Genomic DNA, 121280 nt, shown 5'->3' with positions numbered 1-121280 from the left:
TCCAATTAAGATTTACAGTAACTGTACGTTTATAAAAGAAATGACACCACAAATTATTTCTTCACAAGTACTCATTTACAGTACTATTGTGTTAAGCATTTTGCTTTTACTGGATAATTTCACAGTGAAGATAAATAACAAAAATGTCAGCAAAGAAAGGGAGCAATGTGATAATCAGGGATATTGTAGGATATTTACGTGACTTTGTCTTAGACCACTGGTGCACTACAATATCAACTATTTATAATTTTTTTTAACAAGCCTTATTTTACTATTTGCTCATGTTTATGTGAATACTCTATCAAAAACACAATATTAAAAATACCATAAAGTATTAAAGGGTCTCTGTAATAAAAGATATATTAGAATTAATCAAACGTTTGGTTAAAGGCATCGTGTGTGACATTTAGGGGGGATCTATTGGCAGGAGATGGAATATAATATTAATAAGTATGTTTTCTTTAGTGTACAATGACTTAAAAATAATAAACGTTGTGTTTTATATCTAAATATGGAGAGGGTCCTCTTCACAAAGCCAGGCACCATGTTTCTACATGTGTCGCCCAGAATGGACAAACCAAGCACTGGCTCCAGATAGCGCCATTTGCGTTTTTTTGCGTTTTGCCATCATAGTTCTCCTACACGCTTGGCACATGGGAGAAATTTTAGTCGGTTGCAATCTGCAACCTCACCGCTAGATGCTGCCAAATCATACACACTGCATCTTTAACCCTATGAAGCCCAAACCACTGTCCGTTTAGATCCTCAGTGTGCATCGAGCCTTTTTAAAAAAGCCTCAGAGTGGAACGCGGATCCACTTTCACAATTCCATTCAGAATCTTTTTGGGTGATTCACTTTGCCTACATGCTCTTAAATGGTGTTCAGGGCCTTGATCTGTTGTGTGACGGCTCATCATGATGACTAAAGTTGGTGGGACTCTTCATCATGGTTGATGATGTGGTGTAATTATAATCTTTGCGTGGACACCTGTTGCAGACACCATAGACGGCGGTGATAGCTGTACGGGGCTCGGGAAGCAGCAGTGAGTCTCGACTGTATTTTTAAATAGAGAAAACATTTTTAAATATAGAAGAGCGCCGAGGTCTTGCCACGAGCTGTATTCAGAAAGTTTGACATCTGGCTGGGTAGGGATAGGGTATTAATTTGCCCTTATTTCACTTAATTTACTAGTTTCACCCATCTTCTTATAGTGTATTGTGATAAAACATCTAACTTACTACACGTACTGTACAGTACGCTCCTAACTCTCTATCATTTCTTTTCAGAAGTGCTTGTGATAGAAGGGTGTTAAGTACAAGGACATGGCTTGGTTGACTTCTCATGTGCTTCATGCTGAAAACGTTCCCAATTTGATCAAAGGCTGCCAGGCTCTCCCTGCCAGATCCCGCTCCGTTGTCTAGTCTACATTATACCCTTTTCTGTCTCCCCCTCTCGTTTAATGTTCCCTGTGTTGTCTTTCATATTCGCCCTCTCCATCCCTCTCCTCAATGACTCCCCCTCCTGTTCTCTCTCTCTCTCTCTTTCTGGCGGATCCCTCAGATCCTTCACTTCTAAAGATGTGTTTGTTCTCTCTCTCTTTTGCCTTTCAAAGATGTGGCCTGCGTCAGAAAGGGGCCCTGGAAACGTCCTGCGTCTGTGATTCGCTGAGCAGTGAGGCTGATCAAAACGACAGAGATTTGGCGAAGGCCACATCAGGCGACGTCGCCGGATGCATCCGCTTATCCAAGGTTAGACAAGGTTCACATGCCCATCGAGCACGACTCGATCTCCAAAGAGCAGTCGTCATCATTCAATTTAGAGGTCATTTTGAAATATTTGTTCTTTGAGGTTTGATTTCTTGTTGCAGAGGGATTACAACGGTTAAAATATGTAACCAGTTACTGCAGAAATTAATGTTAGGGTTAGTGATATCTAGTTTTTTTAGACATGGTAGCGGCATGGATCGTCGGTCTGTCTGTCCACCACTTTGGTCAAGTCTGAAAAATCTCAATAACTATTTGATGGATTGCCATAAGGTTTTATACAGATATTCATTGTCTCCAGAGGATGAATCCCAGTGACTTTGGTGACCCTTGACTTTTTCTCTTTCATCCAGGTGACCGCTGTACGTGTCCCATAGGTTAAGTGTCACTTTTACGTTACAAACAGCTGTTTTTTCCTAAACTTAACTAAGTGGTTTTGTTGCCTAAACCTAAGCAAGTGTTTTTTGTTTAATTCACAACGATAAGCATGTGTTTACTGCGACCAAAAAGTGTCGCCAGGAGGTCTGACGAAGCGAGAGTATGTGTGACGAACTGGGATGAGAATGTGTTGGGCTGTGCCTAAATATAGCCTTACAGAGTCGCTAGCACGGCTGCAGACTCAGCTGGTGATATTTAACTTCTGGAATTGTAAAACTAGCAGAAAAATCCCAGTAACTCTGGTCTTGTACAGGATACAGATCATCAAAAATACAAAAAAGTTAAAAGCTAGATGTACCAAATCATCTGACATCATAATACAATTAGAGAGAGACCTGTCAGATAGCAGGAGAGTAGAAACATCAGGACTTTTTTCCTGTTGGGCTAAAGTGGACAACGATACACAGACGGGGATATGCTGTCACTAACCAGTGAATAATGTTGGTGTCTTTAGTCTGGCAACAAATGTGAATTAAGTATGCACTTTGCAGGACAGCCTGGCAAATGTCAAGAGATAAAGCTGTAGATCATGAAGTTTGGGCAGAGTGGATACATTTGAGGCAGAAAGTATATTTGGTAACATAAATAGTAGGATAAAAATCTTCATCAGATCAACCTGTTATAACATATGTTTACTGCTAAAGCAAAGGCCATATCGTGGCACCGTTCACTCCATTGAGAATGTATCTATCAATTGACAACACTGATAAGTACAAAAGTTAATTGTGGAGGAAGGAAACAAGATTTTATAAGTAAAAAAAAAAAAAATTGAACAGGACAGCTAAGACCCTTCACGTCCAATCACCTTGGATCCCCCCCTACAGCCGACTTCCTGTCACTGGATTCCTGTTTCACCCCGCGGCGCTCCTTCGCTTCGGCCATAACTTCTCCTCCTGACAGAATAGCTTTGGCTAATAGTAATGTGATCAGTCAGTGCACAGAGGGGACTGAGGCTGCCCCTGTCCCGACTGAGACATCATATCACACACATTCGCCATCAATTCTCTTTCACTGAGTCAACAAGGCACAACCCTGCCGACTGTCACCAAGGAGGAGACTGTGGTGCAAGAAAACAGATGGGATTTTTTTTTTTGTGTTGTGTGTGTGGTGACCTACAAAAGCTTTATGTTATTACTGATGGTCAGTCAAAGGAGAAACATGGGAGATGTCCAACAGCGACAAAGAATTTGCAGCAACACAGATATGAAGAATGTAGAAATACATCTTTGGTCTTAGAGGAATAGTTTTGGGAACTAGGCTACATTTATTCTCTTTCTTGCTGAGAGATAGATGAGAAGATTGATATCACTTTAATGTCGGTTGGTGTATATGAAGCTACTGCTATCAGCTGGTTAGAGTAGCTCAGTACAAAGACTGGAAACAAAGGGAAACAGCTAGCCTGGCTCTGTCCAAAAGGTAAAAATCCACTTACCAGCTCTAAAGCTCACTATTTGCAACCCTGTGTCACGCCAAAGCGTGTAATAGACCCACCTGTTGCATGCCAGTGTCTCATTTTGCCTCAACGAGAAGTGAAGCGTGTATTTAGGTGCAGTACCAGCAGGAGACAACATAACCACTTAGTTAGGTTTAGGAGAAATGTCACGGTTGGCCTTAAAATTAAGTCATAAACTAAGTACAATATGTACAGAAACAACGTAACGTATGAATGGAAAACACGTCACAAACGTCACTAAAAAACACATCGCTAACTTACAAAACACTGGTATCCTGTGTTTATTGGACCCATCCACCTCCACCACCTGCCCGCCATTAGCAGTCTTTCTCGTTTTATATTCTACGTTACTAGCTCTGAGCGTGGCATATTTACACAGACGCATTGACATTGGACACAGTACAGACTACCTGGCACACAAATGACACGCCTAAAGCAAGAACGGCATTCTTATTTCACTCTTTTGCCTTTTGCATTTGCATATCATTCACATGCTTTTTCGTGTGACGTGGCTGCTGCTTTTTGACATGTTATTATATCTCATTTGTTTAACCAAAAGTGTAAAAACAGCATGTTGTGGTTGAATGGGTGTTATTTGCAGGACCATTTAACATATAATGTGTTAATTTATGAGCTTAAGAGGTGCTGGTTTGTGGATTTTGTTAGTTTTGGACAAAGCCAGGCTAGATATTTCCCCCTTTTTACCAAATCGTTATGCTAAGTTAGGCCAACCAGCTGCAGGGGGGTTTGCTTCATATTCATCGTATGAGAATGAATGAATTAGTGAATAACTTGAAGAGAATAGTTTAGTAAGCCAGTAGTCCCTTAATTTATCTTAGCATAAAGACTGGAAAAAGTGGAAGGGCAAGCCTGGCTCTGTCTAAAAGTAAAAAAAAAAAATATCCACCTACCGGCATCTCTTAAAGCTCACTTATTTGCCATTCTTTAGCTTTATATTTAGCAGACGGATATGACTAAACTCCAGCTCAACTGTGTCCACCTAAATAACATCCAAATCTCCTTTAAGGATGTTCATCTTCCATCATGTTCCATCATTCCTCTTAACAGTTGGACCTGACAATGAAGAATACATTGACGTCAGCTTATGTGGAGTTGAAACACATGTCCGATCATCTTTGCCAGGAAGACACTGTGCGGGGGTGGGGGGCTTCGGGGGGGATGCTGAATAAACTTTAAACTTGGGAAAATAATTTGTTGCCAGGGTAACACAGAATTAATAAATGAATCGTGCTCGGCAGCCTGTGGGGGGAAGAAGAAAAGGGGCGGAAATACAGTTTAATGCAAGATTTTTAGCATGAATGCAGTTTCTTGAATTTTCCTTTTTAAATGAAGGCTCAGCTGTATATATATATATATATATTTATATATATATATATATATATATAGGCCTGCATCAACTTGTTTGTCTTGCAAGATAGTGAAAAATATGAGAGGATGTGACAGTGACATTTTAACTTTTTCAGACAGGAGTCAGATTTGACAGATGCTTCATCATATTGTATCATGTCACGGGGCTTTGGCTGCTCTCCGAATGCTTACAACCTGCGTTTTTTTTCCACAGATGTCAGCATTAAGAAAAAATAAGCATAAAGCCTAAAAGATAATCACAAATGTACTTGTGGGAGCGAGCCAAAAAGAAAACACACTGTGTCTTCTCTACTTGACTTTTAAGTGTAATTTGATGTGAAAAATGGCCGTGGGTGCATTTCAAATGTCATTTGAATAAAATGCAAAGGCTTTTGCCCTGCAAATGTGTTTTAATGAGCTGCTACATTTTTAAAATTAAAGCTTATTACTAGGCACCACTTCCTCGTCTCCTGCTCTCGTATTAAAAATGAGAGTGGAGGAGAGCTGGTTGAAATGGGTTATTAATAGCTTAATGGGTGAGGTTAACACTAAAAGGAATGATTTATTGTTTTTTACCAATACTAAAGGTGCAAATGAAAGTCATAAATATGTGTTTTTTCAATTGAAAATGCCCACTTGTAAACTCATCTTTATTTCCCCATCACCTCTCTGAGAATAGTTTGCTTCTTTCTTCTTCTTCTTCTTGTTATCATACTGAGTATTTATCTCTCCTGTGTTTGCCCTCTCTGTGCAGCTCCCATTGCGAACACTCACACAGCGATGTGCGCTCACTGGTTGGGAAAACAACAGCCTTGTGGCTCGGTCGTGAGGAGTCGGCGTGGAGACAGCGAAAGGGGTTGCTAGGCGACGGCAGCCGGGCGATTCCCTGGACAGGAGGGTGGGGTCGGGGGCTGGTGATAGAGGCCACACCTGCTGCCTGCCAGGCACACACACATACACACATTCCTAATTCACTCAGAAGCACAACCTTTACATAAACCCCTCTGTCGCTTTCTATTACACACAGGCATGCACTCTTGATTTGACCTCTTTTGCTGCTCTTTCGTGGAAACATGACCTGGAAAAAAAACTGTACCTCAGTGGTCCACAGGTTCAAATAAAAAGAGCAGTGAACCGCATAACTGAGAAACACACAACCTTTATACAAAGCTGAATCTAAAATGCACAGGAAAAGAAAACGTTTGTAGCCAGTTGTTAACCACTTGACTAGTTTTGTTATTTATGTTCAGACCTACTGGGTATAGGCTGACTGGCACAGGGACCATCAGTGTGCATTATAGCAAACTTAGAAACAGAATAAAAAACATCCATCCATCCATCTGCAACCGCTTATCCCGTTAGGGGTCGCGGGGGGGCTGGAGCCGATCCCAGCCGACATTGGGCGAAGGCGGGGTACACCCTGGACAGGTCGCCAGTCCATCACAGTATAAATAAAAATAAAAAATAAAAAACATTAACATTGCAAACCCTTACAGGAGCAGTGTGTAACATTTCGGAGGGATCTATTAGCAGAAATGGAATATAATATTCATAACTACAGTATGTTTTCATCAGTGTATAGTCGCCTGAAACTAAGAATTGTTGTGTTATCTACAGAGGGAGCGGGTCCTCTTCATGGAGTCCGCCGTGTTGCACCGCCATGTTTCTACAGTAGCCCAGAACGGACAAACCAAACACTGGCTCTAGAGAGAGCCTTTCACATGAAGTCCACCATAGTTCTCCGACACGCTTGTGAGACCGCGTGGTACCACCACCGCCATCTGACTTCCGTTACTCCTAAAGTAGTGTTATTATCGGAGTCTTGGAAAGGGAGGAGTGAGCGGAGGGGTATTCAGTCGATTGGCAATCTGCAACCACACCACTAGATGCTGCCAAATCCTACACACTGTACCTTTTAAGGGTTAAAGCCTTTTCCTAATTAGTATACTGCTGCAGGTGTAATTGATTGATCGTTAACAAAATGAGTTTCACCTGTGCTGTTCCTGCTATGACAAGTCAAAATACCTGCTGTGAAAATGATCCATTTGTTTTTGGCCACCTTAAACTTTATTACATGTGTCATGTACATCTAGGTACATACATGAAATTTGACCTCTGCATTTAACCCATCCTAACCCACAAAGCGCCCGGGTAGCAGCACTCAAGGACAGTTCGTGCAGACAGTAGGAGCCGGGGATCGAAACCTCCAAACCTGTGGCTAAAGGGCGACCTGCTTAACCTGAGCTACAGCCGCCCCACCTGGTGAATGTAAGTCCAATACTCGCTCTCCTTTTAGCTCTGTTTTGTTCTCCACCAACACCTGAAGATTGGTTTCTTTCACTGCTACGATCACCTGCTTGTTGCTAACTTTGTCTGTCTACTGTTTGATGTTGGGCATGTTATATACGAAGGGTTTATCAGTGCATTTTTGCTGATGAGAGCGTTGAGCGTGAACCAAAACAGTAAAGTTGTGGGCTGTAGAACCAAAACACTGAGCTTGGCGATGGCCAAAATGCCAAACTCGAGGCTTCAAAACGGCAGTCCACAAACCAACAGATGACGTCACGGTGACTACGTCCACATCTTATATACAGTCTTTGGTTAGAGCTGAGGGGGATTGCAGAGTTTGGTGATCATTTTATGGGTTTGTCACTACTTGTGGAACATTACACATGGTCAATTGATCTACTGTTGACATAAAAAAATATTGATTATAGCACCTTTAAGGATAAACATTACATAGAACCACACCGGGTGTCGGTAATCTAAACATTTAAGGGAATGAGATGTATTTAGTCAAAGTGAATTTGCTGCTTTTGAGAAGCTTTTGTAAAACAAACTAATCCCTGTGAAAATCCCATGTAATCCTATTTAAGAGACTGTTGCCTTTGCTTGGCTGGTTCAAAAACAGAAGCAGCATGAGGGATTGCTGTTGGATTTTTGTATGCGGCAACACATGGTGCCTTTTTGCTTTTCTTCCAGATCAATGTCTTCACAATTCATAGTATTTTAAAAAACAGCCTCGTGGCATTTTGTTATTCATTAACTGACAATTTGTTGTGTTCTCTCATATCAATACATTTCCAAAGCATCTCTGCTCTTTATGTCTGGCTATAACCTGCCCTGCTCTTCACTGTTTCTCTGTGAACACTCCGTCTACCCAACCTCTGAGCTCTGCCTGGCAAAAGGTCCCAGAGGAGCAGCTTTTATATGAGTTATAGTGAAACCTGAGTGGAGGGACCTGGTCAGCTATTTGCACAGTAAATCTAATTTGGGATTCATATAATAGCAGGTGAGCAACACTTAGCCTTGTTTGTCTACTGTGACCCGTCGTTGGAAACACAGTGCATGCATGCACACGCCCATATGCACACATATAAGTAGACAAAAAAATGAAGATTAGAAATAATAACTTTGGGGTTCCATAATAAGTGAGGAGCTCTGAGGAAATTAGTCAGAGATTAATTTTGTATCTGGCAAGGGACTATGGAGAGGAAAACTCATTAGAAAGTACAGTATATTCATGGTACTTACCTTACTGATTGTCCCAGCAAAAGAAAATGTCACTTCATATTAAATTTGCCAAAGCCCTTGGAGCAAGTGGAATTTATTATCACATTTCAGCAGATGCACTGCACTGATGCAAATTAAATGAAGGCTTATAATGATATACATAATAAAACAGAGAACCTTTTATTAGATGGGGAATTGTGAGCTTTTCCTTGCGATGTTTGGCTGAATCTGACACTGGCATCTAGCAGCTATGTTGAGGGCCCCAAAAACGCTTTCAGCAACACGTGTGACCGGACGTAAACAAAGTTGTCCTTATCTGCTATCAAATCCAACCTGGCTTGTGATGCGTCCTTGTTATTAAGGATGCACAAGAGCAGTGGCGGACTCAGGCTGTCTGAGAGGCAGGGGGCGAAAATAATAAAATGGGGCACCAGCACGCAGAAAGTTTTCCAGCATGTAGGGCAGCCTATTTGGCACTGCATTATGTTTTTCTCCATTTAAAGGCCAAGTTTGAGGGCACTTTATCTTGTTTTCTCCACTGGAAGGGCACACGGAAGACACTTTATGACGTTTTCTCCACTGGAAGTGCACCCTAGAGGGCACTTTATCTTGTTATCTCCACTGGAAGGGCACATTAGTGGGCACTTTATCTTGTTTTCTCCACTGGGAGGGCACCTTAGTGTGCACTTTATCTTGTTTTCTCCAGTGGAAGGGCACATTAGTGTGCACTTTATCTTGTTTTCTCCACTGGTAGGGCACCCTAGAAGGCACTTTATCTTGTTTTCTCCACTAGAAGGGCATTTTGTCTCGTTTTCCCCACTAATTATGCTTCATGGTATAAGGAATAGTTTTGGCTGTAGATAAATAATACATTTTAAGGAAAGAAAACAAAGATTCTTCTTTATATTAGTTGTTGTTTGCCCTCTGATGATCATCAGCTGGAGGTCTCATTATAAGGTTAATAAAAGGAGACATGCTGCCCATCAATCTGAATGACAAGTGTGGACAGCAGACAGGAAGGTGGCTGCATGGTGGCGAGGGCGGTGTTTTTTGTGCCAAGTGTCCAAGTGTCCGGTGCTTGATAAACTCGAGAGAGCCATGCGTAACTGTTGCTGCATGTGGTGGTGATGGTGGGTAGAGAGACTGAGAGAGCACACCGCCGGAAACCCATTTATGCGTCAGAAACACAAACACACAAAAAAACACACACTGTAAAAAATGTCACGCACAGTAATCCACACTTCAAAAAGTGTCCTTATTATGTCATCTAGTGTTATTTGTATGTTTATTAAGCAGTGAATTTCGACTAGTAGGTTTTTTTAATTTCAATTTTCGCCACTTTTGTCAAAAATGTCACAGAAATATATGTTTAAAGGGACTATTTGTAACTTTCAGAATTGCTTGTTAACAGCGACACCTGTGGCCGTTAAGTCAACTAAAGTCAGCGTTGGGCTTGCGCTTGTGCTCGCTCTAAATAGATATGAACGAGCATCGCTCAAAACAGTGAGGCAACACACGTCGGCTAAAACCACAATATCACTCTATATTTCAGCTGCTTGGCAGTAATGTTAGCTGACCAGACGGAAGTCTCTCCATGAATCAATGCTGATCCTAGTGTTGGCTTTTCCTGCTTCAACCTCCCGACCAGGAACAGGGGAGACACCGGCACCCGGTCGGAGACGATAAAGTAACTCGCTGCGGAGCCCCGTCACTTCACGAGACATGGAAAACCTCTGTTGGTCTGGAGGAGCTGCAGCATTTATTTCTGCACAAACGTCCACTGTACATTCACTAGATATTCTCAGAGCTAAACTAACTCTTCTGCAGTGTGTAGTGTGCGCACATGCACGTGAGAGTGGAGCGCGAGAATGCGCGCGGTTTGTGAGAGAAGGCAGGCAGAGGAGCAGAGACTCCGGCCCTGGAGACCAAAGCTACGGTCTCCCCTGTGTCTTCTGGCCGTGGTCAGGGGGCTGGAGCAGGAAGAGTTGACACTGTTTTGCAAGACGGGCTTCACTAAATATAACTTTGCGGTTTTTGTAGTTTGTGTTGGAGTCTGATGGTACGTGTCCATAGGGAGTCGCAAAAGCAAGCAGCGCGCATGGGAAACCGACCCGGTAGATTTATACGTGTAAAAAGTTACAAATAGTCCCTTTAATTTTTTTTTTTAAAATAATACAGTGACAGATCTCTCCAAATACATTCAGAAAAGAACACATGAAAAAAACAAAAACATTCAAACTTATGGAAGTACCCACTTTAACGCATTTTCCCCACGTGTTTTACAGGAAGAACCTCGCTGCTAAATGATGATATTTTTTGCAGTGTGCGCACTACCGCTCTGCCGGCCAAGCTGAAGCTCCAAATGCGCCCTCCCACTTTTCTCCTTCTCTCCTTTTTGACACACAGCCGTAGATCTGCTCTAATAGCCTATCGCAGTTTGAGACACTCACTTTAACAGTCACACACACACACACACACACACTGAACCAAAAAAAGCTCACTCCTCAACTCCACCGGTGGGAGGAGGAGAAACACACAGATACCAGATGAGATTTGTTTCCAAACGCGCACCGATGGCGGTGTGAGGCGTTTTTGGCTGAGAAATACGCACGGCGTTGTTGTGGATTTGTGAAACCTCTTTTTTGTGCATCTTTTTTTTTCCTTGGATCGTTGGTTGCGGAGGGGGAATAATAAACAAAGCTATGGATTACTCAGTCTGCTTACTTTTACTGCTGTCAACCGTTTCGTCTGTGTCGACTGGACAATTCCCAACACCTCAGATGTGAGTACAAGCTTCATAACAGCCTGTTGTTGGCTTTTGGAGAAGTCTTGGATATTATTCTGGGTGTTGCATGCAGATATTACAATCTGAGTTGTATTTTTCTGAGACATTTCTGCTATTCACTAAAAAGATAAGTTATATTATCTTCAGCAGTTTGGTGGAACATTATCCTTGAGGTCTCCTCTTCCTCCTTGCCAAGTGATGATGGTTGCACATTACTTCGGATACAACTTCAACCCAGTGAAACACTATATACTGTCCATTTGTTGCCAGCTTGCAGCAGCAGTGTGACATGTTGGCTTGCTGTCATGATGTGGATCAACCCCAGGCAGGAAGGTAGACTGAGGTCTCAATGTGTGGCTCAGGGGGTTCCCAAACTTTTCCCTGTGACATCTCCTCCACACACACAAAGGCAGTTTTTGTCACAGATTGTTTTTTGGTGGATGAATCTGATTCATTTTGATAGTTTGTGTTGTTGTTTTCAAGCAAAAATACCAAAACATGTGAATATTTGGTAGTTTTTCTCTGTCCTCTATGATGGTGAATTGAAAATCTCTGTTTTCAAAACAAGCAATATGTTGTAAGAGGTCACCTCGGGGTCAGGGAACTTGTGATGGACCTTTTTTTTTCACAATTATTGTCTGACCAAACTAATCGATTAATCCAGAAGACAACTTGAAGAATAATCGATAATGAAAATAATAGTTAGTTGCTTCCCTAAAATGAGACTGTGAGATTTGTGGCCAGACTTCACTTGAGTGTTTTTATAAGACCTACACTAGGGCTAGGAAATATGACGATATATATCGTCAATACTATATAAAAATGTCTATCGTATATATATTTTTCTATATAATTTTTATCGCGATATAGGCTAGGTCTGTTATGTTCATTTTGCTCTCAAGTTCCTAAAATGAGAAAATACTTTTCATTTGTCAAGTATTTAATCCACATGGGAGTATACTGTGTACAAAAACCTTTATAGACTATTTATTTATTGAATTCCGAGGAAAAATGTTATATATATATATCGTTCTCACACTCAGACCTAACCTACTGGTATCTTATTAGGTACAGTTGTCTGCCAATTTACAGCCATCTGTATGTGCTCAGTAGACTTAGACACACTTCTTAATCATGCACCTCCATGTGGATGAAACCTCTCCCTGCCGGAAGGGTTATGAACTTGAGATGAAGTAGAGGTATCACTCTCCGTCTAAATCTGACTCCCAACCTCTATATTAATAGCTGTAACAGATGATACATCCACAGTTCCTAAATTAAACGTGTAGGTGTGTGTGAGCCAGTTTCAGCTCCTCACGCTTAATCAACAGGTATTCCAGATGGTTCGGACGGAGGCTGGACTCCAGCGTTTTGGTTTTGAATGCAGCCCAAGTACAGTCTCTCCCCCAGAGAGGTGCCGGTGAGCCACGATGGCACTCAGCCTAATGGCCGAGCACAATGATGTCAGACTAGCAGAGTGGCCTGCCCACTCCCTATATTTCATGGGCACTAAGTGGATTGATCTGTGGGTTGTGTACATGATATTCACACAGACCCACTTTCACTGACATGGTTGACTTACTGAGAGGAATTGGCAATCTGTGCAAACAATATTAAAATTCACAACAAGATTGGCAGGAGCTCTTGGTTTGAATTAGGAAAAACTTCATTTAGAGGAAAAGACGGTGCCAGAAAACAGTCATATCACGGAATCTGTATTTGGACATCTGCTTCTTGGCCATCAATGATGATGACAATTTCTTTCTGTGGAGGAAAAAAAGCAAAAAAAATCCTCCTGTGTGCTTGTGTTCAGCCCAGTCGCACAGCAATTTGTTAAATAGTCACGAAATTGAATGTATTTATTGGTGTACATAGACACAAATTTCACTTTTTGTTTGTGATGAAATTAATTCATATGTAATCCACGTAATTGTGAACCGGGAATTATAAAGAGAGGCGAACGCCACGTATGGACGAGGTCGAGGTGGATGAGTGGGTCAAAAAACATAAAGTTGAAAGTTGATTTATCTGTCATGTAACATCCGTACTTAAGTTACGCCACTTCTGGAGTTATTTTAACCCAAATTGTGATCTTTTCTTAAACCTAACCAAATAGTTTGTTGCCTAAGCTTAACCAAATCGATCTTTTACCTAACCTAACTAAGTAGTTTGTTGCCTAAGCCTAACCAAGTCAATCTTTTCCTAAACCTAACTAAGTAATTTGTTGCCTAAGCTTAACCAAATCGATCTTTTCCTAAACCTAACTAAGTAGTTTGTTGCCTAAACCTAACCAAGTCGATCTTTTCCTAAACCTAACTAAGTAATTTGTTGCCTAAGCTTAACCAAATCGATCTTTTCCTAAACCTAACTTAGTTTGTTGCCTAAACCTAACCAAGTCTATCTATTCCTAAACCTAACTAAGTAGTTTTATTTTGAAAAAAACTGGAGCGGAAATAGAAAAATACGTCGTTGAAAGTCGTGCTGAGCGTCACGAAAAAAAAAAGGTAAATAAATGTCTATGTACACGAATCAAATAGATTCAATTTCATGACTATTTCATCAACTGCCGTGAGACTGTGTTGTTGTGCGTTACTCTTGGTGTGCTCCTGTGGTGATGATGATTTTGAGTGACAAGCGTCACATTGACTCCTCAAGGATGGAGAGACTGACCCAGTGTGTTCTCCTCTAGGAAATTCAGAAATGCGGATAAGCAAAGGTCTTAAGTAGCTTTGTGTGACTAAAAACAGACATTTACACACAGTGTGTGCAGCAATTGCCATGTCCTCTCTCTCTGTCTTTCTCACCTCCCTGTCTCATGGCTTGAAGTGTGACTGTATCTCTGGGCTCCATCTCTAACCTCACATGCCAGCATCTGTCTGCTTCAGATCTTCATGTCCCCTCTCTTTCTCTCAGCCCTCCCTCCATCCCTTCTCACTATCGTCCTCATCGCGCATCCCTTTCCGTCTTGTTCATCCCCCTGTCCATCTTCTTCCTGTCCGGCTCCCTATCTCTCTCTTCTTTTTCTTCGTTGCCCGAAGGCGGATGATTAACATCATCGAATCTGAAATGCAAAGTCTGATGTCATAGACTTGTGCCCCAGAGATCTCGGCGCCAGCGAGCACACTGGAGAGATCAGGAGAGATAAAAAGAAAAAGATAGAAAAAGAGACGGAAAGGAAAATCCAGACTACTTGGCCTTTTTGATCCCATATGTCTATTGTATAAGGACATTTTGCTGCATGTGTACTGTTACCACCCTCACAGCCGAAAAAATGCAAGAGATGTCCAAATCTTTATGTCATCATGTGCCGAGGCATTCAGCCATCCAATCCAGCACGCGATCATATGCTTCTTTCTGGCTTTGGCCTTAGTCACCGACACACTTTTGTCTCCATCCTCCCTATATCCTCAGTTTCTGTCACCCTCTGCTCCATTTCTCCCACTTGCTTTTTTCTTTTTTTTTTTTTTTAAAAGCTAACTAGATTTCATGCTCAACCAGCTAAAGAGCCACGCTTCTCGTGTTCTCCTCGTCTCTGGCGATCAGTGGGCATAATGTGTGGAGGCACTTCATCTGCACAGAGAGCAGCATGGGCAGTTGTGAGCAGGGAGAGTGTATGTATGCGACTATATAGGGTAGGTTCCTGAGGTATCTGTAAGCAAACAAGGTCCAGAGTGGCGTTAATCATCTCATCTAACTCTCGGCAAGAAAGTGAATAAGCACATTGCCCCAAATATCTTTTTTTTTTCTTAAACCAAGTGAGAATTAAGGTCAAGCTACCTCTGTTCTTACACGCTGATCTCATAGAAAGGTTTATAAATAGCATGACATTACAAGGACATTCCGTGTGTCATGAGGACACATTTTTTGACCTTTTGTGTGTCATTTGTATGCCACGCAAAAAAACTACGGTAACGCCCGCAGTTAGGTTTAGGCAACAAAACCATTTAGGGTGCTTTCACACCTGTAGTTGGGTTCATTTGTTCCGGACCAATAAGGGACTTATATATTGTTGCATTTTAATTCTGGTCCGGTTCCTGTTCACACTGACTTTTTTACAAACAAACCAGAGGAGTAAACATGAAGTTAGACAAGCTGACAGGTAACTCGTTGATTGGACGGTTTTGGCGATTGTCATCCTGCATCATCAGGACCAACGTGAGGAAATCAAATTCTGGTGAGCGACAGCGGATGGATTCATTAGTAGTTTTAAACCCAAACACCACAAACGAACCGCAACGGAGTCCGCTTGGAACCGAACCATTTTCAGGCGGTCTTGGTTCAGTAGTTTGGGCCGACACCATGGTTCGATTGACTGCTTTTCAGGGCAAGTGTTGAAGCACCCTTAGTTAGGTTTAAGAAAAACGTCATGGTTGGGCTTAAAATAAGTAAAATATGTACAGTCAAACAATGTAACATAAGTACGGAAAACATGTCACAAACGTCATTAAAAAGCATGTAGCAAACGTCACTAACGTAACTTAACAAAACAAAACACCACCTGGTTGAAAGTCCTGTGTTTGTTGGACCCATCCACCTTCCCATGGCAAGCAGTCTTTATCACTTTCTGCTTTACATCACTAGCTCTGAGCATAGCACATTTACACGGAAGCGTTTACATTGCAGTCAGTACAGACTACATGCCGTACAAATGACACGCCAAAAAGCAAGAACGGCGTTCTAATTGGGCACTAAATGCCTTGCCCATTACCGTGTCATTCATACGCCTTTTCATGCGATCGGGCTGGTTCTTAATGCTTTCTTTGAGAAATTTATGTATACGGTGTAATTTCCTCGATGGTTTTCTGCCTTACTTTGTCTTGCATGATGTCTCGACTCAGTCTTGATACTTGTTACATCCCAGTAGCCCTGGCCGAGACACTGACAGAGGCCTGTAATGAATATGGCTCAGTTCCCACCCATATGCATCTTATTTCACGGCCAAACTTCCTCTGGACCCCAGATGCTTGGATGCACTGCTACCGAACAGCTCGCTCATTAAATGTGATATATTGCAACAATAAAAACTATACATAAATATAGAGATAAAGCAGATAACCATGACTTTAATCTGCAGTGCTGCGATCAGACAAATACTGGGAGTCGTGATTTTAAAAGTTGGCTCGCAGCTAAGACAACTTGTTAATGCGTCATTGTGGCGCTAGAAGATTTGAACCAGAAAATGTGGCTATATCCCTGGAAAAATCACACAGTCACAGTGTCAAACACATTGGTCTGTTATTACATTTTTTTTACAAATGTATTTTTGTCAATGGAAAAAAAAGCTCCAGGCCTTGTGTCTTGATTGAATCAGAGAGCCTTGATCTTGTTTCTTTGCTTTGGGAGAGACGAAGGGATTTAAAATATCTCATCTAATATAATCAAGGAATTAAAGTTGATAAATTCGATTTTTCCTTCGACTTTGATTCCAGTGTCAAATCTAACTTGGATTACGACGCTGATAATACGGGGAGGTTTTTGAAGAGGATGACTCAAATGTAATGAGCAGATCGTGGAAATGATCAGCTCGGGCTTATATCGGGTTTCCTTGGCTGTGATTTGCACCTCTCGGCCCCCAGAGAGTTGGTGCTAGCAGGTATATTTCAGGAGGCATGCCTTGAGTCAAGCAGCTGGCGGGTTATATCTGTTACATGCAAGGGTGCACGATCTGTGCCCATGGATACTGTTTGCTCTCCACTCTCACTTTTCTTTCACCCTCTCTCACAGTTTATCTTTATCCCTCTTTTCCCACTTTTTCTCTCCTTCTGTCCCACTCCCTCCCCTTTGCCCCAATCTCAACCCTGGCTATATTTAGGCAAGCCTCAGATGTTGGTAAAGATACAGGACAGAGGGGTGTAGCGTGACAGGGGGCTTCCCATAAATCTCCCCTCCGCTCGTATTGTGCGGACTCGTTGTTTATGAGAGTGTTCCTTCAGTGTCTGGTTTAAGTTTCTCATGAATTCCTTATGAGAAAAAAGTCATCATGTCCCCCCTGCCCTGTAAAGAAAAACTGGGAGTAACGGAGCAACCCCCGGTGCTGTATTACTTCCCCCACAATCCGTTGCCACATGGAAATTCCCGAGAATTTTCCATTGCAGCGTTGCCCAGGCAACCTCGGGAATAGCTAACAGCTGTTTGGTCGGGAGCCCTCTCCTGTACAGGAAGCACATCTGTATAATGTAATATAAAGCACGGGGAAGTGTAGTTTTTAAGGCTGTGTTGTAAATCAGGCGTGTGTCTTTCCTTCCTTATTTCATTGTTTATTTAGTGATAAGGCTTTTGTACAACAACGTAAAACAAGATACAGAAGAGAAGAAGTAGTAGAGATAAAGGAGGAGAGAATATTTGAAGAAAGAGGTTGTGTGTGTGACTGAAAGTTTAAAATCAATCCCTGTGGCTCATATTGCCTGTTGTCACGCCAAGTTTTTGTGGCTGTTTTCTCTTGTCTTTTAAGTTCACGATCACATATTTGTCCGTTGGGTTGAGAAAATAGTGCAACTGTTGGGGCTCATAGACATTTTGATTTTAACGTCACAAGTTGATTTTGTTCAGCTCTGATGGCTGTTAGACTACCGAGTTATCTGCAGGCTACTGGTACGCTACCCTGTGTCATCCTTGAAGTTCTTTTTTTCTTCTGATGGGAGAATCGCCGATCTTGCGTCTGATTTCAAAGGTCTAAATTGAAAGCTTATTTCGATCGATTTCCGATTTTTTTTTCACCATCGGGATAATGTTTGAAATGAATGACTAGTACTACTGGTAACTGTATGAAGCTTGTCTGGTGGGAGGGGCTTAGGACAGAGGAGAGCTGCAGGAGGACGGATGTATTTTCAAATGCTGGTGTTTTTACGACTCCACGCCAGTGACAGCCGTGGCTGGACGCATTATGTTTTCGGGTTGTCCATCCGTTCATCCAGACCTTTTTCTCGTGAGCGCGATACCTCAGGAACGCCTTGAGGGAGTTCCTTCAAATTTGGCAACACATCCACTTGGACTCAAGGATGAACTGATTAGATTTCGGTGGTCAAAGGTCACTGTGACCTCACAAAACACGTTTTTGGAGATAACTTAAGAATTCATATGCTGATTATAACAATTTCACAGAAATATCTAACAGGATAAAATGACAAAGTGATGACAGTTTGGACAGACATGGATGTAGACTGTAACTTGGGTGGTTGGTGAAGGCTTACAATCACGGGGCGGTAATTCTAGTCTTTCGCCTTTTCCAGAAAACTGCCTACCCCAGCTTTAAGTGCTTCAAATACCTCTTGTGAGACACCACAAGCCCGTCTGATGTGTAATATTTTGAGAGACGCAGAGAAAAGTGGACCCGTGATGGCTTCCCCTGAGCCCCTTAATGGAGTCGTATTGGCGCGTAAGAGCTGTTAATGCCAGACTACACTACACTACTACACTACAGTGGACAGTGTGCGTAGCCATCAGGGAGACTAGTACTCAGTACAGCACTAACAGTAGTCTGCTCGTGTAGGCGTCGAGATTGACGTTAATTGGACATTTTGGCCGGGGGGGGGGCCTCTCTAATCTCTCTCTTTATACACATCGTACGTCCGAGAATTGTGTGTGTGGTGAGGCAAAATGGTCGGATTGATGTATGGATGGATGGGTAGAGAGGTTGCTCAGAAAGTGTGAAGGTGACAGGCATGTGGAGGTTTAGTCATTTGAGCAGAGTTCAAAATGACATGTAGCAGATAGAAAGACAGCTGGAGGGGCGAGGGTGAGCAAGAGGGGGAGAAACAGTCAAATTGTTTAATAAAATAACATTTAATTATTTTCTATAATAATTTGAAAGACTAAGGGACTGAAAATACTTTAAATTATATCACAGTGTGAGGAAAAAGTGCCATGTTTCCATTTTTACAAGCTTTATTTTAGATATTTAATCCATTACTTGACTTGATAATGACATCAGTCATTATTTCTTTGTCCTGGACATTTCATGAAGGAATTAGTTGCCAACTTGACCCATATTCTTGTGCACACACGGGAGGTATAATATTAATTATCCGCTGTTGTCGTTCTTTAGTATTGTGCTCGAATCCCCCCAGCAGGTGCGATTGCTCCGCAGCGAGTACAAACACTTGCAGGTGTCACAACAATTCTGTTCCCTCCGAGTTAATGTGTCCAGACACCTGCTGGGAGAGGTGATACAATGGGAGCTGTTAGCTCTGTCAGGACGTATATGCCTTTTGACATGGAGGGTGTGGACGAGGCCGACTTGGCGCTAGGGGGACGGCGAGTCAGTCCCAGCGAGCCGCGGCCCAGAGTGTGAGGTCAAACGTGGGCAAGGGTAGGGGGGAGAGAGTCTGACCCCCGGCCCTCTGTGGCAGCGGACAGACTGTAACCACATGGCCAGGTCGGACTTTATTAATAGACATTTCTTGGAATGTGAATTATTGTGAATGGATAAATCAATGAATGGCTAAATAACCGCTCCAAACTTATGCTAAATTTTGGCCATTGGTCATGGCCATTTTCAAAGGGGTCCCTTGACCTCTGACCTCAAGATATGTGAATGAAAATGGGTTCTATGGGTACCCACGAGTCTCCCCTTTACAGACATGCCCACTTTATGATAATCACATGCAGTTTGGGGCAAGTCCTAGTCGAGTCAGCACACTGACACACTGACAGCTGTTGTTTGCTGAGTTTGCCATGTTGTGATTGAGCATATTTTTTTTATGCTAAATGCAGTATTCAGTTCAGTTATCCAGTTTCTGGACAATAATTGTCATATGTTGTTCATTGACTTGCAATAATAAATATATACATACACTTGCATAAAGCAAGCATATTTGCCCACTCCCTTGTTGATAAGAGTATTAAATACTTGACAAATCTCCCTTTAAGGTACATTTTTTAACAGATAAAAAATGTGTGATTCATTTTCGATTAGTCATGATTAACTATGGACAATCATGTGATTGACAGGCCCAACAAATTATACTACTGTCCCTTTCATTTATTTAAAATGACAAATGAACTTATCCTAAAATACTGATGGTTCGGTGGTGTTGGCATTTCAAATCTGATACCTGCACTCCGCCATATGAGCACCAATTGACATGCATCAAATGGGGCACGTCATTTATCGCCTTCAGGGCGTTTGGGCCTTTACTGTAACCTTACTCCATTAAAAAAAAGCCCCAATCTGACCTCTAAAAGTCCCTCTTGTTTTTGTCAACTTGACGTTTAAGTGGAAGACTGTTCCACAGTATGACACCAGTATGAAAAATTCCATTCAAAGCTAACAAACTAAAATATGTGTTTGTATGGTGGTTAATTGAGAAAGCAATTCAGCAACAGCTTTTTTAAATACCTTTCTAGTGTGGCTTGTTGTCTTTTATACAGTAAATACCTGCGGTGTAGCTTCAAACTGAGCAAAACAAGTCAACACAAAGCTGTTTGTCTTTGGCCATAAGTTCACCTGATAAACCAATCCCACTAAAATCAGCTTCCTGTAACCACACCTGCTCTATCAGTTCATGATTGCACCACCAGCACCCGCCCCATCATTTTGGTAATGATCTCATACAATGTCTCATCGGCTCGTGCACAGCTGTAATACACCCCAAACATAAGTGCTAGATAGAGCGCCGAAAATACTGTTGTCAAGGCTTCACTTAAACGCGGCTCTTCAGATCCAGGCAGGGGGCCGCGGTAAAAGGCTCCGACTGACTCGCTGAGAGCGAAAATGGCAGAAGAGCGGCAGAAATATCAATAACGTCCTGCCATAGGAGATAATGAGGCCGCGAGACATTTACGAAGCCTGCAATTATGGTGTTATTGACCTCAATAAAGGAGAAGATATCATCACTTGTCTCCTTTTGTGCTCCATGGTGATACATGGGAGAGGAGGGGAGAGGGGAGGAGGACGAAGGAAAGACGTTTCTGACATTACGAGTTCATTTAGAGATGAAAATGAGTAGCGGTTGGTTGCAAATAAGGCTCTTCATTATGTGTTCATTAGATGAAAATGTAAGCTATAAGAAAATAAAGTGTTATACACAACAGAGAGGTGGAAGGAAAGAGGGAATACAGAAGAAATGAAGAGGAAAGAATCGGCAGAGATGGACCCAAGCAATCAAAGGAAGCAATAGGTGATGAATTTACACAAGAATGACAAAGGGAGTGTGAGGAAGGAGGGGAAAAGGCACAAAGAAAGTGACTGTTCCGTCTTCCACAAAGCTCTGTCAGGCTCGCTGCTTATTAGACGCCTTGCTTCGTCGTCAGAGCTCTTATTAGCTATCCCTCCAGTGGCTCAATTACATCCAAGCTGCCATCCTCAAACATCCCCATCTTTTCTTTTTTTTATTCTCCTTCCTGTAATGGTGTCAGCCTTGTCTCTCTCTAAGAACAGATTAGAAGCCCAAATTACTACTATCAGAGGAGGATTTAAGGTTTCAAGCTGTCTCCCGGTGCTGGAAACCACGACTCCACAACATGATGCGACGGGAAAGGAAGAGAAAGAAAAAAAAATAAAGCAAAGAGTATTTTGCTGTCGGATGATTCCTCCGTGACGCTTTCGATGGTATTAAGAGATCAAATGTGGATCCGCAGACTGGGTTTCGGAGTGTAAAAACATGAGGATGTTTACAAGACGAGAGAGGGTGCCGGAGTGGAAACTCCGAGATTGGATATTGAGCCCTTTGGATTCTCAAAAGCGTGCTGGGGCCTCGGAGCAGTCGTGAGGCTGCGTTTTTTGGCGTTTGAGTCGGAGTGATGTAGCGTTCAACGTTGCTGGATCTATTTTTCTGGTCTTTCACTCGGCTCAGGGTGTTTACTTTGTGTCAGGTTTATCCCTCTGTAAAAACAGAAGGAAACAGAAAATAAACAAACGTGTTATGAAGCTATAGAAATAATACACACTTTAAAAACTTCTGCTGCTGAATGACAGCGTAAGGTCGTCGTGGTGAAAGAAACGGCTGCGCTTCTCCCTAAATGTACTCCTTTCTCCTCCCCTGTTGATCAAGGATATGGCATGCACGCTGCATGACATTAGACTATTAATACCAAGAGTTTCAGCTGAGATGAGAGGACTTGAAGCAGCCACCGCCTGCTAACCAGCGAGACGTGAAGAAGTGTTTTATGACAAACTGTTCCAATACTTTTGACAGCCCAAAGCATAAGAATACAGTCTACAGGGTATTTATTTAAAGTTCCCCTCGCTGCTTTCTTTCTAGAAAAGAGCATATAGGAATAAGTTCGGTATGAAAGTAAAGACAGGCTTGAAGGTAAAATCTTCCCATTCTTCTGTCCATGAACTCCATCAGGGAACTGTCTTTTCAAGTCGGATTACAAACTCTCGCAAACCCCCTTGTAACAGCCCAACTGTGAGCTTTTTTATCTGAACGTTGGATGGAGGTAAAAGTAGAAATGAAGTGATAGTCAAGGACAGTTTGAGGTCGAGTCAAAGTAATTCTGGTTTATTACAACGTTGGTCTTGTTTTCAGAGTTTTGGCTGTCAATTCCATCAGTGATCATTTTGGATTCAAGTTATTAATTCTGCAAACATGATGACATTTAAGTAGCAATTGGCAGTTCAGGTATTCAACAAAAACAGTCTCTACACGAGGTCCCTACAGTAGCTGTTCTGGGGCTTTCGATAGTATAACATGATCTTCCTCAGCAGATGGAGTATGCTCAGTTGTCATGGAATCGTAGATATTCAAATTACCGTACTTTAAGGACGTCTTGTTTAGGGGTGGGTTCTGTTTTCAGAGGTTGTAGCGGGATCAGTCTTAAAGCTAGAGTAAAGACGTTATCATTTAAAACTAGAAAACTTAAGGAATCTATTGGGACCAACCATGTCACGTTACCTTGTCGGGAAGAACACTAAATAACACTCCAAAGTTACGCTAAATTTTGGCGAGGAAAAACTGGCATGTCCATTTTCAAAAGGGGTCGCTTGACCTCTGACCTCAAGATATGTGAATAAAAACTCTGAGATGAACAAAGTGAAAATTGTATCTTATTATATAAAACAGATGTTGACAAACTACATAATTTACAGTTGAAAAAGGTAATAAATCGCAATATATCTTATCGCAATACTCGGCATATCGTAAAATGTTTAAAATTGCAAAAAGATCATATTGTGACTTTAGTATCGTGATGATATTGTATCCAGAGGCCTCTGGTGATTCCCACCTCTACTTTCTGCATGTTGGCTAAAAAGGTTGAGAAATTTCTATAGTTTTTTTTTTAAATGCTGCCTCTTGCTCTATCTTTTTTTTATGGATGGAATGATCATAATGGCCAAAACAATGAAAATAAGACCCAAATTGTACTCAAGCAGAATTATCCTTTAAATAATTCAATCCAGACTGTGAGTTGTAGCTGCTCTTACTTTAAGGATCTTGAATAATTCTTCAATCTAAACAGTTTCCTGACGAACGGGACCCCAAGAGACTTTGATGTTTATAGTTTTTGAGTGTTGAAGCATATTCACTTCCTGAGCCGACCATCCCTCAAGTGTATTAACCCAACTAAAGTGTATTAAATAGCTGCACAACAGCGAAAGGCCAGAGGCTGTGGTTTTGAAGTGTAGAAACCCCCTCCTCTCAGTCACACGCTGCTCAACCGGAGGGGTAAATGTGGTCAGAGGTAAGGCAGCAGTGCTTTAATGCTGAGTCATGCTCTCTATTCTGGGATCACTTCCCTGTGTTCACCCCTCTGATTGGACAGTTTGGCAAAACAAGGCTACTTGTTTTTCTTTTAATGGTGTGTCAGGGTTTTCCTAGAAGTTTTTCCTTATTTCCCACTTCTTTAAGGTGGCAAATAATGCTGATTAAAGGGAGGTAACATATACAGCAGGTTTATCAGAGCTCTTTCGCTGCAAACAGCTGCCTGCTGCTGCTGCTGGAAACATTATTACAAATATTGATTAGTGTAGCATAGAAGTCATAGTCCGTGCTAATTGTTCATACTCTAAATTGTTCTCCGGTGCTTTTGTCATGCACCAGTCCATCACTCTTGAATGGTGGGTTGTATAACACATGCACAAATGGGTCACACCCACTTCATTACATTAGGAGCTGCACCTGTCCTGGTGACCTTTGACCCTGGGCCACCCCCCCCCCACTGGCCTCTGAAAGACCCACTGCTCTGGTTACATACAGACGTTGACACACACACATGTACATGTACACACACGCACACACACACACACGTGACAGCTGGCCTAACGGAGGCAGCTTCTCTTCCAGTCATTAGAGGGATGGAGGCCAAAGCAAAGGGGGGAGGGACTACTTTGAGTAAAGCACAAATTAAGACACATGCTCACTGGTCTAGTTGAGGAATGAGCTAATTTAAGAAAGTTTCACATACTTCTGACGACTGTCTTTTGTCTTGTGTGTCTGTTTTTCTGAATTGGTCTGCAGCATTGTGGTGTGTCACTATCTATCTGCAGTAATATTGACACTGCTCACCGGCACCTCATCTAATTTCACACCATTTAACTCGCTGGCACATTTGTGCCTGTGACTGAGGACATGGAAAAGAACTTGATGAAATTTTAATGTCATCTTTTCAGTCCCTCATATCAGACCATGATCTGTTCGTCTAAACTCCAACCAGGTGTGTCTCCAACTCTCTAAAGTCAGTGAACCCGTGGTGATCTGTACTGCATGCACCTCGAGTCACATTTCACTATCGCAAAAAACAACATGCTGAGGTATCAGAGCTTCTCATCGCAGCTCTTGACAAGTGTGAAACCCGTCCAGGCCCAAAGTGTGTGTGCCATGTTTAAGACCAGGGCTCATTTCCAGCTCAGCACAGGAATGCTGTCTGAAAAGTCTATTTCTGTTACTGCTAGCCTTGCCTTTTTCTGAAAGTTTTATGCACATTTGGTAGTGCACTTTGACAGATATTTCCCAGCTGGCAGAATGACCTATAAGCACTTTTATTTAATTGTATTTCATCCTGAGAGAGCCACTGCTGGCTGGAAGCATCACAGTGGAGTTTGCAGTACTAGATGTCACCGACATGGTCAAACACAAGCTGCTGCAACATGTGGCCCATTCCTGTAGACTCCCAGCAAGCAGTAGTAGTCGCTTGTATCACATAAAGGACTAAAGTCAGGATTATTTTATGTTATTGACATCATAACATTTACTTTGGCAACTTCCTGGCTAGTCCAAAGAGTGACCAGGGGAGTGGGTAATCCTGTAATCTTGTTCCAACAAGCATTATAAAATACAAGTTATTACTAATAAATAGTTACTGATCAAAAATAACATCATAGCAGCAAAGTAAGTACAAGAATGAGACAACTGTTGACTATTGTTTCAATGCAGTTGCTAAAGAAAAGGATGGCAAAAACCCCAACACTCAGGACATCTCTTTAAATGGGGACTCAAGCAATTTAATATTGTGTTTTTTCCATAAATTTGGGGGATGGATTAAAAACAAATTGTTTATATTGAGCCTGAGATATCCTCAAGTACAGGTCAAGCCCTCAAAAAACACTGGATCCTACATTTCCAACCCGTTTTCACTCCCAACTCTTCAACTACTGACGCTAGGTTAGTCTCCCAAGCGCCTCGGTGTGTGATACCGACACACCAAGGCGCCCTTTAGACTACTCTATGGGACGCATATTGGGACGTATTACTAGACGGGCAGAGCAGCTGACGTAGTATAAGGAGCGAGGAAGTTGGGGCGGGTGGGAGGATTGGATTGACGGGTCAAACAAACACAGGACTTTCACTAAGGGAGACTGCCTTTTCTGTCTTGTGTGAAAACCAAGTCAACGTTGACTTATTTTACCATAGATTTGTTACGTAACGCCATTTCTGCCACGTCCAAAACAGATGCTAGAGGGGTACATAGAGCGTCATAGATTGAAGCGTAGGGCCACTGACCAAGCTGCGATATTTGATGAGTGGGAGTGTGTTGACATTTCCCATAATGCAACTCAGTAGCGAGACCGTCCTCGTCTGGTAAATGCTGTTAAACTTGGTAAGCTTCGCCCTGAGCCACAGAATACAATATACACCCGTTTTCATAGGCTGAGTAGTATTCTCTGAACTTGTGCTATACTGTGATAATTGAATTTAAGGGTCACTCCATCAATTTTACACACAACAGTAAAGTCCAGGGAACAGCCCAGTGATTGTGTAGTCTTGTCTCATGCAATAACTTATTGGTCTAAACTGCCTATTCATCAGGGTTGTTTACACGCAGTAGAATCACAAGTATATTGGACTTTTGCACCTTTTCAAAGTAAGCAAGTATAGTGCGAGACCACAACTGGCATAAAAAGAACAAAAGAAGTGGTCTTGCCTGTCAGAAAAACGACGTGCTTCACAAGTGGCTGATAGTAATGACTCGATGAGACAAGTGTGAGAGAAAAGAGGCTTGTAATGCCAGCAGGTCTCACACTTGGCTGAGTTTCACGTGGCTCCTCTCATTCCCAGCCCTGCAGCCTGCAACCGCTGTACAAGCCGGGCGGCTCTATACATGGCTCACCAGCCATTTCGGACGCTTCCTTCCGTTCCACGTTGCCCCCCCTCTCCAATTTCCCTAAGGAGAGAGGGGCAGAACAGGAGCTGAGCAATGGGAGGGGATAATGATGCTATCTCATTTTTCCACGTCCTGCTCCTAGTTTCCATCCTCTCATTTAGTACTTTTTTTATTTTTGCACTTTTCTTCATTAAAAGACCACTTCCTCAGCCTGCTTCTATTAATAAAGAAACGTACACTCTTTCTACACTTTTGAGAAAGCCACACATCCTGATGTAATGCAGGGAATGTTTGCAGCCTTTACTGGAGGAAGAGGAAGATGGGTAATCAGAACGTTCTGTTTTTTACCCAAGAGATTTTATAAAACCAAGATCAGAGAGATTTAAAAATTTCTAGCACAAACTATTAGTCATTAGCAGTGAGTTTTATCCTATTACAAGCTGACCTCATGTAGGAACCGCCAAGCTGCTGCAGACAAGTGAGGGAACAAATTTACCACAACTAGTGTAGTTAGGCACTTTCCCCGGATCATGTTTTATTGTCCTCTCCTCATTGGGGTTCTACAAAGAAGCTCTGCAAACACGATTAGTGTCGTCTAGAGTTCATGGCCAGTTGCTAATGCAACTTAACTTGGAACGTGTGTTCTGCAACACTCAATGTAGATTTTTTATTAAAGGGGCTATGTGTGAGAATCAGAAATTGCTTGTTTAACAGGGACACCTGTGGCCGTTAACTCGATGACAGTCAGCGTCCTGTTGCTCGCGCTACGTAGACGCCAGCGAGCATCCGTCAAAACAGCGAGGCGACACACACGAAACTGATTGACAGCTAAAACCACAATATCACTGTATATTTCACATGCTCGGAAGTAATGTTAGCCTGCCTGCCGAGCTTAACCAATAGGAATTTTGCCAGCTCGGGGTCCGTTTTGATACCTAAAACCTGTGATGGAATTTTCCATTAATTCCTCTCTTATTGGTAGAAAGGTCAGAGTGTCCCTCTGTAGACATTATTGGGTTGGAGTCCTGTCTAGAGGAGCCACCGTTATCTGTACAGCTGTGTCTGTAGTGGAGACCGTAGAGCCAGTCGCTAGGGCAACCAGGGTCAGAGATGCCAGAGGAACGGAGTAAGTCAAAACATGATAAGGGGTAAGACACTGAGCACCAGGAAGGAAGGGCAGAGTTGTGAGGCCTTCACGCAGAGAGCACCTCAATGTGGAGACCTGACAATTGCTCCTTGATCAAGCTTCAATAAACCTTCTTTTGTAAGACATCATCAGCTCCGGGACCTCTTCCTTCCTTAAGTTAACTTGTGTATCAATTATTCCATCACAAAACCAAATGAAGGTCTCTCCATGAGTCGCCTGATAGCCCGGCCGATGTTGATCCTATTTTCCTCCGACGTCGGTCATATTCCTGTTTTGCAAGACAGGCTTCACTAGATATAACTTAGTTTTTTTGTGCGTCCGTGGAGTTTGTGTTGGAGTCTGAGTTGTGGTGGGGGCTGGTCGTTTGTTGTAGCGGAGCTTAAGAGAGTAAAGGAACTCGCAAGCGTGCATGATGTCACATCTGTTGGATTTTCTCAGAAAAAAACTTCACGCATTCTTCACATTAAAAGCAGTCTACAGGCTGAAAGAGGAAACCCAGAAAGTTGCGAACGGTCTCATTTTTTAGGTTATAGGTCACAACCTGTTCCCACATTGGCAATAAAAAACTATTAAAAAGCGTTTACACGTGTAAAAACTTACATACAGTCCATTTAATGAATTATTAATGGAATGTGGCATTGAACATCTCTTCTTTGATGGAGCATAACCATCCAACCACACACACTCACAGTTTTCACATTAGACACCTGTTGTAATGGCCCAGCCTTCTTGCTCAAGGCCAACTGAGCTTATTTGAAAAAGTCACATGCATAACAAAATACACACCTGCTCTCTATGGCCAGTGGACCTTATCTTGACAGTCTACAGCAGGCATAGCAACCAGCAATAAAAGTCCAATTTGAAGTAATTTGTAGGAAATTACATCCTCTTATTTTCACATTTACCTGCAGTATGTGTGTGTGCATACATGTGTGTGCATACAAGTGATCACGATGGTGGGTTGAAAGCGCTATGTGCTGACAGTACAGTACGCCGATCCTAAATCTGCCCTCAGCCGCAAGCAGCTGTCTCTCAGAGGGCTAAATGTGGTGGCTACAGTATACACGTTTCCAGGGTGAGCTAACCCCGCTCACATTACACTGTATTTTTTAAATAAGACAATATAGAGAGGGTTCATGTGTCAAAGGCCCCTCAGCAGTGTGTGTGCGGAAGGTGGAGAGGTTAATTAACACTGTGGGGGAGAAAGGGTAATTTTCTTTATGGATTATGTCATGTATTTTTTATCGGCTGTGGTAAAGGAGCCGTGGGAGGGTTTGTACTGTAGGTGTACTTACAGTACAGAGTGTTCAGAGTGTGTTATGTGCAGTTGAGCAGCAGGAGACAATAAAAATAAATACACTAAAAATTCATTACCTGTGGAAATTGCTTTTGCTGAAAAAAAATTCTACATCAGCACTTGATGAAAGTTTGCAAACGAGGAAAAAAACACTCACCCAGAACATATCAAAATTTCAATGATTTCAGTCAGTTTAAAGGAATAGATCGACATTTTGGGAAAATATGCGTATTTGTTTTCTTGCTGAGATGAGATGAGAAGATTGTGCCTTGTTCGCCGACTGTTCTTAAGAAGAAATTTCTTCTCCTTAAGTAAAGCAAAAGTTTTGTTTCACCGCAGAAAAATGTGTTATTAACCACCCAGCCAAATTTGAATGATTAAAATAATTTGCCAAGTGTATAAAATTAGGTTTCAAATTCATGAAAAAATAAGCAGTATGCTCTGCTCTCGCTGAAACCACGGCCAATCGTGGGTGAGGGTTGATTACGTATCATGGATGTACAGTATATATGACACTTCTTAAGGTTACGGGTGCTGGTAGGCAGATTTTGTCAGCATGTGACAGAGTCAGGTTAGCTGTTTTCATTGTTTAATAAGCTAGATAAGCCAACAGGCCTGTGCTTTAGTTTCATATTTACTGCATGATGGGCCTTTCACACAGAACACGTTGTGCGCAAGCCATTGGAAATATTGGGTTTCCGAGCGCAGTGGTGGCGTTGCCGCGTTCTATGTGAAAAGCCCACGACAGATCCTTTGCTCCTCTCCCCTAACTCTTGGTAAGAGTGTAATATGTTGAATAATATTTTTTGAAGGGCAAATAAATGCATAATCAGGACGCTTGTGTAAAACAAGTCTGCCTTGAAAATAAACAAATAACTTTGTACAGTGCTTGTAGGGTCAGATTCATTGGTGTTTTGACAGTGAAGGCGTATGATGGATACCGTGTCACGGCGACCCCACGTACACTCATGCACGCCCCCACACATAACTTGAACTGAACTGAATGTCAGGGAGTTCGTATAAGGAACTGGTATCCTTAAAATCCTCGTGGCTAAGTTACAAGGCATAAAGTTGATTAATAACAGTTTAGACATGCTGGTAATTGAGAGTTTAGATGTGTTCATGGACACACAGATATTCACATAGGGGTCATAGAATACTACTGGTTGTATAAGATATGTTCTGATCCTACTTAGGTGTTTTAAAGTCATAAAACAAAGTGTAAAGTCCAATAAATGGAAGTTTGTGTCTCTCGTGCTCTTCTCTGTCCCTTCCTCTTTCCTCTTTCTGTCCTCTTTCTCATCAGAAGAATACATTAACCAGCATCTCACCCCCGAGGATGTGACACTCTCGCGCTGACAGCTATGAATAGCTCTCACCAGCTCATGTGGAGTAGAGCAATGTATTCACTGGGCTAAACATTATTATTTCATGCTTTCCCTCCCTGAATCAATACAGCTTTTTTTTTTAGAATATTGTAATAGTAAGCAATAAATCTTAGGTCATGTGATCATGTGGGCTGTATTCAAACTGGATGGGATTGGAGCAGCTCAACAAATTTGATTCGACTGTGCAGGCCAATCCGAAGCTTTCCATCAAATGAGGATCGGTTGGCTGATTGATTGTTTTTTTTTGTGTTCTTAGGATAAAGGAATGGGTGGACCAGATGCAAAAAGAGTTGATCTCATTAACAGACACAGCCAGTGGTATGGACATCCTAATACAGGTAAGCATGACTTTCTGTTTGTGTTCCGTTTTTTTAGACCAATTTTTAACAAAAGTAAAGTTTATAACGATTGCATGTTAAAGTTGAACTGAAATTTCAATTCTCCTCACTTTTTGTGTAATGTCTGGTTCAGACTACACAATATTTTTGTTGGTTATGATGGTCACTATGTCACATTAGGCGATTGAGAGTCATAAATTCTTGTCGTTGCATGACATACTCGTCGACACTTCGGCCCACCGACCAATCATCGCTGGTCGTCTTTCCCGACGTGCGTGATACGTCCCAGAAGCGGCGTCAGTTGTCGTCTACTATAACACACTACAGGAGATTAAACGATCGATTATCGCACACAACACTCATTGTCGTTCCCGATCTGAGCCAACGCCCTACGACGGCCGCGTCGAGCTGATATTGTGTAGTCTGAACCAGCCATAAGGCGCAATAATGATAGTGCAGCTATGTAGGCCTACGGGAGACGTGCTCTCAACTTGTTGTGCACTACTAATTATATAACTTACAGTACAAACATTGATACAAGATGCCTTTTCTAGCTCAGTTAGTGTTGTGATTCCTACAAGATGTTACTTTTGGTTTGCTTTATTTAGACACCTGTGCCAATGTCAAGCTCCCGCACACTCACTATTCTCCCATAGAAAGAAGGGGGTGTAGCTAGTGTTTGCTGTTTCTCCTTCATGGGTCCAGTTGTGGAGAAGACAAATGAACAAACTGTCAACACTCGCAGTGATTTAGATGTTCTGTAACCTCAAGTGACTAATGTACAGACTCACAGAGTAATGTACAGTAGGGAGTGCTCACAAATGGGACTAATGGGACTAAACGGCGGCTAACGTTAGCCCCTAAGCTGGTTAACTGCCCTTATGCCTGTTGAAATATAAATGATAGGCTATAACAATGTATTTTTAGCGCCCCCACATATTGCACCAATCAATTTAACCAGTAGTACAAAAGTAAAAAAAACAAAAACAAACTGTGGCTATTCAGTATATGCTGATTTCTTGTCTTAATTCATTGTATTTCAATTAAAATAAAACCCATTGCAAGGGTTAAGTATTGACAAGAATGATGGCGTGTATTTTAAGTCATTACGTTTCTCACATGCTCCCTAACCCTCCTCGCTCGACCTCAGCTGTCACAGCACATCACCGGTCTATATATAGTAGCTTCTCATTAGAAATAACGTTGCATCATTTCATTCTGCCAGACCAATGTACACGCTCAGATAAGATCACCATCACGACTATACTGTACAGTGGTGGCCATAGTCCTTTCACACACACACACACACACACACACACACACACAGACACAAGCCCACATCTGACAAAGGAGAAGAAGCTTTTTAGATCCACATTGATTGACATAATGCATCTGGCTCTTTTGCTCCCCGCTCCCTTCCAGAATATAATCAGTCGGCTTTAAAGCATCACTGAAATCATTACAAAACATGTTTTTGTTTGATTCGGTGGCACGACTTGTCGCCAGAAATGAGAATTAAACAGATTTGGCAATATTTTGTGTAACTGAAACCTCTCAAACTGTTGCTGTAACAGAAGCTGATGCATTTGGGGACGCCCTTTAACAATATGCACTGTACACAACATGCAGAATTTTTAAAAGAGGAGTGTTAAGAAGCTTGCAAATTATATGTGGCCTTCTAATATTGTTAATGGTATAGGCACAATTTTTATTTTTATGCACACAGTTGTACCTTTTGTCACTGGGAATTGTACAGTTTTCAACTAAAACACCCCAAATCCACAGTATAACATAAAAACACTTCCAACATACAGATTAAATATAGAAATTCCAAGAAAATCCTCCTGGATATGTCGTAATAGCGTGATCCAAATCTAAACGTCAGGCATATTACTCTTTTAATATTGCTCTTGCACCAAAGCAAAATTCATCACAAGGCCTGCAGGATGAAGACAAATACATGCACGCGCCTCAGCTCTGTGGTTTGAATGTCGGACAATGAAATCCCTCTAGGCTGCTAAATAATTGGCTGTTTGGCATTTGTGTTTCTTATTTCTTTTGCTGGAGCATATTCCATAGCACAGTAAATGGTCTTGTTGCATAACCTGACATTGCGATTTAATCAGTGGACATGTAGCTTCCTTTTTTAAATCACTGCGCTTTTGGTCAGTGAGGTCCGATGAAGAACAAAAGATGACCGCTGATGCAGGGTGACGTTCTTAGCCTCAGATACAGTCTGTGGATAGTCGTGAGACTGAGAAAACTTGAGGGAGTTTTAATGCTAGGAAAGCACATACCACTTATCATTTTACATGTTGGCTATGTAAAGTCAACTAGTGGTTGAAATCATCATTTTTGGGATGGAGATTTGTAAGCATTTGTAAGCATCCTGACCATTTCCCTTTTCCCCATCCACCTATCATCATCATGCAGCTCCTTCTTTCTTCTAAACTGGACTGCTGCGATGGCACCAGTGGGCAAAAGTGAAGCCAATGCGGAAGTGCCTTAAACTTGCATTCTTCCTAATAGCCAGCAGGGGGCGACTCCTCTGGTTGCAAAATGAAGTCTGATTGTATAGAAGTCAATGAGAAAATGACCCTACTTCTCACTTGATTTATTACCTCAGTAAACATTGTAAACATGAGTTTATGGTCTCAATCTCTACTTTCAAGTCTTCTTCAATACAGCATGATGTTCATTTAGTAAATTATGATCTCATTTAGAGTCAAATAGACCATAAAGCAGGGGATGCTTTAGGGCGTGGCTACCGTATGATTGACAGGTCGCTACCACGCCGTTGTCCAGTCTGGATGTTGTCCGTGTTTTTGTCTTTACTTTAACTTTAACCCTTTCACAGTGTGTTTTTAGTTCATGAATGTTAATTGTAACATTTCGGTTGCCGAAAAATATCTTATTCAGTGTTCGGGTGTATCTCGCTCCACCCTCTTGCGTCACTTCTGATTGCAAAAAAACAAAGCTTTTTTAATGCAAGTATGTTTTCAGTCTGAACGCCTGCTTAACTGATTAAGATCTCTGACCCCCTGCTGTTCTCCTCTGATTGACTCAGATATATCATAAACACAGACCTCACTTCAGCGTGGAGACCAACAATGCAAGGGATCTGGTGGCGACAGCTGCTGGGAATATAGAGAAACTGCTGGCTAACCGCTCCCAAGCCCTAAAGGTGAGTGTGATCTTCTAACACAACATTATCTTGTATCAACCCTGCTTGTTGGGGGGGAGTGGAGGAGTTTGGTTATTGCGTTTTCTTTGTTATCAACTTAAAATCTGTTCATTTTTTAGTTTGAGATAAGAACATAAAATGTTTGCGAGACCAGATCCAGGCCGTCTCTCCTAGCACAGTTCCCAGAGCCCGAGGAAACAAACAGAAACAATCTGCTCCTCCTCATTTCACGTCAGAACAGACACTGGAACACAGCCACCGCTTCAGGCCATGTACTGATCCAACATGAGCAGACATCCTCCAGCTAGATGACTTAATTCAAAGTTACCCGTCTGGGTTGTAACATGCCCAAAAAATATACAATTTTATTGTGTGTGTGTGTATGTGTTGTATCACTTTCTGCTGTTTTGAGAACATAATGTCGCAGGTTACTCTGTTTAGGTTCAACTTTATCTCTGTCTTTCCTTTGACCACTGACTCTGCCCTCATACCTAATCTATACCTGCTACTTTCATGGTTCATTTATCTGAACCGAACAGAAGGAAAATGCTGTAAAGGTTACGCAAATGCTTTCATTTTTTTGTAATTTCAAGTGTTCCTGAGTGTTCACATGTGGCTGAACTCTTCCTTGTTGAATGGCTGACTAAACAATTCAAAGACCTTGGAAGACAATTGTAGTTAAATCAGTACTGTACAACCTTTTGACAAACCATAGAACATGTCATCTACAAAATAATATTTTATTCATGCTGGCTGAATAGCTCTACATTGTTGGATCAGTCGGGTATACGTCCACCACTTTGGTCCAGACTGAAATATCTCAACAACTATTTAATAGTGTGGCAGGGAATTTTGTCCTTAGTTTAAACATAACAGTATTTGGCCAACTAAATCAGGATCTCCGGGCGCTCCCAGTCTCGATCAATCCGTCTCCGAGAGCCATAAATATCCAATTAAAGCCTGACAGCCTGTTGCCGTAGTTACGTTCACATTGATTATCAATCCAGCCAAGCATTTTGTTTTTCTTACATCCCAATAACGGCCAGCAGGATGAGGGACAATTCGTTTTTGGTGTTGTCATGTCGCACCTTTGGGAGAGAAACACGACTGTTCAGTGACTAGATGGCAGCTGAATAGAGATGTTAAACTACAGTCTCTGTTCTTACATTTGATCAACACCATCTGCTGTGTATGTCGCCTGCTCGAGTTAACGCCAGTTGTTTAGCTGTTTGCTGGAAGTGTGAAAACAGCGACGGAGCCAGGGATGATTTCTTTTTTTTTTTTTAAAGCTAAACCACCATATGCTGATGTTCTTTGTTCCTCTTCAAAAGTATGTTTACTTGTCACTGCATTAGCATTGAAGAGACGGCCTGTGGCGGCTACTGTAACTGGTGTTCTGTATAATGAAGTGGAGTTGATCCAGCTTTATGGCCATCAATTTATATAAGGGACCATAAATAGTGGCTGTGTCCACTTAGCTGAATCATGAATTGAAATGGAAGGAGGGAAAGGACGACTGCAGCTTCTGTAATGTTCTTGACCTGACCTACACTAATCTAATATTCCTCTGCACAGGTTTCAATCTATGCGGTAAAGAATCCCAGCTCCCTTTTACTTACCACCTTCAGTATCCTTGTCTTTCTCTTCCTTCATTTTCTATCATCCCTCCCCTCTTTTTCTCTGTCCATCCCTTGTTCCATTCGAAAGGGGCCGAACACACGCAGCATGTAAGAGATCGTGCGAGAGGTTATAGCTTTTTGTCTGAGAGAAATTGAATGGCCTGATGAGTATGAGAGAGAAATGATGATGAGTAGAGGGAGAGTGGTAGGAAGTCCATGAGTGCACTAGAAGCCACACCTCCCATGAGGCAGCGCACAAAAGACTGGAAGCCTATTACAGACCCCCCCCCCCATCCATTAAGATCTTGGCCTTTTAGTACACAATTCAACAGGCAGCACTCTCCTCTTGTTCACACAGCACTGCTATGGGCTGTTGTAAATAAAAAAAAAGTTTCTACCTCCATATGCTGTTACATTAATTCTAGTTATTTTGGGATGAGATGCTGCTAATGGCGTTTTTGGTAGACCCATTTTCACCTAAACCTGCACCCTCCATTGTAATAATACATTCAGCATCATGGTTTCCCCGTTAATTGTAGCAACACTGGACAAGTAGTACAGTGGATGAAAACTTTGGTCAGCACTGTTTAAACCAAGCTGGGTGTTTTTCTGGAGGTCATAATCAACTCATACTGCCATACTGTAGTAACCCCATGGTTTTATAGTAACCCATGTTCACTTTTCATATCATAGCCGAGCAGTGTGAGTCCTGTAAAGCCTGCCCAGAAGCAGAGTTTTGTGACCTGTGGTCAGATTATCATCTTATTTACACTTAAACGCACAAACTAGTTTTTTCCAGTGTCACTGCTTTGGTATAATGACTTTTTCCTGCTGCATTTCCACCAAATGCATTTCAACCATTCTATTCTGTAGACCAATTTCTCCATTCGATCACACCCCTTGGTCAAAATGCAACCACTTTGCATTATAAACTCTAGAGGCTGCTTTTTTCATCTCTTCCTCTTTTCATTTGGATCTTACTTTACCTGTATATATCCACAGAAATAGTAAAATCACACCACCACAAACAAAGTGTTTAAGGCTTGAATTTGGATGACTCTCTGTAAGACATCGTGCCAGTTTACAACCCTCTAAAATCGTCTGTATTTGCAACCCCCCGCAGCTGTACAGTTCAGCCTGCTGTTGTGCTCGAAATAAGCAGGATAGACGCCGCCTCGCTGACTGGTGGCATTTCTCTTTACACCAGGGCAACTTGTCTCCTCTGGCTATGCTTTCGCAAGCGTTTGTTTGTTTGTGTGCATCTGTGTCTGGGTGTTTGTGTGTTCGCCGGCAATTGTCAAGCAACACAATCCCATTAGAATGATGGCTGCTGTCATTAACTTAATCAGGGGCCCGCTTGGATTTGCTGTCTGTCAATGTGACATCTGCCCGTCCTGTCACCTCGATTCAGCCACCGCGTTTGACGTCGGTGCTCCCTTGACATGCAATCTCTCAAGTGCAGGCAGCTGTGGCTACTTAGAGGGAGATATCTTTCCTCACAGCAAAAAAAATGTATGGCACAGATCATGTTTATTATTATACTCATAGTGGGTCCAACTGTGTCTTGGGTTGTGTGCAAGACAAGAATCCCACTTCTCTGGAAAAGTCAGGAGGCAAAACAGGAAGTAAAGCCACAGAAGTGACCAAGCAACACGTATAGTTTGATTTAACAGGAAGTTGAAAATGTACCCTATTTACTTTTGTTGATATTTAAAGTTAATCTGTGGTTTACAATGTAATGTTAATAATCCAGCACTGTGGTTCACAACCTTTTTGGTTCCACATACCCCCACACCAGACGACAAGCTTGAGTATCCCTTCATCTAACGCCTAGTCATGTCAGAGGGTATAGAGGTGTGTCCTGATAAAGGTCAGCATCACACCAATTTGTAATTATATTTCTGTTTATTTTCCTCAACTACATTCCTTAAATCTTAAAGAATAATTTCAGTGTGTTTATGTCAGTAATGTCAGTTTTTGGCTGAACTTTGCATTGTTCTTGCTGGTGTCTGTTCACAGTCAGTATAGCTGGAGATATTAGTGCTAATTTTCTTATCTCTCTCCCTCTAGTACTTGGATCAGTCCATCACAGTTAAAAAGAGGCTTGCTTTTTCTTTGTTTAACGGCCATTACACACTGGTAGTGTTTTTTTGTGTGTGATTATTTTGTATGTTTTTCGAACTGTTGTTTTTGTCATGAATACTTTCACACAAAACACGAGTATTACACGGCGAAAAAGCGACATCAAAGAAGTCCTAGAAACATGGTTTTGTACCTGCCATGTATCTGTACTGTTGTTGAGTTTGAGTCTGCACTGGTAGCCAATATCTTAAAGGACTTTTTTGCTGTTTAGTCCTACATAATGAGTATGGGGCGTGGTACAGTTGCATTGATAAGCTTATAAGATCCGCTGTCTTCCTTCTTTCTTCAGTTTTCATGTAACGATTGAAATGAAAATGGTGCAAATGTATAGCTCTCTCTCTCTCTCTCTCTCTCTCTCTCTCTCTCTCTCTCTCTCTTTCATTCAGTGTTTGAAACATCACTCGTCACCCGTCTGTTTCAACCATTTCAAGTTAATGTTCCCAAAGTGTTGGTGATCTGACTGGGGAAATGATTTCATTTCCAAGCCACTCATGGGGCGATCAAAGCATTTGCCTCTTTCATGTTGCGCCACGATATTCTGCATTCAGCGTGCGTTGTCCTTAAAAAAAGGATGTCAAGTGAAGCTGGAATTCCCAACAGAGAAGAAACCACCGCAGTGCAGAGAGAAACTTTTTACCTCAGACAAAAAAAACCTGAAAGTTTTGTTGTCATCTGCGACGTTCTGTAGCTGATTATTTTTTAGATGGAGATATCGATGTGTGTAGATGTGTGTGAGAGTTTTCTCCTAGATTTCTTTGATACTTCAGAAGATTCTTTAGGCGACTGCTGTGGTAGCTTAGTTTCACTCCTGATACTACTGTGGAGATTAGTCGCTGAAACTTTATAAACACTTGTAGCCAAACTGGAGATCTGTATGCTCACACACGCAAGTGCAATCACCTCTCCTACCTTTTTAGCCTTTCTGAGTCTTTGTTCACATCCCAAAATCATCTCTTTTCTTCTCCATTCTTGTCATATATTTTATTTTATATTTCTTCTGTTCTGTGTCTGTATTTTCTTACATTCCTCCCTCCAACCCTGTCCTTCCATCCTCATTGCTCATAACTCCCTCTTAACTTCCTTTCCCATAACTTCACCCTGATTCTCTGTCACTCTTCATTCCCATTTTCCCATTTTTGCCTTGCCCTGTGTTCCTCTTTTCTCCCTTTCTGTCCTTTTTCATTTCTCATTTTGGATGTACGTGTCCGTGTGTGTGTGTGTGTGTGTGTGTGTGTGGCACAGTTTGAATATGGATGATAAATTCTTCTGAAAGAAAGGAAATGTTTCGCTTTAAAATTTGATCCCCTCTCTCTGTCTTGCCCGTCGTCTCTATCTCCAACTTCTCTTTCCTCTTCGGGTCCGTTCTATTCATTATAGCTGTAATGCTTAAGATTGTGTTAAAAATAAACCACCATATCTTCTCATTTATCCTACATGCAAGCAACCAGACTGTACTCTATGGATACTGTATTCCTACTAATACAGTATTCATCTTGCCTCAGCCTGTTTTCCTGTATTGCGTTTGCACCTCTGGCCACCTGAATTGCAAAAAATGAGGTGTGTCACACCTACTTGCACTAAAGACCCCATTTACAACTGACATTGACAAGCAATTTGTATGTAGATATCCTACCTGGATAAGGAAAGTCCATAGACTTTATAGAAGAAGTAGACAAAGTCAGCGTGACATCACCCGTCTGTGGACTGCCGTTTTGAAGCCTCGAGTTCTGCATTTTGGCCGTCGCCATCTTGTTTTTTTGCAACCAGGTGGAGCTAAGTACGACCGAACGCTGAAGACATTTTTAGGTGACCAAAATGTTTCAATGAACTTTCATGAACTGAAAACACACTGTTCACAAGTTCTAAACTAAAAACATTGACAACTCCCAGACCGGTCAACGCCGTGGTAGCGACCTGCCAATCACAAGGTAGCCACGCCCTAAAGCATCCCCTGCTTTATGGTCTATATGACTCTAAATGGGACCATAATTTACTAAATTAACATCATGCTGTATTGAAGAAGACTTGAAACTAGCGATTGAGACCATAAACTCATGTTTACAATATTTACTGAGGTAATAAATCAAGTGAGAAGTAGACTCATTTTCTCATAGACTTCTATACAATCAGACTTCTTTTTGCAACCAGAGGAGTCGCCCCCTGCTGGCTGTTAGAAAGAATGCAAGTTGACGGCACTTCAGTATTGGCTTCACTTTTCAGACCCAGAGGTTGCCCACTGGGAAAAACACATCTTAATTCAAGGTCTAAATGCTTGCAGAATGCATTGTGATTGGAATGTGATCAGACCACATTTGGAAGTAAAAGGAAAAAGCTAGAAATAGTAGCAGTAGTTAGCAACTCCCCCCTTGCAAAAAAGGATTTGAAAAGGAACAACGCATCTCCGATGTCCATAGTTGGCTGACTTAATCAAAGAAACTGACTGCTCACCATACTGCTGCCCTGCATTGTTTCCCTGCTCTTACTGAGTTTCTGTCTCTGACTCAGATCCTCCTCTACTGTACTGCGCTCCAATTGCCTCTATCGTTACATCCGTCCTGACCTTACACGTACTGTAGGTGTGACCTGTTGATTAATAGTAAATGAACTCTCACACATCGCACACACACTCGGACACCTTAAGTCGATTGACCTGAGCTTCTTTTTTTAACCCGCCCTGACAGTAGATCTCGCTGATATCCAGCTCCGACTCCTCTGACTCTGTTCTCATCAATTTTTGAGCCGCTCCTCTTAACCAATCCTCTGATGGGTGGCCTGTGGTTAACTTCCCCCAGTGGAATAGGTCATTTCTCTTCCCACAGTGACGGCAGAGATCTACGGATATGTTCATTTATCATAAAAAGGAAGAATGTAGGAGAGAAAGCTCTGCCAATAGGTTGACGTATTTGCGCTTGTTTCTAGCTCCAGGAAGAGAATTGTTCAACAAGCAGGTGTCAGTATCAGGCTGGTTGCTAAATTTGTATCTAAAATAATTAGTATCTCAATATAATCTCAAACCTCAGTACTACATTTTGTGTCTTAGTTCAAGATATTTTTCAAATGTATCAAATGAGCAAATGTTGAGCGCTGATATCACCGGTTTTAACTGATTACACAGTAGAGAGCATTGATAGAAAAAGTAGTTTGTTGTAGCCGGGATTAGATTTTAAAGGTGCTCTATATGATATTCAGATCATTAATATAGCAGCAAACAACCATTTGCTATGTAAAGATGTAGAGAAGTAATGTCTACCTGAGCAGAGAATGAAGTCAATCTCCCTCTGTGTGTTTTGTAATCCGAGCTTGCCTGTGCTTCGTTGACAAAGCCGGGCTGACCGCGCGTGTGCGCTTTAGTGCATGTGAGTGTGCTCACCTGGCTAGCTCATGGCTGCCAGTCTGCATTGTGCTCGCTTATACGGTGGTTACAGGCGTTGAAGCGTAGCGCCCACCCTCCAGTTCCTCCCCAGGTTAACACTGTTGCAAAATAAAGTGTAAATAACGGCAACAGTGCTGACAGAGCTGTTAGCGCTAATAGCACCGTTAGCTGCGAGCCGCTAGCCCAGCCATCACCATGTTTAGAGCCGTGTGGAGGCAATAGAAATGCTCTGAATTTCGTATTGAACAGCTTTAAAGTTAGAGTCATAAAAGATTGTCATTAAATCAAACCCCATTTTTTGATACTGTTTTTGGTCGACATTTTTCTCCATTAGCCATTCATTGTATTTATATCAGTAATTACCTCTGTATATAGTAGCTTTCATTGGTAATGGCGAACTCCATCATCCTTGCGCTGGGTTCAGATTACCTAAAAGCCCCCCCAGTGTTTCAACTGGTGAAACACAAGGGTCGTTTTAGTCTTAGTCAACTAAGATTTCTTTAGTCCATTAGGCGTTTCTTTATGCTTTTTTCATGCTGAATGACTCATTTCCAAGAGGACATCTCTGTAAAATTCAAGATTTAAAGTGGTGCTTTTGTGTGATTCTATGTGGAGAAACTCAGTTTCACAGGTCTGTCACTGAAATCAACTTATAGAGTAGTCGTCAAAGTGTAGTTTGTGTTAGTCGACTAAGAATTTCTTTGGTTGAGGCCTTACACAGAGGAAACACAACACGTGTTTGTCACTACGGTTAGTGTTGATTGTGAGCGGTCATCAAAAATGCATCTACAAAGCAAGACAACAGTCATTCTCTGCATTTTTTTCATCAGCAGCTCCTTTTTTTTATATTTGCAAAGTAGTAAAAGAAAAAGATGGAGCAGTGAGCTGTTAGATGAAGAGCTGCAGGTGTGAGTAACCAGCTTTATTGCTTCCTGCTGTTTCCTTTCAATTCTAATCTTGATACATGTCGTTCTAAGACTGACTAGTGATTAATTTGCTTCACATCTGAAATGTTACTGCACTTGTTTCAATATGAAACGACTGTGAAAGTAGTTGTAGCAGCACAGCTCCTTTTGTCTGTCCTTGTAAACGTAAAATCATTACAGTCTTTGCTTTTGACATTAAAAAGCCAAGGAGGATTCCACTAGCCGATGGCTGATCTCAAGATAGCCTCAAACTGAAGAGAGAGGACTGACTTGTCGAGACAAGGGGAAGGTTATTCTGCGCGAGTGCCTTCAAGGAACTCCCTCTGATGCTTTGTAGCCACCTTGAGGGATGCTTGTTGACAAAAGCACCTGCTTAGGGGGACGTGGCGTCCTGCCAAGACCTCCCCCAGACAGCCTGCCTGCACAGAGGAGAGCGGACTGACCTGCAGAGAAAGATGTCGTGATTAAAATCAAAGAGAGAAGGAGAATAAAAGAGAGCGAGGGTTCTTTGTTTTCGAGAAATGGTTTTTCTTGAGCGAAGTAAAAGAAAAAACACAAAGAAAGTGGCCACCCAAGAGAGAAAGGGAGAGCATAAGGGTAACAGACAATGTAGGCCTATAGAACAGACAGCGGAGGGGCTGTGCTATTTGAATATTGATTGGTGAGGGTTATTTCAGGGCTGGGGATTGCATTAGCACTTTGGCAGCAGATCCAAAGGCAGGCTTTGGCTGCCCACCAGAGTCTCGAGCCACAATTGGTGGCCATTTTGGAAACAAAAAACAACAGTTGTTTTCCAACCTTGGCTTCTTGCACCCGCAGCGTGGGCCTCCGTCGATAGGAAAACCAACTTCTCCTAATTGTGAGTGGGCCGTTGGCATCGGCACAGAGAGGAAGGTTCGAGTCGAGTCTTAATTGCCGAGGAGAAAGATGGCCTGCGCTACAATGGGAGGATAATGAAACAAAATGTTCCGGGGTCTCTTGTGTTGCCATCGCATGGGAGCTTTCGCTCTCCACAGTGCATGGACCACGGATGCGGCAGGTTACCATGACACCCTGGTCGCTAGGCAACGTGGGCATCATAAACAGATTCCTCACTTCTAAAATGAATCACTTCTCATTCTCTCTCTCTCTCTCTCTCTCTCTCTCTCTGTCACCCTCTCTTTTACACTCGACACAAAACGAGAAAACTTTCATTCAAGTACCCTTATTCACCACCATATGCATGCATTAAACACAAAATTGCCTCTCATTCACGTTCATTAAATTGTCTAAAAAGGATGAAAGCACTAGCTCGAGCTTTTGAATAGAGCTCGTTTAAGTGTTGTGTTATGTAGTGGTGCGTAATTACAGAGGAGTCAGTGATCTCCAGTGTCTGGAAGTGCGTTATTAAACCAACACTGGATGACATGCTGTGAGTCATTAGACACTGCTGTTAAAGCCCTAATCACAGTGTAGGCATACAGTCACACACACACACACACACGCTCATGAAGCTCCTCACTCACACGTTATTTTATTAAGTCGTACGATAAAGTGAAAACAGCTTCCCCCTGTACATTTCCCCATGAGTGCATATCCACTTGTGCTCAAAGATCATATGCTATAATGACTTATTTCCGACGGGCGTTCTGAAGAGAGACCATTAATGCGATCAGTCACTTTACACGACGACGTCGTTTCCGAGAATATGCGGGTGAAATTTATCATCTCAAAATTGCTGAATAAACAACGTAAATTCTCTACTCATGTCACATGCCAGGGGGTTATTATTGCCAGGTGATTTACACTGATGGCATCCCAGTGGGCCTCTCAGAGTAACTGGCTCTGTATGATTAATATCGGGAGTAGTCTCGAGACGTTGAAGTATTACCTCCTTCAGTCACAGTCATATTGCAAAGTGAAGGGGGAGACTGAAAGGCACTATGTTACTGTTGGAGCTCATAATCAATTTTGGGAGTGGGAAAGTATTTATGGAACACACAGAATTAAAGAAAGAAAGAAATTGGTTATTATTTAAAAAAAAAAATTCAAATATATGTGCCATACATTTATTATAAATTGGATTATATTCTTAAATCACTATTTAATAATACTGTATTGCTAGATTATTACATTATATGTTATTTTATGTATTCTCTTCCATTTCTGTTATATATATATATTTCTTTTTAGCATTTTATTGCACTGCTTTGTTGAATATTCGATGCTGATTGGTCAATCGCGGCATTATACTCATACTCATTTTGCAGAATAGAGCTTGAACATATCATGATGTAACTCAATGGAACCTCTGTTGACGTTAGCTGTCACCTCCGTTATTTAGCCAAATCGCTAACATTTTAAATAGTACTATATAAATTATACACATTATTCATTGGTATTCATACGTATAACGTTACCTATATACTTTTTATACTTGTATGTTATGTATAATTCACACATCATGACTGCCGGAGTTGAATTACAGGATTTCTTTAGCATAAATATTTGCACAATTCATTTATGTAGTGTACTGTAAGTATATAGATTTATTCATGTTGTCTTAATTTCTTCAAATAGTACTTTTTTAATCATAAATGCTGTCATGCTAGGAGTTGTGCCATCACATTTAAATGAATCTGTTGCTGCTATGGCTGCCAAAACGGCTGACTCCTCTATGTACTGTGTGATCACAGCTCCTCTTTCTGCTGTAAAGCTCAGGTCATCGTGCTTTGAGCCAAAGTGGCTGCTTTCCTGCTCTATATTTGCACGCCATCACGAGTATGAAACATATTTAAAAAATGGCAACCTTAGCCAACAATGTATACACAGTTAACAGGCAGGGACGACGGCGCACAGACGCTAAAAACAGATGATTTGGAGAACATTTTTTGCAAAGCACATTGCAAAATTTGACCAGCTCACTAAAACGTTTGGTGTGATGCAATGTTGTGCAAACATATATCTGTCCCTGTCTCAAAAAAAAACTATTAATAGTTGATATCTATAATGTGGAAGAAAAATTGTTGAATCAGGGAGATAGAGATGTAGTGTGCTTGTGTCTGATTTTGGCCACCGGTGACTCATTATTCACCACTTCCTGGAGTGTGTGTACTGTATGTGTGTGTGTGTATAGTGTGTATCTGGCTGCTTTTGTCAGCCCAGCTGTCACACTCTCAGCGGCTCCAGCTTTTTTTGTTTGTCATCCCTGTTTCCCTACATGAAACGTATCAGACGTACGGTATTTGCATTCAGAGAGAGGGAGTGTACATTTGATGTGTCTTGCTCATTATTGCTCTCTCTCTCTCTCTCTCTCACTCTCTGCCAGTCAGTCCCATTCAGGCATAGACAGCAGCAGCTGTGCAACACAATACATCATGCGACGCCCAAAATGATAGTTGACATTGTTTTGTTTACTTTTTTTTTGTCTTTTAGAATTCAGAAATCTTTTTTTTTGTCTTTTTCTTGGCGGCGTCATGTATCAACAACAGCTCAGTGTGATGAGCTGAAAACTGAAAGTGTGAAAATGATTACTGACAATAAATCCACTCGAAACACTGTTGGCAAAACACTGTCTCGCAGTTAAAGTGGGAGCTAAAGGAGAGGCAGCATCAAACAATCTTCTGATGTACTTCAAGACACGGTGACACAGTAAATCTGTGTCGTCGGGTATAGGTGTGTGTGTGTGTGTGTGTGTGTGTGTGTGTGTGCAGAACCGCCATGTCAACATTGCAGCCGAGTGCAGCTGTAATTGGGAGTTGTTTGCAGCCAGCTGGCACACAGATAGCGCGCTCGGCTGGAAGAGTTTGCTGGAGGAGAGACGAGCTGTCAAACCAGCAGTGGGTAGCGAGACTAGCGCCAGTCTCTAACAAGTCACTTCCTGCGAAGTTGGCGAGGGCTATTTCCTGTCTAAAAGACCAGGGTTGTCGTACAGGGTTAAGTCGTCAACTTGCATGCACTTACTGTACTGTGCAGTTGTTTTCTTTCTTGTGCCAGTCTGCCTGAGTGTGTGTGTGTGTGTGTGTGTAAGTGCAAATGTATCGCTCCATCTCTCTCTTTCTCTCTCCCCGTTTTCTTTCTCACCACTCTCCTCCTGGCTCCCTACAGGCTGAGCAGGATAGATCTGACTAAAGTGCTGCCAGTCACAACAGCAGATGCTCATGTTTCCTCAGCTCTGCCGTGCCTCCCTGCACATCAGTGAGATGGCAGGTGTGTGTGTTTGTCTGTTGCGTTCGTGTGTGTGTGTGTGTGTGTCCTGGCAGGACTCGATGCTCTAATCAGACTGCCAGGAATGTGTGTCAGAAAAAAGCAAGCGTGAGTGTTTACAACAGCGCATCTCTGTGTGTTGCTTACAAGATGCGGAAAATTAGAGGCGTCGCAGAAGCCCAGCGTTTTAAATCAATTAGCCAGATCGCAGACATAAAGGATGCTTTTGGACAGCTGAGGGTGATTTGTGTATTGTACATAATAGAAAGCGAGTCGATCTTACATCTCATTTGCTTCCCCCCTCCTCCCCATCCCTCTCTCCATCCCTTCAAACGCTCCTTGTGCATTTAGACATTACAACTCAATTAGACAAATCTGTCCCCCCATTATAACCTGAGTGAGAGCTGTGATTGATCCCTGGAAAGCAATGCACTCCCACTATCATCGTCTAACAAAGGTAGAGAGGACAACACGGTGAGAAATGTTACATTATGCCGTAAATCCAAAAGGCTGTGTTCAAGAACAGCTGCTCGTGCTTAGAACAGAGTAAGAGAGATCAGGGTACTTCTTTGTCTCCACTGGATTGATGTTAAAGCTTGATTTATAAACAAATACACACACGGATCATACTTTGTTTGCCAAAGTTTTTTCTTTTTTGAACATTTTACTTATAGTGGTTTTGCATACATTATAAAACAGGGCATGCAAGACATACTTAAACCAGGTAGACAAGTACAATAAAAACAATAATTAAAATAATGATTAAAAAAAAAAGCAAATAAAAATAATTAATAATAATAATAAATAAATAAATAAGTAAATTAATAATAATTACATTAAAACCCTTCTTTATTCCCTCCCCATAATAAAATTAATTAAATTAAATAATATTAAAGAATTAAGTGTATATGTATATTTCAGTCTCATGCATAGGCTGTAACACAAACATCTGTCACTTCAATTTAAAACAACTACTTATATGTGAATTACAAGTCATTTTTGGCTCAATTTTATGTATACAATTATGTAGTTTATATTTCCTTTCGGTTTATTTACACATTTAATGTGAAAAGCTCCTCAGAAATTAAATTTGTTGTCGCATAAATCACTCAATTTGGATCTCCATGTAGTGACGTCAGTAGGAGATTTAAGGAATTACGGCGGACGTGATTCATTTTCTCCAAACAGAAGACAAATGCAGGCATTCTTTGCATGTGCATACAGTGGATTTATGGTTCATCTGCTATAAAGCTTGTTAAACATTTTTTTTCCCACTTGCTCATTGTTTGTAATACAGCCCCGTTTTCTGTGTTGTTTCAATCTACCTCTTATTAACACTTAATATTTATAGTGCATGGACAGTTACCATGTGTAGTCATTGGGGTACCTGTAACTGAATATGAGTTTAGGTTCATTTGGCAATGAGGCAACTTAAAACAAATAGATGGCACCAGAGTGAGATGTGTTCTCCACACAGGAACTAAAACCACAGGCTGACTCTTTAATCTCAGGCATCAAGCCAGCATTAAACCAGGCATACATCATCTTCATTATCTGTTCTGTAACTCTGCAATGTGCTCTCCTTAGTCATCCTATAGCAGCTTACTGATATTATACACTTTATGCCAGCTCATTAGCAAGTCCATATTTTCGTCGTGCTTATTTATTCTCATTACTTACAGCACTTTCTGTTGATAGGGAGTGTTTTTTTTTCTGAGTTTGGAATACATTACAACTTTGTGGATTTGTGTTGCATCCCAGTATCTCTGACTTATGATCTGACATGTGTTCACGTGGCATTTCCAAGTGTAAAACTTGAGAAACTATGTAAATCCGACACCACTTAAAGGTGTGGCAGTAAGACCATGCTGTGAGACTGTGACTTTAACATGAAAGAGTAAATAAGGGGAAGAAAAGGCAACAGCTGCTGACCTTTAACTCTTTGGCCTTTTGGTCTGCTGTGGAGATCCTCATTAATGAATGCCTGTTCCTCTGTGGTGTGTGTGTGTGTGTGGGCAGGTGTGTGTGCGCGTGTACAGCTGCCGGAAATCTGTCCTGACGGCTGTAACTGTCGGCTAAGAGGAGTCAAAGACAGGGTCAGCAGGTCGCTTATGATGGTCCACCTGCGAATTAATTACTTTAAAGGTGCAGTGTGTAGGATTTCGCAGCATCTAGTGGACAGGTTGCAGATTGCAACCAACATGGCGGACTCCCTGAAGAGGACCCGCTCTGTATGTAGATATAAACGGTTCATTCTAAGCTAACGAAAACACAACAATTCTCATTTTCAGGTGATTAGACATTAAAGAAAACATATACTTATTAATATTATATTCCATTTCTCATCCTCCTAAATGCTACACACTGGCCCTTTAAGTTAAATAACAAAGTAAACCGAATAGAACAATAGTTGATGCACAATGTGTCTGTGTGTGTGTGTGTGTGTGTGTCTAAGTGTGACTGCTCAAACAATGCATGCTGGGAAGTCTAATATACCATATAGTATGCTGATTAAGTGTCTTTGGAAACTTAATTTAATGAGTTGAGTGAACATTCTGCAGTACATTCATTCAACTTATCATTTCAAGTCAAAAGACTTAAAGTCATAGGAACTCTTGTGTAAAGTTCTGTAGTTGTCTAAAAATGAAAACTAGACATTTTAAGTTAACTTATATATTTACATTAAGTTAATGATAAACATTAGATTCCGCTTAGTTCCTGAATGATGTTTTTATGAAGCATTTTGCAAGCCCATACAAAGTCAGTGTAGTTATTTGTGTAAGTCTGAGGAAATAGACTTGAAAAACATACTGTAAAATACACTTTTAGCCACAGCTAAGGGGTCAGTGAGGAAGGCAATATTTATTAAAAATAAAGTGTATCTGTTCCCTTAGAAACATGTGAGATGACGGAAAAGCAGACCTGAGATGAGCCCGGTGTAGAACACCTGTTGTTGTTTGGACTTTAGAAATACACAGAAAACCTATTGGCCTCTTTTGCCTTTCGTCTATGTGATGATGTTTGAGCTTGAATATAGTAGGAGCGCTTCCAGAGTAAATCACCATCGATGGGTTTGTGACCACAGCATCAGGTTTGTAGTTTATTAGATTGATCGAGACACACCCCAATCTTTCTTTGCACCAATAATGATCTGACTGGAAACAGACAAGTCAATGCCACTGTGGAGCCGTTGGCAACTGGCAACTAAAATCTGCAAACGCTTTGTGTTTGTACATGTGCAGTTAAAAGCTAAAGTGGCGATAGAAGGGTAGATGACCAACTGGGACGGTGTAAACCACAAATGTCATTTAAATGCCCAATTATTTTTTTTTCCCTAAGTGACGTATTCATTCTTACTGATGCACACAAACAAAGCATTTAAAATGCAGTGAAGCTTTTCTTTCCTGCCTTATCCACACGGACACACACAAATCTCCATTTCACCTTTGCTCCTTTGCTCGCCGCGAGGTCCCTCCGTTCTCTGACAGCTGCTGCTAAATCTCCCCCCTAATGAGACACAACTGAGAGGCTGTCGAGGTAACCGTGTTTCAGACCGCTAGAGTGTCAGCCCCCGGCATGCATTATGGGACGGCGTGGTGTACGGGCACAACGAGTGATCTGAAGCCAGATCTGCAGGAGGGAGTTTTCATTATGAAAATGTGGCCTCGGCGCCAATTGATTATGCAGTAAAGGGGGGGTTTCTTTTGAGAAAGAAAAGAAGGAGCAGTGCAGGAACGAGAGGCTAAAAAATGCTGGCACTGTTGCTGTGGAAATGTTTATTTTATGGACGACGAGATATTTGGAGTCAATCTAGGTGATTGATAGTTTTTTTCCTTCCATCAGGCTGTTGTCTCTCTGATGAGTTAATCACATGAATTATGTATACTTTGTCTTATTGTAAGGCTACAATGATATCAGCCAAGTGGTATAAGATTTGTAGTGCTTTTGGATGTGTGATTCCAAAATTGAAAACAAAGACAAATGCACAGTTGGTGTCATGTTTCAACGTATTCTTATGCACCTGTTCGTGTGATATTTTACGAAAAAGTCAATCATCCTTTTTCGTTCGTTTTCCTACAAATGTCCAGCAACACGTGTCAATTTCCGCTCATTACATGGAAACGGTCTTTTCAAAATAAACTTCCGTCTTCACAGGAAACAACTCCCTTAGGTTTAAAAAACAAAACTATTTAGTTTATTAGAAGAGATCAACTTGGTTTGGATTAGGCAACAAAACTACTTAGTTAGGCAGGGCCGGCTCTAGCCCTTTTGGTGCCCTAGGCGGAATTTGGATTTGGAGACCCCCCGTCTCGGAACCCTAACCCTAGCCCCATAAACCGAAACACATATCAGACTTTTCATCAGGTTTTAAGACAAAATTTGAGTTTTTTATTTTCATAAATAACTATTTATTATAATGTAAATAAACAATTGGTCTCTGATATTGTTGACTTAAAAGTTTAGTCAGTTTCCCTACAATGTACACTTATTAACAAATAAGTGATGGAATGAAAAAATGTGAGAAACAGAGTTACAGGGGTGAAAAATGTATTTAATTCTTTATTTAGTTATTTGTTCATTTGTTACCTCAATGCAGAAAATGAGAAGGGGGCCCACTGGCATTTAAAAAATATATTATTATTTTTATATATTTTTTTATTTTTAGAGGGCGTCCAGCGCCCCCCAGAAGGTGGCGCGCTAGGCGACCGCCTATATGGCCTATGCCTTAAGATGGCTCTGTAGTTAGGCTTAGGAATAGATCGACTTAATTAGGTTTAGGCAACAAAACTACTTAGTTAAGTTTAGGAAAATATCAACTTGGTTAGGTTTAGGCAACAAAAATACTTTAGGAAAAGATTGTGGTTTGGCTTAATATAACTCTGGAAAGTGGCATTACTTAGGTACATAAGTAAGTACTTAACGTTGACAAATACGTCAACGTTGACTTCTGGTTTCACACGAGGTACAAACACTAGTCTCCTGGTCAAAAGTCCGGTATTTTTAGACCCACCCATCCACCGCAACCTCCTCCCTACGCAGCGTTCGCTACTCTTTATACTTCCTGATACACGATTACGTGAATTACACACTAATTGATTTTGTGGGATACACACAAATTACAGTGCATTACTTTTTGTCGGTATTGCTACGAACAGTGTATGAGAACAGCCTGCATGGACTGGACACTGCGACTAATATCCCAGTATGCGACTCACAATCAGGCTTTGCTCTGCTTCTCTGATTCTGGCTACTGTCTCGTTTAATTTCACCACAAAAATTAATTGAATAATTCATTGTTTCAACCCCCTCCTCCTCCTCCTCTCATTTCATAAATTAATTTACTGCTCTGCCCCCATCAAGTCTCTGCTCCTTCTGCGTGACTTGAAACCCATCGAGCCACGTACACATAAGCAGGAAGAGCAGGAATTGATATATCCCGGGGGAAATTAATAGTACAGTGCATTTCTGGACCAGGTACAGATTAAACTCTGGGCCCATTATAAACCCATTAACCCAGTCATTAGGACCAGATCTGGGGAAAAAATGGAATAGCTGGGTGCCTAATTTTAGCGCAGCATTGTGTCACAGCTAGTCCTAATTCATACCTGCCGTCGAGAGGAAATGAGGTGTTTTCCCTTGAACACACTGTTCCTGCATCAGCAGCACCCTCTTTGAGCTGCCATAGGGTTATATTTGATATACTGATATTTAATCATCCATATTTTCAACTGCATTTGTTCTTTCCACCCCCATCCCTCTTTTTTATAGACCCATTTTTGTCTTTTTTAGGGGGGCACAGGGGGAGATAGCAGGTCAACAGTAAATGTCACATAGAAGTGGTACATCATCTGAAGGCTGGGAACCTGAAGATTATTTTGAGATGCAGTTCAACACTGTCAAGTTGTTCTAGTCATAAATCAGAAATAGAAAATAATTCACGAATTAAAATAAATTGTGAAAGTGTGTTAAGGCTTGGAACATCATGATAGAAGTATATGATGGCCATTCCCATGCTCTATTATGTCTCCTAAGTTATCACAGCAATTTTTGGGTTGATACCATTTGTTACACAGATTTGGTGCTAAATTTAACCATTTTTTACCACTCGAATTGATAAAAATGATCAATAATCCCTCTAGAATACCACATTAAGACACCAAGACCTTGAGGATCACCATAGAAAAAGGCTATGCTGTGATTTGGTATCAAAAACTTTTGACATTTGGAGATTTCTGAAAGAATGGCATTTTTTGGCAATTGCATGGCGAGCACTGGAAACTGCTCAGAAACCCCCTTATTGTCAATATAGAAATCCATCCATCCTCTGAATGCTCTAGGTCTTTAGTTTGTGGTCGTAAAGTTTCATGTGGTTGTAAAGTTTCATGAGGCTGTGATTATCCTAGAGGTCGCCACAGATCATTTTATACAGTGAGGGCATGTTTCAAAAGAATTGTCTCAATGCAATGAATGGCTACTATGGGGACTAACATCTTCACACATGAATACAATTGGGCTCATTGGATCCACAACAGTCTCAGCTTTACAGTGGTACCCAATTTATGTAATTTAAGACTGTTTAGGGACTCCAGTATGCAGAAATATTCAAACACACCATTTTTAGAATAGGCGAAAATAACACATTTATACTACATGCATAAAACTGCATGCTTTTTTTGCCCAAAACTGCATGGAATTAGCATAAAGTGGGCGTGTCTGTAAAGGGGAGACTCGTGGGTAGCGATAGGACCCATTTTCATTCACATATCTTGAGGTCAGAGGTCAAAGGACCCTTTTGAAGAGGTTAAGATCACCGGTGTGTAGAGATTTCCCTCGCTGCCCCCGCTCATGGTTTTTCAAATCTCTAAATCAGCTAATGCAAACACTGTCATCCTTGGACAAAGTGTGAGTTTGGGGTCAAAGCTATTATCACAATGTTGACAGTAATGTAGCCTTAAAGCCAAAAAACTCTAAGCTTTTACGAGAATAATTAGTCTAACCTACTGTATCCCTCTTCTCTCCCCCCCTCTCTCTCTCTTCTCTCAGAGGCTGGCAACGGAAGCAGAAAAGCTTCAAATGGATCACTCGTGGAGGGACGACAGCGAGGTGAGCGATCTGATATGTTCATTAACGCCGGCTGCGTTACAACACATATCAAGTGGTGCCGTGAACTCCTTAAGAGGAGCGGGGCATGTTATTCATGATCCAATATGATTGTAATAATTGGATGGCAAATCTCATTACAATGACAGTAGTGCTGTAATGACTTTACACAAGATTGAATTTCATTATTTTACATAATAAAGGCAGAAACAACTAAGGAGCAAACACACATGCACACACACACCTCTCACTCTCTGTCCATTAATCATAGTATTAAGAATACATTAGAAGGACATGTACAGCAAATACACTATTATTTTACTCATTCAATTTGCCTAGTTGCTGGTCCAGTGAATGCGCCATTCAACAAAGCTAGTCTAGAATTACAAAGCAGCTTTATTCACTGCGAGTGGTGCTGCGTTTTTAGCTGCGGCCGTTTCATAATAAATGCAAATTGCAAATTTCCTGCCCCTGCTTTGCTTGGCAGCCATTTAACAAATGACAAATTATATTATGTTTACATACTGTGGCGGAAGAACTTCAAAGAAATTCAACTTCGCCATTTAGCATATTAACTTAAAAAAAAAACTCTTCAGAGTTGTTTGCCAATCCTAAATGATTCTTTTCCATTAAAAGTTCCCATGATTCAACTTCTTGCATGCTGAGAAAAAGAGGGAATCCTCTCTGGGGATTTATTCGTTTATTTATCTGCTATGTTACTCACTGACTTTGATATTCCTTTGGCCCCGGATGCTTGGCTAGCGAACGTTAATTAATATTTCGGTTAATGTTTTGGGGATTTCTGCAATTAAATACCTCAGTATCTGTGTAGTTTTGCTATAGATATGCCCATAGTAGGTTGTTTTTACTCAGCGCTCTGCACAAATGTAGTGAATTCATACTGACATGTCCTCTGTATGAACCTGTTAGTGTTGTGACTGAGTAATACGCACTGAGGCCTGTAGTGGCTTCAGAGATTTGTATTATTTTGAAGAGCTTTGCAGAGTCTGTCGCTTCTACGGTTGACAGATAAAGAATCTCATCACCGCACAGCTCTATCATCGTCGTTGTTATGTCAGAAAGAGAATGTGATGGCCTTGTATGTGCACTGTGCATATGTTTTTTTACAAAATCATACAAGCTGCCTGATTTTATGCTAGCCATTATATTCCAGTAAACACGGGATGTGGGCATCCTCTGTGGGATTTTCTATTTTCTGTAATGTTTAACCACAGATTCAATATGCAATACAAGCCTCTAAAAAAACATTATAAATAATACTGACGCCACCTTGGCTTTAACCAAGGCGGCAACCTCCCGGTCTGAAAAGTGAAGCCAATGCTGAAGTGCCCTAAACTTGCATTCTTTCTAACAGCCAGCAGGGGGTGACTCCTCTGGTCACAAAAAGAAGTCTGATTGTATAGAAGTCTATGAGAAAATGAGCCTACTTCTCACTTGATTTATTACCTCAGTAAACATTGTAAACATGAGTTTATGGTCTCAATCGATAGTTTCAAGTCTTCTTCAATACAGCATGATGTTCATTTAGTAAATTATGGTCCCATTTAGAGTCGTTCTTATATACAGTCGGATGACTTTGACACATTTCGAACACAGATCTGAAAGAAATTCACAATAATGCATGCTAAAAATATTCATTTCAGCTTCCTTTTCACTTAGAAATACTGTATATAAAACTAAAACAATACTTGAAGATACCGCAGTTTGATGTACAACAAAGTAGGCTTACTCAAACATTTACACATATTGTTTTCATTTGTATCATAGTAAATTCGGAGTATTTGAAATACCAAGTAGAGCAGTGTTTATGCGCATGCGTCTGTTCTCTGTCACCTTTGATAACTGGGCCAACACTACTGGGCACTTCTCCCTGCTGACTTTAAACACTTAAAAGCTGTGACTGCTGTGTGTCTGTTCAGTGTAACACAGTGACTTTGGCCCTATTTACACCTGTCATTTAAATACAAGCTGTATCCAGCTTCTCTAAACAGGTCAAATTGATTACATTGTATTTAATTCTGTTTTTTATATTAGCTCTTGTTGTCTGTTGCATTCTGATTTTTGGTCTCATTTTTATGTAAGAGTGGGTTTGGAGGTGGCACTCTCAAAAGTAAACATTGCAGATCATTAAATGTGATACTTTACAACCCGTAAGGGAAAAAAAGGTCATCTTTTACGACTCCATTTACACAGAATAGTGTTTGCAGACGCTGTGAATACGACGGAAAAGGCACCATAACTGTTTTCAGCGAGTGGATGGCATATTGAATGAGTCATTAGGTTCCTACAAATGTAGACCTGAACTGCAGTTACACCTGGCAGGATCGCAATACGTTAACAAGCATCTTCTCATCCAGACGAGATACAGATCGCACACCCTCTGATTTGGCAGTACACATCACACCCACCACAACATGCCACACATTTATGCCATTTATTTCTCAACCCTTCCTCTCCCTACGTGCCTTTCTCCATCTCTCGCACATGAAGTGTTGTTGCGCACAGTAGCCTCCCCTGAGGGGTGCGTCGGTGGTGTGACCGTAGTGTTATTGTCACCTCTTAAAGGTGCACATTGTCTGCTGTAACATGACCTGCCAGAATACATCATGGGACAGTCTCCTGTTATCAGTGTGAATATTGTTGTTGGTGTATATGCATATTATACACCTACTCTTTGCACATATAGTTTAACTTGCACGTCTCCTGACATAACTCATTAACGGTGAAAACATGCATAAATGAGAGCAGATGCTATAGCGTTTGGCACAGTTTACACAGTGTAACTGCTTGTTTTGTGCACTAATTGCAAACTGTTTAAACTAAAAGTTACAGGAGCAATGACAGGAAGTGTTGGGCAGGTGGTGGGAGTCAGTCAATACTCAGAGTACAGTCTAGACCTGCTCTATATGAAAAGTGCCCTGAGATACACTTCTGTTATGATTTGGCGCTACATAAACAAAAATGGAAATTGAACCAGCTCTGTGGCTCCGGGGCATCCTTACGTCAGCAGCCAGGTTGGCTCGTTAACGCCCATGCTAGCCTGTGCACTGACAAGAAGCCCAGCCGTGTGAGAGCAAAACAACACCACTTACTTCACTGATTCTCAGTGTCAAACGCCACACTTCTGCCCTGCAAGGAAATATGGCAAGATTCAAATGATATCCACAGTCCGCAGATGTGACAAAAACAAACAAAAAACAAGTATGATAGTTTAACTTACTTCATGTTATTGTTTGAGATTAAATTACAGCCAGTTTTAAAGGAGTATCTTTAGCAACAGTCAGTCAGTCTGTCCATCAGTTTTGTTTGTTTTCCACGAATGCAATGAGTAAACTTGAATATTGGCTTCTGGTGGGACCTTTATGCCACGTTCCAGACAACCTCGGAGGTCGGAAGTTTCCCAGTTTAAATTTCAAACTTCCGACCTCCAAACGTTCCAGAAACATAAACAACCATGGTTGACCGTGTGAAAATCAGTTTCTCACGGTCAACCATGGTTGACCGTGAGAAACTGATTTATCTTTGTAAACACATTTGAACTCTTAAAGGTCCCATATCGTGCTCATTGTCAGGTTCATACTTGTATTTTGTGTTTCTACTAGAACATGTTTGCGTGCTGTGATGTTAATTTTTTTTTTTTTTTTCCTCATACTGTCTGCCTGAATATGCCTGTATTCACCCTCTGTCTGACACGCTCCGTTTTAGCTCATTTCAACGGAATTGCAACGGAATTGCGTTGCTAGGCAACTGTTTGGGTCCATGTTTACTTCCTGTCAGCTGATGTCATTCACATACACTGCAACCAGAAATAAACTGGGACACATTTAGAATATTTACATTTAAAACCGTGTGATGGTCTAAATATTGTATATTTATGACATCACAAATGGACAGAAATCTTGACGGCTTGTTTCAAAAGCACAATTTCTGAACACGGGCTGTGGGTATTTCTCTGTATATTGAACGTTTCAATACTTCCACAGTATTTATATAGCACTTAAACCTTCTTTATACTATAACAGACATGACAATCTCACTTTTTACAATATGTGACCTTTAAGCAGTGCAGCCAGCACATTTTTGGGGGCATTTTAACATTTCCCCTAATATAATATATATAATATATAATACTAATTCCTTTCAGAGATTGTTTACTACTACTACTACCTAACCTAATAACATTGGTGACAAATTTTTACATCAATTTCCATGCAGAACAAGTTTTACTATATGATAGTATAGTATTATTTTAATTAAATACAGGCAAATATACTTTACGTTGCTTTTTAGTTGGTGGTTTACCATTACAGTGTGTCCTTACATTGTTTTGTGACGTCAGACAACTGTGAAGTCGGGGTAGATGTTCCGAGTTAACAAGTATGAACTCTGACTTTGAGTGGCGTTCCATTGTACTTTTTAGAGTAGGAGGTCGGAAATTTGTAAGTTTGAACGCAGCAGTAGTCTCCTTTATTCCTAACAAGGGGAATTAAGTACGGGAGAATAGGTAGATTTGATCTTTGATCAGGGTGGACACATGTTGACACCCATTTGGAGACTTGTACACTTAGTTGTGGTTTAAAGAGCAATTTAACAGCAGCTCAAAATTATGTTCTTTTTAAACCTTTATTTATTCAGGGAATTTTCAAATGAGAGGAAGACTCTCTTTTGCAGGAACACCCTGATCACATTTGCCCAGCTACACACATTCACACCTGGAAGCTGCCAAGTACCAGTCTTATCTGCTGGCCACAGCAGGTGCTTAAGGGCACCTTAGTGTGTGGTAATGAAGGAGTGAGATTTATCCTCCGGGGATTGAAACGACGACCTCCCGGTCACAAGCTCGCTTCTCTAACCTTTAGGCCACCACTTTTCATTTTGCTGCAGTGATGTAAAAGTGTACTTCAGGGTACATCGGTACACTATGACATCACTGTTGGGTGTGGTTACAGGTGCAACAAAGCACCCAACCACACTTGTCATCGATGCTGGTTGTGGTCAGTTTGCCATGTTATGATTTGAGCATATTTGTTTATCCGGAGCCGGGTCGTAGGGGCAGCAGGCTGAGCAGGCTGAGCAGAGTATTTCAGACGTCCAGTGGTAAAAACCTTCAAGCAGAGAGGGCTGTAAGATGCTGTTTTTCCAGCCTGGCATTAAGCTACTTTTCAAAGATGTGTATTGTGATTCATTGCTCATCTTTTTCCTGTTTCTCTCTCAATCTCTTTTGCAGGTCGACAAAATCGTTTACTACAATGCCAAAGATGACGTAAGTACAACTTGATCCCAAATATTTTGATATTCTGTTCAGTGCAATTAGAGATGCAAATTCTCAAAACACCACAAGCAAACAACCCATATCCAGCCCTCCAGAGAATATTACCATGGCAACAAAACCTGATAGCAGATTTTATTGATAGCCTTTAAGAATCTGTGAAAAGAAGTCACTGTATTATTGATGTTATATCCATACTTTGCTAAGGCATGCATGTATAAGCAGGGTGTTTTTATGCAACGACCTGAACATGTATTTGGGCCCCATACTGAATACGCATGAGTATGCGTGAGACATCGAATGCCGTCCCCTGGCCTCAGACGTCATCTGTCTGCTCTCATAAACAGGGATCAGCATCTAATTCCCCTCCACTGTCCCAATGGGAACGAACCACGCACCCACAGCACACTGATGTCACTCTGTATTTGACTGACAACCCTGTCTCCCCTCATCCTCTCCGAATGCCCGGGTTTATGTTTCACTGCCTGAAACTTTTTCAGTTTCTCAATCTTTATCTGTCAGTAGTGACATTTCGGTGAATACCAACATTGACACCTTGTCATTCACAGTAACAAACATCTGCATATACAGTATTTTTACAAACCGACCCCTCTGAAACTGCTGTTTTTTCCCCCTTTTGTGCAGCTTAATGAGACAATGGACGGAAAGGGAAGGAAGAACCGGTATCTTCCAGACGATTTTGAGATAGACCCCGACTTCAAACGACTCGTCTCGTACAACACCACCGCCGTCCACATCCCTACGGATATATACGAAGGCTGTAAGTTGAAACACATGCATTGTAGAAAAATTGTCTCTCATATCATCCACACATCCTCCTTTTTATAAATAGTAATACATAGCAACCACCCACCTCCCACCCTGCTCTCTGTCTCTCTTTATCCCTGTCATCACTATGTCCAGTATCTACAGTGCGTTCCCGTGATGCAGAGCTCAGCCTCCCAGCGCTGTCCGTAGTGTAGACAGTTCCACACGAGGCCATTTCTAGTCTATATATAGCCCAGATGCCGACAACCCAGTGGCCGGCACACTTTAGCCCCCTCTTTACCCTGGTCACCAGCTGCTCCTTTCCCTCCCGTTCACCGCTAACCCTGCTGACCTCTCGGGACAGTACCAATGATAGGTCTTTTTGTGGGTGCTTTGCACTCGCATGGATCTTTTCTCAGGTATTGTGGCTTGTTTATCACACACTTAGATTCATGCTTTGAATGGACATACGTACATAAGTTTCATCATGTAAACATAGTGTTGTGCGTTTACATTTTTAATGTTTAGCCACGTTAGCGGCATGGCTATAGGGATGGCTTCGCTGGTCTGTCGGTCAGTCCACCGCTTTGGTCCAGATTGATGGATTGCAATGACAATCGTTACAGGCATTCATGGTCCCCAGAGGATTAATCCTATTGACTTTAGTGATCCCCTGACTTTCCCTCTTAACGCCATCGTTATAGATTTTTTGTTTTTAGTGAAATGTCTTGACTGTTGGGTCGAGACATGCTGTTGGATAGATTGCCATGACATTTGGTGCAGATATCCGTGGTGCCCAGAGAATGACTTTAATGGTTCCCAACATTTCCTTTAGGGGGTGGGAATCACCAGAGGACCCACGATCCGATATTATCACAAAACTTAAGTCACGATACCATCTTATTGTGATTTTAAACATTTTGCAATATAGCTGAGTATTGCGATAAGATATATTGCGATTTATTACCTTTTTTTCAACTGCAATGTTGATCTAAATCATTTGTTTTATCTAGTAAGATACAGTTTTCATATCTTGAGGTGAGAGGTCAAGGGACCCCTTGAAGATGGCCATGCCAGTTTTACCTCGCCAAAATTTAGCGTAACTTTGTAGCGTTATTTAGCGTTCTTCCAGCTAACATGACATGGTTGGGGCAAACCGATTCCTTAAGACTGAGCCTGTTACAATATCTGAAAGACAGAATAGCGAACGGGCCCGTCAGATTGTTTAGAGGTTAATAGTTTATATAATAAAAGCTTGATACTTGACGTCCTTGTATTGATACAATATTGCCGCTGTATACATTTTTTCCCCCACCCCTATCATTCAGTGAAATATGTGAAACATCTAATGACACTCTCATTAACCTCAGCTGTAATTTCAGTAGTTGCAAAGGAAAGGGGACTACTGTACATATTTACATGCATCATACAATGTCACTTACTGATCACCCCCTCCGAGACGAGTGAGGTACAAGGGCACCTTTCCAGTATTTGTTGAAGGTGATCATACTAGCATCATTTAGGTTTCTCTGATTGCTTCTTTTTGCTATGTCATTCTCCCCTTGCCTCCCTTTACTGCTGGCACTATGTGGTAGGATTACACTCCTCTCACATCAAGCTGGTCTAAAGTTAATCACATACTGGGCTATAACTGCATAGGGATAATTGTCCTCCCCACCCTCCATGGAGCCTCTGCCAGCCACTCGACATAAAGCAGGAGAAACACACCGGACAGGCCACCAGTCAAACTAGATTTGGCTTCCAGTAATTAAATCCGGTACAATAAAGAACGCTATTTCCGAATGTGGCCAGTCTTAAACAAATTTGAGTCATCAAGAGGCAAATAATTGGAGTTGTGTCCATTATGACCTTTCAGTGTCAAATGTGCAACAGACATTACTGTAAAATGAATGTGAGCATCAGGTAATGGCTATTGCATCAGTATCTTGGAACAACACTGATCCAAATCTACATGGGAGAAGTGTTTTTTCACACACATTGATTTGTCCTTTTGACAGTGATTTGAAAACAAGCAGGCTTCCTCGGAAGAGATACATTGACTAATGTATGGGTGGATGATTGTTTACACAATCCAGAGCTCTTTTCCACGCGCACATGCACACGCACATGCACACAAACACAAACACATCCTCTAGGTTAGCCTCTCATTATAGGACACTAATGAGTGCAAAGCAGGGACAGACTGAGACACACACACACACACATAAGGATGCAGACATGTCTTGATACACACAAAAGCATACAGTCCAGGTCATGTCCTTCCTTGCAGACATACACTCATACCAAACATGCAAACACGTAGTATGGAGGGTAGCAATAAGAGGACACACACACAGGGCTTCAGAACATGGAAACAACATGATGGGAAGCTTGTGATGAGACAAACGAGTGAATATTAATCAAATTAAAAGTGACGTGATCTGATAACATAATCCTACGGAAATTTAGATCCATCCAAAGAAACGCTATGTCAGGCCAAGCTTTAGGGAGTATTGAAAAAAAATGTTTTTTCTTCTTTTTTTAGTCTAGGTAACTTTCCAAAGTCCGGGTAATGAGCTGCCAGTACATTTTATGATGGTTATGTTACAGATTTGTTTAACATTTGCAGTTTTTATACTGTAGGTACACCATTAAATACTATAAAATGTTTTGTTTTTTTTACTATAAATACACCATTAAGTAATAGAAAATTTACCTTTTTTGTAGATACACAATTAAATAATTTAAAATGTTTTGCTTTTTACTATAAATATACCATTAAATAATAGAAAATGTATCTTTTTTGTTTACTTTAGGTACACCATTAAATAAAAAAGTGTTTTATAGGTACACCATTAAATAATAAAAAATGTTTTTGTTTTTTTTACTATATATACACTATTAAATAATAGAAAATGTTTTTGTTTTTTTTACTATATATACACTATTAAATAATAGAAAATGTTTTTTTCTTTTTTTTTACTATGGGCATATTGTTAATTATTACAAAATATAAATTTTTTTAACTATGTGATTAAGTCCGGGTAATGAGCTGCCAGTATTTTTTTCTTAGAGTGTAGTATAGCAACACTACCTCATTGATCTCTCAGGTTGCTTAACATGACGCTATAAATAAAAATTACATAATTTCACATGTTACATGCTACATTAAACAACACACGAATACAGCAGGCATCAAAAACAGTTAAACAATTTCCTTAAACACTGGCATGAGCTAATAGCCTCCTAGGCATTGATTGAGCATTCAAAATCAATTTCAGTAGTGATCGTCACACTGGGTTTGCTAAATGCAGCGGGCTCGGTCACATGACTTTGATGTCCTCACACAGCGAGTCAGTCCACAGAAGTTGGATTATAAATGTGCAGAGTGACGGGCCTCTGAGGCCTCTGACTGTGCAGACGTTTTTGTCATTGCCATAATGGCCAAATGCACTCAGTTATTTTTACAAGCAACAGTTATAATGATGAAAGGACGTTGGTGGGTCGGGGTGTCGGAGGAGGAGGAGGGGCTTGTTCCTAGTGTGATTTATCAGTCTGTCTTTTGCTCTCTTTCTGTAGCTATGCATGGCCTCTTTCTTTCTCTCCTTCCTTCCTCTTCTGTCTTTTTTGCTTGTGCATGCTTTTATATATAAATTAAATACATCTAAACTGTCCTCTATACTGCATCACTCTGTCTTATAGGATGTGTGGTGTCTGTTTGATCTCTTCCAGCTCTCAGGCAGGTGGTGAAGGGTGGGGTCTGCATGGGTGGAGTTAGCAAAGTAGCAAAGCCAGGCTGGTGTTGGTGGTGCTCCTTCTCTCCCTCCCACACTCCCGTTCTCTCCCTCTCTCTATCTCCAAGGACGGGCTGCCACACTGATGCCACTCCGGCTGGCCGGCACTGTCAGCGTTGCCATGGCGATGTGTGTCCGAGTGTGTGTGTGTATAATGGTGTGTGTGGAAGGAGGCACGCCCTGGATTTCTATCTTGTTGTGTGGAGGAAGGACCGGTAACTTGATTAAGGGACTTTGTCTAGACGAGGCTGGCGTCCTTGTAGCTTTTTACTGATGCTGAAGGAGAGATGTGTCATCTTCATCTTCTTCTTTAATTGCGGTAGACTTTTCTCCGCAACCTTCACCCCATTTCACTCTTCCGTCTTCCTCTTTTTTCCTTCTTCTTGGTTTGTTTTTTAGCTTCCTTCTTCTCTATGTATTTTGTCATATTTGCTTCCTTACTCTCTTCTTCCTTTCCTTTCCTTCAACCCTCCATCACTCCACCCTCCCTCTCATCTCTGGCTCCACTTTATTAAGCATATTAATAGTGGGTTGTGTGGAGACAAATGTGCTACTGTCTTTCTCCCCCGCATTAGTCCTGCTGATTGGAATCTATTCTCCCTGCTGATCCAGTGTGGGTGGTCAGACCGGGATTCATTATCGTGTTCATGTGTGTGTGTGTGCACGCACACCGGAGATGAATCAGAGTTTATCTGTGTGTGTGTGTGTGTAAACGTGTCGAGAGAGAGAGAGAGAGAGGGGGGAAGAAACACTTGGGGTGTGAGAGTGGGCATGTGTGTGTCTGTGTGTCACATCGCGTGCACCTATGGATCTCATGGCTGCAGATGCGTGTCTTCTCGCTCATTAGGCGGATTGGCGTGCATGCGATGAGAGGAGAGCGCCGCGGCCCTGGCAGGAGATCCGAGGGCTCGTCTGATGCCTGTTTGCATCAACGCTGTGTGGCACCTGTCAGCCCGAGACACACACACACACCGTGACGTACTGAGACGCCGTGACACCGCGTATGTGAGCGTGTTTGTATCGAAGTCACGGCCCCTGTGGCAAAAGCTCACAGCGTAGAAATTGATTTTTTTCCTTTTTTTTGCACTCTTGTGCCACTTGATACACGTCCTGTTTCGTTTACGGAAAACTCTGAGGTATCTTAATCTCCATCTCCTCATCCTTCCTTCCTTCCTTCTTCTTCCCCCCTTCTTTCCGTCATCATGTCTGCGACCCCTGTCCTTGCGACAAGTTGGACGCCTCCCCAAGATGTTCTAATCAGCTGATTGAGATTCCCCTCCACGCCAGATTTGTTCCCAGAGAAAGTGACTTTCTTCTAACCCTATTCTACCTATCCATAAAACTTCTCAGACAGTAATGAAAGAGATTTCTGCGATGTCACATCCTGTTGTGTTGAATTCATTCCAGATAATGGTATCGAATATCAACAAGTGGAAACTCTGCACAACCTCATGATCCAATTGAGGCTCGACTGGGAGTAATTGCTCTTCTGATCTCAAGGCAGTTGAGATTACTTTTACTTTTCTCACCTTCATGACTCACCTTTTCTCATGCTACCAAAATAAATATAGGAGTCAAGTGTGTGCTGGTGTCATATCTCCTTTCCCCCTGGCCATAGCCGCTATGAGTGTGTTTTGCGTGTCTCTACATCTTCATATCACCTTGGGTGGTTTTCACACATAATCATGATAACTGCACTCAAGCCTTTACTCTATGCGGCATCACTAAATAATCACTTATTTGACAGACGGTTTCCACACATCACTCTTATTACATCACTAGAACCGAAATGCGATCCACTGCTGTTGTTTTTCACGTTGTAAAGGCTGGGGACCAATTTAAACTAACGATTCGGGCTGATCTCGTACACCGTTTGTAGCTATACCTACCAAGAATAAGGCACTGTAATTCGTAGGTATCCCACAAAATTAATAATAATTAGTAATTGTGAACCAGGAGCAATAAAGAGCGACAAACGCCTTGTAAGGAGAAGGTCGGGGTGGATGGGTGAGTCAAAAAACACCAGACTTTCGTCCATGAGACCGGTGTTTGTCCCAAGTGAAACCAGAAGTCAGTGTTGATTTATTTGTCATGTAACTTCCGTACTTAAGTAACGCATTTCCGGTGTTATTTTAACCGAAACAACAATCTTTTCCTAAACCTGACAAGTGTAAGTAGTTTTGTTGCCTAAACCCAACCAAGTTTCCCGTGAAGACAGAAGTTTATTTTGAAAATACTGGAGCGGAAATTGACAAGTTGTGTCATGTGTTGCCAATCATTACTGTTCCTGCTGCTTTTCCACTTTATTTTTCCTTTCAGTAAAAGTACAAATTTCAGCGTGAAGTTGAGAGGCATCTTTTATTTGATGAATAAATGGTGAGAATTTGTGTTAATGAGGAATTTCAAGGTGCTAAAGTGCAACACGCTGTGATTAAATTGCTGTTTTTCTGGAGAGTTGATGTCGGGATGTAGGAGAGAGAGACGTGTCTTGTGCCACTGGTATGTGTTGCCCTAAATACTGGTTGTCCAGTGTGTGTGTGTGTGTCATCCATATTCACTCAAACATGAAATATGTACGCCTTTTCTGACTGTCGAGACAAATAAAATCTGCGTGTGTTGGTGGAATGATACACTATACTGTATGTCAGTGCAGCGTGAATGCTCGCAAAAAGGACGCGTCAATGCTCACGTCACAATCAGTAGTGAGTGGCGAAGTATCATCGAGTACAGGGCCCCTTCTGATACGATGATTGCAGCTTCTCACCACTTCAGGCCTCACCTTGTAATTACTTTCCACTGCACAGGCAGTTTGAGCCACCAGCTAGCTGATGACAGGGAACACCGCAGGGCATCGCTTTGGCATGGCACCGCGCTGCTTTTCCCTCCTCACCTCCTCCCACCGCCGTCACCCTCATCAGTCACTGCCAGTATCCTGTTTGATTTGTTTTTGAAAGCATCTACACGCCTCACAGGGAATATTTAGTATCTTGGTTTTCCATATTCAGTCCCCCCATGTCTTCTCGCCCCATGAATCATTCATTATTTTTTTATTTCACATGTCTTCACTTGTTAACCATGTGATATTGGAATAGTGTGATTTATAAGGCTGGCATGGGCTGGGCATCTTTGCTGAATGTATTACCATCTGAAACAGTGATATTTCAGTTGTTTCACATGGTGAAAAAAACAATAATCAACTAATTCCCAGTGATTTTCGAATTGTATTTTTGCTTTGAATGCACATCCCTAGTTTTTTTAGTTAGATGCCTGAAATAAAGTCTGTGGTTAACACAAGCTGAAGAGATTTTAACATTTTGTTCTACGATATAAAATACGTCAGTAAATATCCCACTCGTGAATTTTAAAGCTTTCATATGTCTTCAAAAACACGGTCGCTAACAAGTGGCTGAATGAGATGCCATCACGCCGACTGGTTCGCCTTTGTCCGCGGTGTAGTTCGTTTATAGCCTAACGTTAGCTTTTTACTTCTGGCGATTGCATTTACGCTTCAAAAATCATAAAAGTAGTGTTCATTTGTGAAGATTATCTTGCGTAACAAAACCTGTAAGTATCATAAACGTTTGTTTGCCAAAGAGCTTATTTTCTGCATTAATCCAAAACCCAATGGAGTACGCACTGTATATACAGTATATAGACATATATATATATATATATATATATATATATATAGAGAGAGAGAGAGAGAGAGAGACAGAGAGGCCAAGTAATGTAGCCTACATGTACCTGTTACATATAGGTTACGTGTTACACAAGTTCTGCACCAATTGCTCAGTGCCAGCTGACTAAAAGTAGGCTACTTGTTCAAAGAAACCCACTGCCAGTGGCTTCCTTCCCTCTCTTCATTTTATCTCCCTTTTTTCTCTCATTACATTGTGTCATTTCTCTAATCTCATCAGAGTGAAAACAGATGCCGAAAACAAAATTGTAGAGCATTTAAAAAAAAAAGAAAATCTTTATTAGTTATCATTTAGGTTTTTTTTCCACGCCTGAAGAAAAACACTTTATGTTATTCCATTATGTATTGGTAATATATCTATGTTTGTTGCTCTAAGTATACAGACACACAAACACATGCGCCCTACCCCCCCAATGTCCCTGAGGCCACGATGCCAACGCCTGACAAATAGAGCTGACCGGCGCTTGCGTCGCCGCGGTGATACTTCTCATTTCTTCCTCTTATCATGGTGACCTCGAGCAAGCAACCAGACAACACATCGCCACGGAGATGGATCTGTTTACAACGAAACTGTGATTTGTTCCAGTATTTGGCTGAGATGAGAGGACACTGCACTGCCACGCCTTTGATATTGTTGCTGAGAGCTCGTCAGTGGTGCCTGACCTGCCCATTCGGGGGTTCGTGTGATGCATCCAAATTCCTGAGGGAGACTATAATGGGTTTGTCAATTTAACAGAGGGGAAACACATAAAACAGACACACGGAGTGAGTAAGGACAAACTCTGCGTCTCAGTCATTTATTATGCCCCTCTTCCTCATCATGTATCTACACATGGGTCGGTCACTACATTGACTTCCTGCAGTGGCAGCTTGGTGGGCGATTGAAATACTCAATGTGATCTTTCCTTGTCGGTTCACAGTTCAGTATGTGCGTGGGGAGAAAAATGCCGTTCCTTCCTCTATGAGGTCTCGTTACCCTGAGACTTGTTGTTACCGATGTCACGGAAACCAGCAGGACCGATCCATTAAAGGCCATCCTCTGGGAGCACAGAGACGAGGCCTGAACAAATTGTCACCACTTATCATTGGGACACGCTTTGCTCTACAATACCACAGGGAGCAATTTGAGGCCTGGACTAAACTCTCTCTTTTATCCGACAAAACATGGAAATAGAGCCTCGGTACAAGAGGTGGTTGTGAGGAAGGCGAGGAGTGAGGAGCCAGAGGGAGCGTGAGAGCCACAGGAGGAGGGAGAAGTGGGAAGATGAGAGAAAAAAAAAAAGTATTTTTCTAGACTTTACGGATGGGCATTGCTTATTAGCTTAGTTGACAGAGTACACTGAGCTTCTTGGTGGCACTTTTTCTCCAAACGGACTAGTACACCCTGTACAATGCGCCTCTTCTCTGCTGAGCTGTCAATATAATTCTGTAACTGAGTCACGATTCAAAGTACTCTCATACAAACAGTTCGTATAATGAAAGTTATTCCTCATTTTTTTCGTGTGTTTCCCTACGCATGTCCAGCAACATGTGACACGTGTCAATTTCTGCTTTAGTCTTTTCAAAATAAAAGTTAGGTTTAGGAAAGATCGACTTGATTAGGTCTAGGCAACAAAACTACTTAGTTAGGTTTGGGTTAAAATAACTCCGGAACTATGGAAGTTACATGACAAAAACTACTTAGGTAGGTTTACCAACAGATTGCATTCGGGGTTAAAATAACTCTGGAGGTGGCATAACTTAAGTACAAAAGTTAGGTGACAAAAACGACTTAGTTAGGTTGAGGAAAAGGTTGTGGTTTGGGTTAAAATAACTCCGGAAGCGGCATAACTTAAGTACGGAAGTTACGTGACGAATAAATCAACGTTGACTTCTGGTTTTACACGGGTACGAACACCAGTCTCCAGGGTGAAAGTCTGGTGTATTTTGACCTTCCCGTCCACCTCGACCTCCTCCCTCAGTGGCGTATGTCACTCTTTATACTTCCTGGTTCACAATTACGTGGATTACATACAAATTGATTTTTTGCATTGATAAAAATAACGGTACATTACTTTTTTCGTAGGTATAGCTACCAACAGTGTATGAGAACAGCCTGCATGAGTACAGGTGCTTCACACTAACTCGCCATAACTCACTTTTAACCACATAGCTTCTCGTTGTCCGTCACGTAAGAGTCTGCATCAACAAACCCCGGACCTCCGGGCTGTCCCCTATCTCGCCCTGATGTCCTTTTTTTGTTTTTGTTCTTTCTTTAATCCAGTTGCTCTCACAAAAGTACAATCACACATGGGGCATCTACACACACACACACACACACACGCACACACGCACACACACACACTCACACACATAAGTATGAGTCATGCACAGCATCAATTTGACATGCAGCCCACTCTCCCAGGCAGAGCGCTGCCTTTTTTGATCAAACTAGATTGTTGGAGCATTAAGCCCAGTAAGAGCTCCTGCAAACAGGTAAATAAAACGTTTACTGTATGTCTGTTCCCTCGAGTACCCGGAAGATGACTTTTTTTTTTTTTTTGTCTCATTCCAGAAATACTAAATTGAATCATTCTGTTTTTGCTTCCCTCTCTCCTCTGTTTTGCTCACTTTCCACCGCTATAGATTTTGGTGTGTGTTTTGAGAGCAAAAAAAAGTCAAAGAAATGAAAATATCTCATCATAGCAGATTGACGTCAGTTGCAATATCTGTGAGGAGGCTTCCTCTCAGCCGTCAATGTCAGTAGCCTGATATTGGCAAATGTGTGTGTGCGCGCGTGCGTGCGTGTGTCGTAGGCTTTCAAGCCGGTTTCTTCTTCAGAATTGCTTTTTCCAAATTGTTTTTGAAAAGTCTTGACATTTTGTGCTTGTGTGAGTTCTATGATTTTGTACTTCCGTACAGACATGACTCATTTAATCTTTCTGTGTGTGTGTGTGTGTTCCAGCCACCATCATACTGAATGAGCTAAATTGGACGGAGGCCTTGGAGGATGTTTTCCGAAAAAACAAAGAGGAAGATCCCTCGCTCCTCTGGCAGGTGTTTGGCTCTGCGACGGGATTGGCTCGATACTACCCAGGTGAGCAGCCCAGCAGCCAATGGTGTTACTCCAACAGCCTGCTGACCTTCCTGTGGCCAATGATGGAGACACAGAATTACCACCAAATAAATTATTGATCTTTTCTACCTCTCAGCAAGACAACATATTTCCCAAAAAGTCCCAACTATTCTTTTAATATACATTAACATATAAGAATATAGATGTAAGACATAAGAGAATTTGGCCACTGACACACATATTCAAGTACCTTAAACCCAATCATAATGTGAAGTAAACATACTTTCCATTAACCCCATTTTCTTCCTTCTGCCAAATCCCAGCATCCCCTTGGATGGACTCAAGCACTTCCGCCAATAAGATCGACCTCTACGATGTGCGCAGGCGGCCGTGGTGAGTGTAGACGGTCATTATGGGATGCGCCGTTTTGTTTCTGTGTCTCTAATCATCTCATCGTCAGTAATTTCTCTAGTGTTTGTCAAGGGCAGACGCGTGGCTCATTCAATCTACCTTATTACTGTAATTGTCATATTAAACATTCATTTGCAAAAAGTGTATTTGCTTGTTGCATCAACTGATTACACATAAGGACTTCTGTACACACACACACACTGTTAAAAACAATTAAATTTAGGTGTCTGACCAAAGCCAAAGCCACTCTAACAAACACATCAGAGCACTATGATGATTAAGCCACTGCATATCAAAGGGTACCAATACAAAAGCTTCATTAGTCTCCTAAAAATGATTAAAATCTGGCTGGAAACCATCAATACTCTTTTAACCATGTTATTAAATTTCAGCAGCCTCAAAAAAGCCCCGTCGGCTACTGAGCACTCGAGCTCCAAACAAAGACACACAACTGTTTGTTTATTAAAGAAATGGGAGAAGAGAATTAAAGATTAAAGAATACAAAGGTCTGATTGATTTCAAATGCAAATGAGAGAGTGATATTTGTTAGAGAGATAAGAGTGAGGAGACTGCCAAATGAACTGTGTCATCACTATTTTATGTGCTGTAGTTTGTGTTTTATAGATTCCTTAGAAATCGGTTTTAAAAATAATTTCTCCATTATAATAATTCTCTGTTTTTCCACTTCTGTGTACATCTCTTTATGTGCTCCATATCCACGACCTCTGTGTGTGTGTCTGTTATTACTCATCAGGTACATTCAGGGGGCAGCGTCACCCAAGGACATGCTGATCCTGGTGGATGCGTGAGTGACGACCTTATGATTCATCCATTACAGTCAGTTTTTATTTTATTTAGGGCGCCAGAAGGCCCTGATGCCAACTCCCTGACCATGCTGTGCTCGCGGCAGCCTCAGCACTCATGTGACACTGACAAACAAAAAGCAGTCAGTGTATCGGGCGACTTCATCATTTACAGTCCAGTTGTTTTCTTTCCTGTGATGAGTGATTTATGCCTTAAATGTTCAGGTTTAGAAGATGTTCTGAGCTATATCTGTCACGGCATCAGTTCAGTCTTTGATCAGATTATAGAACTACAGATATTTTTGAAGAAACACACAATTTTTTGATTTCACAGTGTTCATTTTGAAACTGTGAAAAAGGGGTTTATTTTACCGTATTTACCAAGACCAAACAGTTGAAACCTGTTTCCAATTTAGAATATATGTAGAACTGCAAACCTATCAACGATTAACATAAATATTGATCCACAAGTTCATAGTTTACATCTTAAATTTACTACAAGGATCTTTAACTGGTTGTGAAACAGTCTCAATGTAATACTGGTGCCTCTCTGACCTACATAAGTAAACAAGACCGTCAGCGAGAAGATTGACTATTTCTGTATAGTTAATATCGATGCTTGGGTATAGTAGCTTTAATAAGTAGCATCAAATTGTTGTTTTTTTTGTGTAGAAAGAATGTAGTAAACAAACTTAAAGGGTAAGGCTGGCAATATTTTGTATTTTTTAATATTGTCGATGCAATCATCTATAAAGAACAAAACCTACAAATAATTGATATTATTAATATGTGTCGCCTGCTTATTCAAAGCCTGATATAGTTGATTCCTCTGTCCCATAGACCTCAATTTTTGTCCGAACAGTGAACCACGCTGTTGCACTTGGTGACATTTTCCTTCATTAGGTGTAAATCCTCACTACAGCACCAAATGTGTATTAATCCGCAGCTGTAAATAGTCCCAAACAAATATGGCATTTACTCCTGATTTGGTAAACTACAGTGCCCAGGTGTTTTAGGAAATAACTCAGCTTTTTTAAATAAATATATATATATATATATATATATATATTTATGTATATGTATTAGTGACATGTGATTAAAGATTTACATCTTCAGTAGGAACCAATGGGCTTGGGGTTCAGTGCCACAGACAAGGTAGAGAGGTCGGGATGTATTGATAGACTAACATAGTGTTCGTGTTGGTCTTTTTATGGAATTTGTTGACCATAAAAAACATATTGAATAACCCCAGCTCTATCCTTTAATGCCTGTCTAATAGCATTTTTATATGGGTGTATTTTTTTTCCTCATTCACCAATTTTTTTACCCACTTTATTATTTACCACACCCATGTGGAGCTACAGTACAAGAAGATCTTGCTGCATGCAGGAACATGTGACTGTGAGTGTGGAGTGCGGACTCCGCCGGAGTGATTTGTCTGAATTTTTCCGCTCAGGTGGAGTTTCATTATAAATGACGCTCATGGCACAGCACCAGGGCTAAATGACAACGCAGTATGATGAATGGAAAGACTAAATTCGTCCACTTGCAGCTCTTAGCACAGCTCTGGTAATTGGCACACAGAGGATTGATGAGGCTTATTAGACATTAAAAGCTGCCTACCGTTATGCTTTGGTGAAAAGGAACATGAGAGGAACTCCACTCCTCATTTTTTTTCCAGTTTCTGTCCCTTTTCTTTTCTTTTTACCTGCAGGAGCCAATTAAGTGGTGTATTTATAGATACACTGTTGCAGGGTCCCCATGTCATTTTAGCAAGAGCAGCACAATATAGTGAAGTATTAAAGGAGTCTAGTGTTGACGATGCTGAACACTGATATTTTATTATAAATAGTTTTATGCTAACATTCACATTCGTTTGTGTGTGAGTCATTAGCTGAGAAATGGTGATGGCACTCAACTCATGTCAGTAATGAAGATGACCTATGATGGCATTTTTGTTAATGTGATAGATAAGACTATATCTAGCCTGCTTGTTAATAGAAGAAACATTTACGTGGAGCCACAAGGTCAGATATCTCTGCTTATAGCTCATAAATAGTTTTTACGCCCGGTATGCATGAAGGCTTTACAGATGGCAATGACAGTTGTTCAGTCAGTTCAACGTATTGTTATTATGGATATTCATATTATGGCTACCCACTGACCCTTGCTTCAGCGCCCCAATCAGGCAAAAGGTCCAGCTGTCTTGTACGCAAAATATCAAAGGCCAAAACTGACAGATAGAAATAGTTTTTCTTTAAAAAAAAAATTGAATTTATCCATCCATCCATCTTCTTATTTGCACAAAGGAGAGGAGCACAGACATATATTTTTTTTATGCTATAATATTGATTTATGTTGTAATGGGGCCTTCAAATGGGGTCATGTTTACTGTGTTCACAAGAAGAGTCCGTATGAACGCCCCCCTCTTGTGGTATTCACGACCTCTTAAGTTTCTGAAAGCTCAGAGTTCACGGGTTGTGACGTGTTTGTTGACGTTGTCAGAAATGGCGGAGGCCTTGGAAGTTCATTTTTCGGTGCATAATTAGTGAATACATTTTAATTTTAGTCGTGTATTGTTTTTCTTTGTAACTTTATAATACGTCTACTAAATAGTTAGCCTCTGTGTTCCTTAGCAGCGGTGTTCTCACGACTTAACCACTTGAACGCCGAACATATCATGACTTCCCGTGTTGTAAACACGAGCTCACGAGTTCCATTTGAAGGCATTATAAAACACAGACCATCTTTCTTCTAATCTGCAGGAGTGGCAGCGTTTCGGGTCTCACCCTCAAACTCATCCGAACGTCCGTCAGCAAGATGCTGGAGACCCTCTCTGACGACGACTACGTGAACGTGGTCTACGTGAGTATTCACGCAGCTAATACTTTAGAAATACTTAACAAAATCCTGTCCATGAAGTTGTTATGATTCTGCGCGTGTACTGGATCTCCAGGTGCACTCATTGCTGAATGTTACCGCGGACGTATTTGTGGCTGTTTGAGTAGCTTTACTCCAACGGTTTGACTCATTGGTTTAAACATGGCAGTGACCTTATGAGTTACTTAATGCACCGCACATGGATGGATCTTTATTATGGCTTCAGTTGTGCATGGATGCATGCATGCTTGGGTGCTCATTTGTCTGACTCAGTGTATATATAACATACAGTACATGTGTGTATGTGTGTGTATGATATGTTTCAAGAGCATCAGAGCTGGATCCAAGTATGTGTGCCTAATAGAGCGCACTCATGACACACAGCTTGAGCGAACCCTGAAATGCCAGAAGATAAGTTTGACAAATGAATGTGGGCCGTATTCATGACCCATACTTTGAATCGGTGGCATGTAATTGAAAAGGCCCCGGCCTGTTTGAAATTCTGTAGAAATCTCAGGCACCAAAGGATTTACTGACGAGGGGATTGAGGAAATATTCATCCATCATCATTTAAAGCTCCATCGCAAGCCTGCGTGAGGCCGATTCATGCTTCCTTGCAATATTAGTTGTGCGGAGAGAAATAACACAATTTTAAGTGGTTATTTCCTTCTATGAGAGGAATTAGGGAGTAGTCTCCAAGACATATTGGAGGCAATCACACTGGAAATGATTTGCAGGACTAAAATGCAATGAGCACCACTCTAACTTCATTTTGAGCGCTTAGAAGCAGAATCTACCTCTTTATGCTGTTGCCAGGCAACCATCAAACTGCAGCTGTCCATCACTTAACGAGCGTAGCTTGTGTAAGTTGGCTAATGTTGTTAGCCAGCTAAAGATCACACACACACACAACACTTTAATATGTATTTCCTCATGAAACAAAAGTAATGAGAATTCACCAAACCAAATTGTTTCCTTGTTTACACTGAATGTAACAGAAGAAGGTCCTCTTCTGTTTTTATCTGAATGGATAAAGGAGAAACATAATTATAGGAAAATAAACACTTAAAGCAGTAGTTTAAGTCTTTGTAAATTTGGGGGAAAAAGCTTACTCGCTTTCTTGCCAAAAGCTGGATGAGATGATCAATACCACTCTTTTATTACATGGCTTTGTTGAATACTCGATTCTGATTGGTCAATCACAGTATTCTACGGTCTGTTATTTCTTTATAGCAGACCGTGATCTCAGACTCTGGAGGACCATTTTGGTGTCAAATTATTGATTATTGATTATTATTGATAATGTACAGCTAGCTGGTCATTGTTTTGAAATAAACCTCCGCTTCACGATGGGGTTGCATCGCCCTGAAGGGGTTTATTTCACAGCAGTGACCGGCTCGCTGTACATTATCCCTTACATGTTTGTTTGTCAAATACAAGGCTACAGCTAGCAGCTGGTTATCTTAGCTTAGCTTTGGCATATAATCCAAAAACGTATATTGCCAAGAAGTGAAAGTCAATTGTTCGTTCCATTGCAACATCAGCGCCCAGCAGCTGAGCTAAGCTTCCGCCATTTTGGACTGAAAGCGAATACCGGACGCTAGTAAATCGTCCGTCTTAAAAGTGACGTACAAAAGTAAAACAAAATGATTTCTATTTTATTGTCGTATTCTACCGAAATGGCCTGTATTGAACAATAAAATATTATAATAAGCATTTCAGTCCAAAATGCTGGCTGTTCATGTGTACAGACAGTCAAGAGAATGTTATTGATCTTCTCATTTAACTCTCAGCAGGAAATCAAATAACTGTATTTCCCAATATGTTGAACTATTTCTGTCTGTTTTTTTCCTCTCTTTTTCGCTCTGGTTCTCTCTGTGTATTTTTTTCTTATAGTAGATCCCACACATAAAAGCCTCCTATCTTACCAAATGTCACATCACATCACAAACCTACATTTACATGTTTCTTTTTATGTGCAAAGCGGGCATAAATCACCAGTGTTTTTTATACAGGTGGTCCGTCAGGCGGCAATCCTCAACTCTCTCCCCCATTGACGCCCTTTTTTAACAGTTATAAAGTTACTAAAGATGCACATTTTAAAAATATCTCACTCCAGTCACTTGCATAAGTCATGTACTTGGATGTGTCTGCACTCTATCTGAAATCTCCTTCCACCTAATGGGAGGGAACATTAATGAATTTTTCAGTCGGCTTTCCAAATGAACCATTAATTACATTTTCGTTCACTTCCCCTTAATAAAGCAATGCTTTATGTTTTTGTTTGGGATTATCAAATCAGCTAAGTGAAAGGGGCTTTTTGAAGTTAATGAAATAAGGCAGCAGTGTCATAAGTATATTGATGGCATCCAGCTCAGTTCAGAGACTTTCAGAAGCATTTTTGAAGCTTTTTTGAAGGTACAATCTGTCACAACCTTTCATAATAAAAGACTGTAAATAATGGTTTTGTGTATTTTGGGATTAATCCATCACTAAGACGATACATTATTCAGTCTTTTTAGTGTGAAAATATGCAGTATAATCAACATATCTGTTTTCCACATGATGTATAATATAAATGTTCCTTTATGCTTCCTTTCCCAATAACAGAGGAAGTGAGTACAATAACATAACCCAATAGTTAATTACTGTCTAAACCTTAATTACCTGGTTGAAGAAGAGTTGTGTTAAAGGTTGGTTATATACTTTTTAACTCCGGATGTATTTGTGGGTTGTAAATAAACTTGGGATGCTGTTCATATATTCAACTTAGGATGTAAATAAATCTGGGATAGTTTTTATATTATATTATATTATTTTATATTATCATTCTATGATATATGAGTTAATAGAGGAGAAGTGAGAAAGGGGTAGGGTAATATAAGTTTTTCTTCTACCTACTCCTTTTCGGACACTATAACTCTTGTTTTGTTTGTTATTATTTTGTATCTGTTTTTATTTATTATATGTTCGAAATAAAGTCTTTCATTCATTCATTCATACCTGAACTTGAATACAGTATAAAGTAGGGCTGTTTATTGGCTAGCATCTGGCGATACGATATGTATCATGATACAGGGGTTACGATTCAATATATTGCGATACTGTAAGTAAGGCCATATATTGCAACACTATCTACTTTGAGGAAAACTGTCTGGCATGAATCTTTGCCTGTAAACTATTAATTGAAAATCGTGTTTTAGAGAATCAATACAGTATTTGAAAAACATAATATCGGGATCGTCAAGTGTATGGATATTTTCTTACAACCCTCGTATAAAATGTGTGATGCTTTATTTTATGGGTCTTGGAAGTTTTCTGGAAATAACTCTATTATTTGGTACTAATTACAGGGAAAATGGAGTCCATATTCTAAGATAGTTGTTAGAGTTAAGTTAGCTCATAAGCAGTTGTTGATTTTCTGAGTAATTCTCTTATCTTAAAGAAGTGGAAAGAACGTGATTGTGTGTGTGTATGCACTAAAAAGGTAGGCGTTAACAGTAGAGGACAAAGATAGTGACTATGAACAAGTTGAGGTATTTTTTATGTACACAAACATATATATAAAGAACATGCCCACATACAGTATGCTCCTCTGCTGAGCTGTTATTACTGTGTCTGAGATATTCTAAGACGTGTATTATTAGTCAGATGAAGTTCTAGCGCACCATGGTTTATATTGGTGTGTTTGTGTATGTGTGTAGGCGTGCGTCTTTTTCGAGGACGAATGTCTTGGCAGTATTTGCCCTGAAACTTCTGCCAACATGTTGAATAGTTGGAAACAGTCATTGTGAGCTGCAGCATCCTTTGGCATTCTGAAAACATAAGCCCATGTGAATAGAGGGAAAATAGCAAAGGGATGACACATAGAATTGTGTGAAAGTTTGTCGTTTGCTTGTAGATCCGGGCTTTTGTGTGCCTTATTCCCTTATATCATTTTGGTATTAACCACTTTCAAATCTGTGTTTTTCATATGTTACAGTGATCTCGGACACATTTCTACTTCCTTCTGTTGATAACTTTGCTGTTATTTTGTGACTGATGCACTTCGAATATTTGGGCTGTTTGGGCTGTTCTCATACATCGTTCGTTGCTATTAAATCAATATCAGTAGTTATTAAATCAATTAATATGTAATCAACGTGAACCAGGAACTATAAAGAGTGACAAATTCCGCATAGTGATATATTTATCACGTTAACTTCGGTATTTCAGTTACGCCACTTCCTGAGTTACTTTTACCCAAACCACAATATTTTCTAACTAAAGCTACAGCTTTTTCTTTTTACTTTTACTACATACTGCAGCTGCCGTTACAAAGTACGTACTGTTGCATGCAGTATGCATACAATTGGGACATACTACCTCGTTATAACATTGCGCCTTGAACTTTGACCCTCTTGTTCATATATCTACTTCGCAGCAGATTGTGGGTCAGAATAGAGTACTATACATATTATGTATTGAAACATACTAAATCTTTTTCTAGCATACTAAATAGCAGGGTAATATGGGTATTGGAATGCACAGTAAGTAGTCCACTTTAGGAGTTATTTTGACCCAAACCTAACTAAGTAGTTTTTTTGCCTAAACCTAACTAAGTTGTTTCCTGTAAAGACGTTTATGATGTTTTGAGGAAGTTTATTTTGAAAAAAACTGTATGCATGTAACGAGTGTAAATTGACACGTGCGTCACGTGTTGTCGGACATTTCTTGCTCAAGAACGCACGAAAAATTAGGAATAACTTTTCGTAAGATATCGTACGAACCGTTGTGTGAGGATACGTTGCTCTATTCAGCTGTTCTTTTGACAACTCAGAAGTGATGTCTTTGTAGCCGCCCACGTCATTGTAGTCAGAGAATACACAGTTTAAGTCTCTTTCAAGGGCTACCTCCACTACTTTGTCTCCCATATTTGACATTTGTTTTATGTAATTTTATATAATCTACCTACGGACCTTTAGATAGCAAGGATGACTTAAACAGACGGTGTAATTCAGTCTTGTAACCAGCTGTGCAGATCTAAGCAAATGTTAATAAAGGAGGGAAAAAAGTGTATGAGATCAGTGGTGAGTATCTGCAGATATTCAAATGTGTGTTGCAAGAATTTACACTGTAAAAGCAGTATTTGTGCACCTTGTGTGTGTGTGTTTGTGCGCGCACTTGTTTGAGTGTGTGTGTGTGTGTGTGTGTGTGTGTTTTGCACATGATCATGATAGGAAGGCTGCAGTCGAGGCCTAAACAGATGTTGGGTATTAATGAGCCTGTCCTCCATAGATGCTGTGTTTGTGTATAGGTTTATATATATGTGTGTGTGTGTGTGTGTGTGTGTGTGCGTGTTCGTGTGCGTGTGCGTGTGTGTGTGTGCGTGTTCGTGTGCGTGTGCGTGTGTGTGTGCATGAATTGATAGGGCTCCATCTGTTCCTCCACAAAAACTATTCACCAATATTAATCTGAAGACGCTTTACATGTAGAGCTGTGTTAATGTAATTTGACCAGTTACGGTAATGTCTGTCTCTACGGCATATTAATCCCTCCATAATCAAGCTCTTTGTTTTTTTTTACCTCCTTACGCCACTGTTTTCACATCCCTACCTGCTCTCCTGCCAATCCTACCTTCTGCTCCTATAGCTCCCTTTGGTCTGTGCAGATTTTGATTAAGACTTGATTTCATTTCACACATGACACATTTTTTTTGCAACAGCAAAGCCAAGAAGTGTTATTAAAGTAGATTACTTTATAACATTTTGTCAATAATTATTTTTTTACTTTATTTGAAAAATGGAATCAATTTAATCTCCCGCATGCCTCCGTATAACGAAGGGAATACAGGCCGCATATTTGACAGAAAATATGTACGAGTGCCTTCCCTCCACTTCCCGTCATCCCTCCTTCCCTCTTCCCTCTCCAGTTCAATGACAAGGCCAGCCACGCGTCGTGCTTCACGAACCTGGTGCAGGCCAACGTCCGCAACAAGAGGATGCTGAAAGACGCCGTGCAGGGCATCACAGCCAAGGGTATCACCAACTACAGAGGCGGCTTCGAGCTGGCCTTCGAGCAGCTCGCGCAGGTAAAGTGTCGGCGTGGGCGTTGCATGGTGGAATATTTGTGATGTAACATAAGGGCCGTGGGAGTATGCGTGTCTAGTGGTGGATGGTGGTGGTAGGGGGTGGTAACTTTGAGGACGGTCGCTGTCAATCTGTTTGATTATTTTATCCAACTTGGAACATGCAGACTAACTCCCGAGGCTTAATGAAACCCTGTGAAATCTACTTAACAGTGTGATGTAATTTATGCTCGTTTAATTTATAATTTTCATTCAATTATGAAAATAAAGATGCAACATAGGTCTCAGTGACAGCTCAATCCCAGTGGTGCTCTGATAAAGAGTGAGTATGTGTCGACCTCTTGTGGTTGTTTCGGATGTTGCAGATTTTTGTGTCGGTGCAAAAGCTCATGTTTCCCTTACAAACTTCTGTATAATGAGTCAGTAGCCTTGAATTATTTTTGCAACCACTTCTTCAACCTGTTCCTATAACAATAAGAATGTGTTATTCACTTTTCCTTGGTTAAATAGTGCTTGAAATACAAGCATTTTGCCTTGTTATCCCCTAGATGAACGTGTCAAGGGCCAACTGCAACAAGATTATCATGCTCTTCACTGACGGAGGAGAAGAGAGGGCAGAGGAGATCTTTGAAAAATACAACCCTAAGCAAGCGGTAGGAGTGTAAACTTATTCAGAGCGTAGAATACAGCAGTGTTTTATCAGCATATTCAGTTTTTTTTTTTACTCTTCTTTTCCTCACAGGTGCGCATCTTTACATTTTCAGTAGGTCAACACAACTACGACAAAGGACCAATACAGTGGATGGCCTGCGCTAATAAAGGTACGAGGTTGCATTTGACATGCATCACATATCTGATGTGTTTTCTTCTGTAGGATGAAGATATAGAAAATAATTTAAAGGGGCCCAACTTGGATACAAATGTAAACAACTGATCTGGTCTTTGTTAAATGCACTAACACCAGACAACAACTAAATATTAAAGGGACAGTTTGTAGGATTTGGTGGCATCCAGCGGTGAGGTTACAGATTGCAGTTTCACAAGAACTACGGTGGCCTTCCGGTAACGTAAAAACGTGAAAGGCTCTCTCTAGAGCCAGTGTTTGGTTTGTCCGTTCTGGGCTACTGTAGAAACATGGCGGAGCAACATGATGGACTCCGTGGAGAGGACCCGCTCCCTAAGTAGATAGGAAGGGCTCTCATACACTAATGAAAACATTCTTATGAATATTATATTCCATTTCTATGCTACACACTGGCCCTTTAAGTTAATGCTTTCTATATTACTGTAGTGATATTTTGTAAACACACAAGGAAAAAAAAACAGGACTATGTTTTCCATTATGACCAGCTGATAAACACAAAATGCACAATATTTCATTTATTGTGAGCACACTGTTATTTTACATGATCAAACACACTACAGAATGGCCCTTTAAGTGGATTTTAAAGTTTGTTTCAGTCAACCTAAACTAAGAGGTGGGTGGAGTTTGCTCTTCAGTACAATTCTCATTTTCATTAGGTAGGTTATCAATCCCGATTAGTACATTTGGCAGCTTTCAGACAACATTAGAATAAGAGATTAATACGAATATGCAGATTTTTGCTAAATACATAAGATGTACTCCACATACTAGGCCATTTCAGCAGTTTGATTTTCAGTTGTTGGGACCTTAACCTAAAGATGGCGGTCGCATGCAGACGCAGAAACTCTCTCTCTCGCTTTAGTTCTCGTAATTTTTTTTATATTTCTCTTAGTTTGTCTAAGAAGTAGCCTTTAACACATCTGTGAATTTGTACTTTTTTAAATTTTAAAAGTGTAAAATAACTTAACTAGTTCCTTCTATTTTTGACCCCTATTACGCTTTTCATCACTGCTTTAATTTATTTGTTTCGAGAAGCCTGTAAAGTTTCATTGTACCTGAGCATAATGACAATAAAGATCATTCTGATTCTGATAATTTCATCTAATTTCACAATGGATATTATAATAAGCTTATATCTTTGTCTCAGGGTACTACTATGAGATCCCATCTATAGGTGCCATCAGGATCAACACTCAGGTAAACTCAAATTACAACACTACCATGAATACACTAATGCCGGCCTATTCAGTCGGCAGCCCATTGGCTGAATCTAAACCCTTTAACAACCTCAAACCGGCTCTTTGATCATTTATAAATATGAAAAAAGTATTTTTTTTTTAAAGATTATAATAATTTCTTCCAATACAAGAGTATATTCCTGTTCATCAGCATTACCACTCATGCTATTGACGCTGTCACAGACTATTAAAAGCAATATCAATGTGTTTTTTATTTAAATAACCTGCTTACATTGTTTGTTTATTAGAAGATCAAAATTTTATCAGTAGGCTAATTAGCACATTCATTAGTTATGTCTTGTTAAGCACAGAAAATACTTACTTTGTTAAAAAGCTTTAGGAATTTAGAAGAGTCAGACTGAATACAAAAACATGTTAAATGCAACATTATACTGGAATCTGCTAAGATTAAAAAGGTGTATTGTTTTCATATTTAAATTCCTAGCTATTGAGTAGGCCTGCACTAGTGTATCCATGAATGGCTGCTACTGTACTCGTCTTTCACTCCAGCTCTCTCCCTGGTTTATTTAACCAGTTGTGTATTGTGCCCTCTTGTGGTGGAATGGCTGAATTAAAACTGAAGTCTGTCTCTCATCCTTCTTTGCAGGAGTACCTGGATGTGTTGGGCAGGCCCATGGTGAAGGCTGACAGAAGAGCCAAGCAGGTTCAGTGGACCAACGTCTACCTGGACGCGCTGGTATGTCATTGTGTGTTATAACAGACACAATAAATATATAAATACAGAACGCACACTGAGTGTGGGAAAAGAAAGTTTTGCATTTGTACTTAAAATGTGGAGCAATGCAAGAATGAGAAGAAATCTGTTTTCTGTCAGATAAAGATAAGTGTTGTTTAATAATGCTCAACATTTGCTGTTCGTCATCCCTGTTTGTAAACTCAACTTCAACTCTGTTCCAGTGGTGTTTGTGAAAGGACAGATTCACTTTTTGTGGCGTTTAAGATTCTGTCAAGATTAACTTTTTGGCGACAGATAAGAAACCAGTCTGGTAAACTGAGCCAAATGGTTTGGATATTGTCATTCGTTTTACTGATAAGAAACTGACAGCGTTGGTGACTGTATTGACCTCGTCGCCACCAGAAATGTTTCTGCCTTATGTTACGGGAAACATTTTTTTTTAATTGTTTTTTTTTTGTTAATCTTATGTATTAATCAGAGGAATCATACAGAAATAGATAAACTATTCTGTGAATTAATGCCATAAATGTGACTGATTTGCCTACAGAGCTGATGTCTATTCAATATGTTGTATATCTTCCAGGAGCTTGGCCTGGTGATCACTGGCACTCTGCCTGTCTTCAACAAGACCAACACAGGCTCAAAGGTGAGTAAATGACTACTTTTGGATTCTCATGTTGCTCATTTAATGTAGATTTTAAATTTACAAATGTATTTTATTGACTCAGTTATTGTAAGTCCTACCTTTTTTCTATTAAAGAGGACCTTTTATACTGTTGTGCTTTTTCTGTTTCCTTTAGTTTGTTGTATAGTTTTTTGTTCATGTAAAAGGTCCGCAAAGTTACAAAGTCCAAAGTCCACGCCAAAAGGGAGTTACTCTCCTCGACAGAAACACTGCTCCTGAACTTCATGAAACATCTTGCTTGATGTCCCGCCTTCTCTTCCGTAACGTGGTGACGTCACCAAGTAACACATTTGCATAATACCTGGCTAGCGGCTAGTGTGACACGCTCTCAAACAAAGCTAGTTAGAGCGGAGCTGGAGCGGAGTCTGAAGAGTTTGGTCCGGTTTACCAATCACAACAGAGCGTTTCAGACATCGGGTTAAAATAGGTGCTGCAACACAGCTGGTATGAGAAAAATACAGCATGTTTTGAACATTGAAGCATGTAAACATGTTCTAGTAGAAACCCAAATACAAGTATGCACCTGAAAATGAGCATAATAGGTCCTCTTTATTTCCAGATTGTTTCTTGATTCACTCACTCAATTGACTTACTGACTGAATTAACTGTATCTCTGACACTTTGACCTCATGGGAGAATTTTAGTCTGCGGTTGACACGCCGTAATGTTTACCAGACTATTAAAAAAAACAAACACACAACATGAATCCTCTCAATCATGGTCTCATCCTTTACTTTCATCCTCCTCGTTTCTTGTGGCTCTAACCCCCTTATATCCTTTGTTGACGCTGAGGTCCCTCGGAGCTCTCCCACGTGCCTCCACAGGAAGACCTTCTAGCATGTCATGTAGCAAAAAAATCAAAAAGAGATCAAACCTGCACATCGGAGAGACAAATGATCCGGTAGCTAAGTGCTTCAAGATGAGTTTACATGTCAACCTCGAAGGACTCGGGGGTTACCTCCGCTACGGCTGAAGACGGAGGCTGGAAATGCCTTGTCAGTGACTCATGGCGGCATGTAAAGCTTTTGGGAATGAGGTTGTCCAGATTTCTATTGCACCCCATTTCCTTGAAATCATTCAGACAGCACAGAGGGACTTGACTCATCCAGAAAGAACAACAGGACTCATAAGTGGGTCTCTTTCTACCCCTGACTTCCTTTTCTTCTTTTTCCCCCTGTGGTTTTCTCTCAGAAATCTCAAAACCAGCTCATCTTGGGGGTTATGGCTATTGATGTCTCCCTGGAAGATATCAAGAGACTGACGCCTCGCTTTACTGTAAGATCACACGCTACATAAATAAACACACAGAAACCAGCCTATTTATACAGTAGATGTCATATTTCAGCCGGTTAGACTGTTACCAGGTCAGTAAATGGGCGTTGTCAGTATAAGCCTCACAGATGTGGTTCAGTAGGGGCCTGCTAAACCCACTAGTGAGTTTTATCATTGATTCACATGGGCGATCACCAAATGAAGGAGTAAAAGAAGACGACAGCGACCTCTAGTGACCCTAGTAATAATGACAGGAGCAAAAGTGGGGGCGAAGGATGTAAAACAAAACATAGGACTGTCTCTTTGTTCACAACCTGAAAGTTTCACCTTCACTTTTCAAACGTAGTTATAAAAAGCGAAAGAAGTTGTAGTTTTGTTGCCTTAATCTAAACAAGCTGTTTTGTTTGTGTTCAAAACGTTTCATTCGGTTTTACAACGTGTTAGAAAGTGTTGCTTTTAAGTTTCACCTTCACTTTTACAACGTAGTAGGCATAGCAGGCCCCTACTGGCCCACATCTATGAGGTTTATAACGACTGATAACGCACATTTAATGAGCTGATTACAGTAAAATTGGGTGCACTATTTGGTACCTGGATTCCTCCATCCTTCCTTTCTCTCTATATTTCCCTTTTCCTGTAGTTTGGACCAAATGGCTACTTCTTTGCCATTGACCCCAATGGATACGTGCTGCTCCATCCTAATCTCCAGCCACTGGTAGGTCAAATCACTCAACTATACTTCAGAGCAACCAGACATTGTCTTTGTCTAGACACAGTCCTGTCTTTGCTAAAAAATCCATTAGTTGCTCATTAATATTGGTCAAACTGGCAAGTTAAACATGACATTCCTGACAGTAGACAGGCTTCTCAGACTGACAATACATAAAGATTCTTGTCTTTTGCAGTTGAGTTTTAACAACCCACAGTTACATGTTACAAAATGCACCTTTGCAGAAAGATTCAATATCTCCGTTGTCCTGCATAGCAAATATGAGTGTGTAATGCAGAAAGGGCACCATAATCAATAGTGGAAAAGTACACAACACCAAGGGATTTTGAGAATGACAAAGAAAGAAAAAACACAATAACCCAAAAGAACAAGGAGAGACAGACAGAGAGACAGAGATCTGAAAAATAAATTAATTCATTAAATTATATAAATCTAAATAAAATAAAAAAAACTAAATTAGTACCTTAAAGTAAAGACATTAAAATAAGTAAATAAAAATAAATAAAATAATGATAATAAAAAGTAAATTAAATTAATAAAATAAATAAATACATAAAATACATACAACCTGACTGACCATCAGGACATTGTAAAATCACCAAAATGTACATATATATGTGATACATTTCAGATTAGATATTAGACACAGTTTAAGTTTTATAAATCCTAATTAAAATTGGCTGCCACGACCCCCAGGGGCCCAATTTGCAGCGCCTCAATATCTATATCTTTTCATAACATATAAACCTACATCTGTGCCAAATGTGTTGCTTTATTGCAAATATTGAAGGTTGTTATGAATATTTCGGCTAACTGCTCCACTAAATCTGGTGGGGTTACAGATAAGTTCTGAAAAAGAGTCAAAAATGTGTGTCGCCTCTTATAGAACGAGTTTGTCGACCCTTTGAGGGTGCACTAAATTTTCTCCAACTGGAGGAAGAACATTGTGTCACTGAGCCACGTAGACTGTAGAGGAAGAGTGGGGAGATTTGCCAAGAAAGCACATATGATGTTAGCATTAAACTGACATAACACAGCAGCATCTTTGCTGCAGATACAGCGCAAGCCTGAATTACCACATGGACCTTGTTTGTGTCATTTGGCTGACTTTTCCGTCCTTTTTTCAAAATATCCCAATCACATGGGTCCAGAATGATGTTTGTTGAGGCATTGCAAGATGTTTCCCATTGACCTTTAAGATACGCGCACTTCTTGTAAATTACGCATGCACACATTGGTCACAGATGTTTACAAGGTCCAACAAGTCAGTGTCAACAGGCAAATTTGTCCATAATAAGTTCTCCGTTCAAGGCTACAAAAATGTAAGTATCGGAATCTGTTTTGGTAACCGAAAGATCAATAGCTGATGTTTACTGGTTAATTTTCCTTCTTTGTAGTCAAAGCCCACCGATTTATAAATTATAGTAATTACTTGCATTTCTGTGTAGACTGCCAAGTTTAATGAACCTGTTACGCTGGACTTCCTGGATGCAGAGCTGGAGAATGAGATCAAAGTGGAGGTTTGGAAACTAGATTACTGCAACTACTTGTGATTCCATGAGCTCATATCAGAAACAACAGCACTGTAATTTCTGAATATAGCATGATTGATTTGTCTTTTCCTTTTTTAAATTAGTTAATTGATCTATTTTTGCTCAACAGATGAGGAAAAAAATGATCGACGCTCAAACAGGGAATTACACAATATCTACACTGGTGAAATCACAAGATGAGGTAATTTTATATTGAAAGGAAGTCCATGACAGTTATGAACACATTTGCTTAGATCATGAAACGTGCACTGACCAAACTGTTGTCCCCAAAGCGCTACATTGACTTAGGTCAGAGGCTGTACACCTTTGCACCAGTGAGGGGGACAGACTACAGGTAAATATCATAATCCATCGCATGTGTTAAGTACTTTTTTTTTCACCAAACCTCAGTCCAGAAATAGAGAAACTCCAGATGCTTTGCTTTAGTTTGCAAAATGTTCATCATAATTGCATAAATCCATTTTGCTCTCTTTGGGTTCTTTGGAGCTGGACTGTGGTCTTAGGTTCAGGACAAAGTCCAGGCACACTTCAGAATGATCTAGGTGAAGCCATGAGGGGAGGAAATTCAGCCCCCTGCTAAGAAATGCTTAGCAGGACTTACTGAAAGATTGGCTATGATGATTTTCTTCTCAAAACAAAGAGGGAAATGTTTTTATTGTATGTTTTTGCATGTGAATTGGTCGGTTTAACCAGATTATGTGCATGCATTTAATGTCCCAGACTATGAAACGCTTACTTGGTTCAATAATGCATTGAAACAAAAATATGGATTTGCCAAAAATTCTTGCAAAAACTTAAAGGGGACATATCATGAAAAAATTTTTCAGTGTTTGTGCACATGCATTTGGGTATCTGGAGTGCCTACCAACCCACAAATTGAAATAAGACAACCCAGTCAGTTGTTGTGGACTGCCTACATCAGAAAACATGTGATTTCAACAAGCCATTCAGATTTGGCTCCCCTTCCTATGTCACATGCAGGCTCATTAGAATATAATCACCCACAGCTTGAGAACTACCTTTGCAAAGGTGCACCATATTTTCTAGCAAGCCAATCGGAGCAGATTGGGCTTTTTCGGGAGGGGGGCTTAAAGAGACAGGCGCTAAAACGGAGCGTTTCAGACAGAGGATGAAAAGAGGTATATTCAGACAGACAGTAGTAGAAAAATGTTTTTTGAACATTAAAGCATAGCCTTGTTTCAAGTGCAAGAACTAAAAACCTTTTGAGGAACTCTTTGCGTTTCGACCGCAAGGACCAGGGTCTAAATTAAGTTCCTGGGACATTTTCCAGGGCCTTTTTACCCCCCAAAAACGCCCTGGTCGGGGGTATCACTTGTTTGCAGGGATGACCGTCGCTGATTGGTAAAACACACACACACACACCACCACTAATTCAACTTGTGTACTGCTCATTCATAAATAAGGAAGTACTCCAGTATCTGTTTAGGACCATTTTAGAACGAGGATAGAGCTTTTCTCTTTGTTTGATAACATTTAAAAGTAAAGTTAGGCTCTGCTGTCGGCTTCCTGACTCATTTAAACAAAAAAAGGCAGAGAGAGGGATGCCCTGGTAGCCCATCTGGTAGAGCAGGGGCCCCATGTACCAAGGCTGAGTCCTTACCACAGCGGCCCGGAGTTTGAATCTGACCTGTGGCTCTTTGCTGCATGTCGTCCCTTCTCTCCCCCCCTTTCATAACTATCACTGTCACTATCAATAAAGGCAAAAAAAAAGCACAAAAACAATCAATAAAAAGAGAGAGATAGCACAAGCGGTAGAAGATACAGATGGCGGTGCTGTGAATAAGAAAAAAATAATTTATTTTTTTAAGTTTATTTTTTTCATTGTGTTTTTTTTAGATGAAAAGGACGGGCACACTGAACTGCAGGTTGCAGAGTGTGTGTACTGCTGTGACCTCCAGCAGTCCCATGTCATGTTGTTTTTCATACGGACTAATTTGCCTAATCTGTGCAGGTCTTGAGACCGCGGTGGAAACGCAGTTGGCTGAAGGAACCTTTTAGTTCCTTGAAAAACTTTCAGTGGAAACCCGACTCATGTAAACATGTTGTAGTAGAAATCCAAACAACCCATACAAGTATGAACCTAGAAATGAGCATGATATGTCCCCTTTAAGTACAATCACAAAATAGTTGCAGAACAGAAGCTTAAATGATACCGCATATGTAAAAAATACATACTCTTGTCATATTTTGTGTGTGTGTGTCCTCTCTCAGCCTGGGCCTGGTCCTTCCTGACTACAACATGCATTACATCCGGGCCAAAATCGCCGACACAATCACCCAGGCAAAATGTAAGTGCCGTCTAAATCACTTCAATCGCTTGTGCCATTTTTAGTTTTCCCACTCAGTAACATTTTCCTTCCATTAACACAGACAGTAGACACATGTTGCTGGTTGGAAAAATGATTGCTAATGTTCTCCAGTGACATTATTGCTGAGAAACACTTGTGCCTCTCAGCTTCCTATCCATCACTTATAGTGCCCCATGCACACATACACAACCACATGCATCCACACCACCCCTGCATGCCCCCGCCTCTTGTGTCGCTATAGCAACACACACACACACCCTCAGTTGTGGGTGCTGTTCAAAGTTTTTGTTGCCAGACAGCGGGACGAGTGGCTCCAGTGTCCCCTTTCACACATCATCAATTCATTTACAGCTAAGTAACACACTCTATGTGTGTATGTCTAAAAGTTGCTGTATGTGTGTGTGTGTTCATGCTCAAGCCTATTAGACACCATACAGTGGATCAGAGGTTCCATATGTGTGGCGTTTGTCGTCTCACGTCTCTTTTGAGCGCTGTCTGTTCCCACTAGTAAAAGATGTCATTGAGTCATTGTGTTACTCAAAGGACAGTTTTATAGTGTGTGTGTGTGTGTGTGTGTGTGTGAGTCTGTCCCTCTGTCCGTATGTTTGCTGGTCTGCCTGGCTGCACTCAGTAGCCAAAAGTGGGCTTTACAGAACGTTTCGGTGACTTCGTAATGCACAGCGATCCAGCCTTGATGACCATACTTATGGTTTAGTCTGTTCTAAAAAAAAACGTAATATTATTACTAACTATTTTCCAAAGCATATCAAGCATTATAAGTCTAATTTCCTACCTTTAGTCAGCAATTGGCTATTCCAGAGAGCTGTGAAAATCAACTGGCAGAGACTTGAAGCTGGCTTGACATCGGTAATCCATCACAGTGAACATTTCATCGCCTTTATTTTTTCTAGCTGAGTTTCATTAAGTACAGTTGGGAGCAGGGACCGGTTTGAAAAACTCTCCTCGTTGGTGCTTTCAAGCTTGTTCCAATGTCTGAGATGGAGCTGTTGGCTTGTCCGCTGAATGCATGAGCAATTTTATGAAAAAATAAAAAACGGGACCAGAGGACACAAACATGGAGAGATATGAATTTGGTCATTGTTTGGCTCGTTTTGCAGCTGACTCTGTAATCTTGACTTCTTTGTGAACTCACTTCCAACAGAGAAATTAATGTTGCATGTTTCTGCAAGTTGATTTTCACACTAATAGCAGACAGTGGCTGCTTAAATGGTTAGAAAAAAATATGTAATTAATGTTAAAACATGGACAACCCTGTGATGGGGTCCTTTTGTATTATGAAGGCTGTGCACACATTGTCATTTCAGAGGACATTGCATTGACTTGCATTCACCCCAGGAGCCTTACCTTTACTGTAACCATGCTGACTACAATGCCAAACTCTAAAACCAAGTCTTAACCCTAACATTCAATGTGTGATCTAGTAAAGACAGTTTTTGTCCCCAAGTAGGAGGGAAGTCCTCCTAATGATTGTATAAACAGATTTTTTGTCCCATCACATCATTAATACATAACCACACATAAAAACACTCTGTACATCTCATCCTAAATTGCCTTAAAGTGTTAGTTCTGAGTGTTTGAGTGCTCTCCCACTACAACACTCAAACTACCCCTTTAAACACCCCTTTACATCTTCCACAGATAACTTACTTAAACTCTTAAGTGTTTCATACTTTTGTATACAATATTCTTATTCAATGTCCACTTGAATAAAATATTGTGTGTAACCCTGTTGGATTGTTTCCTCTCCTGCTCTCTCTTCATCTTTTTATCCTCCTCCCTCCTCCTGTTCTCCTGCCCTCCTCAACTCTTGACCATTCCTGCTGTGTCGGACCATCCCCCCCTCCCCCCTGCAGCGTTTTTGGGCAAGTATTCTCCTCTTGTGCTTTACCTCATAACCCCCGTCTATTTAACTCTCACACCACCAGCAGACTTTGGATGTAACTTCACTTCTAATCGGTTTGTCGTATCATATGTGGCGTCGCAGACTCAGAAGCATTTTGTTTTTCTTCAATTAGTGGCTTTTGATTAATAATTCTTGTTACGCTGATTCAAGCTGGCTCTCAAAAGAACCTTCGCATGCGATGCGCGCCCACACAGCGTGTCACAGATGGTCGGTCTGCGTGTGTCTGTGTGCGCGTGTATATATTTAACCCTCACCTGTTCCAGTGGCCCTCAGATGTGGTTTTGGCACTAACTCCCTGCACCGTAGCAGGAAGAACAGAGGACAGGATGTTTGCATTATTTAAAGGTGAAGCCATAAAGGAGAAAGCTGTGAGTCTGCACCCCAAAACATGAGTCGCGTGTTTTCTTCAGTTTTCTCTTCTTGACTCACTTTACAACCTTGTTAAATAACTCCTAATGGAAGACAGGATCGCTCTTAACACACTAAGCTCTCATCTCTTCTGTTCGTCCTTCTGTGTGCTTTGTCATCGTCTCGTTTGTGGTCGTCGAATCAAAAAATCTCTCTGTGGTTTAACTGAAACCGAAGCCCAATTTGTGTCTGCTTTATACTTTTTCAGATGGCGAATATACAGTAAATTTAAATTTAAAAAAACTCAAGTGAACTTGAAAACACATCATGTCCCAATTCCCACATCTATTCATCATGCATTTGTTGAAGTCTTGTTTTACATACTCTGTGTTGCGAGATTGATTCGCGCTGAAATCCGTTCACATTTCGGACGGACGTCTTAGATATCGCACTGATTCAGTTTTTCGGAAAATATTCGCAAAAGTGGCAGGAATGTCATCGTCGGTGTGAAAAGGCGTGCGAGAGTGCAGGAAACATAAGCAGTCGTCGCTCTCCAAGCCTCCCTGCTATCCATCATTACTAAATACTTTGTTGGATTAGTAAGTGGTGACCGACTATCAAAGAAAAAACACATGGGTGCAATTATTTCCCAATCACGACCACCAAAGATTACGAGGAGTAGCCCCCATGTCGTCATGAGAAACGTTGCTGTACAGTATAATCAACTGTCGACACGACATGCTTTGGAGAATGTCAGAGTGAAACGTTAAGGTTATGAGCTGTGGTTAATATTCCTCCTATGTGCCGTATTGTAATGCAAATGCATCACTGAAGTGCAGTAACTCCACGGATTTACTGTATCGCCAACAGAATGCTAATACTGATGCTAAAAGCACATCTAAATCATAACTTTTAAAAAACGTCTGACCGCATTTTAAAGCTTGCTTTGTGTTCTCCGTCAGCACTGTCTCCATTTACATCCAAAGGCCTAAAATCTTTTGTTCCGAGTGCAATATTTCTATTCAGGACTCGCTCTGTGAATAAAATATTGTGTCACCTTTGACCCCTGTGGTTTTACCCTGTCTTTTTTTCCCTCCCCCCTTTCTTTTCCCTCTCGTCTTTACCTCCCCGGGGGATGATTCTCTCGTTCGCTCACTTTCTCTCTGCTGGGATTTTTTTCCACTCCAGGGAAAGATGGCAAGTATTTTTTCCTTTTTACTTTCATCTCTCTCTCCTCTTGTTCTTGAGAGTTGTCGGTCCTTTTACCCAGCAGATTTTCAGCTGTTTGTGCACGACTGTATATCTTTACAGTGTTTCATTTCAGTGCAGTGTAAAACTGTCCACACCCTTTCGCTTCAGTTAGTCCATTTTTATGAGTTATGTGGTAAATATAGCCGTTAGTTTTTCCTATTTTCCCTTTCAGTCAGTACCAACCTCTCAATTTTACAATTCTACATTGCATTTTAACTAAAACTTAGGACCTTAAGAGTGAAATTAGAGGCAATGTTGAATATGTGCTAATGTTTTACCGCTCAGTCTGTCAAGGGATGGAATCTCATTTCCGTTTTTTTGGTCCCTGTAGGAGGTTTCTCTTATTGATGCACTGTTACATATTCAGCAGGTGTTACTATTCTGCCCAGTGGAGCTCCATCTAATCTGCATACAATGATTATTCCAGTTTAATGTTAGCCTGTCTAATATCAACCTGCACGGGAGGCAGATTAATAATACTTTCTGCCTTTCACCAGTTTCTGAGAGCCTGATGGCGGACAAGTTTGATGAATATGGCTACACATTTATCGCACCGAGGTAAGACTCGCACTTCAGATTTTCTGAATAACTTGAAAAAGATATTGTTTTACTTCTAACATGATGACTATGACAGTATGACTTAGTATAGAGGCAAATTTCAACCTTGTGATTACATGGATTCACTACAAAGTGCTTTTGTTTCCCTCAGGGTGTACTGCAAAGACTTAAAGCCACCTGACAAGTACAAGAACAACACAGAGTTCCTCATGGAGTTCAACGATTACATCGATACAAAGACTCCAAACAACCCCATGTGTGAGTATCAAAAAATGTCCTCTGAAATACCTCTTTCCACCTTACATGCTCCTGGTGCCATTAAAGGATAACTCTGGTATTTTTCAACCTATTTTCCCATGTTTTTGTGTCTAAGTGACTAATGGGGACAACACTTGAAATTGGTCCAGTATTGAGGGAGAACGCTGCAGCTGCCAGCCATTGAACAAGCTGTAATGTAATCCTTTGGGGCAACCAGACACCGTCATTTTACATCCACTAAAAGCGCTTGTTTTTGCCACCGACAGGCTCCGATTTTTATTATAAGTATCTGACAACATTATGGAAACGACCCAACAGAGAAATTAAACGTTTTTCTTACCTTTCACTTTGTCATTGTGTCATGTGACTTGTTGCCAGGATGACAACGGTGGAAACGTGAGTGAGAGTAGGGAGAGAGGAGTGCCAGAGTTTGTTGTGTTGGAGTACAGAAAGCGTAGCTTAGTGTGATCTACAAGATTTTCAATGTCATGGCTGAAAATTTAGATGATTTCGACAACGTGGATGTGATGTGACATTTCAGAACGAGACTTCTCTGAGCAAAACACAATAACTAAAACAGACCGGATTAAGCAAAAGGTAGGAAAAAAGGTTTTATTTGGTCCTTTCCATGATGTTGACACTTATAATAACAATCTGAGCCTGTCATGGCAAAAACAAGCACTTTTAATGGACGTAAATGACGGTGTCAGATTGCCCCAAAAGATTACATTACAGCCCATTTATCGGCTGCAGCATTATCCCTCAATACTGGTCCAATTTCAAAAAGTGTTGTACCCATTAATCACTTAAACACAGAAACATGGGGAAATAGGTTCCAGGTTGAAAAAAAAAAACAGAAATTATCCTTTAACTGTGGCATTTGTCTTGAGAATCAAAGCTTTTTATACCGGATCTTATTATGCTCTGCAGCCCACTCGGACCTCGTTCTCACTGCAGACTCCTGCAGTATTTACATCTCAAAGAGCTGCTAAGCTTTACAGTATTTGCTATAGCATGTATATGTGAATGAATCTCAGCCATCTGGCTTGGCATTAAGGTGTGCATTGAACATTTAATGGAAGAGCGCCAACCGAACCCTATTCCCAGAGGTCTCTCTTTCCAGTGAAAACGCAGGTCTGGCTGGATGGTTTTGGTGTGCATGACCAGGCAAAGCTTTGTGATGTGGAACCCCTGTGTTCGTGTTACCCATTTGATGCTAACTCTAAAAGTCTGACCATCACACGCCTGAGTGCACATGTGTGAGGCACGTCGGCTTAGATGTGACACACACGCGCTCGCACACACACACACAATATTCACCAGTAATATGCCTTCCACACCCCACCTATAGCCGCTCGACCTCATCCAATTACTGTGTGTTTGTGAGAAAGAGCAGGACACGTCAAGCCAGGAGCACGAGAGGAGCAATAAAACACAAATCAGGGGCCAGTGGACCTTCTCCTAAACATCTGACCAACGCATTAACATCCTCGCCATCTCTCGCATATACACTCATTGATATGCATCGCTCAACTTTTTTGTCGCCCGTCGAGTAAAACAAAAGGTCCCCGGATGTTTATAAAAGCCCTCCTTTAAGTTTCAGTTTGAGAACTTTAGTTCAAACATCTCAACATGATCAATCCAATAAAACTTTTCACCCAATTGAAATATTACTTTCCCCATTATTAGCTGCTAGTTTAATGGAGTCCACAGGGAGTTCAGAGGGAGAGAGAGTAAGGCCCATGTGGACCATTGGCGGCTTGAGTATCGTTACACGCTTTACTTGGTTAAGCCACTGCAGTGGCGAAGAAGTTGAAGTACATTAGGAATTCCTGGGCTGCCTTCAATAAAGGATCCCTAATGAAAACCACCGCACGAGGAGGGAAGGTGGAGTGGGGGGGGAATAAAGTGTTACACCAGCTGTTTTCTCTGATGTGTGTGGTGTGTCATAAAGGTTCGAGGAGGGTGGGGGAATATCGACGAGCCTCGATGTTAATGGACTGAAGCGGGTCGTCGGAGAGTTCAAAGTGGCGGGCACTGCCAAAAAATGGGCGAACGGCTTTTATCGCCTGTTATGTTTGTCATGTGGTCTTGTCGGATGTCTCGGAAAATAATTTGTTACACCTATACCAACCCACCACCTACACCTTGGCCGCGTTAGGCACATTTATCAAGTTTTTTGTGACTTTAAATACGTATTTTATTGCTTCAATTTCACTGTGTCTGAGATATTACTTTTTCTTCACAGACATACCTTCATTCTAAAAAAAAAAAAAAATCTCATCTGTCGGTCAAATTGGTTCTGTTTTGTTCTTTCAACTTTGCTCGCATTTGGACCTTTTAGGTTCTCGTAAGTTTAGCAATATATCAACTGAAGCTTATTCCCATTTAGCACTCAATTTGCAATTCATTTAGGATGCCTAAAATGAGATGTATTCCCAACTCTGTCCCTATTTATTTTATATCTCTGGAGGGAATTTCTTCAATTTTGGCACAAACGTCTTTGACTCAAGGATGAACTGATTCGATTTTGGTGGTCAAAGTTCAAGGCCACTGAGACCGCACGTCCATCCCATCCTCATGGATGGAATATATCGGGAATGCCATGAGCGAAATTCTTCAAATTTGGCACAAATGTCCGCTTGGACTCAAGGTTGAGCTGATTCGATTTTGGAGGCCAAAGGTCACTGTGACCTCACATCGGTCCCATTCTTGTAAACCCAATATCTCAAGTAACTTTCTCCAGACTTGCCGTAAATGTCCACTTGGACTCAAGGGTGAACAGATTAGAATTTAGTGGTCAAAGGCCACTGTGATCTCACAAAACATGTTGTAGGCCAATACGCAAAAATGTATACTAATTATGATGATTTCATACAAATATATAATTGGATAAAATTATGAAGTGATGACATTTTGGACAGACATGGATGTAAACTGCAACTTGACTGGTTGGCGGAGGCATACAACTGCAAGGCAGTAATTCTAGTTCTTTCTGTTCTTTTTTTCTTCTTTTTGGTTACCTTTCCTTCATTCTCTCTTTTTTTATTTTGTTCCCTGTTGGATTTTGATGCTTCTCACGCATATATTCTACCTATTCCAGCAGATTCCTGTTACTCAGACATTTCAGGCTCGTAAGTCTGGAAAAGGACGACATCATCTTATAAAGATGAGGCACTTTAAAGCTGATCAAATACCTGACAGTTTAACATTTACTGACTGTTTCTGATCACTCATCAGACACACACATGTTATTCAAAGATAACGTGTTTAGGCTGAAATTATGTTTTGCTGTTTTAGGTAATGTGGAGCTGGTGAACAGATTGCTCCTGGATGCTGGCATCACCTCGTCTCTGATCAAACACTGGAAAACAGTCGAATCACAGTAAGTGAAGAATGAAAATTTTGCCACTTTACCGTCAATGCCTTTTTCGTGATCCAGCAAAACAAACTGAAATGTGGCATCAATTATTTGTTACTTGGCATTTGGTAACGAATGTCCAAGTAAAAATTGAATACAGATGGTTCAAGTATTTCAGCATCACCAGTAAATGTCATGCAGGCATAGAGCACATTCCAGGTTTTTATAATTGTATGTTTTATGGGTTTATCTTCTCTGCTTTGACAGGCACGGTGTCTTGGCCAGATTTGTTGCCACCGATGGAGGGATCACACGGGTCTACCCCAAAAGGTAAAGCTGATGGGGAAGAGGGGTTGATTTAGAAGCAAGGGAAGGATAATATGTTTAGGATTATCTGATAACGAATGAAGATGTGATCTGCTAAGAAGGCTGGCGCTTACCCATGAACATTTTTCATCCCTCCATCCATTGCCACTTGTTCAAGTCTGAGTCATGGTGGTTGCCACTCAGCTAATCAAAGCAGGCCAGTCAACACCCAAAGTTTAAGAACATAAGTGAGGGTTAGAATGTAGGTTAAGTGGTAAATTAGAAGCTTCATTATCATGCTTGCATCCCTCTTCTCAATGACAGTCCAGTACAATGACCAGTGTGTAGTAGGCCTGAGAACAGGACACTGCAATCTTATCTGGGTAAGGTTTTTGGTATTTTACAGAGTCAAACAGTAACATCTTACATGTCATGAACGTTTTTTTGAAAGTATGTCAGGAATCATAGTTTATAAGGTATAAACCTTAGGAGCAACAACATATTTTTGTTATTTGTGTTTAGGAGCAGGAAGTTAGGCATGGATTACCAGCATATAAACTGTGTTCAACATCAGAGAATTGAGCAGGTTCGTCTTGAGAGATAGGAATGTAAATAAGGGTTTCATCTGCATAAAAATATATTCCAGCCCAGTACAGGTCCTTGAGGTACCCCAGAAGGTTCCCCTAAAATGTCGGACCTTGACTATGCTGACTTGCAGTCTTCGGCACAACACCGGCAAAGAAACTTGAAACCTCAGTACAGCGTGACATTGTAGACATTGTAGACATTGTAGTTTGGATGTAAACCAGACCCTGGAGCTTCCTTCCATTATCTACCAAAAATGCCACTAGATATCATTGTATGTTTTACAACCACTAACGCTGTGTCATCCACTGACAATTACAAGCTACAAGCTAACAAATGACATAAACAAATAAAAGATGGTAACTACGCTTACCATTCTCTGATACGTCTGCTAGTCGCCAATTTTGGTGCACAACAGACTCCTCATCTGAGTCAAACATGTATGGCTGAATCCCTCAGATGTTTCCTCTAACGGAGTAAATACACCAGCCGACGAAGAACGCGAGTCGGTCTGTTCTTTCACCGGTAATACGAGCAGCGTTGGTGGACGGGGCGAGGCCAGATCAAGAATTACTCAGTGAGGAAAAAAGACTAGTTGTCCTTCCAGCCCCTTTTCAGAGCTTCTTTTATTATTATGTTGTCGTGTTGGCCGTCCCTCCGGTCCATCCTTGGGAACGCGATATCTCAGAAACGCCTGCAGGGACATTCTTGAAATTTGGCACAAACATGTACTTGGACTCAAGAATGAACTGATCAAATTTTAGTGGTCAAAGTCACTGTGATCTCACAAAACATGTTTTTGGCCATAACTGAAGAATTCATAAGCCAATTATGACAATTTCTCACAGATGTCTAATACGATAAAATTATGAAGTGATGACATTTTGGACAGACATGGATGTAAACTGCTACTTGACTGGTTTGCGGAGGCATAAAACCGCAACTCTGCAATTGTATTTTTTACTTTTTGTGTGGGAAAACCATGTTAAAGAAAATAATAACCTTAGCAGAATAATTTTACATACTTTAAAACGTGTCTGGAGGGGAACTTTAACTACCTTACTGAGTGACGTTTCAATGTAATGAAATCACCCAAACCCATGCTGAGTGGGTTCATCATCATTTATATTGAGTTAATCAGTAAGTCGGACTGCAACGATTATCATTTCAAGTATTTCACAAAGAAACAAATGGTCTAAAAGAGATCTGGGGTGTTTATCTTGAGGAGAGGTTTGATGATGCCATTGTGTACGTGTGTTTGTGTGTGTGTTGCTTTGTATAAATGTGTTTGACAGTGCTGGGCTGAACTGGGAAGAAGAAGCAGAGACGTACGAGTCGAGCTTCTATAAGAGAAGTTTGGATAATGATCTGTACGTCTTCACTCCAACACCCTACCTCTCTAAAGAGAACAGTGAGTAAAAGCCGGCATAAATGTGTGTTTTCCTGTGTCTCAATGCACATATATACAGTGTTCCCTTCTTCTTCTTGCAGCGAGTGATGAGGCGGTCCTGGTGAGCAGAGCCGTAAACGTCAACATCGATGGTACCATAGTCAAACCAGCTGGTGAGGACACACGGCTTGTATTTACACATTTCTACTCCTCGTTTCTCAAATTGCCTCTCTCTTTCTGCCACCTCCGTATAAACACATTCACACTTACAGCTATGTGTCTTATTTACACGCCTACATTTGCGACCCCATCGCCTTAACCCTATTCATGCTTTTACATCTTCTGACACACACAGATATTATTTACAGACCGCTACTCCTCATTAGTCTATTTCTCCCTCTCCCTCTGACATATATACACAAACACGCACACACAAACCACACATCAAGTTGTCTCGTCTCCTGTGATCCCCGGCCAAGTTTGCATTTTCTAAGTTCAGAGAGTAAAGTTGACACAGGGGTCCAACATGATCTAGGATGTCTGGCTTTTTGTGTTTGATCCCAGTGGTCGGCGTGAAGCTGGACATCAGTGCCTGGATGGTGAGCTTCATCAACACCACGCAGAAGATCAATGTGAGTGGAATTCTGTCAACACATACAGAACGCACAACGGGCACACACTTGATTCAGACTATGACTTTTCATTACTCTGTCTGCTCTACTGTATTTTCTAGTGCAATGATGAGATCTGCGGCTGTCAGCGAAACGATGTGGTAAGCGGTTTAATTGCATATTTTTACGTTTCCAACTAGTATTTATGGATAAGAGTTGTGAGTATGCAAGATTGGTTTAATCTCTTTGTGATTCCAGTATGTGGACTGTGTCATTCTGGATGACGGGGGCTTCCTGGTGATGTCCAATCGAGATGAACATATTGATCAGGTGGGCCTTCGCATGTTATTCTCACTCACAAAACTAATTTAGACCACTTTCAAATAAGGCACGCTTTATAAAAGGTTAATATTTTTTATTAATGCCTTTATCAATGATTGATAAATCATTAATCTATGCTTTGTAAGTCAGGTATAAGTAATTCATAAGAATACTTAATCGCAAATTAATCGCACATTTTTTAATCTGTTCAAGATGTACCTTAAAGAGAGATTTGTCAAGTATTTAATACTCAGTCAGTATTTAATATCAACATGGGAGTGGGCAAATATGCTTGCTTTATGCAAATGTATGGTATATATTTATTATTTGGAAATTAATTAACAACACAAACCATAGACAAATATTGTCCAGAAACCCTCACAGGTACTGCAATTACCATAAAAACAATATGCTCAAATCATAACATGGCAAACTGCAGCTCAACAGGCAACAACAGCTGTCAGTGTGTCAGTGTGCTGACTTGACTATGTGGGCATGTCTGTAAAGGGGAGACTCGTGAGTACCCATAGAACCCATTTTCATTCACACATCTTGAGGTCAGAGGTCAAGGGACCCCTTTTGAAAATGGCCATGACAGTTTTTCCACTCCCCAGATTTAAAGTTTGGAGCGTTATTTAACCTCCTTTGCGACATTTTTAATAGAGGCGTTAAAACGAATTTGCGTTAACACGTTATTATCACGTTAACTTTCACAGCCCTAATGAGAATAAATGTTAGGTTGTGAAAAATCCTATTTGCTAACATTAAAGCATGAAAACATGTTCTAGTAGAAACCCTAAATACAAGTGTGCACCTGAAGATGAGCATAATACGTCCTTTTTAACCATCTCCATAAGTCCATACACAAGATAAAGCAATGAAATGCAATTGAAAGCTCTAATAAAAATAAATATATGAATAAATGTTTTAAATTTTCTTGACCTTGAGTTGACATTTTTATGGACTGCATTGAGATGTTCTATGAAATCTTCTTATCCTAAAAGAGAAGGGGTTTGTAGTATTTAACTGTGATCAGACAAACCTTTTGTGAACCTCACTCTCAATTTGCCCAATAACGAAGCCTCTCAAACACAATTTGACCCATCTTTACACATATATACAGTAAGAGCACACGTTTCCCCTGCTATAACCTGACCCTATGCTAAATGCTAATAGCGGGGTCCCTGCTGTCGTCTGAGTAAATGTTTTTTCATGCGGCCTCGGCTCCTTCCTAATCAGGCCTGGGTGTGCGCTGGATAAATCAGTGGCCCTCTGAAGTTTGGCAGCGGCACTAAAACCCAGGGACCTGAGGCCTTGTTTGGAGAAGGCTGTGTGCCCTCAATCATATTTCCTACAGGAGCAAAGTTTCTCTCTCCGTAAGCTTCTCGCTTTGCTCTGCCTCTTTACGTCTTTCGTTCCTTTTTCTTTCCCCGAAACCCTCGGGGAGTCTGCAGCCAACAGGGCTGTGACTGTTAATTCATTATTTGTTTTACTGCTCAGGGAAAGGAGAGAAGGCTCCCTGTACCTTATAGATTGGAAGATTTATATATCCTTTGGCTGTTAAGACTAAAGAGGAATGGATATGTGGAGGACGGCTTGTTAACGGTGACCTCACAAAGTGGAAGGAAAAGGGATAGTTTGCATTTCCTCATGCACACACACACACACACATGCACGTCTTTCAGCACACACATATAGATGAGTACTACTTACTGTACATACTCCCTCCTGGATACACAAGTACTTAAACACTCCCGAGCACACGGTCGTGTCACACCTGCTGAGACAAACTACTTCCTCTTCATGGAAATTTACGGCTGCCTGGTGGACTGTGTTAATCAGATTATACCGAAGTCCATCATCCTGCTTTGGAGGGTGATTTACCGAGTTTGTGCGTGTGTGTCTATAAAGAACATTGTCTGCACATGTATACACATCCTTGATTGTTTTTGTGCATGTGTTTTACATAGATTTAACTATGAGTTAGTTGACCGTATAAAAGCGTTTAAGTGCTCTTTAAATGCGAAAACATTGAGGGAAAACCTCAATAACATCAGCATTTTAAAAGGTTTCTTTCTCGTACAAAGGGTTCAAACGTTTCTCTGACCTTTTATTACTGAAACCATTTCCGCTGTGAAATTGTTAGGTTTGGCACACACTACTAGTCTGGTATATTAAAAGCTAAAGGGCTGGTGTACATAAATGTGTGTTCATGAAGTCTGCTATCTTTATCTCTGCAGGTGTAGTATGCTTATATCTGTTTGACTGTATTAATGAATACAAGTTACAGACTGCAAAAATGCAAAATCAAGTATATTTGTCTAATTACTAGTGAAAATATGACCTAACTTTCAATATAAGACACAATCACCTGATGAGTAACATGTCAGTGAGATGTGGGGACTTGTTTTTAGACATCTTGAATACCTTGTTAAGTGGAAAAAATACCACTTTTGGGGCGTTACAGGCTTATTATGACACACAACACGTCCTAATACTAGTCAAGGTTATTAAATGGAGGCTGGGACACGGTCTTGAGCTATGGGGCGTGACACAGTGTAACTGGAGCTGCCATGTTGGAGGGTAACAGCAGACGGCGCTAGAAATAAAGGGATGGTATCTGTTCGGGTGCTCTTTGGGTCCGCTCGGCCTGACAGAACTTTTTTGGGTACGCTCGAAATGGATGGCCGCTGATATACAATAGAACGTTTTCAAATAGAGAAGGATTTGTTTTTGGTCTTTTATTAAAGATCTTTTCAAGAATTGCCGAATTGTAATTCTCAGCCATAAAGTAGGCGTCTGACACCCTCCCTGTGGACACCTCAGTGAAACAAATCATGTTCTGTGATCGTGCGTCAGCTAGTGAGCCTTTCGGCGTGTCTAGACCAGATTTTACTGCACATGTGTTGTACCCCAATGATATGATGCAATATGGCGCTCTCCTCTTTTAATCCTCTTTGATACTAGTGAAATATAGCTCAAATTGAATTTTCCCAGCTAATTTCAAGATCTCTTTTTATCTTGAAAGGCCTAAATATTAAATCTTATTTCAAGAAACGAAGTCTCACTTATTCCATTGGCAAAGATTTTTGCTTTTACAAGCAACACATCTCATATTCATTTTTTAAACTTATTTTTGAAGTGGTCTTTTTTTCCAGTTTGGATTTTAAAGACTCTTCTTAAAGGAATAGTTTGACTTTTTTAGGAAATACACATAGTTGCTTGTGTGGTAGTTAGATGAGAAGATTGATACCACTCTCGTGTTGGTATGGAAAATATGAAGCTTCCCCCAGCAGCTGGACATAATAATGATCTAATTCATCAGGCCCCGTGTCAAAATCTAATTCTAAGACCTTCAATGTTTTTGAAGATGCACTAACATGGATCGTATTACTAAACAGATGTGTGTATAATCAACTTACAACACAGCATATCTGGAAGTATAGGAATACCGTACAGAATGAATGGATAGTGGGAGAAAAGGGGGCTAAAAGCGGCCCATCTGTGTGTAGTAAATGTTTAATATTGTTCCTCTCTCTGTCCTTAGATCGGGCGTTTCTTCGGTGCCATCGACCCGATCCTCATGACGAACCTGGTCAACTCGTCCCTGTTCACCTTTAAGAAGACCTTCGACTACCAGTCGCTCTGTGACCCCGAGAGAGAGAGCAAGGCGGCTGCAGGCCTGCGATCCGTCTACGTGGTGAGTTACATAAGCCAGAGACCCGTTCACACACACACACACAGAGCCACCCACATGTGCACACCCACACTTCCATGTTCACACATTTTGATAGCCACACATTTACATTCACTCATGTTCCCTACTATACATTTGTAGCCGTACCTGCTTGCTTGCTCACACACACACTTCCAAATGATCACACACACACACACACACTCACAAGGGAGCCATAAATCTGGACGGAGCAGATGAGAAGGGAAGCAGAGGGTATGGTGAAAGCGTTAGAGTGGGAGTTTGCAGGAACAGTAACAGGATTAGGTGGTCTAGCGTGCTTGGCTAACACACCAAGTGATGTAGAAAGAGGCACTGTTTTTCCTCACTAACAAAAACGTACAGTGAAATGACGCAAACTGTCTGCAGATGCAAAACTGTTTCTCTCAGATGCTGAAAGCCCATTACAGGTAGCGGTAGACAGACGTAACAAGCCGATACCTAAGAAAGAGATTAAAGCATTCGTAGGTATTTACAGATGCAAAAAATTCCCCTCACTGACAGACAATTGAAACCACGCAATTTCCCGACTTGAACACAAATGTGTACAACACGCTTGAGTGACCAAAAGTGAGATGAAAGTGGCAGTTACTCTCTGATCAAAGGCTCCATCGCCAGCCGGTGATGCCTCCAACACAGTTAGTTTAGGACTCCCTTGATGACTCAACGCGGCATCAACTTAAGAGAAAGGATGCAACACTCATTCACCCAAACAAGGCCCTCGCATGCTAACCATAATCAAAGCAGCATGTCGGGCCTTTTTATTCAAACCGTGTGCTACTTTTGTTTTCTCACTAGCTCTTTTGTTTACATATTTATCCCCGCATCTGTTGAGGAGGATCGTGTGCAAATTTCCTTCCGAGAGAGAAGAAAAACCTTTTAATCTTTGCGCCTGGCAAAACCGGACAGCCACTGTAAACACAAGCAGGATGTTCAAATTGGCTCAAACAGTACGATTATTATAGATTTCCTCTGATATTAATCCTCATTTTGTTCGTCCCCCCCTCAGCCCACAATTGCAGATATTCTGAATATAGGATGGTTTGCGACAGCTGCAGCCTGGTAAGTCCTTTTTTTTCCAGAATTTTTCTATGTGGTTGGTATTAGCGTCAGCCCTTTATTTTTAAATGATTGATAACAAAAATATACAGTATAAAAGCCACAATTTTAAGCCCTTAAACTCAGATCTTAATGGAAAGCAGGCAAGGATTTGTTGCTCCAAAATGGACATATAGCATCTGTTTAATAGCTGAATTGTTCCCAGGACAGTCAACATTCCACAAAATCTTCCCTTGATTTATTGATGCATTAGCATTTACACAGATGATTTATTGTGGGTTATGTTCCAATGAATGCAGACATTTTTCATCCCCGGGTTTGTTTTTGCTCTTAGGTCAATACTGCAACAGTTACTGGTCAGCATCACATTCCCCAATTTCCTGGACGCAGGTGAGTTCCCTTCAATTTGACACAGAAAAGAATAGCACTTTGAGGTTTTAATACGTTTTTTTTTTGCAATATTGCGCCAGCTCTGGACCACCTATGGGGCCTCATTATGAAAATAGAATAAGTTTTACTTTGACAAGGCCTTAAAAGATACTGAACACATTATTTTGTTTCCTCATTTTGGAATTCTTATGAAATAATCAACACATGCCAAGAATATGTGGTTAGTGACAATATTGTTCGTAGGAACGTTTGATCACTCATTCTTCTCCAGAAGATTATGTGTACACGATGTTTTATGTGTGCAAGATGTTCGGCGGTTTGTTCATCAGCTCGTTGTTTTTGTTTGTTCACGTTGAGCACTTCTTTTGATTTATGCATTTACGGTATGTGATTCTTAAGCACCGCAGAGTCCCAAAGGTCCCCAAAAGAGAAATCCAGTGTGCACTTTTGTACCTGGATGCACAGCAGAAGTCCGACAGACTTCTACATGTTAATACAATTAAGTTGCATGGATTTGGAAGTGCGTCATTTTCTTTTTTATTGATATCTATGGTTTTAATAAATGGAGATTATTAAAGGTGCTAAATACCTATTTCCATTGCCTCTCAACGGCTCTTAACATGGCGACGTTGCTAACCATGTAAACAATGGTGAAAGTGCTAACAGAGTTTACAGTTTTAACCTGAGGGGGAACCGAAGGGTGGGTGCTACGTTTCCCGCGATGACACCGTCAGTCGGGACAGCGTTATCGGGTGTAACCGCTGTATGAGAGCAGTGCAGATCGGCGGCTGTGAGCTAGCCAGTGGGGCACGCTCACATGCACTAAAAGCATTTGGCCGGCCCAGTGATGTAAACAAAGCACAGAGAAGCTCAGATTACAACACACACAGAAGGAGAGCGACTTCATTATCTGCTCAGGTAGACATTACTCCTCTATATCTTTACATGGCTGCACTAATAAATGTTTTTATATAGACAATGGATCAGAGGACTATGTATAATGTGAAAGGAGTCGCTCGAAGTGACAAACCCCCAGAGAATTATCACCCGCCAATTGGTTTTATGTCAGATATATACAATGTATATATATATATATATATATTTTTGAAGTGCCTGCTTACATGAATACACACGAATGTTCTTGTGTGTCCTTCCACCACAGCCGAGATGGATGATGAACTGTCAGACGCCATGCTCAAAGAGGTCTGCATCACAGAGCAAACTCAATACTACTTTGAGACCAACAACCTGTCTTTCAGAGGCACGATCGACTGTGAAAACTGCACCAGGTAAAAAAAAAACACACACACCCGGCATATAGTGTATATAACACCCTCCCTGACCTGCAGTGATACGTTTGCATCTATGAGACACAATGAAGTCCCCAGAGGTGGCACTAAGAGGGGCTGTAAAAATTCACATGCCATGAAGGTGAAGTCAAGTCACTAGCACGGACCACCGTCTTGGCATGTTCGCATGTGTGTGTGTGTGTGATTGCACACACGTGTGTGTACGTACGCCGTTTTTAAGGCCCCCTCGTGCCGGCTAATGGAGTGCCTGCCCGCATGCCGCGCGGCGTTCCTGCACATTAGCCGCGCACACGTTTCTTTTTTTAACGACCGCCATAAAAAAAAAGAAGAAAAAAAAACAGAGAAAATCATTTGTGCACCAGCGACATGTGGGTTTCGGTAAAGGTCCTGGAGGACAGTGGGGTGGCACAGCAGGTTTGTGTCCCCTTAGGAAGGAAAGCAGCACTTAGGAGACTTGATTGAGCGATCCACTGTGTGCTTTTCATTCTGCTGAAGATTACAAGGAGTTTATCATGCATGAGGAATATTTCATGTCTACTTTTAAAGAAACAGACCAAAAATTCAGTGTCTTCCTTTCATTACTTTCTGGATGTCTGGGTGAAATAGTATCCTCATCTTTTCCTGGACTCGAGCCCACATGTCAACAACCTCTCTTGTGCCTCTTGTGCTCCTCTCCAGGCTCTACCACGCTGAAAAGCTGCCCAAGACGAACCTGGTCTTTATCATCTCTGATGCGAAACTCACCTGCTCGTCCTGTGACACCAAGCCGTTAATACAGGACGAACAGCAGTGTATCCTTTTACCCAACGCAGCAGCCGTCATCTGGCACAGAACATCTACATTTTGATTCAGCGAACAGATGTTTGAAGAAGTTTGTGTTTTTGACAAGATAATCACGAATAGACGTTGACTATCCTCACTATTCCCTTCATTTGCATCCTCTAAATCCTACAATGAGTGAACATTTCAACAATAATTGATGTCTAAAAATTGGCCCAGGACAACAGATGCGTCCGCACAGGGTTTCTTCCCTGCTGTGTCTGTAAAGCAGATGGCAGTGTGTGGGATACGTCTGTTGAATAGCTTACAAACAAATCTATGATGCTCTCTCAAACACACAGGGCTGCGGTCAATTATATATTAAGCCTTTTGGAAAACACAATGTTCGAATATAACTGCCATGCAGTATATATTGAGATATTGAGCAATGTGTTTGAAATCTAAAAAGAGACAACTTGCTTTTATGTTTCTGGATGTGTTTGATTTGGAGAATAATTTAATATATCCTAGTGATTTCCCACATTAATCAAAATGTTCTGTTTAACAATTTTTTCATTGGGTAATCAGAGTGTTTAAAGAACTATCTATTACTGAAGCAGAGTCACTTGGAAAACTGTGTCATGTTCCTGACGTTCCTCCTCCAGCTAACGGTCCTGATCCCTGTGAAATGGCCCAGAATCCCCGGTACAGGAAAGGGCCCGCGGTCTGTTTTGATAACAACGAACACGTAAGTTGCTTCCATCAGAACCTGCACTGCTTCTGGTTGAATTTGACCTGCACACTTTTGTTGCCAAGGGTGCTCTGTGTAGGGTTTCAAGCTTGCTAAACCAGTGAGACCGTTTGCTGCTGCTTTATTAGTCTCTCAAGAATTACAGAAGTTTTGCAGAAAATCCAGCCTGAAATTGGGGAAAAGCCGTTCAAATAAAAGCGTGCGCCCCGAGGCTACTGTTTTTGGGGTTTCACTGCTAAAATCATTTGAGTTTATTGCCAAGAAAAATCTAGGTCTGGTTACAGCTTTATACGGGACACAGTTTCAATCAGTACTTTTAGCACTTACATAAAAAAATCATCTGCAGATCCAAACCCAACATATATTTTTGACTACCACGAGTTAGGGCTGGACCAAAACACACATTTATCAAAATACTGGCATTAAGGCGACTCTTCCCAACATAAATTTACTCCTATTTTCAATAACACATTTTTTGAATCAGATATAATTAAAGCTGCATTAATTGACTTTTGCTGAAAACACAACACTGACTTATTATGAACTTGTTAATGGGGAAATTGTCAGCAAATAGTTTACTGTTTACACATAACATTAGCAGTAAGGCTGTCAGAGTTAACGTGATAATAATGTGTTAATGCTCATACAACAATATATAATATAACACAACTTACAATTTTTTAGGTTGTAGCGGGCTCAGTTTTAAAGCTAGAGTGAAGATAACCAACCATGTCATACTAGTTTGTCACAAAAGAGGCTAAATAACGCTCCAAACTTGTGCTAAATTTTGGGCAAAGAAAAACTGTCATGGCCATTTTCAAAGGGGTCCCTTGACCTCTGACCTCCAGATATGTGAATGAAAATGGGTTCTATGGGTACCCACGAGTCTCCCCTTTACAGACATGCCCACTTTATGATAATCACATGCAGTTTGGGGCAAGTCATAGTCAAGTCAGCACACTGACACACTGACAGCTGCTGTTGCCTGTTGCGCTTGAGTGTGCCATGTTATGATTTGAGCATATGTTTATAATATTGTCAAAGCTGTGGGCCGTAAAACCAAAACAATGAGCTGAAAGATGCCCCAAAAATGCACCGTAGAGCTGAGCAGAACTGCAGAGTTGGGTGATAATTCTCTGGTGGGTTTGTCACTATGATCGACCCCTTTCACATTATACATAGTCATTTGATCCATTATTGATGTAAAGATATTGATTCTAGCAGCTTTAAACAGAGAATAAATACAACAACCAAAGACATTTAACCAGAAGTGTAATCTTTAGACTGTAATAAATCCGGACAAACAAAGCCAGCACGAAGGAAGGAAATATTGTGCACCGAAGTATTAACAAACAAAATGTTTCCATTCAATCTCTCAAGGTAAATATGACAACTTACGGTAATATAAGTGTTAGTTTATAACATCCAGGCCTACCCACAAAGTGCCTGTTATTTTTTTTTTTATTATTCCTTCCCAAATTTATACTCCAGATGAAGCAACGTGATCTGTTTTGACATTTCACCTGGAAAATAAGAGGTAGCAACAGCAACATATTAGGGACCTATAAAAAAGGAAAGAAGGATTTCAGCCAGTCTTTTTTTTTTTTTTAAAGTTAAGCTCTTAGCCTCACTGGACAGAGCCCAAAATCCTTAAGCTGCACTCCTGATATGGAAACACTATATCAGTGAAGAAATTCTACCCACGGCACCTTTCCATCACTAATATCTTTAAATGGTGCATGCCTTTTTTTTTTTTCCTTTTTTTTTTGCAATCCCTCGAAAGCTGTATGTGTGCACATTTCCCACGCGAAGGCAAACAGCCGCTTGTTGCTCGACTATGAATAACTAAAGCTAAACAAACATTTTCATGAGCAGCAACAGACTCTCTGCGTGTGAAACCTCTGCGCTTGTTTGTTTTCACTCTATAGTCTCTTTCCAGTGTCAAAGTTTGTATGAATTAACTCTTATGCTCGCTCAAAAAACATCCACACACACACATGCTTAACTGCTCCTCTCACACTCTGAACGCATGTGTCTTGTACTACTATTGTCTAAACTGATTTTCTTGCCTTCTCTCTGCTCATATTTGCTTTCTAACTTTCTTGCCCTTTTGCTGCATGATTTCTCTCTCTCTGTTCTCTCTGTTCTCTCTGTCTCCCGCTCTGTGATTGGCTGTTGATTGGTTAGGATGAGGCCATGTGCCGAAGGAGCGCAGGCTCCCCATTGGCTTCCTCTCTGCTCATGTTACTGCTGCCACTGTTCATGTGCTGTCTCGGGTCAGTCCCATAACGCTAACTTTTGTCTTTCATTAACATTTTTATCTCACACTCAATCTCACCGCCTTTGGCTCTTAACTTTTACACTCTTTCTCCTGGTGTTTCTATTCTGTTTGTTTTCCTCACCTTATCGCTTCTCCTCTTTTTACATCTTTTTGTTCCACTTCTTCATGTCTTTTTTCCCATTGTTTTCCTACCCTTATCTTCCTCACCTGTCACTCTCTCTTACATTCTACCACCATCTGTCTTCTACCTCCCAGTGTGTCTCTCGCCAACATTTTCTCCGTCTCACCTGACTTTGAACTTCAAGCCATGCTCTTTTATATCTTTCCCCATCTATCATTGTCCGTCTCAGGCAATACACTCCGGTGTCTATCTCTGCCGACATCTGATTACTGATGTAGCCAGACTAGCTATAGCTAAAACAGGCCACTCACTTCTCATTTGCATCCAGACGCTTGTGCGTCTCTTGTAATGATTCTCAACTCTTTTTTTCTCTGCAAAAACATATCAAGGCGAGACATTCTTTCCCCCGTTTTACCTCTCCAGATGCTAAGCATACAGAGAGTGGGAGTGTCCGATCAGTATTGGTCAGACGTGATGGCTCAAAGTTTTCCAGTCAAGAGTAAAAAAAAGACATTTCGAAGCTTTTTTTTATATATATTTCCTGACCTCTTGTTTGATACCTACATTGTTCTGGTTGACCGTTTGCAAAGCTCCACCCCTGTTAGTTAGTGTTTCTAACATGCGACACCTGTCAAGCTTTCCGTTGTCGCACAGCACATTGTACAGTGATAAATGTGGTAGATGTACTTCTCAAAATTCTTGGTAATTGTTGAAATAATGGGTCCTTGATTTCAGACAGAGGTATAGGCTTCAGCTGGCAAAATCAGTAATCGTCAGACGAAATGACAACTGATGCTGGCAGACTAACAGCTATAGAACGTTAGCTCCAAGAAATGGTCAAAAAACAGTCAACGGCTGACTTTTTAATCTTTCCAGCTGACTTTAAAATCCAGTAAAAGGGTCTTAAATATGCACCTGATGGCTACATAAATAAGATAATGATAAGAGACTGAGGCTAAAGCTTCATGACCCAGACAAAAAGTCAGCATCCTCACCGTCAATAATCCATGTAAAGCAACAGAGGAGGGATCCCTCCTCCTGGATGGACAGACGTGCAATAGATGTTGTGTGTACAGAGTAACAACACAATTAAAATAGACAATCCAACTACTCTTCCGCAACGGCGCCGTCAGTCGGGTCGCCGTTATCGGCCTTAACTGCCGTATGAGAGCAGTTGGGTACGCTAGCATGCTCTAAAAGGCACGCGTGGCTGGCCCGGCGATGTCAACAAAGCACAAAGAAGCTCAGATTCCAACACACACACAGAGGGAGAGCGACTTCATTCTCTGGTAGGTAGACATCATTACTCCTCTATACAGTATCTTTACATAGTTATTTGATGCTATATTAATGCTCTGGATATCACATAGAGCACCTTTAAGTATGATAAAAAATTTAAGATCCGACTGTTATTTAATTCGAACATAACACTGTTTGTCTGCTTAGCATACGTGTTTTTTCAAATGGTATGTTTTCACTTTTAACATTACAAGAGAAAAAGCTTTTAGGATGAGAAGTATCCGTTGCTGGGTTTGCTTGAGTGCAAACCGAAATCGAGTAGAGTAGGAGAGGCGTTAGCTAACTCTGATAGCTCTCAGGACTGGCTTCCACACTGTGGATGCTACTTGTGAATGGGGCTTTTTGACGTAACCTTTAACCTGCGAACCCACATCAATGTATGTAATGTAACTAATGTTTTTGGATTTTTTTTTTTTTTTTTTACCACAGCTCCATGCACACCACTGCGTGTGGAGAAATTCAAAGCTTGACAGATTACGTGCCAATCGGTGTTTAGGGGGAGGGGTTTAGTGAACGGTCCATTGGAAAGTTTTGAATGTGTTTGTTTTAACAATCAGTAACTTCACTTCTCCCCCCACCCCTTTGCTTTGTACCAGGAGCAGGACCCTGACTGTGGCGGGGTGTCCGGCCTGAGCCCCTCACTTTGGCTGATGGTGGCCCTTCAGCTGGTTCTGCTCTGGGTTTCGACTGGCTCCAGACCCCACACCATCTCGTCATGACCTCTGAAAAATCCTCATCACACCCTCTCTCTCTCCTCTCTCTCTCCTCTCTAACTCTCTCTCTCTCTCTCTCCCTCTGTTATCTCCAAAATGGCAACCAGCATGCAACGCTGCCACCGAAATGACAAGCGCCCGATGAGAAGCGCTTGTACCTAACAAAACGAAAAACCTGTGAGCCCCCACATCCTGCCAGTTTCTTCCTTTTGATACCTTCATTTTCAGGGGTTTCTCAAAGTGATTTCACCAGGTGCAAATGGGACGAAAGAGAGATGTTTATCGGAAGATATCAGTTTTGAAAGAACTCAACCTACGCCTATCCTTCATCTCTTCAACGGTCCCCGCCAGCTGAGATTAATTTTCATTGGCGCCTTCTGAACTTTCTCTGGCTTGATGTCATCGATGAATCGGACTGCCTTATAGTATCAGAGGGATTTAAATCATGATTGGGGGGAGGGGGTGGGGCGGTAGGGGGGGGACTTGCTGTTTATTAAAGAGCAGTTTTATTCACCACTGCCAGAAACACCGCTGCCTTTTGCAAGCGTGTAATTTATTTTGAATCAATTTGCAGTGGCTAGTTATTAGGGTATTTATAGTTTTTGTGGTTGAGAATTCGGCTAAGATTGCAGTAAGAGATGCCAAATTGTTACATCACAACCTCGTGCCCTTCGTTTGCCTCCGTCGGGTTGCTGATAATAATGTCAGATTTTTTTTTTAGATAGCACTACGCGGAACATTTTCACAGTGTCTGAGGGGTTTTTAAAGATGCATCGTCTTTACTTTCGCCCCCAGTGTTTTCTTTCATGTAGATACTGTATTTGCAGTGTGGAAATCATTGTTCATTGTTATGTTTATGCACAGAAACCAACCCTTCAACTGCCACAGAGGGCCTGCGTCTGAGTGATTTAAGCCCTGATCGAGAGTAGTAAATTATCTGGATTTCCCGCCTCGGCTTCGTCGGATTGCTCCAATGAAAACTCTCTTGCCATAGTGCGCATCGACCAATCAGGTCGAGCCTGGCTGGTGTCCTACGCATGCTCAGTGGACAAAATCTCTAGTGCCATGTGAACTGCGTGACTCAGACGAACCCTTCAGCTTCGTAGGCCGTGGCGACTGAATGGAAAGAAGTGTAGTATTTATTTTATTTTATTTATTTGAATGAAGCGTCAGGACAGCATGCTATACTGTTTCTTTTATCGCCACCACTAAAGAAAATATGAAGGGGGTATGAGAATTTGTATTTGACATTTTGGTCAACAAAAAGAAGGAAATCGGTACATTTGTATTCACTGCTGTCACTTTTTAAATTAAATGACTACTATCTGCACTGCAATTCAAAGTGCAGCTGTTATTTGTCTTTACAGTTTCATCCTGACTTAAGAACAACCTCTATATATCTCTATATAGTGGCTCTTGCAGTTTACTACACTGTGGTATGATACCACCCAGTAGAAATCACTGCAGTCAGTCCATTCTTTGTGATCTTCTTTGCTGCGTTTTATTTTCTCCAATATACGCTCATCTTGTTTCATTTTGTGTGCCTTCCGTTTTCCATTGGTTAAATATATTTACAGACGATTTACTGTAGATTGTTTTATTGAAATATTGTCATCTTGTTTGCCAGAGTGCACAGCAGTTAAAGATGTATTAAGAAATGCACTAATTAGCCAAAGCACTGCTGCGGAGCAAAAGAAATCTGCCAAAATAATAAACAATTATACATTTTTACAGGACCAAATCCAGACGAGCTAAATGCCAATGCAGTACTAATTATATCAGTGAGGATAAGATAAATTAACTTAATTAATTTCAGGATGAAATTATAAATCCATCCTGAAGACGCAATATGTAGAAAATGACATATATTGTTCTGGTTAATTTATATATTTATAAATTATTGAGGATTAAAAGACGTAAATTCAAATAGGCAGAGTGTGATTGTTGTAGACGACAAGCTTTAAACCCTGATTATGTAAATGTCACTTTTACTTAAACCAGCTGCACTTGTTTGTTTGGAGCTACTGTCAATGAGTGACCCCAAAATTTGGTCCTTATTTATGTGTCTGTTGGTTCCAGGTAAGAATTGACAATCACAGGTTACCACAGTTAGAACTGTTTAGTGATATCAGATACTTTAAGGATGCACTCCGTGGTTTTACTGCCTAATCGTGCCCCCAAATCGTAAAACTTCCTTCTAACTCACTTCATGTTCAAAACATCAACAGAGGAGCTTATTTGGGGATTTTGGGGACGCTATGTACACCACTAAAACAAAACCAAGGAGTGCATCTTTTTATGAGTGTGTAAAAGCTGTCGCATGTTTGCAGGAAACCACTTAATTCTGTGGGGGGAAGTGAAAACCACAGATTAAGCTGTGTGCACCGCATTACCACTAACATTTGTCTTTCACCCTCTACAGAGTTGTTTTAGTTAAAACATCGCTGTTTTTATATCATATCCGAGTCAGATCGTGGAGTGCTATAGTTTGTCCATCTTATTTTGTGGCACAGCTCAACCGCCACCGTCACCAGTAACTTTAAAGTGGTCTGTGGTGCACTTTTTACTCTCAATGTGTTCCTCTATCTTAAACTATAACCTTCCAACGAAAACAATGTGGTGAAAACTAACAATGGTATTTATGCTCCTCTTTTACTAACGTACTCAAGAATATCAAGTGCCATATGGGACTCTCTTATTCTCTTGTGGAGAAACCTATTATCGTAATATAACATTTATGCAATTTACCAAGGCAACATGTAAGTCTCCTAAATTGTTTCCCTGTGCTGCATGGTAGTGGCTTACAATTTGATTTTTAAAAGACATAACATATCCGGTGTGCTCCTGCTTAAAGTGTGTAATGTTGGGAAGCGTTTGTTCATGATATGATGAAGTATGATCAGCTATTACTGCCTTTCTCTTGGGGGGACAGCATTTGGCTCCGCCCCTGGTCTGAGTCAGCTGGGGAAAGAGAATCTGATTGGCCAGCGTGATGTTTGAATGCACTACTCAATCTGTCTGATTGGTTCAAGCCATTTATTAATCACTATTACTGTATTTAAAGACCATACCGGTGATTCAGCGAATTTTAGACCAATTACTACAAATCATGAATACTTGTTACTGCTGAATATTTTGCAAACATTGTAGTGTTTCAGATTTTAGTGGGTGTACTCTAGACGGTCAACTCTGTCAGCATGAAAAAATTTTGCCATTGGACATTTCTGCAAACCACGGATACGTTGAATGTCAACGTTTCTGAACCAACAATACGTTGTTACAATTAAAGTGCCAGTGTGTAGCATTTTGGGGGATCTAGAAATGGAATATCATTTTCATAACTATGTTTTCGTGAGCGTATAATCACCTGAAACTAAGAATCGTTGTTTTCGTTAGCTTAGAATGAGCCCTTCATATCTACATAGGGAGCGGGTCCTCTTCACGGAGTCCGCCATGTTTCTACGGTAGCTCAGAACGGACAAACCAAACACTGACTCTAGAGAGAGTTTTTTGCATTTTTTACGTTACCTGAAGGCGACCGTAGTTCTCTGTCACGCTTGTGAAACTGCTGTAATGCGAGCCGCAGAGTGCAAAACCGTGGTACTGCCAACCGCTGTCTGACATCCGTTGCTCCTAAAGTAGTGTTATTATGGTAAGGATGGCCTCTGAAAGCGGCTAAAGGCGTTACGACGGTTTTTGCACTCGGCGGCTCACATTACTGCAAACTTGGAAAGGGAGGAGTGAGTGGAGGGGTACTCAGTTGGTTGCAATGTGCAACCACACCACTAGATGCCACTAAATCCTACACACTGTACCTTTAATCTGTACAGAAATTAATGGAAAACAATGGCTGTCTGAAAAGTCCTCTTCAAATGTGGAGGGAAAGTGGGAAAGGTGAGCAGTAATAGGCTATAATATATACTTGAATTGTAGTTAAGAAGTTGCAAAAATCACTGGTATGGTCCTTTAAGTCACTTTGGACAGAGGCCTACGTTGACATGAAATGAGTGAAAATAGACACCACCCTCAAATGCTCCAGTGTTTTTAGAGATGCACAGAAAACATTGGAGAGCGAACATGAGCTTCATATACACGTCCAGATTTCATTCTACTCTTAAGTGCTAAAATCAGATGCTGTCACTTCAGGAATAATATACTCTCGATGTGATATGAAGTGTTTTTGACTCTCTGTTGGTGCTCTCTGTATGGATCGTGTTGGTTGGCCTTTTTATTTTCTGGAATCTTGAGGACTGCTTAATGTGTGTGTTTTGTGTGTCTTTTACCTTTGCTGCCACTCTTTGGCAGACGATTGGCGGGCCTGTCAGTCAATCTTCCTCTGCCTTCGGTTTTAAGGCAGGCTCTTGATGGAGGCGTCCACCAAGTCGCCCCTCGCCAGACTCTTTGGGAGGGCCTTGGTGGGCCTCTCTGTCAGTCTCCCTCGATTGTGCTTTAACATGTTACACTTTAGTGGAACTTGATTCTCCAGAATCAGTCATGTAAAAATTTGTACAAAACTGATGTTGTTCTCAACAAAAAGAACAATGTTTATAATCCCGGGGAGGAAAAAACGTGTTTATTCATGTGCAAATAAGGTATATTCAGAATAAAAGTCTATGATTACTATCTGTTGCATTGCGTTTAGAGTTCTGGCTCATGTCCTTTTCTTGCAAAATATCTTTTTTTTTTCCACAGTAGATCAGATTTCTGTTACTAACTTCTGTCACATTGCCAACACACATTTCCCATCCAAATGTGTGTGAAAATGAGAAGGAAGCACCCCGAGTCTGCTCTCCCAGTGTCTAGCCAACATCAGAAACTGACGTCCAGCCAAGATCAACAATGTCCAGGAAAAGAAAGGATGGAGGCGTAGGTCCAGCCCCATCTCTCTACAACATTGAATTTGGCTCAAGGACACGTCCATTAACAACGACCCGTAATGTTCTCTGGTCATAAATTTAGAGTAATTCTTGTTTTCCCCGTTGCACGTTGATCAAATGGTAAGTGACTTTCTCGTTAGCGCAGTCCGCTTTACACTTGAACCTGAAACCAGCTGTGCTCAAGCCCAGATTCTTAGAGCCACTATTCCTCACTGCCCCCCAAAGACAAACTACAGGCTCATTTTACTCTTTATTATGGACGTTAAAAACCTAACCCTAGTCCTGCATGGTATACTGAAGAAAAACTCAAATCCTTTAGGTGCTTGGGGACACTTTAAATGTGACCAATTACAATGGTTTAGTATTTATTTTTAATAAAAAATGGCCTTTATTGTTGGTAGTACAGCTGGCGAATGACTATACAGAGACCAATAATATGAAATTACATATTTTACAAACCCTGTGACAGAAATAGATTACAACAGCATCAACTAAAACTATGCGAAACTGCCATTTCAAACAATTATGATTTGATGGACTCTCAAAATTCATCAACATCATAATGGAAAGAAAAGACATTTCTTTGGCCCTCTTGGATTTTGACTTATAAATCTGTTATATTTTGTAATTGTTCACCATGTGCAATCTCTGCTTTAAATACATTTCTCTTTCCTTGCATGAATTGTGTATGAACGATTTATCATCATGCCAAAAATTGCGTTTTCCGGTGACAGCACTCTGTCTTTCTTGGACTCCACTTTCTTCCTCCCAAACTCTTCCTCTCCACAAGTGTTATTCCTTGTCTATCACGGATGAGTTGCGATGTCAACAGCACACGCTGGATTTCCTGCCGGGAGGCTCTGGATTTCGCGTCTGGCAACAAGATGACCCAGTCGGTTTACACAGAGAGGTCACTCCTGTTGTGTTTTTGATTGTTATCCTAAGTCTTCGGGCTTGTGTCCCTCTGTCACTGATTGATATCTGGCCTGAAGTCCCGTAAGTAAACGGCCTCTAGAGTAAATACGAAAAGTTTATTATGTAAGTAATTACTTGGTGGTATTAACAGTCCTCTCATTACACCGACAGATTTATTTTTGTAAAACGGGCTTTCCAGGGAGTATAGAGATGGTGTCACATGGTGTTTGTGCACCTTAAGTACTATATGAAATGGGATCCCATGTCCTTGACCAGGAATGGTTACACACTGGAGCTCACCGCTTCATGTATATGCATGTTCTGCTCTTTCCCCCCCTCTTCTCAGATAATGCTTACGCTTGCATTCCTCACTGTGCGAGATGGAGAAGATATGGTTTCTGCATTCTCCCTTCCTATTCTGTGGAAGCGATCCTACAGTGTGGCCAGTTTTGGATTACTGAGGAGTACACTGTCCCCACACGAAACCTGTTTTATGCCCTCAGACAAACCCAGCTGACCACCACTGAGAACATTTTGTCTTCGCACAGATCCAGGCTACAAAGGATCCAGTAGGCACATGTTTGTCGGGAAGGAAGAACAACTTTGAGGGGTTGTGGTTGGAAAAACACAATGTTCAGAACCTCAACCGACAACAAAGAGCAAGGATTAGACCACCAAGGCATTGTTGAGGTTTTGGTTTGTCTCCACATCTCATGTGTTTTAGCTCTTCTGTGTCATTTTAAAGGTTGTTACTTTAACTTTGTGCTCAGGGGGGTACATCTGTAACCACCCCAAATCCCAAATGAAGTTTGTACCCCTTCATTTAAATTTCAAACACCTCATAAAGCCGTTTTTGGCCCAGGCTCAAAACCCAATCACAACTGCTGTAACCAATATGTTGTGATATTTATAAGGCACAAGGGGATCTCATTTCAGGGTAGCTGAGATTGATATGTTTAGCATATATTGGACTTCCATTGGCCGGCCCCCTGGGGTCTTTCTGTGTGAAGTTTGCATGTCTGCATAGGGTTTCTCCGGGTGCTCAGGTTTCCTTCCACACGCTTAATTGGCAATTGGTTGTCTGTCTCTACAGTATGTGTCAGCCCACTAGCGACCTGTCCAGGCCAGGGTGTACCCAATGTCAGCTGGGAATGGCTCCAGCCCCACTACGACCCTCCAAAGGATAAGCCAGTAGGTTATAGCAAATGGATGGATGAATGGATTGTGCCTCTCTTATTCAGAAAGTCTGTACCCTGAGGGTCAGCAGTCAACTGCATGCAACTTCTCGCTAATGTTTTTTTTAGATATTAGATTACGACGAAGGAGATTACAGTCAAAGTATGGCTGATTCTTTCATTGTGTAAGCGGTAAGCAGCCCCAGGTAGCCTGTTTTAGATAAACGTAGCTTATCTGTACATGAAATTACTTTAGATTACAGCGCAGATTATGTAAAACATACATAAAATCCATTCCTGTTTATTAGTTTTGCCTTTTATCGTCACAATAGCACTGTTTCCATTCAATTGTCTAGCAAATTTTAAGCGAATTTATCGGCAAAAAATATCGTAAAAAGTTTCCAGTTTCCATCAACTGGTTTGGAGCAATAAACTTGTTGCGTAGATTGGTCAGAAGGTGGCACTATAGGCTACGCATGGCTGTAATCTGCCAGTAAACATAGTAGAAGAAGTAGAGGTTGCAAACCGGAAACAAAACAAGTCGCCATCTAACCATCTACGATAGAAAAATGGAGAGAGGTCTTCAGGAATTTGTGTCAATTGGGCACGTTTTAATTGTTCTTTCATGTCAGCTAGTATTGGCCACGTTTCATGCTGCCCGGAGACGAAGACAAGCAAGAAGACGCCGACAGCGGAAACAGCTGATCAGTCATGTGAGTAAAATGTATAGTTAGTAAGTATATGATGGCCATTCCCATGCTCACTTATGTCTCATAAATTGTTGCAGCAATTTTGGGTTGATACTTTAGGGCCTGGTTACCTTGTGATTGACCGGTCGCTACCACAGCGTTGCCCAGTCTGGGAGTTGTCCACGTTTTCGTCTCACAACTGTAACGCTTCAACAGTGTGTTTTTAGTTCATGAAAATGATTTGTAACTTTTTGGTCGCCTAAAAATGTCTTTCAGCGTTCAGTTGTACTTAGCTCCCACCGCTCATGTCATTTCTACTTGCAAGTAACCAAGATGGCGATGACCAAAATACCGAACTCGAGGCTTCAAAACCGTAGTCCATAAACTGATGGGTGACGTCACGGTGACTACATCCACTTCTTATACACTGTACAGCCTTTGGTCGTGGGTCCATCTCAAAACGGTGGTCTGTGTTACAGGTTGAGTAACGTCATTGGATGAATATGTCACATTACATTTGAATTTGCATCATTGAAATAAAGAAAATCTAATTGTTTGAGTAACAGAAATAAAGAGACAAGTGTCTTATATTTTCCATGTGAACAAATGTGGTTTGCATGATGAAAGTGATGACGTATTGAGGATGTACATTATAG

General features: G+C 41.0%; 1 protein-coding gene across 2 annotated transcripts; it reads left to right on the top strand.

The window, feature by feature from the left end:
* Positions 1 to 10979: 10979 nt before the first annotated feature.
* cacna2d1a (calcium channel, voltage-dependent, alpha 2/delta subunit 1a) lies at positions 10980 to 115594 on the top strand. 2 transcript variants are annotated; one of them, XM_037760114.1, is made up of 40 exons: positions 10980 to 11318; positions 30893 to 30974; positions 34042 to 34158; positions 53448 to 53507; positions 58753 to 58788; positions 59440 to 59575; positions 69998 to 70129; positions 70432 to 70501; positions 71274 to 71324; positions 74088 to 74187; positions 80114 to 80272; positions 80818 to 80922; positions 81012 to 81090; positions 82282 to 82331; positions 82980 to 83069; positions 83653 to 83715; positions 84946 to 85029; positions 85667 to 85741; positions 87205 to 87276; positions 87419 to 87490; positions 87582 to 87643; positions 89542 to 89618; positions 91514 to 91522; positions 93100 to 93108; positions 93660 to 93720; positions 93872 to 93978; positions 97279 to 97363; positions 97607 to 97669; positions 99526 to 99641; positions 99722 to 99793; positions 100185 to 100252; positions 100354 to 100392; positions 100490 to 100561; positions 104100 to 104252; positions 105295 to 105347; positions 105679 to 105734; positions 106897 to 107023; positions 107723 to 107835; positions 108469 to 108551; positions 112852 to 115594. In XM_037760114.1, the coding sequence occupies exons 1-40, from the start codon at positions 11239 to 11241 to the stop codon at positions 112972 to 112974; spliced, it is 3261 nt and encodes a 1086-aa protein (XP_037616042.1). In that variant the 5' UTR covers positions 10980 to 11238; the 3' UTR covers positions 112975 to 115594. The 2 variants fall into 2 exon arrangements, with proteins under 2 accessions (XP_037616042.1, XP_037616043.1); XM_037760115.1 differs by lacking the exons at positions 91514 to 91522; positions 93100 to 93108.
* Positions 115595 to 121280: the final 5686 nt, after the last annotated feature.

The sequence above is a fragment of the Sebastes umbrosus genome, chromosome 23 (assembly GCF_015220745.1).
Source record: "Sebastes umbrosus isolate fSebUmb1 chromosome 23, fSebUmb1.pri, whole genome shotgun sequence".
Classification (NCBI taxonomy): domain Eukaryota; kingdom Metazoa; phylum Chordata; class Actinopteri; order Perciformes; family Sebastidae; genus Sebastes; species Sebastes umbrosus.
This window is presented reverse-complemented; position numbering and strand designations above follow the sequence as displayed.

Coding starts and splice junctions, on each gene's coding strand:
- cacna2d1a (XM_037760114.1), top strand. CDS start 11,239: ATGGATTACTCAGTCTGCTTACTTTTACTGCTGTCAACCGTTTCGTCT. Junction 11,319..30,892: donor CAATTCCCAACACCTCAGAT/GTGAGTACAAGC, acceptor TTGTGTTCTTAG/GATAAAGGAATGGGTGGACC. Junction 100,562..104,099: donor GAGATGAACATATTGATCAG/GTGGGCCTTCGC, acceptor CTCTGTCCTTAG/ATCGGGCGTTTCTTCGGTGC.